At 37.9% G+C, this 144,179-nt stretch overlaps 1 protein-coding gene across 2 annotated transcripts; it reads left to right on the top strand.

Annotated features, from left to right (window-relative positions):
• Positions 1 to 54,971: 54,971 nt before the first annotated feature.
• Positions 54,972 to 119,687, top strand: PIK3C3 (phosphatidylinositol 3-kinase catalytic subunit type 3). 2 transcript variants are annotated; one of them, XM_085213128.1, is made up of 26 exons: positions 54,972 to 55,171; positions 56,511 to 56,699; positions 57,195 to 57,338; positions 59,253 to 59,382; positions 64,377 to 64,463; positions 65,822 to 65,917; positions 71,420 to 71,491; positions 71,932 to 72,021; positions 72,622 to 72,726; positions 73,207 to 73,299; positions 73,890 to 74,075; positions 75,186 to 75,340; positions 76,183 to 76,270; positions 77,414 to 77,481; positions 80,651 to 80,756; positions 81,549 to 81,665; positions 83,376 to 83,507; positions 85,527 to 85,655; positions 85,973 to 86,042; positions 86,638 to 86,702; positions 88,127 to 88,211; positions 89,696 to 89,770; positions 100,686 to 100,854; positions 106,565 to 106,655; positions 115,198 to 115,323; positions 118,805 to 119,687. In XM_085213128.1, exons 1-26 carry the CDS (start codon positions 55,104 to 55,106, stop codon positions 118,817 to 118,819), a joined length of 2,751 nt encoding a protein of 916 aa, XP_085069254.1. In that variant the 5' UTR covers positions 54,972 to 55,103; the 3' UTR covers positions 118,820 to 119,687. The 2 variants fall into 2 exon arrangements, with proteins under 2 accessions (XP_085069254.1, XP_085069255.1); XM_085213129.1 differs by lacking the exon at positions 71,932 to 72,021 and having other exon boundaries at positions 54,973 to 55,171.
• The last annotated feature ends 24,492 nt before the right edge of the window (positions 119,688 to 144,179 follow it).

Genomic DNA, 144,179 nt, shown 5'->3' with positions numbered 1-144,179 from the left:
AAGAAAGCAACTCATGGCAGAGATATCTTGCCATCAGAAGATTAAAAAACTAAAAAGAAAGAAAGAAAAAAAAAAGAAAAGAAACAAGTCAGAGAATTAAATATGTACTTTTGAGTAATAATTTATTAAAGTATCTAATGACATTTCAATATTCTCATTATCGTTATATTGTAATATTATTGTTTTTTTTTTTGCCCATTCTAGCAATATTAAAAATTATATTTTAATTCTTAATACAACCTCAGTTCCGATTTCAGATCAACTGACTGCTTTTGGACAGAGTCAACTCCATTCACCTTGTACTGTCATTAAGGCATGTGTAAAGCCAGCAGCTCCTGGAGATGGTTTAAGCTGATCTGATTTGGTAGCATCTTTGCTGCAATTTGTCATTCTCCTTGCACAGATGCAAATGACACAGAAAGGGAGAATCAGGCCCTCCATGCTAACAAAGGGCTCTTATCTTTCCAGTGTTTTCCTAGCTGATCATACTGTTTCCTTGTCCTTTCATTTAAGGGTCATCAAGATAAAAATGTTTACTTTAATTCTTTTTTCTCTTTCTTGCTTCCAAGTCCTGTTATACATGATGTTCCTACTAAGGATGGACTGTAGTCCTTAGCCAGATCTCTGCTTCTCTTATGTTCTGCTCTGCTGTTTTGATTTTGCTTAATTATTCAGTAAAGTCATGTTAGATCTTAACATAGAAAAAACAGTAAGTGTGTGGGTGAACTTAAACATCATTCTCTCCTAAATTCCTCTTTACGATCATTTTATACTGTTGGGGGGATGTCCACTCATAACTGCCCTGTCCCCAGATTTACAGCCCTATCTCTGTTTTGAGGCACAACCAAGCAGAAAAGATTCATTCAGATTCTGACATACTTAGTGTCTCATACAGTGTGAGATGAGGAGCTGCTACAGTCGTCTGTTTGTTTACTTTCTTTCTCAACTTAAATAAAACGAGATGGGAGAAATGTTCTAAACAGATAGTTCCTGCTTATGTGAGAAATTCAAAGGGAATAAAAATAAAAATCTATTTACCTTCCACCACTTGCAATGAATTATGAATAGAGGTGTCACCGATTTGCATAGAGCATGTACATGCAGCTCATTCTTGCTTAATCCTTTTGCTTGAGCTTTTTATTATTTCTTATTATTATAAATTCAAGTACAGAAGGCAATTTCAGCGCCTGAAATATTTAGAGAGGAGATTGATTATATTATTATGGAGAAAACTGATTTTTATCAATTGATTTGGCAAATTCTAGCTCAGACACCTCCAGCTCTTTGATCTCCAATCTTGATTACTGTGACATCCTTCCTACCTTGCTCTGAGTCATATTTCCATGGTATGAGCCATTCAAAGCACAAGCAGCAAAGCACAACAATTAGTGTCCTTTAGTTTACTAGCAACATTTCTCTTTCTGGTCCTGTCTATTTTATTACTTGTCAGCCACATCTTTTCCAAGAGTTCAGTTCCAGCTTCTTTATAGTCAGGACATCAGAGATACAGAGGAAAAGAACAGTTTGATGGTTGACAGCAAAAAATCATTCTTGTGAGGATGAAGATTAGTTCAAGAGTTTCCTCAAGAAAGAAAGTAGCGTAAGGCAGAAACTGTCTGGATAGCCACAGGAAGAATGAACATCTGCATGGCTTGAGAAGCTGCACAGAGTAAGGGTGCAGTCTGTCTTTCAGATTGATTAGTCCAGGTTTGTTGGGTGAGGGACCCGTATATTTACTGCATATTGCTTTCGACTGCAGTGATGCCATACATCCCATAATGCAAGAATATAGAAGAGAATGAGGCAAACAAACAAACAAAAACGTTCAATGAAGAAAAAAAACGGGAGCAAAGGAAATGCAGAAAGAGTAGAGGGGCTGCATGTGGGGAACAACAATGGGCAGATGGTGTGAGATGTTAGATGGCTGCAACAGTGGTCCTGAATGAGGCCAAGAGGAAAGACAAGGATGAGAAAAGAGAGCAAGAGTTAAAACCCTGCAAGATGACAATCTGCAAGTGGGACAGTTAGGTGTAAGGAGAAATGAAAAGGAAGACACTGATCTGCAATAAGAGCTATCTACACTGGTAAAGAGAAAGCAAAGGAGATTAATGAAGCTAGCAAGACAGAGCAAGAAAACAGACAGAAAAAATCATTTTTTGGTTTAGCTCAGGCCAAGAGGAACAGAATTTCAGGCAAGAGGCATGCTCCAGCATTGTGGAGACCTAGACATGTGAGAGGCAATAAGGACAAGTGGGCAAGTAAGGCAGATTTCTCTGTCATGTAGTGATACTGGATCTGAGCCACCCTGGAGAATTGCTGGCTCATAGGAGACTTCTGTTTCTTCATTTACTGCTCCTGCTCTCCCCTCCCTCCTCCGGCCCCTCCCCCTCCTCTCCCACCCCCTCCCCCCCCCCCGAAAGGAAGGAAGGAAGGAAGGAAGGAAGGAAGGAAGGAAGGAAGGAAGGAAGGAAGGAAGGAAGGAAGGAAGGAAGGAAGGAAGAAAACAACAACAACAACAACAATAACAAAAAAGATAAGAGGGACAAATTATGATTGGTAAAGCAGGAAAATGGTTAATGGTATCAAGCACAGCAAAGCACTGTCACGGCCCAGAGTCTTGGTGTGTAATAAGTATGTGACCTCAGTGTCAAAAAGGTTAGGACATTCCCTGCCTATCCCCCAGGTTCCCAAGGGGGAAAAAATTATTTTGTCCTCCTTTAGAGGATAGTAAGTGAGAAGGATATGAGAAGGAGAAAGGAGAAGGAGTCAGAAAATAACTGAGGAGTAAATTAATTTACATTTAAAAGTTATATTTTTATTACTTTTTCTTTCCCTATTTTTTTTTTTCTAGTTGGTGTGAAATCTCATCTTTTAAAGAAGACAAACCAGGGTAAACTATTTCTATAGTACAAAAATATGATTGACACTCTAAGGTAATACTTTTTAAATTCCTCCAATTAAACAAAGCGAATTTAATTTTAAGTTTAATTAAAAGGAAATTTAATTAGAAAGAAGATTAAATTTTAATTAAATTTCTCCAAAATCCTTATCCTTGCCTTTACTGCTAATATTTCTCTCGGAACCAAATCCCTTTTTAATATTCTTAAATTCTATTCCAGTAAACTTCCCCTTTATATTAAAATTATATCTGCCTGGATGTACTCGCTACCAGGAAAAAAAATCATTACCCCTCTTAAAGTACTTGAAGAGTACACCTGAGACACATAGCAACTCAAGAGCGACCAGTGGAACATTTGGATATGCTCTGAGTGAGGCATTGCTGAATTAACCCATGTGCTGCTGAGTGCCCCACAGAAAAAGGGCAAGTATCTTCGTGTTGCAAGATACGCTTTTTCTGTACACAGCTATCTGCTGCTCAGCACAGCCAGTATGTATCAGCTGCTCAGCATTCCTTATTCTCTGGTATTGCATCTTTCTTCCTTTTCTTCTGCAGATGATGTTTGCACTCTTTTTTCCCCATCTTCTCCAAACTATTGAACAGACTTATGTTGGTTACAGCTCTCATGATGGACTGGGTCTCATTTTTCTGTGCTAACTCCATGTTCCTCAGTTATCAGCTCCAGTCTCCAAGGCAGACAAAGCAGTCTGACAGCAATAAGGTTATTGCTATAAGATACTACAGAGGTAGTATGAGGCTTTGCAAGTCTCTGCTCATTAGTTCCTACAGGAGACAGCTGGAGCACTACCCATGGCAGAGGGTTTGGAACTAGATGATCTTTAAGGTCCTCTCCATCCTATGCCATTCTATGATTCTGTGACTCCAAGAACACACCGATACACCCACTCTTTCCTGTGTTTCTGAAAGACAACTTCATGCAGGGGCTGGGAGCTGATCCTGACTGGGCAGGCATTTGACCAGAAGACCAGAAGCAACCGTAGTAAACAGCCAGGCTCTCTCAATTTCCTCCCCCTCTCAGAAAGCACAAAAGCACAACTGCATCTGATAGCAATAACTAGGTGAAAGGAGAATTAACTACAGTGGGAAGGAGACATTCAGGGTGGCAGCTGGTGAGACTTTCTAGGATTCAGGGCAGCCCTGGTAGACATTCATGTCCCAGCACCCAAGTTAAGTGTACTGCCACAGCCTCTCTCAGGACCTCTCTCTTCAAGATCTTCCTTCCTCATAAAGAAATAGCTTAAATATATCATCCCATATTCACATCCACCCATGTTTATTTTAAAACATTGTCACTGTGGCAACATTCTTGTCAATGGATACTAGATCATATATCAGTATTCTGATGCATAGCATCAGTATTTATGCAGCTATTCTTATATATAACATTTAATCTACAGAACTCAAAGATTGCTACACCTGATAGATATCTATTGCTTTGACATTCCTTCCTTAACAGTAGGTAGGACCAGACATTTCAGATAGAAATTTAAGAAACTTTGCAATGGACCATTTGGAAAAGTCCGCCCAAAGGTAATGCTTTGTCTACAAATCTGTCAACCAGAAAAGCCACATGACCACTTAGAGAAATAACTGGAAATATTTGCATCTGTGGAACACACATTGTCATGTATTTTTTATTATTTTCAGACAACAGTCTCCCTGGAGTGCCAGTCTGTACTACAGTTCATTCAGCATCCGAAGGGCTGCTCAGAGAAAACATTCCTCAGAATTTGCAGGACTCCATTTTCTTATTGAAGAAGCCTAATAAGACCTTCCTTCCCTGCTGAAATCAAAGCAGCATTCCCAGAAGCTGCAGTACTTGCAAGGTCAGTCTCAGCAGCCTCACCACCTAACAGACCCATCGTAGCCCTGCATACTGTGCTCTGCATCTACAGAAATTCTCTAGTAACTGTCTGCCTGCTTTAGTCACTTCTCTCCTACTTATTGACATTTCTGGGGTCACTTAGGTTTCTCCTGGACAGCAATCTCTCTCTCTCTCTCTCTTTTTTTTTTTTTTTAAATAATCTTTCTATGTTTCCTCACTCTGAAATCATCTGTTTTGTCCCTGGTGCCATCTCATTCACCTTCTGCTCTTCATGCTCTCTATGCTTCCCTCCCGCCCACTACAAAAATCAGCAAGAGTCGACCTCTCTCCTCACCAGCTGTCAGACCTGGCTGAGGCTCCTGAACAATGGAATTATTGTCTTGCAGTGTATTTTTTTTCCTGCCTCTCTTAAAGATAAACATGGACCAAGTGATAAAAATTCATATACTATGAGTCTTCTGTGGCCAATGACTGCAAAACATGCACAGCAAAGACTGAAAAATGAAGTGGGCCAAAGCTAATATTTGCCTTATTTTTTCACAGATGCAGTCCTAAAAGTATTTTAGGAAAAATCAGATAAGATGGTGATAATATTTTATTTACAGCCATTAAATTGTTAGCATGATGGAGATTTATGTTCTCGTTATTTTATACCATTATTCATTTCCAAAATCTCTTTCTTGGGACAAAGGAATTTTGTTATTAGCTTCCATTATGTTAAGAGCTGCACAGATGAGATCTAATAGACAATCATAAGATATTAAGTAGGAAACAGAGAAAAGAAATATAATTATTGCTATTTTCAAAATGAGAAACTGAGGCAAAGAGAAAACAGTTTCGGGTACTGACGTTTTGAAAATGCTCTCTCTACCTAATTTGAAGAATTCCACAAGATTCAACCAAAAAATCTTTGCAAAACCAGTAATTTAATTCTTATTTCCTTAGCCCTAGACTGCTACTTCGACAACAAATAATTTCATTAATTTATGTGGAATACAAACTTAAGATATAACAAAACCAAAGGACGTCTAGATTACTGATTGAAATGCTTAGATAAATATAATATCATTCAGGTGATGAAACATGATACAATCTAGATATCCTGGAGGAAATTGACAGATAATTTGGATTCATCTTTTGTATGAGGGTTCAGCCCATTGAGATGGTTCCCTGTGTGAGAAAAAATTGCCCTCTTAAGGCAATTACCAAATGTTTGAGACTGCCAGTATTATGTGAAGTTCCATTGTGTATGAGACGTACATGCTGTACATACTTAAAGAACTCCAAGTCTGATGCTGTTTCAGCCATTCAAAAAAAAAAAAAACAAAAAAAAAACAAAAAAACAAAACAAAACAAAACAAAAAAAACAAAACAAAAAAAAACAGCAGAGGAAGACAGAATGCTTATGCTCATCACCGTATTAGATGTTCCTTCTGTGAACATAAGCCGGGCCATGTTTTTAACCAGCATGTATTGTGACACTGAGCTGGAAATTCTGGTGCTGTGCAATGGTTAGTAATGTAGATTGTGATATCATGCTGTTTGAGAAAGCAAGACTTAAAAACTAAACAAAACAAAACCATGTATGAAACTGTAAATAAAAGTCCAAGAGCGCTGCATTTTATCTGTTTCCTTTGATTTAGACTTTCTGAAGTGATATACTCTATCTGTAGATCTGAATTATTTGCAGGAGAGAGGGGAAACAAGTAGTGCCAGACTGCTTGAAGCCAATGCTTGACCTGATACAGCGTGCCATCCTGCAGTAACAAAGGAGTCATCAGAAGAAGGTTCAAGAAATTTCTTACAAAGGAACTTTCTTCCTTTCCCACAGCAAGGTAAGATCTTCTTATGTCTGGAAGTATAAAGATTTATCTCCCTTCTCTTGCTGATGTTGAAAGAAAACTGTTCTTTACCATTAAGTGTATTCTGCAGACTATCCAGAGAGTAAGGAGCTTTCATCACGTAGACACAAAAATAGAGAGAGTTTTATGGGGTGTGTTTCATTCCCGTTGGGTGCCCACCAGCCATGACTACTGCCCTTTGGGCCACACAATCAACCTCCTCACTCATGAAGATAAATGTCGTATCAGCCCTGCAGTAAGCCATCATCTATTCTTGAGAAACAAAGAGAGTATATAGCATGACCTTCCTTGAAATATTGGATCTATTTACACAGGTTTGCGTGGACCACATTACTTATGAGTCACCAAGGGGAAACTGAGCTCCTTGTAGATAAAGCGATCAGTGCAAACCACTGTAAATAAATCTGAAATTTCTATGAAGGTCGCACTGTGTCTGATTTATACTTCAGCACCCTATGAAATAATGTTGACCAGGTAAGTGGTTTTCAATTATTATTTTTTTATTCACATAAGGAAAAAAAAAACTTTTTTTTTTTTTTTTTTTTTTTTTGGTAGTGTAAAGGACTAGCCTATTTTAAAGTGCATCTCATTAGAGAGATGACACATGCACAGGAAGTAAGTTATTATTGTCTGGCAAAAGGCTAAATATTCCTGGACCAGATTCTGCTGCTCTCACTCACCAGGATGACTGTCTCAGATATACATAACTGAATCAAACCCAGCAGCAGCCACAGATGAGAAAGTCAGAAGTACCTTTTTGCTGATTAATCTATACCTTTGTTTTCATGAAGAATCCCAGTATAGCTCAAGTCTAAGTGAAGGCTTATGTAAGTGAACTGCTTATCAGCAGTTATCATCAGCATAGACTTTTGGTCTTAGAAGATAAGTGATGCTCTGATAACCAAACTACAGGAGTGGATGGCAAGAAATGTGTTTCTTTCATTAATCTGCTTTGTTACTAATTTCATTTCTTTAAGCATCTTTTATTTCGCTTCTACAGAAAAACAAGAGAGACTCTGATACCAGAGAGGAATACTTAGTGCAATTATAACACGGAAAATAACAGTTTGAACTTTATTTTATGTTCAGAAGAGTCTTCTGGTTGAATGTTTATTCAGTTGCTTCAGTTTAAAAAATCAGACCAAAAACCTATGAGCAGACTCTCTAAAAATATTGACAAGATTTCTACTTTCTGTCTAAAATGTCATTGGTAGTAAAAAATGGTATTTGGTAAGTGAACTTGGTTCCATATGTATTTCTAGGGACACAAGCCTGATGTTTTGGTATTCTAAGCAGGAAAAAATAATAACAGTCTATTCTGGAGTGCCTAAAGTAAGCACAGGAAAAACAGTTTGTAGAGAATCACTGCTAGAAATCTTGAAGTTGCCTGAACTGTTTCTCACAGAAGTAAGCTTTACTTAACACAGCAGCAGGTCAAGATTCAAGAAGACTTAGAGGATCTTCAGAAAGACTAAGCAGTGTGGATGATGATAGTAGAAGAAATTTGGAACAGGCAAAGAGAACGGTGATCTTTGGAAGGAAAAGAGTTTGAGTTACCGAATGATTCCTCCACAAACTCATATTTCAAATTACGTATGAACAAGACCAGCCCTGAGCAAAAGGCAGTCATCTAAGGCAGCAAAGCACATTCGGAGCAGCAAAATGTCCAAAGTCATGCTGTTTTATTCCCAAATCCCTCAAAACTAATGTCTTTATCTTGCTGTACCTGTCCCTGTCTATCTAGACCGAGCTGTCTACCCTTCTTCCAACTCAGGCTGCCTGTAGAAGTGAAGCTGTGACCACTTCCCACTACAACACTCAGGAAAAAGATGTGGCTATCTACATCACTGTGCTTATATCATATAAGTATGCACAGAAAATAGAACAAAACTGAATTGGTTTAATGTTTTAGGCATACCTGTACCCTTAATTGGAATATTAAATTTGATTCAGTTAATATTCAGCTCATCTTTATGAAGAAATAAAAGGGTGGGCTTCTTAGAATGGAATTTTCATTGCTCTGGTGTTTCCTGGCACAGAGAATTAACAATGCATGTAAATTATTTTATTGGATGTGTTTTGAATCTCCTCTTTAGTCTGTAGGGCAATACCCAAACGACCTTTCTAATTTGTATGGCTAGAACTTCACTCCTAGGAAGGACAGGTGCTTGTTAATTTTTGTTTTGTTGGCCAACAATTTTCATGTTATAATGCTTCTCTTTCATAAACAAGCATAACAGATTCATGAAAGCTGCTTCCTTTTTTTCTTGTTGTTTGTTTGTTTTTTGGGCAAAAAATCCCCCTTCTTCCCAGTTCTATTTCTGATTTTTCATTTTCAGACAAAAGCTCAAAAGCTATCTTCACATGGATACTGCAGGTTAAATATGCCTTCTTTAAAAATTCCTTAAAATATGCCTAGCTCTGTGTCTTTAAACATTTAATAAAATGAGCTAAGTTAGAAATGGGTCTGAGGCAGAGCCTATCAGTCCAGATAGATTAAGGTTTCTCTAAACAAGATTGAAATTTTAAAATCAGATTGGTTAATTTAAACCAGACCAGGACCAGCTTTTTGTCATCATCAGCAGTTCTGCCACACCTCAAGACCTTTTATCAAATCTATGCCTCAGCAAATTTAAATGCTAGTTTAACTGCAGTTGCTAGTTAAATGACAGTTAATTACATTCTTGTAGTTCAGATTAATCGCTTTAGCATATGAGTACCTTACACGCTGGACAGAAATGTATCTGAAATATCTCTGTAAAAGCTGAGTCAGAGCAGAGGGTTTTCTCTCCAGTGAAACCAACTTTCTATCCTAGAAAGGGCAAATTGTAACACCCATGAGCTCAGAACTGGAGAGGTGATTCATGTGGGTTCACCACTGTTTTCCTGGGAAAAGGATCACAGAATCACATGGATGGGAATGGAAGGGACATCTGCAGATCATCTGGTCTGAAGACCATGCTCAAGCAGCGCCAGCTTGATCACGATCAAGAACTGACTCATGAAATATAGGAGTGAAGCCCTCAGAGGAAGTTGCTGAAGTACCATCAGCACGTTTAACAAGTATTGTTGTTTGTTTTTTTTTTTAACTGTGTGGATTTTTTTTTTTCTTACTACTAGTATGAAATTATTATGACAGGTCTTTTCACAAGTAAGCAAATAGAAACAAAACTCAAATTTGTTAGGGCCTGTGCAAAGGTACAAGAAAATGGCAATTTGCATCCCAGAGAACTGGAAATTTAGAAAGTTTACAGATGAACAAGTTTATAAGCAAGTTTACAGATAGCAAGTGATTTCTATTTAATTTAAAGTGGGTGAAATGACTTTAGAGTAATTGCAGTAGAAAACCATCCACACAAAATATTAATTCATATTTTCATTTATTTCATTTGGCAGTTTGTTTTACCTCATTTTCTTGGCCTAGATTTATCAGTAGTCTGTTGACCCTCAAAGACTATTTGAGAAGTGGTACAGTTTTGGCAAGGGCTAAATTCTAGCAGAAGACTCTTTGAAACTCACTGTAAATCTCTCTGTTCTGTTGCTCTACAGACCCTGCTTCACCATCTGCCTCGCGAATTGCATTTTTGTTGCGGTATTTCACAAGTTTTAAAATATGGTTATTACGATCCATAAACTGGCTTTCACTGAGATTATTAATTAAGTCCAAAATATTGAACCGACATGCTTTGTGAAATATAGCTCAAATGTCACTGCACGGCTGCCATTATAACACATCTGCATAATATTAGATTGGAGAGCTGAGAAGCTGTAAGTTTTTTGTTTGTTGCAGGGGGGAGGTTTGTTTTGTTTTCCCTTGTAGCAGTCCAAGAAGTAAAACCTGGAGCCTTAAAGTCAGGTGGATGAGATAAATTGAAACGGATCTTATTGCTCCCAAACACTCTCCTGGAAATAATGGCATCTTGACATTTTATCAGTCACTCATGCGGTCATTCTCAGCGGTATCAGCCAGAGCTTGAAGGATAGAGCCGTAAAGAAAGGATTGTCAGCCATAAACATTCCTCAAAACCATGAAAGCCACAAATGAAAGCTTAAGTAATGGAGGACAGAATACCCTTGATATTTCAACAATTACCTGCAACAACAGGCTTTGTTCAGAGCCCTGGCCATTTTTTCAAAAGCCTTTAGTTGTCATGGCCAGAATAGGATAGAGGAAAAAAAAAAAAAAAAAAAAAAAAAGGAAAGGGAAGAGAAGAAAGAGAGAGAAAGAGAGAAAAAGAAAAGGTTCAAAAGCTCCAATGTGAAAGATAAACTTAAGTGCTTGCACATATGAGAAAGTCTATGGAATATTTTTAATCAAGATTTATTGCCAGATATTAGAATCATCAGGCATGTAGTGAGATTCTTTTTTTCCTTTTCCTCCAAGAGATCATTAGAAAGACATTCATGCTGCTGAGCTGCTACCTCTCTGGCCATTTCTAATGTCAAATTATGGAGGAAAAAAAATGACGGTTAGAAGCACATGGCAATTGAAGGAGCTTCAGGAGCGGACAGAAGTGAGCAAGTGGGAAAGCAAAAGTAAATTCAGTTTCATTCCAGACAAATATGATACTTTTTTGGTGGACATAAAAGAAAAAATTTTACATAGCCTTTTTTAGCAATTTAGAGCTCATGGAGACTAAATGAAATGTAGTGCTTGGTATCCAAGTCAACCCAAACTCTGGAGGCAGCAAACATGAAAGGTTAAATGCTCTAGAAATTGCATTTGTAGAGTTTCTCAACTTAGGAGATTAATAGTTACTCAAAGCAATGGATAAATATTAGCAAAGGACCATTAACAAAGAAAAATACATCAGTGAATCAGAGCTCCCCAGCTTATCAGATCAATTTTAAATAGGCTTATCTTGGACTTTTCTAGCACCTTAATGAGGAACAAATTGGTTTTTTACCCCTTTTTGTTTCATGAGCTTTTGTTGACTTTTTGATGTTCTCTACATCCGACCATTAAAATAAATGTGTTGGTGGTGTAAGTGTGTTAATTCCCTCTTCCCTGCAGGTTCCTGAATACAGTCATTTTATAAAATTTCCTTTTATTACTCTGCTTATGGTCACCTAAAGTGTAAGAAGAAATGAATTACTGTTGCTTGGTGATTCCAAGTAAGGCAGAAGAGACCAAGTAATGAATTGGAAAAAAAAAAAAAAAATAGAAGCAGGTTGCCAGCTTTTTTTTCCTCCTATATTTATGTAGACCACAGTAAGAACAGCTAAGACAGTGTGTGTTCACTTGGGTAAGCTTGTGGTCAGAGAGAAAAGAATCACATCCTGTGTTTGCAAACAAGTATTGAATCCAGCCAATTTAACAGGAAAGCTCCATTTTAGCCTTTAAAACTCCAAGAGTAAAAAAAGAGAGAAAGAGAGGGGGGGGGGGGGGGGCGGAGAGCTTTCTTAGCTAAGCTCTTAACTCTTTCTTAACTAAGCTCATTTGATTACAGGTAGATGTTTGAAGTCATAGGAAATGCCCCAGGGCATGCCTCTGCCATCTCAGAAAACTGCAATTCCCTGAGAAATCCTGGACTATTTCAGACACTTTGATTTGGACAACCAAAGGTTGTCTGAAATGATTCAAAGGTGAGGGAAATTGAAATGAACTGGAAAGAAAAACTTCCCCAAGTCATGTAGACATCTGCCTCTGGGCTGCTGACTTAACTTTTGGCACTCAGATACTTCTATGGAGAACCATTTTTCCTGGGATACCTTTTTCTAGTGTCCATAACACTGCCCTGAGAGCGAGGGACTGGCTTTTCTTTCAACTAGTTGAGTAAATTGTAAAGATCCATTACGCATTTCCACTTTCATTATCCATGTTTGTCATACTAGTTCCGTTTATTTAACCTAAGCTGTCTGCAAAGTGGGAATGCCCTGCATCATTGTAAAAGTGACATCAGCCTTCTTTGGGTTCCAAGTGCTGAGGTAACAAAACAGTTCTCCTGGCCTTGAATTTTTGGGTGTTGAGGTGTTGGTGGTCAGTTTGAAAGCATGGTAGAAACTGTGTGTGCCTTGAAGTACCTTTGAGATGAAATTTGTTGCTCTCTGAATCTGTGAACTCTTGCAGAAGAATATTCCTCTACCTCCTTCAGCACTTATACATCTCAGATCAAGGTCATCATACAGTCTCATTGTGACTATAGATCTAATGGATGAGTGACATCTTTCTAGTCTCTTCCATGATCTACTGGTCATACAAACCTGATCAGTTCCTGCAAAAGTCTTGATTTAAGTGAAACAATTTTTTTTTAAATTATTTTTTATTTCTTCATTTATTTATTGTCAAAAAATTGCTAAGAGACAATGACATCAGTCTTATACAGGATTAAGATATACAAGGTCTGTAGGAAACTCTTTCTATACAAATTGCAGCTGACAAATTGGTACAATTGCCTTTACATTTTTACTTTACATTGGAATTGTCTGAGTTCTGCAAATAATGATGCTGGCAGGTATAGAAACCTCCTTTGGATTCATATATTCATTCCATTTTCATGACAAAACAGGTGCTTTTTTTGTGTGTATGTGAATACTTCATGCTTTTATAGAGGGAAGAACATTGTTATCATGAGGTTAAATGTTGCAATGTAGGTCTAAACAAGTTGAAGTACAGAATAACATTTCTACTTCCTCCAATGAAATATGTATTTTATCTCCTATGAAGACTTGTTTCTTGCTAGTCTCTGTCAGCAGGAGCCATCAACATTATAGTGTTTAGCTGACCTGTGAAAGAGCTTCTGGTAACCACCACTCAAAAGCTCCATTAAGACAGAATCATTTAAGCCAATTCCATAACAATGTGAAACTTTTGTAAAATGAGGTTAGAAGGTTGATGCATTTTATATAACCAAATGCAACCATTTTGGGCCTGAACTTGTGAGCCGCTGAATAGTCTCAGCTTCCATTAACGATACGGACATGCTCAGCATATTAAGAGATCTGTAACAATGAAATCTGGAATTTCAGGATAACATTTTAGTTACAGTAATAACAGTAAAAGTGCACAGGAATTTGAAGACATTACTAAAATGAAAGAAACAAACCTATGCATGTTTATTCATTACTGATGATAGTTTACTGTTAAAAAACCTTGCCTTGCCTTGCTTTACCTTCCCTCCTCCTCTTTATTGCAGAATGCCTCTTAGAGAACATAGTATAGCTAATATGATTAAAGACAAACTTTTTTGACACTGTTCCTTAACAATCATCAAGTGTATTATGTCCAATAATTAGTCAGGCAATTCTAGTTTGTAGTAAGTGCAAAATAATGTACAGTAGGTCTACTCAACATGAATAAAGGGCTAGTATCCCATGTAGATAAATGAGATGAGAAATCTAGCTTGGAAAAATTCCAGTTGAGTTCCATGTTTTCTTAGGAAGGTTTATAATCTAGTCCCATATATAAATTCATTGAATACTGTTTAAAACTGATTAGTTGACTCCAAAAGGAGACAAAATCCACCGGCAATTTCTTCTGGTAGCTAAAATCCTTAGCATTTATTTATTAATTTCTGATTTATCCCAATCAAAAAGATCTCAGTGATATCAATAATGATCTGAACCTGCAGAGTATCAAACTCTGGAATATGTTCAAGATCTGCTGCTTCTATTGACTGCAGCAGGCCTGGACAAATTCCACCAGCCAGATCAGAGCTAGGATGCATTCAAAATTAAATTCCATCAATGTCATTAGAAAAATCACTGCTAAGAAGCAGTTTAAATAACAGTTTGTGGGAAGTTATTCACAATTTCCCAAACAAAACTCACTATCCTTTTGAAAATCCTAGGACTTGAACACACAAATCACTCCTCTTCCTTGGCTATTTATCATTTTTAGAAGTTATACATTATACACACCAAGCTCCACTTTTATACACCAGCAACCATAAGAATGCAGTTGCAAAACAGAACACTTTGAAGGGTATTTTCCCCTTCCAAAAAGGAAGAAAAAGGATAATAGTGCAATACCTAAGTTTGCAGTAACATTTTCTACTCAGGAATCTCAAACTGGTTAGAAATGGGTTATTAATCTCATTAAACCCCTGTGAGGCAGGAATCTAGCTATTATCTTCATTACATTTCTTTAAGGGGGACAGGGAAATATCTTAAGTTTGTATATCTTAAGGGGAAGATTTGCAAATGTTTCTCACTTTTATTATTCCTGTTCAACTCCTAACAGTTTTAAGCAAGTTTGGGAACAATGTATCGATTGTTCTAAGCCAAGATAGACTACCTGATTTATAACATACTGACAGCAACACTGAATAGATCAGGGCTCATAACACTGACAAACTGACTGTTGTTAGCGCAGTTAATAAGTTAATTCATAGGATGTAGCCATTGCCTCACAGAAATCACTGTCAGGAATTAACTGATGGAGTTTGGGATCATTCACTGATTGTGGGGAAAAGTACCACAGGTTTTAAGTACGAACTCAACTCCCTGCAAAGGGCAACATTCTGAGTGGAGAGAAGCAACTCACAAACCTAGGGCCAGCAGTATAAAACCTCAGAGATACTCTACATCTCAGTTTTCTTTCTGGCTAGGTCTTGATGATTTAGCTGAATTCTGGATCACAATTCAATGCTATCTCCCTTAGTCACTGAGCAGTTTCAGTGACCTGGGTTACAAATAAGGCCAGATTTAGACTTTCATATTTGATGTGTAGCTGGAAATGTCTACAGCTGGGCTTAGCAGCCTGAGATTTCATTGTGTTCAGCAGTGATTCAGTCAGAACTATATGAAGCACTATTCAGTCCACATTGAAGTGGATATTAGCATTTTCTTAGCTATCTGTGGTATTAATTGAAGAAATAGCTTCGAATATTTTGACTGTACTGTGCTGACTGCAACAGACAAACAGACCCACAGCACTTATAGAAACTTTTATGTCTGGAGGTCTGAATCTTGAGCTGAATCCCAGCCTGCATTGCACTCCTGCAGTCAGGTATCTATTTTTTTCATGTACTGAGATGCCAAAGTTAACAGCCTGAGTCTTGCCCTGTGGCACTTTGGATCTTCAGTCTTCTCTTTACTAGTAGCACTTTTTACAAAGTTTGCCTAGGAAAACAGACCCAGGGAGGCACAGCTGATTGCTCAGGGTCATCACCACAGAAACAGAATCCAAATCTCCTTCCATCTTCTGCCCCCAAGTCACTAAGCAGAACTCCTTCTGCTGTGGAAGACATGTTTTCCAACACAGATAACTTACTTTCTGGAGAAAATCTCCTTTGACATCTCCCCATGTTCATCTCTAGAGGCTGTTAGCCTCCATTTGAAAATCATTCACTCAGCCCTCACACCACACTGGCTCAAGGAGGCCATGCCTTCTCATAACACATTTGTCTTTCAGTTTTGCTGGTTTCTCTCTTTTTAATACCACATGTAGATGCTTACAAAACATTAGGATATATGTTATATTCCCCTAGAAACAGACAAACTAACAAGCCATTTTCTAGATATCTGGAGTTAAGTAATATTTAGGTTCAGTCAGTACTCAGAAGGAATTTTCCAATTTTTGTTTTACTTCATAAACATTAAGAAGGTCAGTCCCTGTTCACTCTCAATACAAAGTAAATTTCCTGATAAATGTCAAAACTCAGAATAAGCAAAATATCTGTTGCTTTACTGCTTTCATCAGTCTGAAGATATTTCTTGTGTTCTGCAGATATTAAGGGAGTTTGACAGGTGCTGGGACATGTGGGAGACTGGTTCCCCAAACTCCTGCACTGCCATTGTGGAAAGAACTGCATGTTAAGTGCATCAGAGCATCCCTGAATAGCTAAACAGGCAAGTGAGACAACACGAAAAAGGATACGTCCACAGAGGTACCTGGACAGAATTATAGGATAGGTCAAGGGAAGAATTAAAAAACAAATTACAAAGCTCTTGCCTTTCTCTAAGCACATTTGCCACACAGTAAAATAGGAAAATTACTTGTTTATCTAGGCTTGATTATTTTAGTAAATATCACTAGATGAGATTCTCCTAATCTTTGTATAATTATATAATTATACAGTTTTTTGTTCCTGACTTACAGTCATTAAGTTCTGGCAGTCTGAAACTCCAGCTTCAGGCTGACGTCTGGACTTTCTGACATCAGTGTGGCATACAAAACAAAATGAACTAGGAACAGTAAAATCTATTTTCTTTTGCCTTCCTGCAGATATATTCACAGAAAACATATGTGTCACCAGTTGATTATCCCCAGGGAAGTCTACATTATCGTATTGCACTGTGCTCTTAAACAAAAATGAACATGCAGCCCACACACTGTACTTTTTTCCACAGCACCTGCCAAATGTGCTTAAAACCCTAAAGACTGTAGGCTTCTCTCTTTGTGAATATGCTTAGTTAGGATATGAATTCAAATCTGAGCTGTGCTTTGCTTGATCTGGAACTCACTTTGCCAAGAGGATGCAAACGAGAACATATAAGTGCTGACAGTTCTCCATTGCCATTCCCACAAATCCTCCTCCAGGGACAGATAAATAATGAAACAACTCATTGGGAAATAACACTAAAGCATCTCAGCCCACAGAACCACGGGATATCTACCAGGCATACATGGGCAAATGCAGAAACACTGAGAACATTTAGCAACACAGACAGGACTATGGGAATCCTCATGCTTGTCTAGGCTAATCGAAGCGTAAATCTGGAGTAAATGGAGCAACAGTGATGCAAACTGTCATAATAGATTGAGAATCAGACTCAGAGCTCCTTCCACCTACCCACATAATAGGAAAAATCTCCATCATCTCTGTGTAAAGGAATATTTCTTAATATTTCTCTTTCAAATGCCTACTCTGGCCATTTCAGCATTGCTGAAATAAAAATTATTCACTGTACATTCACCATAGTTGACTCTTATTCTGCTACTTCAGCTATGCAACCCTTTACCAAAATAATTCCTCTTTCTCTTTTTTTTTTTTTTTTTCTTTCTTTACTACTTTGTAGGCAGCCTTTATGTCCAAGCTGTCAATGAACTGAGTTAGATCTGGCAAATTTTTACTCCCAAGACTGTGTTGCTGAATTAGAATGGCAGAATGTGCTCTCAGCTAAGTGCATTAAGTAAAACAGCATAACAGCATGCAGCATTTTTAACTTGTAGCCTACAATTTCCTCTCCTTCCTAGAACTTATCAACAAGATCTTTCCCTTCGGTCACCATTTCCTTTCCTATTCATTGCTAGCATACTATTAACCATTCTGATCACTACTGAGTGTTGTGCTAAGATGATTTTAATATAGTCTTTCTGATTGTATTATCTTAAAAATCTCTTTGAGATTTATAATGAGTACAAGAATATAAATATTTACTTAAAAGGATGGACCACTCCAGAGGAGGATCATAGGCCACTACAGACCCACACATGATCTTTTTGACTTTTCAGATACATTAAGGTCCCAAAGATAGTGGATTTAATATCTTTTTTTGGCAGGAACTTTAGTTTATTCTGAGCATAAAAGAAGTGGAGAATTTACAATTTTATATTGTAGTTTAAGCCACATGTAGTTCTCTTTTTTTCCATTCAAGAGTTTACTACTGACTCTACTCTCTCAACCAGTGAAATTAAACATTTGCTCTGAGAGGACAGCATCAGTGACCCAAATTTCTTTTATTGACTTTAGTTATAACAGACCTTATGTTGTCATTCAGTACTTTTTTAGTTGTTGTTGTTGTTGCTGTTTTCATTCAAAATGGCTGAGAAGAAAACGGTGGGCTCTTTTTTATTAATATGAATTCCAGTGTTCTCTGGGAGGAGTTTTCTGATCTTTATGCAATACAGAAGTGTCCCACTCAGATCCACCTTTAACAAGAAGCAGAAAAAAGCCTTTAACCAGTTCCAAAGGGAAATACTTTTCATATAGCAGCTCTTCAGTTTTCATATGGCTCTTGCTCATTGTGCTTTGATCCTATTGACGTTGAATGCTCTCTTGCTATACCTCAGTGTGATATAATGGAAGGAACGCCATGTGGTAGTCTGCAGAAAAGTCGATTAAACTAGCAGACATAAAACTGCAAACAGCTTTTACGCGTCACTAATGGACTGGGACCGCTTGGCTTTTATGATAGCTCAGAAAACCTTACACACCTGAGGTGCTGTAAAAATGAGTAACAGTTAAAAACAGGAAGAAATGTAAAGGATGAGGGGCAAAGTTAGATGGCTTTTGGCATTAGCTGTTCAACAATGCCAGACCATGATCTGTTTACAGGTACAAACAAAATGATCTCTCCATCTCCTGGGAGGCTGTCACTGTCCCAAATATACACTGGAAACTTGGTGATCAAAAATTTTACTGTTAACAAAGTCCCTCTCCATCTGTTAAAAGGAGGGAATGGCTTTGGTCAATAGGGATACTTAAATTGTAGGTTCAGTATTTGGCTAACTAAGGACATGATTTGGCACTTTCCTTTGAGTTAGCAGAAATACTACTCATTAAATATTTCCCCATATTGTGTTTTACTTTGGTTAGTGCTGTCTGCCTTTTGTTTTCAAAAGAATTAGTCTCTCAAGGCTTTTTCTATCACCACTTTGTTGCCATGCACAAGTCCTTCACGGTGCTGTCTTCCTCTTTAGGGCCCAGGACGTGAGAAGTCAAAAGTTCTGCAAAGTCCTTTCTTCTGTCCTCAAGTTTCAGACACTCAAGCTAGTTATCCAAGAGGAAATTAACAAAGCAGTATCAGAAAAATAAATTTCAGTAAATAATGTTGAATACTGCAAGTGACATGCCTGAACAAAAAAGAACTTGATCATTAAGCAACAGAAGATGTTTTCTGTAAAATAAATAAACAGAGATAAGAGAAAACAAATCAGTAATTTAAGATTAGTATGGTCTCAACAGTTCAGGAAGATGTTGGCCAAATGCTGAGATGCTCTGAGTGCTCTTTGAAAGATTCTGTCCCAGAGCAAAACTCAAGTCAGGTCTGACACTTGACTCATACCAACAGGGAAGACAAAGAAATCTCCAATGCTGGCTCAACTAGGCAGCAGACAGCAGGGTATTTTATGGCAAAATCTTTTGACAATCATAAATTTTCATGCTCTGTACCTGGATACCACGGTGAATGGCTATAGATTAGATCAATTTGTCATTCCTCTCTGAGTTGCTGTGTTAAAGAAACGTGACACTTAGCAATCTAGTCATGAGAAAAATAAAAAGCTCCGTGATATCTTATTAATATTCTTGCTTGTAGTTGGAGAAAAAAAGTTAACTTGCTGATAGTGTAGCTCAATTAAGTGGAAAACATACATCCTAAAGAAATTTCGACCTTAATTGCATAGCTTTGACCTAAAATGAATTGGGTTTGATTTTAACTGGCTGGGCACAAAAATATATATTCTATTATTTTTTATCTTGCTGTGTTAATTAGTGTAAGAAATGTTTCATGCCAAGTTAGTTTTGCCTGTAGTGTCCTCAGATTAAAGGGAAATAGAAATAGCGTCTCTGTCAGAATGGTTGCACAGTGTTCTCATCCCCCGAAGGAAACTCAAGTCTTGCTGACTAAGAAGACTTCAGCTTTTGATCATGAGTTATTGAATATCGACCCGTCATTCAGTCAGGGTTTCAGACTGACTGTCCTGAACTGAAAGGGTTGGAATCAGATCATATCCAGAGGGAACAGCTCTCCTAGCAAAACTTCCCTCACATCTAAATCAAACCTACAAATAGCAATTCATGTTTGTCAGACATTCATCAAATGTGGCATGCTTCATGGAGCCAGGCCACAAAAACACAGGAACCTGTCATAATAACCTCATGGAAGACAGTAGACAATTCGGATGCTGTATGACAACCCAGGTAGCAGATACTGTGTTTCCTGATGTGAATATAAACCTCTATCTCATAGAAAGTGAATTTGTCATACATAAATTGGGAAGAAAAAAAAAAAGAAAAAAAAGAAAAAAAAAAGGCTATCTGATTCAATTAAAATATACCTTGCTTATTGTAGATTGTGAAAATTCTAATACGCAGGGACTGATTCTGCCTAGGGATGTTGCAGGAAGCAGCAGGCCCCATCACTGGAAACTATTTATCTCCCCAGACCAACAACCAGACACTGTTGATCACAGCCAGGAGAGTTCTCTGAAACTAGTTATCTCAGTTTATCCTTTAAAGCACTACTGTTTTGGCGATGATAATCACTTTTTTTGTTGTTCCTGTTATTTTGCAGTACAGCCAACTGCTTCAGACAATACAGAAAAAGCAGTGCACTATCACCCTGAATCACTGATCCTCCTGAAATAAACAGCAGTCTGCAGGACTGAGGCTATGTAAGGACAGATGCAAAGACATCACAGAGGACAAGATATGATAAGGAAGAAGAGACAGTGTGTTTATTGAAGTCTAGCTTGCTTCACAAGTACAGCAGGACTGCTTCCACATGTGGCATGATTTTGTGGTATAGGTGAAATGACCAGTGAAAGAAAAGAATGGCAAGCCAGAACTCTACAAATAGAAGGTGTTCTTAATAAAATGGACTCATTTTCAAAACTGGGGTATGTCTTTGGAGAAATTTTTTTGTCCTCATAATGATTCATCCTCAGAATTTTCCTTTTATGAAGTAGACAGATTTTTTTCCTCTACTGTTTCTTTTATATCCTTTTCCTTCTATCTTTCATCCTACTACTTTTCAATTTGTTCAGTAGAGGGAAACAGAAATAAAATCAGGTAAATGAAATTACAGTCAAATACTTGTAAAAATAACTAAATGGCAAAACAACCTCACATAAATAAAAAGCAACCTCATTGGTATACTAAAAGATTGAAATGAAAAATCATTTATTTCCTTGTCCTAAAAAAAAAAAAAAAAAGATGGATGGTTTCAGTTGGCTGGTAAATTTGTCTTTGTTTGTTTGTATGTTTGCTTTTAAAGCTTGTTTTCCTATATACTCATGTGTTGGCTTGATTATATATTAGGAGGGAAAAACAAATGAAGATCAAAGTACAGATAAGTGTATTGCTGAAGTAAAAATACAAATGACAAGGACCCCTAGTGAGCAGTTCAGGTGCCAAGTTGAGTCTGGATTTACCTGTATATGGATGAGTCAGTACTAAAGACAGTATAATATTATACCTATACATTTATCTATACATTTAGATACATGAAGGGCCCTATTGGATACTAGATAGAGTGTATCCCCTTAAGAAAAATGCCATTGATTTTTCTTGTATCAATTCAAAAAAAGGAATACTGACATATCTTGTGCATCATTTGGAAAAATCTATTTTATCTATTGACAGAGTTATTGATATGCAATACGAAATTTCTTTGACCAATTTATCTAATGTATTGACATCTTTTAGATCAGCAGGTGAAGAGATGCTGAATACCAGGCAAATATTCATATAGACTGGTCAGAAGGAGCAGAAAACTCAGCATTCCCCAGAAGAAATCCTCATTATTCAGCTGTTTTATGTTCTTTAGTACAGTAGTTAGTTGATATAGCAGGTAACAGTTTACAGGTGATTTTATTTTATTTTTTTAACCAAAATGATAGATACCAGTAGTTTGCTGATAAAAATGTTTGCCCTTCTGTATTACTGTGACAGACGCTTTATTGACATCCTGTGTCTGTATTGTCTGTTCAGAGATTGGCAACAGCACCCATCTAGTTCATGTACACCTCTCATTCTGTGAGCTAGAACTCACAAACCTCCCAAAACTGCAAGTCACCTTGGAAAAATCTCCACACAGAACTTCATACATTCTTCTTCTTAACACAAGACATAAGAGATCTACTATACCACAACAAAAAAATGAACAAAAAAAAGCTCTGGATTATTGACAATCTGCAGCTGGAATGAGGTGCCGTATGATTAATGCCCTGTGGGGAGGATGCTGTAAACAAAACATTATTTTGTATTGCAAATAAATGGGTCTGCTAAGTACTGTGTAAATCCCCCCAGGTACCAATGGTCCGTAGCTCTGACAAAAATGCATTTGCAGAGCACTTAGTGTCAAGAAATTCCATCTCCTGATGCCAAAGGGTTGAGTTTCTCCAAATCAGAGGATAAACTCATTAAAATGGGCCATTACTGGAGGATGAAGAAGCCCCAAGACTCCCTCCCCATTTCTTTGCAGGAAGAACCAAAAAGCATAATACAGGTTAGAGCGAACATAAAACAATTGTAAACTCTATAAGGAGTTAAGATTCCAAAGTAAATAGAATACCGAAAGTCAGCAGAGGCAAAAGTTAACTTAATATAAAATACTTGACCCTAAGGTAAGGCATTAAAATGCTGTTTTGGCAGCCAGAACTGATAGCAGACTTGCTGAAAGGGTATTGGCTTCAGAAAGAAGACAAATACAATCCTAATCCCTTTTTTCTGCCACACACTGGAGATGAGTGAAACCCAAGGGGGAAATTCTTATTACAGCAAATAGGTGCAAGTCCAGAGAAAAAATTAAGTCAACTTGACAATTTACAAATTTCTTTTCAAGCCTGAAAGTTGGATGAAAACAGAAGGTTATTTTTAAATGTAAACCACGATATTTTGTATCTGCTAATATCACTGAGAAAGAATAAGGGACTCAGGAAAAGAGTTCAGAGCAAACCCAAGCTTCATCACACTGAAATGAAGCAAAGACAAAATAACCTCTTTCAGACAAGCAATATTAGAAGATCTAATACAAGGAAAAGATATCCTTCCTTCTTCCCAGGGGCAGTGAGACCAGGCAGTTGAAACCTAGGCACAGCTTCCTATGTGAAGGTGCAAACCAAGGTAAAATCTGCCTATCCCCAACTTTGCTGGGATAAGAAATATGCATCACAATGTTCTTAGGAAAAGCAATATTCCTTTCTTGTTTGCTTCATGCTTCTCTTGATTTATTCACCTGCAGACAAAAAAGGATTCGGTATAATCAAAGTTTCCCATCAGCATGCCTATAGTATTCTGCAAACAGTGGAACAGAGCTTTATGAAAAATACCTGTCCTGTCAGGAGGGCATCTGCTTAACTCTCATGGACCCTTAACGTGTGTGTTAAAATGCTCAAGCATGCCAGGATCACAGATCTTAAGGCCTGGCAGTGCTAAATATTTCTTTGGTAGGTGGAAGAATTGCAATCCATGCTGTGTTACAGTGAAGTGTTCATACAGATCAACTTATATTCTGCCCACAACGTTAAGTCACATACTCTCTGATGTTGAGTGTTGAGCTCGGGTACTCCATCTGTCCTCTGACATCAAGCAAACTGTACTGTCACTCTTTATTTTAGGGGTGGAAAATAACGCCATCTCCAGATGCAGTGCAATTTGTGTTTACAGCAACACAAGCATGATAATATCAGTGAGATTGCAGCTAGAGTGAAAATAGCTAGTTTGGGGTAAAATGCAAACCAGTTGAGATTGAATCCATTCTTGTTGCTTCAAAAAGAATTTGTTTGACTTTTTTATTATTATTATTATTATTTTATTTTTTTTTCCCCGTTGCACATCTTGCTGTGCAAGATGTGACTTCCTTTCGTGTGAAGATATCAAAGCAGACCACTATGTTCAAGAAGCTGCTTGAGCTCTAAGCACATGTAGTTGCCATGAAAGCGTACCTTACAGTGAGAAAAGATCTGATACTTAGGAGCAGAGAAATGCTGGAGGAAAAGAAACTACATCTTAGGACTAGAAGAAGCAGTTTTACTTTCTGTTGCAGACCAAAGTGGAGCTGAAGTCAGGTGGCAGATAAGATGAGAGAATTTGTCCAGAAATCTGCTTTGTTGCTTCTCACAGAGGTCACCTAGGTGGAGAAACACAGCTATTCCTAGGGGCAGTCAGTGAACTTAAAGCTGAAACAGTGGAGAGTTTAGCAGAGATAATTGCCTGGAGGAGAGAATATCAATTAAAATTCTGAAATGGAAAACATCACGGAGGCTCATAAACAGACAACATTTAAATGTCTCTGTCAGTAGATACGCCGGATTATCATTTGCTACCTCAGATAGCAAAAGGATGACCAGCCAATAAATAAAACAAAAATATCATGCCCAACCACAACAAAACGCCACTGGAAATTTCCACACCATGAGAGGAGTCCATCTGGTGGCATATTTTTATGTTTTTCCTCCACAACTTATAGTTGATTTATAGTCAAATGTGATATATGTGTACCTTAGCTAGTTTGATAGGGTCTAGTGTTACATAGCTAATGTTAATTGTGTAATTGCTACCATGAATTGCACTGTAATGCTATTTATACACAGGATTGGGACCCAAGCTGCTACCTCATGCAAACTTGCTCCAAATTCAAAATTATTCTTTTTGAAATACAGTACTTCTTTGGCAGTACCTAATTAGAGAATTGCTTGGTGGAGAGATCTATATGAATATCTATATGAATATATAAATATTCATATAAATAAACATAAATATCTACCAATGAATATATAAATGTCTTTACATAGAGATTTGAATAAGTATTAAAATACACCCAGCAATGTCAATAAAATTTTAACTACGATGCAGAACACAATTTCAGTTAGTTTGTACATTTCTTTTTTTTTTTTCAGATTTGTCATCACAAATTCATCCTCTATAAATTTATATATTTAGTTGATGACTGTAAGTTTTGACTTTGTCATCCTTGAATTTCTCATATCCCAGAGATAAACAAAAAAAAAGGAAATATACTATTTGAAAAGGTGATCCTTTTTTGGTTTGAAACATCCTAGAGGTGACTGCTTTATTAACTACCAATGCAGCCAATGTACTTCTCTCTTAGCAAGTTTGCTAAGAAGCCAAATATCAAATGGAATTTAGTCTCTGGCTCCAAATTCCTTGATCATCTACATAAAGTAATGTCTATCTTTAACTGGTACAGATAAGAAGGATATTTGAAGTCAGTGAATTTGCCCTGATTTGTATGATGATTGGCGTAATCTTGGGACACGCATCTGTGACTGATGACATCAATGCTCATGGTTCCAGCCTAATGTGATCAGTCAGGTGTCAGTGGTAAAACTTTTCAACACATGAAGTGACACGAGCTGTTCCTCTCCATCCTCTTTACAGCACATGCATATTTCCTCTCATCTGGTGAGTCTCAGATTTCCTCACAAAACCATCTTTTAAAACTCCAGCACAGCTAGGATGAAACACAGCGAGTTTTTAACAATTGCTAACAAATGTACAGCTCAGGATAGAAAATGATTTAAGTCTGAGCTAGACACCTTGGCTCCATCATAGATAATAAAATGTAGTAAACATCTTCAGGGGGCAATTAATTCTTAAGCACAGTCTTGCTTTTGGTAAAGTGAAAGTCATTTTGGTGTTGATATGAAATGTAGGACCGTCTTTAAAAAGTGATAAATATAAGAAGTGTTGTGAGACAAGAAGAGTGAAGATAACTACAGCTGCTAAACATCTGAACTAGGAATGCAGAAGTTGGAGTTTATTTTATCCAACTTTATCCACTCCTTAAAAGACATTATCAGGTCTGAGTTTATCATTTAGGCTCTCTTCTACCTGATGAGACAGCATGACCAGAAAATGTTCTATACACAGTATCCTATAATGCAAATGTAAATGCAGGCAAAAATGACTGTGAGGTTTTTCCATCAACTTCAGCAGAAAAATTTAATGACTAATTACTAGATGCCTTACTTACAGACAACGTAATCGAGGCGAGATGAATCCTTATATCTTATCTTCTATTTAGTCATATTTGTTCCATTTAACAATGAGGTGGAACTGGACACAGTCCTTCAAAAATCCTTCCCACTTTATAGCCTCAGAGGATATAAGACCTCTAAAGATTTTTTAGCTCAGTCTAACCATTCGGTTATCATTAGCTATTTAAAGACATACAACTATCATTACTAAGACCAGTCACTAGGATTTGGCTAAAACATTATCTTTGGTTACATTTATTCTTCAGCCTCGAAATGAAGACATCAAATGTGAGAAAATTCCCCATATCTCCATATTTTTTTTACAAGAATTAATTCCCTTCTCCATTATAAGTGCACACATTTTCTCTCACATGAATTTGTCTGGCTTCCAGCCACTTGCTCTTGCTAAAACTACCTTCAAGATTCAAGATCCTTCTATCCCCAGCATATTTCCCTTCAGAGGCACTTTGCACACGGTCACAAAGGAAAAATATAAGAGAGCAAAGAACCAAAATTAGCCCTCAAAATCAGAGAGGATTGCTAAGGTAACAGCACAGCTTTTGACTGTTCCCTGACTTTCACAGGCATGATGACGCTACCTGTAATATTGCAAGAACTAGGTGCCCATGATCCTGGTACACTTCCTCCTCCAGGAAGGACACCAGGTATTGGCCTGTCTGCAGCACCGCTTCAACTGCCGATGTGGAGCCCTCACTTGCCTCACTCCCACCACTCCCCCAGCAGTGGGCTTAGGAGCACATACTGCTGAGGCACAGGGCTGGGGTAGAAGGCTGTTCTCAGTTCTCTCTGGGTCTTCTCTCCTTCAGGCTGAACGGCTCCAGCTCTCTCAGCCTGTCCTTGTAGGAGACATTTTTTTCATTTCTGTGGCCTTCCTCTGGGCACTCTCTAATGGGTTCATGTCTCACCTTACTCATGATTCCATATCTAGACACTTAATCCAGGTGAGGTCTCACAGTGAGGAGTTGAGAGTCAGGATCACATCCCTCACCCTGCTGGTCGTGTTTCTTTTGATGCAGCCCAGGATATAATTGGCCTTCTGGGCTGTGAGGATACATTGCTGGCTTATGTTCAGCTCACCATCCACCAGTATCCCCAAGTTCTTTTCAGTGGGGCTCTGTTCCATCCTCACATTCTCTGGTTTGCACTGATAGTAGGTGCAAGGCAAGACCTTACACTTAGATCTGTTGAACCTCATGAGGTTCTCCTGGACCCACTGCTCAAGCCTGTCTAGGTCATCTGAATGGCATCCTGTCCCTCAAGTGTATCAACCACATCCCAAACCTTGGTGTCATCTGCAAACTTGCTGAGGATGCTCTTGATCCCACTGTCAATATCACTGGTAAAGATGTTAAAGAGTACTGGTCAAAGTACTGACTCCCAAGGGACACTGCTTGTCAATGATTTCCATCCAGACATTGACCCACTGACTGCCACTCTCTGGGTATGATCTTGCAACCTGTTCCTCATTCATCGAACAAGCCACCCATCAAATCCATATCTTTCCAATTTAGAGAGAAAGACAGTGTCATGTCAGTGTTATGGAGGACAGTGTCAAAGGTCTCACTGAAGTCCAAAGGGGTGATATCAGTGACTCTTCCCTTGTCCATTGATGCAGTTACACATTCAAAAAAACAAGAAGGTTGATCAAGAAGGATCTGCTCTTGGTGAAACCATGCTGGTTATCCTAAATCATCTCCCTTTCTTCCATGTGCCGTAGCATAGCTTGCAGGAAGATTTGCTCATGATCTTTCCCAGTACACAGGTGAGGCTCACAGGTCTGTAGTTCCCTGAGTCATTCTTTCTACTTTTCTTAAAAATGAGTTTGATATTGTCTTTTTTTCCAATCACTAAGGAATTCACCTGACTGCTATGACTTTTCAGTTATCATCAAATGTCTCTTGGTGACTATGCCAGCCAATTCCCTTAGGACTCTAGGATGCATCTCCTCAGAACCCATAGACTTATGGATGTTCAGATTCCCCCACAAGGTCACAAACTTCATCTTCACTTACAGCAGGAAGAGCTTTGCTCCCCCAGTTCCCACTTTCTGAACCATCAGTTCAAGGGCTGTGTATAGAGAAGTCACAGGTGAAGACCAAGACAAAAAAAGTTGTTGACTACCTCAGCCTTTTACTTGTTTGCTGTTACTAGAAACACTTTTTTGTCATTGCTTTTGTTTTAGTTTGTCAGGTTTGTGTCTCAACATTTTGCTTATCATTGCCTGGAAAAGGTTGCTGAAAGATGCTGTAGATGTCCCATCCCTGAAGATGCTCAGGGCCAGGTTGAATGGGGGCCCTGGGCAAGAGGGTCTAGTGGTTAACAGTCCTGCCCGTGGCAGATGGGATCAAAACTAGATGGCACTTAAGGTACCTTCCAACCCAACCCATTCTGCAATTCTATGATTCTATGAGTCTGTGATTTTATGATTCTACAATTCCACAGTTTTACGATTTAATGATTAGATGATTCTTTTCTTATTATCCTGATTCATAAATCCTCAATCATACAGCCTTGCTTGAAGCAACATTTTCACATTTTGTCTCTTTTCTTATCAATTTGTTCAACTGACTATGTTTATATCTGATCATGTCTCTCAGTTTTTAAATCCTCTATCTGTAACCCTGATGGAATAAACATGCCTGCATTCTCACATGCTCATCAGCTAGTGTTACTGATCAGACTTGGTTTCTGTCTCTGCTTTCCTTTCTTATTCTCCCTTGTTGTTGTGGCAAAGCTCCTTGTCCAGGTACTTAAAAAGGAGCAGATGCTTTTCTTATATATATCCTTACAGCCAAGGGACATGTTAAAATGATAGCATTTATAAATTTAATGGAAAGTAGCAAATTTCACATACAAGAAAGCCTTTTCTCCTCCCTGGAACTTCACCTTGCAGTTGTGAACTGAAGCTCTGCTCTCTGTATGCTGCAGCCCCACATAAAATGAAAATTGTTTCTCATAAATTACTTTGGAAGTGCACATTGCATGTTAATTGTAAAATAAACAGTTTAAATTCATTTCATTGAGCACAACATCAGAAAGAAAATGAGCCAACTGCAGTAGATTATTTTTGTTGGATAGGTTTCAATCATCTTTACTGATGCCCTTCATTCTTCTCCTGATTACCATCACTAAAAAACCCCCATAGCAAATTTCATCTGAGTATCTAAAAATAGAGATATTTATAACTTGGCTGTTTTTGTCTCGCATCTCTCCTCCCCCTTTCCTCTTTGCATTTCTGATCAGACTTATTTCAGACCCTTGTGAAATATGTAAAGCATCCATACAAGAACTCTGTATGGAGAAGTATCTGGGGAGCTTCTCTATCTTTTTTAAGAAAAGTCTGTGCCATAGCTGGCCAGAGGAATAGCCACAGTCATCCCATGAAAACTGACACTACAGCTACTTGTGTGAACACTGTCATCCTGACTCAGCCAGGTGAGAAAAGTTTCCTTAATTAGTTTAGCTAAAATAACCTCCTTCTTTTTTTCTAAGAAGAGGTAGAAGTGTCCATCCAGCAAGCCAGCAAGAATAGAAGTGAATAGAAAGGGCTGTAACGGTAACTTCTTCAGCGGGTGGCAATAAAGTCACCAACACTGTATGATCTAGGCCTTAGTCATCACATGGAAGAGAAGTGGCATAGTTCTACTGCTGATGAGCCAGCTGAAAAGACAGATACAAAAACAGCAAGTTTCATAAATGTCAAAAAGACGAGTTGAATGTCACCCTTCTGAGTTTTTCCTTGACCTCTGAGTTGACGTCTCAAAAATTAAACAACTAACATTGAAACCAGGAGTCTACATGCTGGACCTACACAGTCATTTTTTTTAGGTTTTAAGTACTACCTCTAAGCACAAGATAACTTCAAACATAGCCCAGGCTTGTTTAAAATTCAGCTCATGTTCAAGAAGCTATGAAGCTCAGAGAACCTTACGTGAACTTGGCTCACTTTTAGGGTTTGAACAATCCAGTTCAGGTCAAAATGCATTTGAAATAAATATGCACGCATTTATTTTTATTTATTTATTTATTTATTTTCCAAGAGGAGCCCGGGCAAAAACTGAAAGCCTTGGGAAAAGTTCCTCTGCATTGGAAAATAGCTAATGCATCAAGTTATGGTTTCTTAATGGCATTCAATTAACACATCACCGTTGTTAGTTGATTAAAAATTAACTGTGAATACACATTTAACATTTAGTACTTACAAATGTTCCTTGATTTATTAAAATTGTCAGGAGTTAAGGAGTCTTGGGATAAGCAAGGAATATTTTCTTTGCCTATTTTGGTAGCTCTGTAATGAAGCAAGCAGATTTTAATAGAGAATTCAGACTTGCTGAAAACTTTTCTGCAAAGCACACTATAAATCATTCCTCACATATTAAATACTCACTTTGCTCAACTCATGTTGTTTGCAAAAGCTTGTATCGGCTAGAAAAAATTACAGTAGAAGAAACCTCCTTTTTCAGGAGTGCAGCCGACTTTCCACTTGTATCAGTTTCTCATAAAGGGGAATCTTCAAAACAATACCCCTTTCCTTGGAATAACCAGATGACTCATTCCTAGGTCAACTTCAGCAGAGTGGCAATGTGGAGGTTTTCCACAGTGACTTCCTAGGCTTCAGTGTGCCACTAAATGCCACCTTGGGCTCTTTTCTACTCGGCACCCCACTGCCACTGCTGTCAGCAGGGTTAAAGGTGCCACCCTCAGACAGTAGCTGAAGAGTGGGCTTCAGGAGAAGCACAGACACATGCCAGATTGTGATGTGCATTTTTCTTGTGGAGGATTTTCAAGGGAATGGTGATCCCAATCAACATCTGCTGTTATTTGCAGGACCACCTCAGACAGACCCGTTGATGTAGGCAGGCAGCGTTACCTATTCCCAGTGTAGTTCCTCCTCTCATGGGTGATCTGCCTAAATTTGGACATGTCAGCGCTGATGTTGTATATAGGGCTGATTCTGACTGCACGTGTGGTTACTGTAATCATGTGCTCAAACAGACATTTAAGCCTCTGAAGAAATATTTGTACTCTCAGATGTGGCTAATGTGTTTATTGAACCAGGTCCAAGCAATGACAGGCATGAGGACACTGCGGAAATAGAAACAGCCCAACCAAGAACTAGCCATATGAGTGTAAGTGCTCAACATTTCAGCTAAAGAAGTCAGGAGAAAGGCTTTCTACCTGAGCACTGACATTTCAGATCTGCCTGTTTTATCCCAGGACCGTGCCTCTCTGATTAAGTGTGTGACATATGGATGTAGATCATGACAACAAGACCCCTACAATGTGAGCATTTGGCCAGCCTGCTCATGAGATGCTGACAAAAATCTTTTAAACACAGAAGTTGGTTTCCAGCACTATAATTTTATGCCTCTACCCTCTCAAATTGCTCTGTTCTCATTATAACCACAAACACACACGCACACATACAAAGGAAAAAAAAAAAGAAAAATGAAGAGAAAAGCTTGAGAACACTTCGTGTCACATCCTTCTCTGACTCACTCCTAAGACTGCAGCAGGGCTTTTCCTTATTTGTACACTTAATGTAAGTCTTGTCATGATGGAGGGATTACTCTGATTATTTATTATTTGCATTAAGATGATACCATCTGCCCTTCCCTTTCCTCTCTCCTTCCCTGCATGATTAGGGATCTGTTGTGTTGAGCAAGATAGGTACCATGTTAAAAAAAAAAAACGTTGTTATCCCTGTTTCAAGGAATGGAAGTGAGGTGAGGAGAACTTCATGATTTAGGTGGAGTTTGCTGAAGCATTGACCTGTTCATTTCTGGGAGCTCTGGACCAACCTTTAAGCATAAACCTGCTCTGTGTAAGACAGCATTGTGAGATAGAAATTTAAACTGGCTCCAGAATAGCTGTCAGAAGACGTGCTAGTTCTGGCTGCAGGAGCAGGATGGTCGACCCAACTTTGTGTTGGTAAACTGAGGTCCTTCAGCCTCCTCATTGAAAGATGGCTCAGTGTAAAGTGCTACAAGGTGCACTGAGAAAATATAGCACAGATGCCCAAGATAACCTGCTTAAAATCAGCTAGGAAGTAGTGAAAGAAACAAAACAAAACAAAACAAAACAAAACAAAAGATTTTTCCATTCATAAGCTCTTTATTTTACCACTGTGTGTTTAAGCATATCTCTGACATGGGTTACACAGAGCTCAGGATGAATACAAAAGCAAAACTCAGCTTTTGCTTCTTTCACTTCTCATATCTTCTGTCATGTTTAACATGTCCTCCATCATGCCTTAGAATCTAGTTTAGCCAGTAAGTCAGTGGCTAACCATTCCCCAGTGAAAGGATAAGCATTGCATTATGATACTGACAGCATAGCACCTAAACACTCTGGCAGAAATATTACTTTGTGCTCACTTTTAAAACGAAGAAGTTTCTATCTAAAAGTTCCCAGAGAAGTTTCTAAAGACATCTAGATACTTAAGGATATTCACAGGTGGCAACCGGAGTTAGAAAATAACGCTTATCTTCTGCTGAAGTTAATAGGAATGAAATTCATAACAACTTTTGAAAACCCCTCTCACATCTGCTGATCTTTAATCTAAGCATCCTTGAAAATCTGTCTTGTGTGCACTTAAAAATGAGATTTCAATATTACCAGTGGCTTGTATGTCTGGCACTAACAGCATGAGTATTTTGCTAGCATTACTTACAGCTCCTGATGTCGCAAAAGAAAGCTAGCAGTAATATCCCCTTTTGTCAAAAGGGGATGCTGACTTTCATCTGGTGTGAAGTCCATGAGCTGATGACAGGACTCCCTGAGCCCCTCTAGCTACGCCCTGCTCTATTTACTTGGCCCATCTTGTCTCACCATCTTCCCACAAGATCCACATTTCTGAAGCTACGAGCATTCACTGCTTAAGTCTGAACCTGACATTTTTCAAGAAAATGAAGAGAAAGGGCTTACTCGCCCAGATGATCTCTATGTAATGAGTAAGACAGAGCTTATGTGCCTCAGAGACAGAGCAGGATCTAGGCAGGCAACAAAAAAGTCTCACAGAAAGAAGATATTTGTCAGCTTGTGAGATAAAAGGCTCATCTCCACGCACACAGAGTAGCAGAGGGGCCAGCAGTGTGGGGGGGAACCAAAATAACCTGAGGAAACAAAATCCCTCTTCATTCAGATTACTTAACCCTTTAGGTTTTGCCTTCAACAAGTAAGACTGGGACCCAGGAGCAGCCACTGGGCATATTGAACTTTTGAGCCTAGCTACTAGTTGGATCTATATTTTATATACATGTCTGCCTGCAAATACATAGGTTGCTCCACAAGTAATGCCTGCTCTTAGTTTCCATAGAAACTGCAACAGGTACAAAGAACACAATAATGCTATTTGATAGAGCAGATTCTCAGATACAAAACACTATTTTTCAATGCAGACACCACCATTAGCTCTGCATTTTCACCAGCAAGGAACAAGAGCTTGCATGATGCACTCATAAAAATCTGCAGGAGCTGAGCTGATCTAGCATCACTGTTACCACTGCTGAAACATACCACTTACCTCCTCAGCATGCTGACATCCACTGGTTGGTCTCCATAAAAGTTCAGAAAATTTCAAAAAAGGTGCAGTTTTCCCACATGCTGGAATTCAGTGGCAACACTTTGCTTCACACACACTTCCATGTCAGACACCATTCTGTTAAACTGCCCCTCTGCTGCCATCTGTCACACAGCAACAAAATGTATGGAATATTGATGGGAAGGTTCAAGCCCTGGTGTGATACCAGCAACATCCACCTCTGACATCATGGGCCAACATAATAAAGTAGGAGCAGCCTTTGTATACATACACACACACACACACAAATACATATATATATCTTATTTATTTATTTATGTATTTATTTTCACTGACAGACTTTCAAGCTTATCAGCCAGAGAGGGGACAGGATGAAGCGGCTTATACAGGCTACGTGTATGAGTGCTCTGTGTGTCTGACTGTGACCTATGTGGATGTGTATAGATATTTCTAAATGCATATATGCTGCATATGAGTGCCCATGTGTGTGTATCTACTGGCAGTATGTGCCCAGCATCAATAGTGGTTGGATGCAGGGCTGAGAACTAGCTACAGCAGACTTGGATTTGTCAAGGGTGCCGGATTCAGTCTTTCAATAACTGTTCTCAAACAAGTGCCATATGCTAACCTGAAACAGATTCAGTGATCTCTGTATTTGGGGTCAGACTTCGGAGACTCAGAGAGGCTATGCCATTAACGCTCTGTTTGATAAGCATCACCAGCCAGATCCAAGAAAGTGAATGAAAAAAGGAGGTAACATTTGAACACATTTGCCAGGAAGATGGACAGGGAAGCCTTTCTTTTCAGTTGAATGATTCTGAGCACAATTGCATGGAGCAGTTGATGGTGCAAAAGGAAAGATAATAAGAACCTAATGTGGAGGAAATTTTTAGATAACAACTGCCTTCTCTCTCTCCAAAAGCAGATATTGCTTGGTACTTTCATTTTCTAAAGCTCTTTACACCAAGTTGACTTTAAATTCTGTTAGTGTAGGTGGTGGGACAAACAGAAGTTGAGTGCCAAAATATCTATGGGTCTAAATATCTCAGTGGATCTAGCTCTGAAGAATGAACACCTAAAATTCAAAATGGAGTCAAGTTGATCCAGCTGCGGAACAATCCCTCTCACATTTTGTTTCTCCAGATAGACTCAAAATCTAGAATTTGAGATTATAATTAAAAGCTTAGAGTAATTGAGGTATCTTATTTCATACTCTTTTGAATGCTGATAGTCTGGAACTTGGGAAATCTCACCTTTTGTTTATACAGAGAGTTGTTTTCTCTTTGAAAGAAGACAGAAGTAAGGCCATGTGTTGATCCTGAAGACACTGAAGATTGTTCAGTTTGTGCTTATCAGATTCAGAGGCTTAACTTTGCCTAATTCCTGGATCATGCTGGGATTAATGAAGGAGTTAGCCACTCACTTTCAAATTGAGGGTTCCCCAGTGTATATTTTCAGGGTAAAAGCTTCCATATCCAGTGAGTTTATGCTTCCCTTGGATCAAGAAGTTGAGAGTAGGTGTGGTTTGGATGACAATCTGAGACTACTTTCCAAACCAAAGTCCTTTGAGATTGCTTCTAAGGTGCACATGTGAACTACGGGGCAATGAGCTTTGCAAGTAGCGTCTGTAATTAGAAAAGGCTTCATTTCACCTTATTTTTCCCATTTCACTGGCTGGCACTGAAAGTCACCTGGGACATTGTGCTCTCTGCAGTGATAGAGGTAAGCAGTTGGGCCTCTCTTCCCTTAAACATATGCAGGTTACCTTCATAGTTTTATCTCTCTCTTTTGCCTGTGAAAATGAATCTGGCCATTTAGTGTAGGCAGCACTTGACTTCATGTACCAAAGTATAACACCTGAATCTTGCCCTGCACAATGGTCTCTCTTCCCAATATGCTTTTTGGACTCAACACTGCGTTTGAATCAGGAAAAACTCTGGGAACTGAATACTCATTTCAAAATCTCACCGAATAAGTGGAAGATGTTCAGTAGAGCAATACAGCTTGTTAATTATGAACTATTAAACACACAAGATTACATTTTGATATCTTGACAATGGTGGCAATCTTGTATACTAATAGTCCTGCAACACAAAATTGCCCATTAGTGCAGTGGGTCCTACCCAAGACTGCAAGTGACTCAGTGTGAATCCAAATCTGATGACTGATATTTATAACAGGAGACTGGATGACTCAGTGCTTTGTAACAAAACAGAGAGTCTTTCAGCTTCTGGCTACCTGCTTTAATCTCACCACTGTCAACTGTGACAAAAAGTCAGCACGACATGACAGCTGTTCAGAGGCATCCTAATGAGGGGGTGATGTTGGAGGTCCTGGTGGACACCACTTGGGGAAGCAGCACCTTGCCCAGGCCTCCATGCTAACAGCCACTGGCCACCAGATTGAGATTGGAGCATGCTAAGTGCCAAAAAAAGCCAGCACTGCCTCCGCTTGAGGCTGCTGGAGGAGAAAGGCACATCCTGAGGACAGTGCTCCCCATCAGTATGCATGACAAACAAACAATCCCCTCCGACAACTTTGGCTCACCAGTGAGGCCTAAACCATGTATTCCTCAGGGAGTGCAGCAAACCCAGAGACCATAATTAAAATATGTTAATCTACACTGGGCACTTACCCATGGATAAACACTTCAATTTGGCACCATTTCCTGCAGTCTTCTTCTGAGATTTGAGAATGATCTCATAACCCGAATCCTTTCCCTTTTGACATTTTTTGGTCCTACTTTCGATCCAAAAAAAGAAAGAAATGGGGAAAAACAATTAAAAAGAAAGGAAAAAAGATAGGAAAAAAAAAAAAATAAATGATGGTTGTTTTCTTCATAAGCTTTGTAATTCCAGTTCATTTTACTGGGGGTGGGAGACTGCTGTAGCTAAGCTGTGTGTTCATTACAGCCAGGGGGAAAAAATGAGGTTGGCTCCCAGTTTTGCTTATGTTGTTAAAAGAGCCTCTGAAGCTGCAGTTCTGGAACAGGTCTCCTCTTTCTTTGAAAGCATGCTGTTTGATAGACTGTCATTTGTCCCCTCCTTTCAGAAGAGCCAGCTGGCAGCTAAGTGCTAAAGCCAGTGACTTGCATGTGTTTTTCTGACATTTAACAAATGGGAACAGCTTGCAAATCTGCATTAACTCACTCTGTCTCACAAATAATCATCAGCTATGCGGTGTAGACATTCGGAACATTAGCGCAAACACAAAAGGGAGCGGGAGTCTGTGGGAAAAACAAGTTGGCAAATAAAAGATGTTTTACTAAGGGACAGATACAGCTTTTTTGTTCAGATGCAGGGTTTGGATATAGATGCCGAAGAAGGGGGTGGGAGGGGTGGAGATAGGAGAAATGTGTGGCAAAAGGACCTAATCCTCTCCCTCTAACTGCGGGGGAAGATCTTGGATTTGCACCTGAAATGAGAGCTTCTTTCACCTACCTCACAAGTGTTTATCAGTCGAGCATTTTCATTTTGCAGCCACCACCTGAGGTAGTCTGAGAAAAAAAGAGAGAGTGCACCCAAAGCTAAGTTGTTTCTTCATCAGTGCTTCTATGTGGGAGCTTATGGATGTCCCTGAGATTTTCTCGTTGTGAATTAACATAGAATCTGTTACAAAGAAAATGATTATCATGGGATGATTAAGGTAATAGAGGAGCATGGATAGCATAACATGTTCATCTAATCAGTTCTGAGGTTAAAATACAGCAAGCAAAACATTTACCTTATAGGCTCAGGTCAGAGATTTGGACTTTTCACTTGAAAAAGAATGGATATTTAATTCCCTTAGACTTTCTGAGAACCTCAGCCACAGCCTTTAGAAAACAAAAGAAAAATTCAACCATTATTTCACCTTAAACACTCTTTTTTCCCCCTTCGGGGGAATGAGATTGACACATCCACTGCTAACAATGGGCACATTTTCCTCTGCTCTAAAAAAATCTTCTTTGCAGGCTCATGCTCTCGAAAGTCATGCAGGGATGCAAAACATATGCAAAACAAATGATGGGAAAGCCTCACATATGGACCATATGAGTTTGGTGTTCCCTTTGTAATTGCACCCAGCCAGTAGGCACATCCAAATGCCTTTCTTGCTCCAGCTGAGGACCCAGTCCTGAGAGGGACTGGTAGCACCTGCAGGCATTGCTCCCATGGCAAGGAATGGTGAGTTGCTTTAGATTTGGACTCCTCTTTGGGCAGAAGAAAATAATCACAACACTGGCAAACATGAGTGGATGCTGTAGCAGGCCATATGATTTCCAGACAGTACCTGATGTGTTTGAGTCCCATTAAAAGCTGTTTTGCAGAGCAATGCTTTCTATTACTGGTGCCTCAGTAGCCTCTGTGCAGCACACTAACATTTCAGAAAGTACCACTCAGTGTGAATACTGCCATATTTCTGAGATTATATAATCAAGAGGACATAAACTGTACATTGCATCACTTTGCCCGAGTTGCTCTGCCCAGCACTATTTAGAACTTAAAATATAGAGTACACACATGTTTTTAACTTATCTCACTAGCGCCAAAAATTCTAGATCAAACTTCTTGCCAGCTTTTCCCCTGTGTGGGACTCAGCAGCCCCCAGCATCGCGTGAGGGCACAGCCTTTCAGGGAGGTGTCCCTGTACACATACAGCCACAGAGGAATGGGGCTATTGCTGCTGTTTGGATCAGATGGCACCTGGTAAACACTCCTACTAACCAGGACCAGTATCTATCCTACTCCCAGCTGGAAAGCCCCAAAGGCTCTCCAGTGCAAGGTGTTATCATCTCCTGGCACAGAGATGTGTAGGCAAAACTTTAGTGCATGCTTGAAATTGTAGCTGTCTGGGATGTCCTTCCATCAGCAGCAAAGCAGCCTCAGTGCTTCTAGCAGTGTGAAATCTGTCTCATAAAGAATTGCTCCCTTTTCAGGACAACTCCAGGCATGCCTTTTGTATTTTAGGGGTAAATTAGTTTGTTGTTGTTGTTTAATACTCTGTTCAAACCATGCTCCTCGCCTCAAGCACTTAGACTACATGGTCAAGTCATCTGGTCACCCAAATCAGCCGCACAAAGTTCAAGACCATGAATGATATATTATATGCACCATCTCTAATTACTCTGTCATCTGTTTTCCCATAAGTACTGAGCAATTTCAGTGAAGCCTTAAGTAGGGAACTCAAGTCACACTTTCTTATCATATGTGCACTGTAGTGTTCACATTTCTGAAATATAAGAGATGCCATTTCTCCTGCAGCATCAACATTTCTTTTCTGTACATCCTTGCACCTCTTTTCCTCTCTCTTTCCCTCTCTGCCTCACAGCACTTGGCAAATTTCTCCCTGACAAAATGTCCATCTGTAAAAAACAAACAAAACAATAACACCTTGTAAGTATGATGTAAGTGTTGCTTGGGTTTTATTTTTGTACGGATATTTATATATTTAATTAAATACAGTCTTGGCAGCTTTGTAATTGCTTAAGAGTATTCTAACAAAAGCTTAACTGCTGAAGTGGGCAGAATTGCATGTTCCTTCATTTTTCTTGTTCTCCTTTAGCGCATTCTGTGCAGTGCAGCAATGAGTGAATGATTTTCTTTAGTCCTGGAACAATCTCTGCAAAACCTTAACTAGGATTCCCCTCCCCAGTCTGGCTGTTCATATGCACAGACACACGTTCTGCATGTGCAGTGGTCCCCAAGGAAGGCTGTGGATCAAAATCATCCCTTATTAAATATATATGCATATGTACAAAATCCTTAAAGTTAATGAAGTTTCCTCATCACAGATGAATTTGGCCCCCTCAGGTAAAGCTTTGTAGAGGTTATAGGAACATCTACAAAGAGGTATATGACACAGTCTTAAAGGCAGTCTCTTCCAGATTGCAGAGCAACAGAACAGACAGACAGATGGAGCAATGGGCAGATAGAGTTAGATGAAATTTGCTCCGAGAGAAAGGAAATAAAATAATACAACCACAGCTAAGTTTGGAGTTGTGCAGTTTAGGACGTAGTTTTGAAAACGTATTGCAGAGGTTGGAGACAACTTGCAACTATTACAGCAGAAGTTACCAACTGGATCAGAGAACAAAACATTCTGAAGCACTCTTTGGTTGAGTCTCATACATGGACATCCTCCAAGTCATAGGACACATCTGACCAGCACATACAACCAGCATGTGACTTTTGAAGATGCCTGCACTGTATTTTTTCTGAAAAAAAACAGAGAGCAAAATTAGAACTGTCCACAAGTTTATTTCTCATCAACTGAAAACAGAAAATATGTACCTCCTCTTCAGAAGCTACTTGGGAACTTCAGGGTAAACCATACGTTCAAAGCTTTCACACATAGGCTCATTACCAAATCCAGGTCATCTGGTGCAGAGCTATTACTCAAGAGTAAATCTCAGTGATGAGATCAATGTTATAGCTATTTCTAAAGTGGTTGTTGTGAAAAAAAATTACTGCTCACAGGGGCTGCCATGAAACTAACAAATGGACTTTGTCCTTAGGGAGAACTTGTCCCATATACAAGCAGTTTGGATCAGGCCCATGGAAGTTGCATTTCTGTGGTGACATTTGTCATGAACCAGCAAAGAATTACAGAAATGTAGAAAAAGCTTCATCTTTTTCCTAAAGAAAATTTAGGCCTGGATAACCAAACCATTCTCTATTAACTCACTGGGTGCTCTAATACTCAATAACATTTTTAGATTCATCTTTCCAACCTTAATCTCATTCATAGTTATTTGTAGAAAGATATAATAGAATTGCTTGCTCTTTCTATTTTTAATTATTATTATTATTTTTAATAGTCAGTGATGCCAAACAAATATTTGGAGGCTTTCGAACTCTGTGCCACAGAACACCTCAGAGACAAATCCTTGATACCTTTAGAAACGATCCAGTGGCTTTTTTTTAAAGAATAAGTACCAGACTAACCTTTTCATGTACATTAAGCAATAGTATTGATCTGCATACCTCCAGGCGCAGTATATTGGCAGAAGAGGCTAGGATGAAACACTCCCAGTTGCACAGCAGGGTGTTTGATGGGAGGAGCTCCAGAAAAATATTTGCGATTCCCAATTTTCTTGAAAATCTCATTGATCTACCCAGTGTTCTTCCATGCTGTAAATATTTAAGTGGGGAGTGAACCCAAAACAAAGCACTAGAATAAGTTGTTGAGCCTGGGAATTGGAGAGGTCACTCAGCACAGACTGAATAACAGTTTTGAGCCCTAGTGTTTTGAAGTTGGTCTGAATGTTCAAAATCTGAAGTCAAAGTACACTTTGAAATTTCCAGGTGTCCACTGCAATATCTTTCCTGTGGATGGAAACATCTTCCCTAGTCAATTTTTGAAACAGATTGTCTTATCTGGAAATAAGAGATGGAAAAAAAAAAAAAAAAAAAAAAAAACAGCTGTAATTGAGCGATCTTATCTTTAGATCCTGTACCCTTCCAGCCTTTCCCCCTGAAAATATAAAAATTGCAAGAGGTCAAAAGGTAACACACAGACATTTATGGGTATGAGAGCATGTGGTTGCATGCGTGTCAAAGAGAAAGATGGGGAGAGGATTCCTGCCCAGAAGTATGATTAAAACCAAAGAAGGTTGATAAAGGATCTAATGTAGTAGAATTTATTAAAAAAAGAGAGTTATTGTATCTTCTGAACTGATCAAGGTGATAAAGTAACTGATCACAGAGAGGAACTGCTGGAATTGCACCCAGTTCTACTATATGAGTAAACAGAGTCCTGTGGATCATTCAAGAGGCTATAAATTTAAGCTTAGTATTTCAGGTCTATATCTAAAGAGTGACAGAACCTCATATCTCCTGATTTATCCAGAAAGAATGCATCATCTTTTTGTACCAATCTAATCAGGAACACTTTTGCCATGTCCATTTTTCTTTTTAAGTCAAAAAAGGCACAGAAGAGATTTAGTCTTTTTCTTTCTTTCTTTCTTTCTTTTTTCCTTTTTTTTTTTTTTTTTTTTTCCTTCATGGATATTGGGAAAATAAAACCAACCTTGACTTCGCTAAGCGTCCGACATAGGCACCCTGACTATACCACACAGTTCGCAAAACGGCAATTCATTTCAACTCCGTGCTTTAAGTACCATCTAGTGGTTAGAAACATATTTGCAGTTCTGCCGGAGGATTTTTTTGGATTCAGATTTCGGCATCTTTTAGACACAAAGCAATCTCATCGTTTTCTAAAATAAAGAAAAAGAAACACATTTCCTCTTATTAATCTCCATTTATTTTAAAGAGGAAATATTGATGTCTTTTCCACTGTTTTGTTTCAGCTTTATCAAGAAAACTGCAATGTTTAGCAATTAGAAAAAAAAGGGCTCAAGAGAAAAATGTATCTGCATCTCTTTTTTTTTTTTTCTTTCTTATTTTGAGGATGAAAATCAATCTAAATGCATGATCCTTCTTTTACTTATATTTTTCAAAATAACTGATTTTTTCATTAAGCACTGAACACATAACTCTCTGAATACACATTTGAGAATTGGCCTTCAATTTGATCCATTTATTACTTTTTGAAAGTATTGCTCCATCTATCTGCCTGTCTTAAATTAATATCTCTCTTTGTGTGTTCCCCTTTCCATATTGTCTGCCATCTGTTACGTGATCACTGAGAGATAATGCTTGTTGATTACTTATCTTGCTTTCTATTTCAGTGGACATTGTTCAAGAGCATCCTCAGCGTTCCTCTTCTGGTATTAAGTTACACCACAGCCAGGTAGTGGTGACCCCCTCCTTACCACCAATTCTATGTGATTCTTCTCTAGAACAAGGCTCTGGCTGTTAGTTATGTAAGACTCTGCTTGTCACATTCAAATAATCGTTTGGGAGAAATTAGATTTAGTGTAGACATTTTAGATAGAATAAATGAAAACATGCCGAAGGCACCTGCCTTCTCCACGGCTTACAAAAGGAGTTTACAGATGCAAGCTGAGTGACCAACATTCAATTCCTCTCTACCACACCAAGATCCTCCAGGCTATGCATGATGTGTGGGGCATGGGTGAGCATGAAACATGCTGCAAAAGATCTGGCCTCTCCTTGACCAACAGTCCAGGCAGGGCATGTTGAAATGAGACAGTTTGGAGAGAGTCCTTGTGTGCCTAGACACCCCTGACATATGGGGGAAAGTGGACAGAGCAGATCATGGTGCATGAGGATGATGATGTTAACACAACAGTGGGCAACAAGACAGATGAAATAACAACCTAGATGGCATTTGCAGCACTAACTGCCTCCGTGCCAGCTATAATAAATACTCACCTTAGCATCAACATCCCTAGGTGTCTAAACTCATGTTTCCCTTGTGTACACCATCCCGCTCAATGTTTTAGCCAGCTAAAATTTGGCAAGACAAATTCCACCTCAGAAGGTTACTAATTTCACCTTGTAAGTCTAACTGGCAAGCGATGTGAGAAAAATAAAGACAATAAAACATTTATCATTCTCAAAACTGCCTCAACACGGGTTATTACCCTCTCGGAGTTTGTCCCCACAAACATTCAATTTGGCGTTTGTCACAAGTGATGGAGCAGGATCCCATAAAGAAGGTACCGCCACTGATGGAAAATGTTTCTGTCCCTGGTTCTTGGTCCCTGAAGCTCATTCCCTCCCCCCTGCACTGGAGATTTCCAGCTGTAGTGGCCACAGTCTGACTCTGGAGACACCAAGAATGTGTGCATAGGAGAAATTCTTATATGACAGCTAAAAAAAAGTCAATTAAGTTTCAATTGGGAAAAGCAAGAATCATTTAACTACTTCCAATTTGACAAAATTTAGATTACCTCTTTTCCTGTTAGAATACTGCTCATGCTGCCTGGATCATATATCATCAATTGCTGCCTAATGTTCAGCTGCGAAGTTTCATCCAAGAAATTCTGCTGCAGACATTTTGACACAAGCACAAGATTTATTGCTGGGCAGCTAGTGGATTTGAAGTCTGTGATGATAGATATTCTTTTTTTTTTTTTTTTCAAATGAGTATAATGACACTGAAAGGAACAGGATTAACCTTAAAGTCTCTGAAATCTTTTCCTGCTATGGGTCGTGGGCGTACACACATGCAGATTTTGAGGAATCCCCATCAGCAGAAGCATCACACGTGGAGCAAGAAAAATATGTTTCTGTTTTAAAAAGCAAACACATTTTGCCTTCAGGATTGGGGGGCATGTGAGAGTGATGACACCCAGGATTTGAGATAACCATGTGAGGAGATCCTATCCTGTTCGTAGGCTGGAAGATACTGCACATGTGGGCACTAAAGCACATTTCTGTTAGGTTACCCAGAGCGAATAGTTTATTACGTATCATTACCTCCGAACAACAGATAATCAATTTGGATGTGTCCTTATTTACCTGGACAAACACTGGAAGGCTTTGCAATTTAATGGCCTAACTGTTTGTTAGAACAAATAGACCTATTCAATTCTGAGATCACAGTCAATCTGACGGTTTATAGCTGGTTGGTTTCTGCTTTCGAACTGTGAAACGCTGATTTGTTTTCAAGGTGTAAAATTAGCGGTAACATTTTCACTTGCTAACGGATAAGTCTCTTATTGAAACATATGACTGCACTTGCTGCAGAGTGAAAATAGCCCTGCTCAAAAATCCGGCACAAAGCCTGTGGCCCGCTTGAATTTCACATAAGCCCTGATGTGATGCCAGGTGTGAACTGGCCCAGACACTGTCTGCACAAGAGTACATTTCAGCTATTAATTTACAGGTTGAAGCAGGGGTGTTTTGATTCATTATTAAGTCGTACTATTTGTATACACTGTAGAACAGCAGTGAGGTGCTTGAATTGAACATGGGCATTTAAAACCATAATTCTTCATTTCACCTCTGAAATGATTAGCCTTGTTTAATCATTCCAACATTGAAAATGGGTGTCAAATGATGTCCTCTTCGTTTATGTATTTCACCTTGTAATCATACTGGTGTAAATAAGTGCGAGGTTAAAAGATAAAAGGAAATCTGGTCCCAAATGCCTGCCTCTAGATGTGAGAAGTTGAAGGAGACAGAACAATATATAAAGACAGGAAAAGCTATAAGAGCAGAAAACACATTCTACCGTGCTAATGATTTGATTTTGTTGCTGTTGTTCTTTTGTTGTGTAACCAAAAGTAAATCCTCAGAAGCCGACAGCCGAGGTAAATTTTGGTAATATTAACATGGACTTCAGTGAGAGATTTGAAGATGGAGAAAAAAAGACTGGCAAATGGGAGAGGCTGTAAAAGCAGCAGCTCCACTGGAAAGCATCAAGCCTGTAAATCTGCTTTTCGGACAGTGTGGGATGAGTTGCTGTTTCCAGCTCAAACACCATCTTGTCCAGAAATATATCAGCACTAATCTGCTTGGAAAACTTGCTGAGTTTGGTCTTCTAAAGAAGAAATGTATTAGGATACACAGATGCGCATATGCGGAGTGCATGTTAGAAGGTGATACTCCAGCACATACAGTGGTGTTATATGTGGCATGTGAATCTTCTAGCACTTCCCATTCAGAGGATAGATATATCCACTTATCTAGTTTATATTCATATAACTTCATTTTCTATTGCTTTTCTTTAACTTCAATAAATTTTCCTCTTTCCAGGGATTTGCTCCCATGAGGAATGGCAATTACACAGTAATGGTATTATTTCCCTATTCCTTTCGCTTCCTTTCATTTAAAAATCTGTTTTCTTTAAATCCTTCCTTATAGAATAGGTTCCCTTCTTCAGCCTTTCTGATCTGTACCTGCATTTTGGAATATTCTATGTTTTCTGATTATTAATGTCTCAAAGCTTCCGTCAGAAGTTACTTGTCTTTCTTATGGTTGCAATAGACACCTGCAACTTCTGGAAAGTCCAGGTCATTGCCCAATCTTGGTAATAAAACTGAGAAACTTCTGGGTTAAAATGTCTCCAAAGCTTATAGATGATAGCACAGTACTTCAAAGGTGATCCTCTCAGCAGCTTTGAAGAAAAGAAGCAAAAAGCCAGGTACAGCGTGCTTTGACAAAGTCCATGTACAGTGTGATCACCTTACCCTCGTCCACACAAAGATGGATTCTTCGTTCAATAAATATTCCCAATCGAGTCGTATGGAATTTAAATGTTTAATGAACCAGGTGTTACCTAAAAGGTACGATTCACCAATCTGCAGAGAGCGGATGCCTTATTAGAGACCTGACAAGCATCTCAAGAAAGTGAAAAGCAAAACTGCAAAGAACATGGAGAGCACAGCTGCATCAGCAGCTCTAACTCAGACAGAGGCATCAATGAAATGAGGAGTGTCTTATTACCAAATAATAACAAGTGTCTTATTATTGAGTTATACCTAGTCGTACCATTAAGACCTCTGTTTAAAGGGTCCACCCACAGATGGTGGATGCACACTTTGATTTCCCCATCATGAAGCTTCAAAGAACCCTGAATAAATGGTATTTTGCTTACAGTTTAGAAGTTATCATATTTGCCAATCTTTAATTTTCAATTCAAGGTTTTCATCAGACTGAAGAAAAAAGAAATCTCACTTCTCCCTCTTAGAACCATTATCACTAATATTATCATTGTGAATACCAGTTGCAGATGTAAGATCTTTGGCTCCTTTTACTAAGACTTCTTGTCTCAGAATATCTGCAAGTGCCATAAAAAGGCCTTTATTGAAGGTCCTGAATAAACTTCCAGAAATATTTTTGGGCCAGGGTGCTTGAGGATTTATTTAGTTATTGCCATGGATTCATCTTTAAATTAACTATGCCTTTGTGGTACAAAAATCCTCCTTTTTCATTAGTGACATAGCTTAATTGCTTCACAATCAGGGGAAAAAAAAATTAGAAAGAACAAGAAAGAGAGAGAAAAAAAAAAAAAAAAAAAAAAGAGTAGCAAATACCTGCCTGATTTAACCACATTAAGCAGCATGGTGCAGAATATAACTTAACAGTCCAGTGAACTGTCAGCGGCAGAAGTAATTGGAAATTGGTGGGATAGTTCTTCTTGTGATGGGGATGGGAGTTTTTCATGCCTATTTTTAATAGGCAAATAGCTCTCAGGGCAGCTTCATATTCTTTCATTAATTTGTAAAGATCCTTTATAATGTAGAAAAGTTAAGATAGGAAAAAAAAATTCCAATTACATGTTTAATGACTTGGCATTTGTGGTAATGCTATCTAGCACTAATTCACCTGTTAGAAAACAGTCTATCTTTTAGCCCCTGGGGTTAATAGAGTGCAAAAGCCTAGTCTTATCAGAGGGTGGGAGAAAAGTGATTAATTTTTTCCTACAAATAAGAAGGGAAAGCAAGAATGACAAAATTGATTATGAGTTTTTAACTTGCTTTTTGAGCTTTGACTATGGCTAAATATCTTTTTAAAGAAAGTAACAAACTTTCAGCTGCTGGTGTATGCCTAACCTTCCTCTTTTCAGGGAGACCTGGGGGACTTCAGTCCATCTGTACCCAACATAAGCACCCACTGCTTTGAGCCATATATCCATACTGTGTCTGCAGCCATGATGCTGTATAACCTGGGCTTGAGATCAAGCCCAGCCATGCCTTTCTATGGAAATGGAATTTGTAAGAGAAAATGTAGCCTGACCAGTCAGTAGGTGGATGGATGGGTTTATCCTGTCCTTAGTTGCCTGCTCATAACTACACTGAAATAGCAGAAGAGCAGAAGCTTAAATGTAAGTGCAAAAATTCTTCCACAACAGCAAAGAAATACAATTTAGGCTAACATTCTTATTCACACATGTCTGTCCTTATCAGTCATGGTTGGATTTGCATCTCACTCAGGACAAAAAATTAGCAAAGATATTTATAATGAAATCTTACACTTAAAAACACTTGAATAGCCCATAGTATAAACTGCACATTACAACTGGCTGCCCTGGTACGAATTTCTGCATCCAATGAAAGAAGGAGAGGCATCATTTACTGTGTTTATGCAACACCTTCCATTGCTTAATACCACATTTGTCTGTGTCAAGGCTAAATCAGGATTAGCAACAGAAATATAAAACTATGATAGAATTCGTGCTATTTGGGCTATTCGGTGTAGAACACAGAGATACCAGCAATATTAAAAACAAAACAAATAAAAAAATCAAAAACAAAACAACAATAACAACACTAAACATGATTGTCATCAGTCCAATCTCTAAAACTAGGAGTTTCACATTAAAGATAAGTAGTGTCTAATGGCTGGAAAACAAGCCTAGAAATTAAGGCTTATCTCCTCTGTTCCTAAAACAGCTCCTAGTTCATCTGTCAGACACTAATGGAGGCTGAATACTGAGCATCCAGTATACTGAAATCCTGTGATTCCATCCAAAATTCTGTAAACTTGGGTTTCCTGAGCAATCAGCCCACGGAATTTGTTACTAACTCCTGTGGGGTCAATAATGGTTTTGTCATTAAGTTCAGATGGGAAAAAACATTGAATTTTATAATCCCTGTATCTTCCATCTGCGGCACGGAAGCAACAGGATGGAAGCTCACCCTGGAAGCCCTGGGTGGGACTGGTGCTGAGAAAATTAACATTTGCAAAGTCCCATATAGACATCTTTTTGTTACAGAGAAAACACATGAATCTCAATCTAAGGGTAAGATTCGCTTAATTTAAAATTCTTATAAAAGCAATTTTTAAAACAAGTAGGCCATCTAGGCTACCTTTTCAATTTTCGGAACTAAAAAAAAAAATGGTTTTGGAAATAGTGGTGCATCTTAGACTCACAAAATTATTGAAGGTAAATGTGATTATATTGATCTTAAATGTTACTGTCTCCTTCCACTGACTCTAAAACAAGGTGAGCCTAAAGTAGATGAGATAAAATGATGTACCGTGCTCTAGCAATCTAATTTAAAAGAAATGAACAATCTTTTGTTGATGACCTAAAGTTTTATTTGGATTCAGATGCTATGGAAATGAATGCCTCTATTAGTGGGTGGATGAGTGGAAGGACAGATAAGTTAAAATTTGCCATTGTACAAGCACAATTAAATTCATTTTATTTGTTTTAAGAGTTGTTATTATAGCTGTTTCTTGTTTTGGGCAATATTAAAAGAGCTGAAGTTGATGTTCTGCTACTTTTGGGAAATAAGAGGTGCAAGTTAAAATATGAACCCACTTTTACAAAAGAGTCAAACTTGTTTTCCCTAAGTTATTTGAAAGTAATATGCCTTCATTCTCATGGCAAGAAACATTTCCTTTAGTGCAGCTGACGAGGTTTTCAAGGTGTTTCTGCACATCATGTAGGGAAAGCAAATTGTCATCAAAATTGAAAATTCAGAATATGTTGGGTTTTTTTTCCCCTGAAGGTCTTTAGGGCTCTTGAAATGCTAAATAGAAAACTGAGCTCAATGCATATGGAGGAGATTTTCATATTTTAAAAGACAGACAGTGTCAGCCGGCAGACACAGCAACTCCAAGAATCTTCAAAAAGGTAGAAGCAGAAAAGTTTACTGCTTGTTCGGTGGACATGTTATTTTAGCCTGTGTTCTGCAGATTGAGAGGCAGATTGCCTAGGGTCAGAGGGTGACCCTGCCCTGCAGCATGAGCATTATTCCTTTTTTTTTTTTTAAGTGCAAATTTACATTTGTCTGCAACCTGCCTCCTTAATGATGGATCAGCCTTTTGTGAAGGTATAAGCTCTGATTGATGGGGCACAGGGATAGGAGAGGAGAATGGAGAAAACAAGTTTATAAATTTGACATAAGATTTGAATCGCAGCAGGAACTCTGCCAGTCTCCTTATGCATAAAATTGGACTGGCTGGAGATATGTACCGCATGTGTGATGTTTCAGCACTTATTGCTTTCATTATATCTTTACTTATTCAGTTAACAGACTACTGAATTTGCAAAATCTAGCAGCCTGGACTTTTTTTAAAACAACTTTTGCAATATAAGAGGAGGATGGGGGACTGGGAAAAAAAAAAAAATACATGGAAGATCATCATCTGGCATAATACAATATCATTTACTATCAGGGGATACGCTGCTTTTCTCTAGCTGATGACCAGACTCAGTAGTTTTGTTCTGCTTTAGCATTAATTAATTTATTTGTTTATCTTCACTCACGTTTCATGTTTCCTCTTATTATTATTCCTTTCCCTTCTTTGTTTGGAAAATTATATGGCTTATTGATTAAACAGCATTTGAAAATAAAAATCAATGGGCCAAACTCTAACCCTAGCCCTACTGCAACTTTATTGAGTTCAAGTTATACAGGGATGAATGAGTTTAGAGAACCTACAAAGAGGGTTACTGCAGAGGCTGATTCCTTAACAAAAGGGAAGTCTACAGCTTTGTTGTCATTTCAATGGAAATTATACATTGTAAGAAGTCTAGTGCTTTCAGCTTCAACTAAAATAATGAAACCTGAGGGTTCTGACCACAAAAAAAAAGAAATAATATGTGATTTTTAATGGATTAAAATCTAATATTATCAGGAAGGTACTTAACAATACTGTTTTTCATCTCTACCCATACCTTGGAGTACTCTGATTCCTATGGCCAAGCAAGCAGAATGGTATCATCTCTACCATATTTACATCAATAATAATAGAAAAAAAGGGTAATGGGCAGGTTCCATAAGCAAAGGGATACTGTGAGGTTTTGGCTCCTGAAAATTGCAGAAATGCAGCTCTGGATTGGGCACAGTGAAAACAGACTCTATGGATGGGAAGAAAAAAAGAAGTTTCTAAACTAGGAGATTTCTGGTACAACATTCTCATGAGCTTAGTGGAGCTTTGCTTGTAAAATGGGACTTGAAGTGACAGATTTGAACAGTTAAGGTTGGCAGTAGAAAATGACAGGACTGAACTCGCGAAGAGATGCTTGCAAGTCTCACGTTTTTCTAAGCACAAGGAATGATGCTGCTGTTCTTGGACAGAAAGCTGGGAAAACAAGATTTGGAACAGTAAAGTTGTTCAGTGGCAATGTCACTGAACAGGGCCAGCACAATTTTTTGTGATTGAGGGCTTAGCTCTGTAACAGTGAAGCACGGCAAAAGTGCAGAAGGGTAGACGACTTTTTTCTCAAAGAACTCTGGCCTAAATCTAATAGTCTTAAATTGTGGAATGATGTATAATCATCTGGAAAGATTATTTTATTTATTTATTTATTTATTTTTTAAGTAGAACATCATTTCATAAACGTAATTGATTGGTGCTCTAAGTTTTCAAAGAGCTTTATGTATGGCGTTGTGCTATGTAGATGACAATCCATAGAACCACATTTGTAAGAGCCTCAGCTCTCTATAGAAGTATATATAAGCTACTGGCCAGACACCACTGTCTGTTATAATTTGGACAGCTGCTCTCAGATCTACATGTTCTAGATCAAATGTTCCCTGAGTACATTACAGGCACAGTTTTATTCCAAGGCTATAATTGTGAGAAGAGTAAGTTTTTGGTCCAAAATGACACTTCTAAGTTCGAATTTAATTCAGAATTTTATGTATATGTATATATATATACATACATATACATGTATATATATATATAAAACACATAACTATGTTTCTGCACAGATACAACTATTCAATATATGAATCACAGACACTTTAATGCATCTATAAATAAATGTAAAGCATATGTTTAAGAAAAAGAAAGATATGCTCTTTTCTTAAACTCCATTCTTACCAGTTTTTAAAGGATAATTGATAACTGTTATGATAGCCACTACGCCACTGAATATTTGAAGACCTGTCCATCATAGTGGTATCTGAATAGCAAAAACTCTCTCACAAACATATTCAGTATGTAAAGCCTTTTTCAGGATATTACTAGAGGGAAAAAGGCTGTTGCCTGTTCAGTTTTGTTCCAGTTCATTAGTGACTGAAAGTCATTACTATCTGACAGATGTATAAAGGTTTATGTACAGCTTTTAGTTGTCTCAGTTTGGTTTATAGTGGACAGATGTCCACATTCAGAAAGGACAAAACAAATAAGACTGAAAACAGATAAATTTAGGAACTCTTATGAAAGTCTTTGCCAAGAATGTGAGACCTGGCTGAAAATCTAAACTGATCACTTGCCATGCTTATCATAGTAGTCCTAGTAGTAGAAGATGGATGGTATATACAGAAGCATGATTTTCTCTCACAGATGGAATGCATTTCTTACTAGGACTGAGAAATGACATATTTATCTATGGCTATTGATAGAATATAGACTGCAAGTGACACTTTTGCTACAAAACAAGAAAATAGGACCATCCCCTCCAAAGAGAATCATGTCAGCAGCAGTGCTCTCTACCGTTCCCCATATTTTCTAGATGCTTCACCTCAGCAAGCCTGAGGGACTTGACAAACTATCAGACTAAGAAACAGAAAAGGGTTGAGTAACATTTTAATGCATTAGCAAAACAATGGAGAATATCACTCTCGTCATTTTACACATTTTGCTACAGCTCTTTCAACAGAAAGAAAGGTGCAGCATCTGTAAGGAACTATATCTAAGTAGGCAGTTTCTTTTACTCTTTTTGTGAAAAACAGAACAGATTTCACTTTGTGTACTTTACTGAAAATTTTGTAAATGTTCCCACACATTGAATTAAACTCAATGATAAACTCAAGATAAAGCACTTGAGTAAATCTCAGGTGCTAAAGGAAGATACATTTGCACAGTGCTGTGGTAGAAAGCCAGGGCCTGTCCGATCACCCAGCAATTGGGCAGGACAGGCTGGGGGCAGCCAGAGCAGCCGTAGGCACCCTCTGTGGTGATGGAAGAAGTCTGAGACATCAGCCCATGTGAGGCACCCTGCAGGCTGCCCTATGGTATTGCTGCATCAGGGACCCTTTTAAAACAGAGTACTGGGCCATAGGCTGAGGAAATAGGTTATCATTAAGAATCATTACCCGCACAGGCCTTGCTTAGATTCACTGCGAGTTCGGAAGTGGCAGGTGCCCTTCCTCTGTTGGCATGAAGATCAGAGTTTGCTTCACAGTGTGGTTACGATATTAACAGCATCCCACTTTCAGATCTTGGTCCCATGTCCCTGTGTTTCTCATTGTGGAGTATACTTGTTTGTACCCTTGAAGAGGAAACCCCAGAAGAATTTGCAGGATAGTTTGTATACGGGTGCACATCAAGTGGGTAACACAAGAATAAATGTGCTATTTTTTGATACTTAGCATTTGGAATAAAATCCTACAATACTTCAGTGGGACACACATATTCAACATAGTTGAACAAAGACCTAAAAATTTCTCTAAAGCGGTGAAATTGATGGTGAGATTACTTGTCTGATAGTGTTAATGAGGTTAATTGAAAATGGATCCAATTTTTCCTGAGATAAAATCATATGGTATGAACATATGAATGTCTGAATACTTTTAGTTTGCATACACACAGACTGATTATTTAGCTTTAAAATTATGAGATTTATGTATCTTTTAAATTTTATAGGTGTTTTTTTGTTTGTTTGTTTTTGTTTTTTTTTATGTTTATGTTTAGTGGGCCTGCATAACCAAGCAGAGCAATAAATTTATTTATTTTTCTCCCGGAAAGCTGAATTTTTATGTAAATAACAGTTCAGGAACTAAACTAACAAGCAAACAGAACACATAAATGATGGGGTAGGTAGGTAGTAAATGACTGGCAGCTGCCAGAGTATTAGCAGTTACAAATGTCATCAAAAAGAGACCAATTTGGATAGAGAAAATTGGATAAAAGATTAATAATAATAATAATAATAACAAGAAAGATATTTAAACATAATAATAATAATAATAAAGTTATTTTAACATAATCTGTACAAAAGAATTTGTTAATTTGAGTTTAAATTACATTTTTCACCCGTAGCATCTATAGTCATTTTGGCAATGCTGTAAAGCAAGGGCTGCAGTTTTAGTGATGCATGGTTCTGGGTTGTATCCTTCTCTAAAGTATTCTGGAGAAGAATTTGAAAAGACCTCCCGCTCACAGCATCTGAGTAAAAAACAAACAGTGTTAAGGTGAAATGGTCTAATGGCCTTTTATATTTATTATTTATTATTTTTTATTTTTTAAAGAGGTATTCTTCCCTTCTTTGGCCTCTTCCGTCCCCACAGTAACTAGTTGAGAGAGAACTAGTTGATAACATATCCTTCTGTAGCTTCAAGTTATTGGTTCTTGATGTGAAAATGGAGTACAGTTCCAAGCATCAAACATCATGTTTTTGTTGTACAAGCAGCCCATACTTGCAGAGTTCACATGTCCTGATGCCTTCTCAGTACCAGTGCTTCCATACGTCACTCACTACAGTGAGCTACATCAAAACAGCACTTTATATGCAGCATTCTTCAGCTCCTGTGGCAGATCATAAAACAACAATCTTTTCTGCTCTGCCTAGTCAGACAGAATTGGCATATGACAGTAATGTCGTGTACATTTTTGTCACTTAAAACGCCTGCAACCTTCACAAACCCTCAAAATACTAAACACTGTTTAAAGTCATATGATTGTTTAAAGTTAAGTTGTATAAGATTTTTTTTTTCTTGTCTCTAAGGCCCAGACAGAATCATTCTGCACTATTTTTTCTTTTGTTTTGGTGACAGGTGATGATTAGTGATCAACTACTGATTCTAACAGCTTTAGAAAATATGTAACAAAGTGAAGAATACTGTCAAATTAAGTGCCAATTAATGCTAAGATCATTGCAAGGAGTTCAGTCATCAGTTTCTGCATGCTGCCCTGTACCGTTCTGATGTTTTAGGGCAGAAGACGACTGCTATCTTTGCTTGGCCTTCTTCAAAGGTGTCAGTGAGCTGAATGACTGACAGTACAACTAAACAGTGTGGCAGCCCCTAGCAAAACACAGGTGTCCTGTGTAGATCATCCCTTCCTTGTCAAAAAGCAGCATGAATGGGGTCACAGAAGGGTTTAGAGTTACAGTGGGAATTTGCTATGACTGTCCTGATTGTGCTGCAGTCTGGAGAATCACAGCCTGAGGAGAAAGAAGGGGGAAATCCAATGCTGCTAGGGGCTCCTGCTGGAAAAGTGCACTGGATACCCTCAGTCACATTGCTTCAGAAGTGGAACAGGGACAGCCATCTCGCAGCCACATGCTGCCTGCTACCAGCCATCTTGCTACGCCTCCTATGGAAGCGGCCATCTTGCGTGCCGTACGCATGGAGGCAGCCATCTTGGGACCGCCTCCAAGTCAGCTCCAGGTTGGCAGCCATTTTGGTATAGGGTAGGGTAGATGTGTACCCGTTCTTTCCTCCCTTAAGCAAAATGGCCGCGCCGGCGCATGCGCGAAAGCGGGGGGCCCAAGCGGCGGGCCCGTGATCTACCCCGCGGGCTGTTGAGGTGCGGGGTGTAGGTGCCGTTGGGCTCGCGGTCATTATGGGCGAGACTGAGAAGCTGTATTATGTGTATAGCTGCGACCTGGATATGAACGTGCAACTGAAGATGTGAGTGAGAGGGGCGGGGGCTTCAGCGCTGCCCTGCTCCGCTCGGGACGGCCGGGGATGTGCGGGGCGGCCGCGATGGGGTGCGGGAAGGAGCCCGGTCCCCCCGGCTCGGAGGAGGCTGGGCCGCCCGCTGTCTGGGATGGGGGTCACTGCGACGCCGCGCCTGGAGCTCCGCGGGGTCCCGGAGCAGCACCGCGACGTATCAGGGCTGGGGCCTGCTGCAGACTGCTCTGATCGCTGACATATCCGTGGCCTTAGTTGCTGTAAGGCACAGGTTAATTCAGTTCAGCCCTAATGTCTTGTATGACCATTCAGCCGCTGGTGGCATCGCTCTCCTTAGCGTTAAGGGATGGAGAGAAGCTGAAAGGCACTTCTTCCCACTATGAGGAAAGCATATAATATGTACTAAGGTACATAAATGTGTTTTGGGGAAGGTCAGGCACTTTGCTCAGCCTCACATTTGGACACGCTGATGCATTTGCTCGTTCATATCTTTTAAAGTCTTTTTCTTTTCCCCTCACATCACAGCAGTGGGCAGTATAAATTCATGTGGGACAGATGTGACTTGTCCTATAATTTATAGCTAATGTAGCTGCATTGAGGTATGTTCCACTTTTTTTGAAAAGTAACTCAGAGAAACCTGATATTGGGCTTATTTAAATTTCATTTGAATAGCGAATAGCAACTGAATTCAGCTACATACCTGACTTCATTACTAACTGATACTGTCTAACAAGAATTTAAGTTTTTTTTTTAAAAAGTTTGCATTCTGTTAGAACCTACTGTGCTTGTTTCTTGCAAGAAACTTCTTCATCTACTCTTTTTTTCTATTTCTGAAAGATTCTTGTTTGTTAAAAGGTACTTCACTCCTGTCTGCGCAAATGCTGCAGTTCCTTTTTTGTTTTTATCTGCATCCACAGTCAGATATTTCATATTGCAGTATCACAGAATCACTGAGGTTGGAAAAGTCCTTAGATATGTGAAGATTTGTCTTTCATCACTATATTTGAATATTTTGATTTTTGGCATCCAAAGCCAATCATATGCTTCACATTTCACACAGTTTTAAAATAAGATTCCTCGTCCTTTTTTCTTTATTTCCTTTTTCATGCAAATGTATACTAATGTTTTAATGTTTATAGTATTGTAGTGAATTGTGTATTTTTTTCAAAAGCAGAGTTTCTTTTGGTTATTTGGATTTCACTGCTTACTAGTTATTCGAAACAGAGGTATCCATGTTGCCTAAATATGAGCAATGGAAATTGAATTTTCAATGTGGATTAAAAACAAACAAACAACTTTTGCTTTTTTTTCTTTCTCTGTTCTTGTTTTTTTGCAGAGGAAGTCTGGAAGGGAAAAGAGAACAGAAGAGTTACAAAGCTCTCTTGGAAGACCCAATGCTGAAGTTCTCAGGACTATATCAAGAGACTTGCTCTGACTTGTATGTAACTTGTCAGGTGTTTGCAGAAGGGAAGCCTCTTGCTCTTCCAGTTAGAACTTCCTACAAAGCTTTTAGCACTAGATGGAAGTAAGTCACTGCCTTTTATTCCATTTATCTGTTAGTTATTGAGGCTTCTAGTTAAAGAAGTAATTTTACATATCTTTTGTTTGCATTAAAAACAGAATATCCTAAATCTTTTCTGTTGTTTCCTTCAAGTATCTTACATTTCTGTGAGTATAATTAAATATTACAAAATTGATTTTTCTGTGTAAAGAGTAAGTAATAATACAATTATTTGTGTTTCTGGACATGGCTCATAATTATGTAAGTTTTGCAGCCTGAAATAGCACACTTTTTTGCTGTGTACTGGACAAAGATTTTTTTCCTTTGCTGGCCTTTTAATTGTACATGCATGGAATGACTCAAAACAACACTTAAACGTTTGAATAATTAAAGCCCATAGGCAGATAGTTAATGTGCCCTTCAAAGTGCATAATTTAAGGAGAACTTAGATTCTGTAAACTACTGTAGGGTGACTTGAATTCTGAGGTTTCATGACTAATATGAAGTATGTCCTTGCAGCTGGAATGAGTGGCTGAAACTGCCTGTGAAGTATCCAGACCTGCCTCGCAATGCTCAGGTGGCTCTAACCATCTGGGATGTGTATGGACCTGGTAAAGCAGTTCCTGTGGGAGGAACAACAGTCTCGCTCTTTGGGAAATATGGGTATACTGCTTTTTCTTTCATGATACAAACTTGAAGCTCACTTGTGAATAGTAAGGTGCAATAGGAAGTGCATAGAGAAAATCAAAACACAGGTATTTTATTTTATTTTATTTCATTTTATTTTTTACACGTAAGCATACATTTTGACGTAGCAAATGCTGAAATAACTTTCTTCTCTACTTTTGTAATGCATGAATTCCGGTACCAACTACTTAATTTCTTTAAGTTAACTTGCAGTTGGACCCCTAACAGAGCGTTATTCATAAGGAATGAAGTGTAGTTCAAGAAACAAGGAATCTTCGAGATTAGTAATCTATGTGATCCAGTAGAGAGTGAGATCAGTAAATTACAGTAGATAACAGGGAGCTGGGAAGAATTACAAGTTAACTGGAAGGTGACAATGCATGAAATGGATCTTAACCAAGTACAAAGGAGACTGAAAAAAAGAACAAGGATACAATTTAAGTATGAGGTGCTGATACTCTGTCTGAACAGAGAGCACCTACAGAGGAACAGTTCTACACGAGTTGAAATATTAAAAAAAAAAAAACATGAATATATAAACAGTCTCCAAGTATACATGTCAGGGACAATATTGTATCCTGCTGCTTTTTTGCAATGTATTCCAAAACTATTTTTCTGCTCTTTTGAGTGTGTCCGGTTCTATACAACTAATTTCAGATAAGTTTCTCACAATTGAGAGTCTGGGGGAGTAGATATTGAATATCTAGCAAATGGGTGTGGTGGAGTGAAGTAAGTAAAAGTGGGGCTGAAGAAAAGACCATGAGAATACTTTTCTAGTATGTAGGCAGTGTTTGAAAATGGAGAAAACAGCTTTGCTAGTGAATATGAAGTAATAAGGCTAAGCTGAACCAGGCCAGGTTTAGTTTAGCTTTAGGAAATTTGTCCTAGTGATAATGAATGTGGAAAACGTCTGTAAAGAGAGGTTAATTTTCTTTCATTAAAGATCTTGCTTTGACAAAAGGATTGATTTATCTTAGAGTAGAAAATTGTATTGGACAAAATTTGCCTTTATTTCCAGTATTCTGGGGAAGAGTTCAGACAGAAATAACTATTTCAGAATTTTCGATTGGTTTGTAAACTGGTAATCTAGTAGCAGGGTAGTAGTAAACTTTCTGCAAAGCAGTCTGTGATTTTAAGATTAGCTGACTTTTCTGTAGTTAGCGTCTTTTATTTTTAGTTGTGTGACTTCTAAGTGTTACTTCTAGTTGTATTTGCCTGAAGTTCTTGGTTGGTCCCCACTTATTGGCAGAAATAATGCATTTGATTTCCTGGAGCATTTTTGTAGATGGATGAATGAAAATATGCAAGGGACTCAAGGATATGCAGAAGAGAGGTTTAAGTTTTATTTCAGAGTTCTGCTCACTGCACAGTTTCAACTACCAATTCAATTTCAGGCATAGATGGAGAAAATTGTATGGTGAGAGTTGTGCTTTTTTCCAGCTGAGAAAGCTGCTTTTTATCAGATGACCTTCACATGAAACTTTCACTGTTTTTTAGTTAATTTTTTTGTCAGGAAGATCTAAAGTCAATACTGTAATTTGCAAGTCAAGAGGAATTTTTTCTGCTTCATTACAAATAATAAAAAAGTATGAAGGTCAAGCTCTCTCCTCAGTTCATGTTTGTACCACTCCATTGACTTTGGGAATTATCCATTTTTCTTCCATTTGCCAAGTAAGGTATCTCATATTTGTTTCTTTTAAACCCTGTGTGCCAATAAAAATGAAGGCCAGAGAGGGCATAAGCCTCTAGGCATTTCTGCAGTTATGTTGTGCATAGCTATGTGTGTTTTTAGGTTTGGCAGAAGAAACTTGTTCAGTTTCTTGCAGCTGCTGCTGTGCTTTGATTCCTGATATCTAATTTGCTGAAATAATACTGCATTTTTTCCTTTAGTATGTTTCGTCAAGGAATGCATGATTTGAAAGTCTGGCCCAATGTAGAAGCTGATGGCTCGGAACCCACCAGAACTCCTGGGAGAACCAGCAGCACAGTCTCTGAAGATCAAATGAGCCGCTTGGCAAAGGTAATGGAATATCAACCTTTAAGATGTGCATGGAAAGTTTGCACTATCACTGGAGTGAAATGAAGAGAGGCTTTAATGAAGACAAGCTTTCAGTGGTGTTTTTTCCCATGAAAATTCTCTGCCTTTTAATTGCTTTAATAAATCAGAGAATTTACTCAAAGAAACAAATAAACTCACTTGCCACAAATATATTCTTTGAAATAGGACATAAATACCTATACTGGTATAAGGAACTTGATATATCTGACATACTGTTATAGCAACTTAAAATCCTAATTCTTCATGAAGAGTGAAAATACCAGTGTAATTTGATGATGCTTGAAGCTAAAACTCTTATCTGTTTCAGTCAGAACAACTCCTAAGAGCATCTTGTGAAAGCAAATCAAGTTTCCTTCCTTGTAACCATCCTTTGAAATTTAAGACTGTCTGGTGTAGTGTTCAGAAATGTATGACTTGCCTCTGCATTAGAAAGAGTTTTAGTAGACCTAAAAAAATTAACTAGATTTGCTTTAGCTTTAGATCACACGTAGCTGTCCAAATTAATATTTTCTCCTTCTAGCTTGTTGGCAGACTATATTTTTGCTGTGAAAACTACTTCTGGAATTCAATAAATATTAGTTCTTGAACTGCTTAAGTAGCTGATGACACTCTTCAGATGAGTTTATACTAAGCTTACCAGATATCTCAACTCCTTTTTATTGGCGTACTTTCATCTTCATTTTGGATGCCCGATTTTCATCTTCACCTTTTTTAAAGCTCCATGTGAAAGAAAGGTCTAGTGCCATAAATAAATCTGTTCTTCATGTAGAAATTTATAATAGCAATAAACTAACTTGCATTTACAGTCTATTTTATTAGTCTAGATCACCTTGAATTTATAATGCAAAACTCATTATAAATATTTCCTGAGTTGTAGGAAGTAGGTAGCTATAAATGTTCAATAATGCTTTGAACCACAAGAACCTTGTGATGCAGTGGAACAGCTTTTTGAGGGAGGTTTAGAAGTAAGATACTTGCATAACTAAATAATGATTTTTGTTGAGAGTTCAAACTAATAGCTAGTGTTTCAAATAACATTCTAAAGAAAAGAGACACTGTAGGTTTGTGTTTGAAAAGAGGAAGAGTAGGAGAAGATCTTAAGGTTTTGGTACACACCACAGGTACAAACTTAATTTTTTCTTGAGTTAGTATAATTGCATATTCTTGTTCTGCTTAAATGTATCTGTGCAAAGCTTTCTGCAAGCCTCACCTTTTGTGGTAGTAGAATAAAACCCCTTTAGGGGAAGGACACTCTGTAGACAGGCTGTACAGATCAGGAGTTTTTTTTTATAGTTTATTACATGGATACATGATGTAGGTAGTGGGTCTCTGACAAAGATACAAGTGTAGGTCTTAATTTTCATAGTAGTTTGTTGTGCAGAAGTGACCGTACCATACCAACACGTTTCCTCCTCTTCATTCCTATCTGCTCCCTAGCTCAGGAGACACACAACAGAGTTCTTCAGTCTCCAAAATATGTGTGTCTGTTCTAGCCTGTTCTTTTGGCATCTCGAATTGGAGGGCCTAAAGCCTTTGAAGAGGTTGACAGAATTCTCCTTCCACATCCCAAATGAGAATTCTAATTAATGGCTAGGAAATAGCTTTCAGCATTACTAAGAGCATCTCCTCTTTGGAGATATTAATTCCAAAAAGATTCAGAAACTGTTGTATTCAGTGGTATTTTGTTGTGTTCCTTTATAAAAATATTTTATCCGCAGGTGCTCTCAGAGTGAACAGAGTTTCTGAGTAGTGTCTGCAAAAGCTTTCATTTACACAGCTGTTTCCATAGCAGATTAGATGCTTGTGATGTGCCATTCCTAAATAGTTGTTGTTTTAATATAATCTGTTTCAGTTTTTCCTTTCACTTGCTCATCAGTTGCTGAATGCCAGCTGTTGATGCTGTGTCGGAAAATATATTAAATGTACTTAAGAATAGTAGGACAAATTAAATACAAGATGAGATTGCACAAGCTTTTTTTGTTTTTGATTACTACTTAGGGGTGGTTTTTCGTGTTACCTATTGGAAAGACATATGATTTGTAACTGTCATGGTACTTTTTAACATATGATACCAGATGCCAAATTAGTCCTACAGATAGTAGTAAATAACTTTAGAGAAGAGCTTGGTTAAGGACGTTTCTTGAACTTCTTTTTTCTCTTTCTTGACATCCTTCTGAGTTTTGTATATATGTAGGTGGTATTTGTTATTATAGAAAATTAATCTGTTATATGTGATGGATTATTTTATTCCACATAAACAAAAGGTACTCTAAGTTCTTTTTGATCCAGTAATTTCCTTTATTCCTTCTGCTAGCTGAAATTATCTAATTATGGCAGTGAGATAGATTTAAAGGGATACATCTTATTTAGTAGCAGAAGATTAGTGCTTCTTTCTTCGAAGAGACTCTAATTTTAAACTTTTAAAATTAATCTAAGGGAGAAGTTCTTCAAGTACATATTCATCTACAGGTCTTCAGAGTCTTGTATGCTGGCATAACTCCATAATGTGTTTTGACTTTTTTTTCCCTGTTGAAAGAGAAACGTGGAGATTTGAGACTAATATTTTTCCAGTAAAACATACAGAATTACTTATTTCCCTTATTCTCTAGCACAGTGAAACTAAAAATTGACAGAGCTATTTAAATAACTTATTTGGATCTTTTTAGCCAAGGTTTTGGCAAGTGCTATCATAAAGCTATGTGAGTACTGGATGTGAATATGTGATATTCTGAAGTGCTGGTATAGGGTGATAAAAATAGGGCTACATTGGGTAAGAAGAATACTTTTATTAGTTAAGGAGGAAAAAATGAAGATAGTTCGGAAGTGGTTGAAATGAGGGATGTGTAAGTGTAAGGACAACAACAGTAGTGTTGTTGGGGGTGAGTAGAACTTGTGGACTAGATAGGATGTTTACAAAAGCATTAAATGGTGATATCCGGCCTGCCTCAGAAAATTTGGGTTATAAGAAGTTTGCATGCTGTTGATTCTATTCCAATGGAATATATTATCAAATGTATATGAGTCTAAGGCAGCTATTGTATTAAACTTTGAGTACAGTTCTGGTGCACATTGCCATCAAACTGTTGAGAATCAAGGCTAAACCATTCCAAAGCAGGAAGAATGGACTGAATGAATCACCTCCTGAGAGTTCTCTTCTTACCTGATTTTTTTCTGTGTTTCTATAAGCTTCATTGAGTTTTAAGGAAAGTACATTTAAAAAATTACTGCATTGATGAACAGGGGAGAGCAGTGGATGTCTTGTCTTTAGCGAGTCTTATGATACATTCTTCTGTAACATTATTGCAGTAGAAACTAAATGGACAGAGAGGTGGAAGGAAAGCTGGCAGAAGTGTCAGGAGAAGAAGTTCAACAGTAGCAGCAGGAAGTCCAACTGGATGCCAGCTATCAACAGTGTACTGTAGAAAACTGTACTGGTCCCACTGCTTTTTAACATGTCCTTAATGACGTGGGTGTAATGGCTGAGTGCATCTTCTGCAAATTCAGAGGTAATACAAAACTCCCAAACAGCTGATAGACTGGATGGTTGTGCCACTGTTCAGAGGGGCCTCAACAGACTGGAAAAATAGACCTGTGGTTTCTGTAAAGGAATTTCAGAAAGGCTTTAAAAATGTTTTGCAAGATCTTCTGCCTTTACAAGTGCTGGAATAGGCTCCCCAGGGAGGTGGTTGAGTCACCATCTCTAGATGTGTTTCAAAACCATTTGGATGTGTTGCTCAGGAACATGATTTAGCAGAGGGTTGTTAGTTAGGGTGGTATGGTTAGGTCATGGTTGGACTCGATGATCTTTAAGGTTTTTTCCAACCTGAGTGAATCTGTGATTCTGTACAGCAAAGCTGCACCGCAGCAGTGCCCTGGACTGTATTAGGCAGCAGTGGTAGCAGGTCAAGGGATTGTGGCACTGATGAGATGTATCTAAAGTGCACAGTCCATTTATGGCCTTACACTGAGGACTAAGGAGATTAGTGTACTGGGGTGAGTACGGTGATGGATTCCAAAGATAACTTGGGGCTTCAAGCAGCTATCATTCAAGGATGGCTTAGGAACCATGGTAGTTAAGAGAAGGCACAAGCAATTGGTATGTACAAATTCCTTACAAGAGGGAGCAAAGACAAAGCCAGACTTCTGGGTACAAAATTGAAACAGGAAATTCCATTTAAATATGGGAAACTTTTTGTTGTGAGGGTGATCAAAAACTGGAGCAGATCGAGAGAGACTGTGAAGTGGGTCTTTGTTGATGCTTATAACCTAACTGCACTTGTCTTGTGCAACCTGTAGTCAGTTAATGTGCTTTGAGACTGTACAATTTCCAGAGTCCTTCCAGCCATGCTCTTTGGCTTTGAATAGAAGATTTTGGCAGGTGGAAATGTTACTGGAGAGGCAGGGAATTGGGGCATTGGTGAGAAGGTGGGTAGAATGGCAGCTTCCTTGTATCTTGGGAAATAGCAGCTAAGCAGAGAGACTTCTCCCTTTCTTCATCTTATTAGGCTTTCTGAAATACTGGCTTCAGATGCCTAAAAGAAAGGGAAAATTAACTCTGTAACTTCACTGACCTTATTGTATAAATCTCAGTTTGTAAACTTGCTTTTGTGAACAAAGGCACAATTCATTCAGTTTGGAATGAAATACCTTTATTTTGTTTGATTTGGTAAGTTATACTATATGAAAACAAGTAAATAAATAGTGTTTTTATGTGACTGCTTAAAAAACAGGTTCTTATTTTTTAATGTTTGATGTGTTTAAAGATCTTATGCTTGTAACATGCTTTTGTCTTTGCTACGATTTTTTGAGATAGTAGAAGTATTGTGTCATGGCTTAGCTGTTTACAAAGATCTACTGTATGCACAAGCGTTTCATCTATTAGTGCCTCTGCAAATTTGATATTCTTTTTGTTACTGCCAACAATTTAAAAATTAGTCTTGTGTTCTTCTATGCAGCTCACGAAGTCTCATCGACAAGGTCATATGGTGAAAGTGGACTGGCTGGACAGATTGACCTTTAGAGAAATAGAAATGATCAATGAGGTAGGTTATTTTACATCAGAGTTGCACTGTTTTTGTTTGTTTGTTTTTTAGATCTTGCTAATATGGACTGTTCACTTAGGAGACTAATTTGTCCTGCTTTTCATCAACTGATATGATGGTGTATATGATAAAAGAAAAAATAATTCTTTACACTTCTAATTTGAACTTGACATGGGCAGTTAATAAATAGAAAACTATCTTAGTTGTCAACTTCAAGTGACTTGTATTTACTAATAATTTGTGATAGCTTGGAACAAATGTTGATGGGTTTGGTTAACTTAATTCTAAGATTTAGATTGTGAGGGAAGCTTATTTGGCCATACAGGCTGTTCCTTGGCTTTTGACCTATTCAGCTTTATTGTTTTTGATTTTTCAGGTGTTGAGGAAAAATACTTTTAAGATTTGAGTGAATTTAAAGTACAGTAACAAACAAGATAGACCTCAAAATAAGCACGGCACCTGAATGTGGTGTTAAACGCTCAATGAATAAAATCACTAACTGATTATTCTCATCTTGCACAACAAAACTCCTTTGTTTTCTGTTTTGTGCTCTGAGACTTACATTAAGACATCTAGCTCAGATTCTTTTGCAATATATGTATATATATATATAACCATTGACTAGTATTTCTGAGATTTCAATGCATCCCACATCAGAAATGGATATTGTTTTGCTGTCTCTCTGTTACATTACATAAAATTCAGCATCCTTTATTCCTAGACCTATTACTTAATATATAGAACCCCTTTGCCTCTGCTGGCAAGTTCAACTCAATATTGATATATTAAATGAGCTTCAGTTGCTGGCTCTTAAAGGTTATACTTTTTTAAAATCAAATATATGATGAAGATTGCATCTAATTTCTTTATTTTTTCCCAGCAAAATTTTAAAATTCTAAGCACTTACTAAATAAATATATGAGCAAATCTGATAGCGAATGAGCAGCAAATCTAACCTTAGTCCAAGTTTTATTTGTTCCTTTCATTCTTCATCTAAAATGTGATTTTTTTCATGTCTTCTTGATTTTGACTGACATGCATAATTATATGTAAGCATTTAAAAAAACCCAAACAACTGGTTATTTTTTGTTGCTTTTTTGCTGATCTTTAGGCTCACAATTGCAAGTCACTGATAAAAACGATATATTTTGTTTACTTCTGAATATTCATTTTGATTGTGTAGGGATGTAAAGAAGAAAGCATGTCAGGAAAGGTCTCAAATAGTGTGATGAAATGATTAACTGAATAATTGTTTCAACAACTAGTTACGGCACAAAGAAAGAGTAATTGCTGTGCTGAGAATGCTGAAGATTGATACTCTTTAATATGATACACATCTGTGGTGATTCTCTTCTCAGAGGGAAAAACGAAGTTCTAATTTTATGTACCTGATGATTGAATTCCGTTGCGTCAAGAGTGATGATAAAGAATATGGAATAGTTTACTACGAAAAGGTATGTGCCTTGCAGACTTTATGGTTGTCTTTAAAAAGCAGCATGTGCACCTTAAATGGATTTTTTTTTTTCCACTGAGGTGAAATATTCTGCTGCAGGATAGCAGCAGGCATCTGTCAGTGGCAGCTGTTTATGTACATACAAATCAAATGGTATAGATGCAATGAGATTACAGAAGTCAATCATTCATGCAACATTTGAAGATTACACGATTTTCTAAGTGTGAGTGATTAAAAACTTTTTGATTTATTGTTCCTTCAGTCATCCAGTGGTACTTTCAGTGTAGCTGTAGGTAAAATTGTCTCTCATCAAGAAGAGATGTACCTGCGTTGATTGGTAATTTTATAAAATATAAGTTATTAAAAACTTGGCACAGGTGCTCTCCTTGTGAATGTTTCCTTGAAAATGAACAAGTAAGTGTACACTTCAATGCTGAAAATGTTTTGAAAGTAAATTTAACAGAAAACTTCTGGTTTGAAATATCTTTCATCTTTTCTTTCTGTTTACAAAACAGATCTCCAGAGTAGTAACTGATGTTTGTGACTATATTATCATTCTTGCAAAGAAAAATTGTTTGTAGAAATAGATACCAAGATATCATTTTCTAAACAGTATCCCTGGATGCTTCCAATTTACATAGATAAATTTTTCAATGTCATTAGTTTCTCGCTTTTCAAGTTTTTTATTCTGTAGTATCCAGAAAAATATCTTTAAAAGTAGGTGTTTAAAAAGATCAATACATAAGATCATAGTGAGACACTTGAGAATTGACATCAGGATTGTGGGTTCAAATTTTGGGGAAGAGAGGATTGACAGTAATAGGCAGCATTGGCCTTTTACTCCAAGGACTGGAGCATCTTCCCTATGAACACAGGCCGAGAGAGCTGGGGCTCTTCAGCCTTGAGAGGAGAGGACTCTAAAGGGACCTTTAGTGGCTTTCCAGTACCTGTAGGGGCCTACTGGGGAGGGACTTTTAAAAAGGCATATAGTGACAGGATGAGAGGAAATAGCTTTAAACTGGAAAAGAGTAGACTTAAGCTAGATATCAGAAGGAAATTCTTTACTGTGAGGGTGATGAGATACTGGAAGAGGTTGCCCAGAGAGGCTGTTTATGCCCCCTTTCTGGAGGCGTTCAAGGCTAGGCTGAATGGGGCTGTGAGCAGCCTGATCTGGAGGGAGGTGACCCTGCGTGTAGTAGAGGGTTGGAACTAAACGATATTAGAGATCCCTTCCCTTCTAACCCAAACCCTTCTATGATTCTATGATTGGTCTTGCTCTGGGTTAAGATCTTAAATCAGAATGTTCTGTACTTGTCATAGGTACAAAATAATAAACATCATTAACATACAGCTTTGTACAGTCATGGCTTCTTTAGTTTTGTAGTTGAATGTGATGTTCCTAAAAATGGTTTCTCTTTCTACCTCCAGAAATGTACTGTTACAGCTTATTTATGTGCACTATTTTGTTCAGTCATCATTGTGATTTTACAGGTATCAAAAGTGAGGGAAGAAGACTTAGACTTTAAACATGCATCTGTTTCTTTGCACAGAACAAAATAACTATAGATTGTCTGGTTTTTGGAAATGAAGTATTTGGTTGTATAGTAGTATATATCAAAGCTCAAACTGCAGTTACTTTTAGGAGTTTGTTATTATAGAGTAGCTTTTCAACACGTTCTTGACCTTTTTTCTGGCAGCAATAGGGAACAGTACATAAATTAGTGCCTGTCTTCTCAGCTTTTTCATACCTTCAATTACAGTGTATAGTATACATATCCAGTATATTGAAACTAGGTTCTCTTGTCACCTGTCTGTGACCGATAGGCAAAGTGGAGATTACTTGTCAGAGTTTTGTTGATAAATTTGTTTACGGGTGTTTACAAAGAGCTGCACTGCTAAAGAATCTCAATTCTAGCATCCCCTGCTTGACTCAACCTTCAATTACAGTGGAGTAAGGTAGCAGGGATTGTTTCCATGTTCTCTGTTAATACAGCATTCGTGATGGGAAGGTTAACAGTCTGTTAGTAACAACAGCATCACTTCTGATTTCCACTTAGGGAAAATTCAGTGTGATTTTTCCAAATGCAAATAACAACAAGGTTTTTCTTTAATATATATAACCTTGTGGTGGTTTCAAGTGAAACCTTTGTTTGAATAAATTGATTGCACTACAGCATGCAATTTAAAAAAAAGCTTTATTATCAGTGAAAGCTGTTTTCATGCCTTGAGTATAGAATAAGATTAATAGACCTTACTTATTGGTATTGTGAAAGCTCATTACATGAGGATGATCAGGAGGAATATTTTGAAAGCATGCACCTGACCAAATTCAAGTGCTAATTTAGATTTGACTGTCAGACACTGATATAGTTTAGTAAGCTTGTATGATAAGGGTAATAGTGAGCCACATGGTGTTCTCAAGGTATGACAGAGAATTAGAACCAAGTGCTAATCTAATTGAAAGGCATAGAAAACAGCTGATTTCCTTCACAGTAAGACTAATTGACAAAGTAATCTGTTCTGGACAGTAGCTTGGCCTGTGTATGCTTTTGCAAAACTTGATTCAGCAGCAGAATCAAACTTGTAGTTTACGTTTAAACCAGAGTTTTTCCTGATGCTTGAACAGAACAGTCAGAACTCTTCAGCATTATGTAACTATATTTAAGAAGAGGTAGTTAAAGATGTTATTAGATTTTCAAGGGTTTAAGAGGCATATCAGCAGTGCGTTAGAAATAAAAACTAGTTTTGCATTTAGAAGAAATTATAAACATTATGACATTAGTCACTGGAAAGTACGGTGCCTTTTTAAAATTGTTCTGTGCATATAAACTTTTAGTCAGTTGTAATTCTCATCCTTGTAAGTAATCGCTGTGATAGGCTTTTGATTGTGGAGTCCAATTTTTACAAGTCTAGAATTTACAGTTGCCTATATTATCTGGAAGTTTTCAGAGAGGAAGATGTAATAGAATGAGCATTATTACTGCCCATCCCCGGAGAATCCACCTGGATCTCAATGTTAGAAATGCTTAAGCAGGAGTATACACCTGTATACACCACTGAGTCAGGTTTTTCTACATCAATTTATGTGAAGGGTCCACACTAAGTGGGGTGTTATTTGTCACTGGGGTATTTGTATTTCTTTTTTATGAAAACCACATCTGACTGCAGTCTTTTTATGGTTCTGATTAGAAACATAACTGATGAGCTGATAGAACTTGATCTGTGATTATTTATCGTCAAATTTTATTTTTTTGGTGGATTTTCCTGCCGAAGCATTTCATTAGTATTTCATTGCTCTTACCTAATATCAGAAAGTCATGATCTGGAAGTTGTTTCCAGTGTTGTGACAAAAGTTTTAGTACAGTGAGAATGCTGATCTGTCAGTCTAGCTCCTACTCTATTCATCTACTGTTACACTGACACAGTAGTGTTTAACTATAATGGAACTATTTCCATACTATATGAATAATGCTAAGTGCATTATTTAGGGGAATGTTCTTTTAAAATAAACTGTAAACAAATGCCCTTTTAAAGTATTTGTATGTGTGCTTTTTAGAAATCTCAGGGGAGAAATAATTTTGTTTTTGTTCTGGGACCATCATCAGTCACAGCCAGATTTTGGATGCATGTTAACTTTGACTAGAAGGGATGTATATGTGGTTAATGCCATTACTTTTCAAATTCAGAAAGGTATAGGACACTAGTATGTGTGCAAGTGTCTTCTTGAATGTGCTTATTTTAGTCAGCAACATATGAATTTGCATAGTTTTTAAAAGTATTTCCCATGAAAGAGTGGTAGAAATACTAATTTTTGTTTCTTGTTGATGTCAGTTAAGTAATTTCCCCCCTTGATATAAGCTCCTCGTTTCTTTGAAAGTTAATTCTGAAAAAAATATAAGGTATATAAAGAATTAAATTACTGAGGGAGGTGTTGAGATAGAAAAAATGTGTGTTCTTGGTTGAACTGAAATGCCCATTTCTCTTAAAATGGAACTGAACCTACCTCAACTAAAGTGCTTAGCTTTTAGATTTATATGTATTACACTCGAAAATCTAGTGAAGCTTCATTCCTGTATAATGATTTGATATTTTGTGTGTAAGATGTATATTCTTGTAATTTCTTCTGTATTATGTATATATATGTGAGTATGTCTTGATGTTGTACTGATTTATATATGTACATAAGAAGCAGTTCTGTGGGTGCATCTTTCAAGTGGACTACCAAATATATTGATTGATAGATTTTAGTTTTCTCAGCTAATGCTGCATATCTTTACCAGATCTACCAATTCTTTCCTCTCTGCATCCCTGATGTCTCTGTAAATTGTGAAGAGTCAACAGTAAACATGGAAAAAATAAAGTGATGAAAACAGTGGAAAGATTGTTAGCAGTAGCCTTTTGATTAAACCCTTGGCTGAATTTTTAAATGTAAAGATGTAGGTTGTGATTCAGAAAATAATTCCAGTAGGTGTTTTTAGTCCCTGCTTGTCTTTGAAAATGTGAATAAGTGTTCCGTTCAGTCTTTGGAAGTTCTGCCATTATTACTTCTGTCCTGTTTGATCATTCTGACAAAAGGTATTTCTATTAGGATTCATTATTCTAATCTGCTCCATACTAACTGAGAAGAAACTTATTGAAGTATCAAGTATTACATATTATACTGATTTTTTGTGTGTGTTTTTTTTTTATTTATTTTTTTTTGGTCTTAAATATTTTTAGGTCATGTCAGTTAATGCTAGGTTCCACTTCTGTAGTAAAAAAAGAAAAAAAAGGAACACTAAGCTGTTGGATGTTAATAAAAAAGAAAACTGGATTTGATCTAATGGTGGTGGGCTTAATTTTTACCTTTTAATAGGTTCAAAGAAAATATTTTGCTTCTCCTATGTTATTTATGGAGCACCAGATTTTCCTAACTATTTTTCTGAGCAACTGATTTTCCAACTGTTTGACTACTATCGTTCTGCCCCAGAACAGTGCAGCATGAACTTCCACAAGAGACTGTGATGTTACATTTGGAATCAACAATAGGTAGACATATATATGTATGTATATATATCTTTTTAAATTTGACTGTTTCAAGGAACCTTTATTGCTGAACTATTCTGAAGTAATTTCTGAAATGTGGCTGCTGTTTATAGCAAAGGACTTGCTTTCTGTTGGAAATAGAGGTCCTGCTTTGTTTTCTTTTCTTGCTTCCAGAAGATGTGTGTAATGATAGCAGCAAATTTCTCTACTCACCTGTGTGCTATCGTGGTGAAGAGCTGCTGGGATGTATTTCACTGGATGAACTTCAACATATATTGTGACCATGCTTATCATCAGGCAAAAAACAGATACATATATTTTTATCTTTTCTCCTTCAGGCCCATCGAAACTGCAGGGTGTAGTTGCATCATTTTTTTCACTTAAATATAATGTGCTGTATGTTAATAGAAAAGCAATATGCTAATATGGCATTGCTTTAGAATTAGAAATATTAAATAAACTTTTAACTGTCTTTCAGGATGGTGATGAGTCATCCCCAGTTTTAACAAGTTCTGAAATTGTTAAGATTCCAGATCCACAAATGTCTATGGTAAGCACTGTTCTGTTTAATACATTCTGTAGCACAGTATTTTTGTTGAGAGGTTTCCACAGATGGAGATAAAAGGTTGTCTGTATTCCTACCATCAGTAGTTCAAAGTCCTGTGGGAAAGATGTATTTGACCAGTTGAGAAGTATGTTGGTGTGATTTTTAGTACGTTTTTATTGCTTCTGCTAGATATAAAATACGGCAACTTATTTAATGCTTACGATGAGTTTCTTCCTTACTTTACTTAACGTACTTTCTTCTGAAATGGGGGAAAGCAGATTAGGGGTACTGCTGGTAGAAGAGAGGGTGGGAACATTAGACAAGAAGGAGTTGAAGAAGACAAAGGAAGTTTTGAAGAAGGTGTAGTAACTCGTGGTCACTTCATCTGTTAAAATGTTTTTTTTTTTTCCCCTACACTCTTTTGTATGTTGTTTTTCATGTAGACAGTGCCTAAGTACAGTTCTAGAAAAGATTTCCATTATTGTGGATGCCAATTCAGTGGGACTGGTATTGGCAGCTTTGGGAACCTTAATGTAAGTGGGCTTCTACTGGCAACACTGTTTGAGCACTGTGTAATCTAACACTGCAAGAGCAAGTCTGACAATGCTGAAAACTGCCTTGGCTGCTGAAATCTTGTTGACACCGTGGCTCTTTTTGTGGCTCCTACTGTTGCTAACATGGTATTAACAGTGGGAAAACTTTTTGAGAATGTTTTTGTTGCATACAAAGCTTCATACTGCAAACATCCTACATATGTTTAGAAAACAGCTAGCACGTTTGAGTGCTGTCTAAATCACGGGTGTGTTGACTGAAACACTTGCATTTTGCAGCAATTCACCAAAAGGCAAAATAAGGCTTGTAAGTTGTGTGAAGTACAATAAATACATAAAAATAAATTCAAATCCCTACAGCCTTCCTGTCTTCTATGGAGTAAAAGAGCATACTGTCGAAGAAGTATCTAGTAAAACTGCAGTGATGACAAAAAACAGCCCAGAAGATGCTGTATTTTTAGATGTGCACTTTAATTGTCATGCATTATTCAACATACTGGACAGTTTTTGTTAGGTGGTTTCAATACTAATTTTCTTTAGAGTTTAAGTATTTGTGTATATTGACTTACCCTCTGTGTTTAGGAGAACTTAGTAGAAAGCAAACATCACAAGCTTGCTCGAAGTTTAAGAAGTGGACCTTCTGATCATGATCTGAAACCTAATGCAGCTACTCGAGATCAGCTTAATGTAAGTCAATCATATCATGACTAAATTCAAAGTTATTTTATGTTGTTCACTATTAATACGTGCTGAGAATTTAAACAAAATGTTTAATTTCATTTTGAAGAAAATCATCAATAAAGAAAAATCAGTAGGTGTGTCTCACAAGTAATTAGGTGAGTCCAAGTCAGAAAAAAAGCAGAAATACATTTAACTTTGTAATTTTATCTTTTTAGAAAAACATATTACTTCTGTTTTGACGGTTTAATAACATGTGTTGTGCACATACCTTGATGCTGATGTAGTCTTAACTGCTTATGTTTACCTTCAACCTTGTAACTAAGAAGCATCACCGTGACAACACAAGAACTTTGTGTTATTGAAAACTTTTTTTTCAACCTACTTTTGTGTCATCAGTGTTTTGTTTCATCACAGTATATTCCGTTAACTTAGTGGTTATGCATGCTCATGTTTTTTAAACTGACTTTCTGACTATTTGTCTAATAGATCATTGTGAGTTATCCACCAACAAAACAGCTAACATACGAGGAACAGGATCTAGTTTGGAAATTCAGATATTACCTTACTAACCAGGAGAAGGTAAGGTAACCTTGAGAGGGTTATTAGTGCAATCAGCATTTCATCTGACACTGATTTTACTGTTCTTCCCTTGCAGATACAGACTTTAAGTGTCTGAATAGCTAATTAAGATGATCTTAACTTTTTCTAAAGTCACTAATTTTAAAAATTAAAGTCTCTTGAAATCATAGAATCTAGCTTTTATTGCAGTAGTTTTTGTATAAAGCCCAGAATGACAGTTTAAAGTGCTAGTGGTGATATTTTTGTCAGCAAAAATGAAATGAAATAGAAATAGCTTGTCCATCCCTTTTTAGTAAAGAGTTAATACTGTGTATTACCAGAATATATAGCGGCACACTAAAAAAGTGCATTAAATAAATAACAGTCCAGTGGTGGCTACTTTTATGTATTGGTGATGGTGGTAGAGCAGTAACCAATGACTTCACTTTTTACTTAAAGATAGCTACAAATTTTCAAGATGTATTAAAACAATTCCACACTGTATTGTAAATCTTCTCGGATCTGTGCTCATGTAAATACAGTTCAAATCTAGTTCTGCCTTAACATGAAACATTAATTCTTAAATAGATTTGTTTGATCTTTCTTTCCAGGCCTTGACAAAATTCTTAAAATGTGTTAACTGGGACCTACCACAAGAGGCAAAGCAAGCGCTGGAGTTACTGGGCAAGTGGAAACCAATGGATGTGGAGGACTCCTTAGAACTTCTGTCATCTCACTTCACAAATCCTACAGTTCGACGATATGCTGTTGCTAGACTTCAGCAAGCTGATGATGAGGTATTCGTTGTTCTTTCATCTCAGAACTTGGAGCACAAAGGATTTTTAGCAGGTGCTTCTTACCTTCAAAGGCATTTAAGTAAATAATAGCGATGGAAATGGTGTTGTTGGGCTCTTTTGGAAGAAAGTTCACAATATTTGTAATTGTATTAGTGTGAATAATCGGTGGTAGTTTTTTTTTTGTCAAGTTGAAATAAGTGTTTTCCCCTCAAATCCATCATAATTTTGAATGTTAATATTCATAGAAGTAAATTAAAAGATTTCCAGTTGCCTTGGACATTAAAGCAGTACATCATCATATACTTCATGAAGAAAATGAGTAGATAGACATCTGTAGAAAAAAGGTAGTTCCAATTTTATATTGAGTGTGATGAGCTGTGAATTGCAACTTGAGCCCACTAAATAGATGCTGATAAGTTTAAATTGTAATTATTTACATTCAACAGTAAAAAAAAAAATACTGTAAATATACTACCATAGATCTTGAGTTCTTGGTAATCATCTTGGGATTAAAATAGGGAATGCACTCTTCTTTAATCTTAGAAATCCCTCTTTAGTAGCCAAGGTCGTACTGCTTTGTCTGTGAAGTGTACCTTTCACAAAACATTTAACTCCTACTCAGAAAATTGAGTAGTAGAGAAAACGAATTATAAAGAGGTAGTGATTAAAATTCTATGTTTCAGTCATACATCAGGTGCACTTATTCATTGCTAAGGATAAAAGAAAAAAAACTGTACAGAAAAGAGGAGGAAAGATTGTTTCTTGGTACTATGGTCCAGATTTTGTTTCATTCCTTGAAGCTGTGAACTAAAATTTATTTTGTGTACGCTCTAAGTAGGGCAGCTTAACTAAAGTGTGTTTTAAAAGCATATTTTCATGTTTCAAGTGTTAATTAGTTAATTAACACTTTGTGTAACAAAGAAGTAGTAATGTAATAACTCTTATATTTTGGGAGTCTAACTCCATCCTAGATCATTTCTTCTGTTGTATATTGTTTGCTGTTGAGATACTATCCCATTTTACTGACTTTATTAAGAATTCTGAAATCTAGGCAGCTTTGACTGATCCTATGAATTCATTTTCTTTTCTCTTTTTTTCCCCCTTCATGAGGATTTACTAATGTACCTGCTGCAGCTAGTCCAGGCATTGAAATATGAAAATTTTGATGACATAAAAAATGGACTGGAACCTAGCAAGAGGGATAGTCAAGGTTCAATGTCAGAAAGCATGACAACATCTGGAACAAATGGTACAGAAATAGACAGGTAAAAAGCTAAGATTTTCAATAAAAAGAATTTTAAAAGAATTTGCAGGAAGAATCCAGTGAACATAGAGGAGCTGCTGGGGACATACGTTCTATTAATTTCAGTCCAAGAGTAAGGCTGAAGTCCATGACTAATATTGCATTATGTAAGTCACAAACTAATTTGTTCAACAGAAGTCTCCAGTTTTCCAAGTCTTAAGTGTCTAATTACTTGTGTCATTAATGTATACTCTCCATATTATAAATATACTCCTTTTCACTGATCTTACTGCAGATCTGTAGAGTAAATATACTGGGGTGCATGCTGCAGTGACATTTAGACATTAATAGAGGACTTTAATTACTTCCTTTTACTTAGGTAAACTTACTGTATAATAATTTTACCTAGCAAACACTGGATTTGTCTACTGCATGTGATTGCATTCCAGATGTGAGGATTTGCACGTGTTGTGTTTTAGCAACTTCATGAAAAACATTTTTAAAAAGCTTACACTGAAAACATGAATTTGCTAAATTCCCCTGGATGTCTTTTTATTTTTTATGGAAGCTGAAACAAAACAGTAAGATTGATGTGACTGAATGTCCTGCACAGCCTTAAGTTGTGTAACTAACTGAGCACAGATTTTTGATTATTTTCAGCAGCAATAATGATTAAGGCTGCCATTCCATTTGTTCTGGAGCAGAGTTGAGATTATTTACTTACTAGTTCTTTAAAAAATACTTCCTTTACAATTTTCTGAGTTTGTTTTGTGGAAGTCAAATGCATTGCTATTTCCTTGCACACTTCCTGTTCCCCAGTAAAGAACTTCGAATCATGGCAATTACATGCTCTCCTTTGTGTAGTTCCCAGATCATGACTCCTATTCCATCTGTCTCCTCACCACCTCTAACTTCAAAAACAAAGGAAGTTGCAGACAACGAGAACCTTGATGTAAGTCAAGTGTTTCATACAGCAGTTGTGATGTTTGAGGCTTTTTAGTAGACTTTCTACTTTTGTGTGTGTGTGTGTGTGTGTGTGTGTGTGTGTGTGTGTGTGTGTGCGCTTTTGTACTTTGCAGAAAACTTAAGTATTCTAACAATATAAATTGAATTAAATATAGAAAACAAAGCAGCAGCTTACATGAGTTTCTGGTTACATTAGTCAAAGTCTGGGAGGACTGAGCATTGAATTGGTCAGGATAGGAAATCACTCTTAAGTATAAAACAGCTGCAGAGGCTATACATGTGATTAGATACTGACAATCACATGATTGTGTTTGAGCTGTGCGAAAGCTCTGTTTATAATGGAAAACAGTTATCCAAAAGCTTTTAATATCTGCAGTGTGTTCTTCCTTTAGCCAGATTGGCATTTTTTCTTCTTTATGAACCTAAGGACACTATGCTGATTTATATCCACCAAGGATTTTGCTCTTCTGTTTAAAGCAGAAATTGATAAACAAGAATGGAACTACTGGGAGGGAAAAGCAATAAAAACAATTTGGGGAAATTTAATTTTCAATCTGATGTATAGTTGAACAAAAAGTCCATTCCTTTTCACAAATTTGTCTTTCTGGGTCTCAGAACTGAATAGAAAATAATCCTCAAATGAAGCATATGAACAAGGATACGCAGATTTCTTCTTGCACTATTATACCTTGGATAAGTAGCTAAATGCTCAGTGAACTCTACAGATTCATTCACTAAAATGAAGATTGAGAACATACTAATGAGTTTTAGTTCTTCTGGATGCGAACTGGGTAGCAAATCTACGGCTTTAGGCTTGAATCTCACGCTTGGAAAATTGCATAGCAGACAAGTGTAAAGAAAGTACTGTACATAGAAAGTTAATACTGAAGATCTTTAGTTGGTAAATATGCTGCTTCAGTAGGTTTTTTTTTTACTTGGAGTTTACTGCTCGGATTGTTCAAAGTAAAAATTGAAAATAATAACTTCTATGTAGGATGAGTTGGGTTCAACTTTTAGAAAGGAATGAATCTCTTATATCCATGCATTGTTATTTTTCCTTAACTAAATTTTACTAATGCATTCAGAATTCTTTTACTATGTAATTGTGCTTTTCTTAAATCCCTCACAGCAAGACCTTTGCACTTTCTTGATATCACGAGCATGCAAAAATTCTACGTTGGCAAACTACTTATACTGGTATGTAGTAAACTATATATCAATGTGTAATTGAAATCAAAGCTATAGTGCCCAGAAGGATGCAAAGGAAAAGATAACTTGTTGTGAACTTGAGTCTCTGCTTCTGTCAGGATGAAATAATGCATTTAAAACAACATACGTCTGAACACAGTATTCAGTCAATAAGGGGCATGTACACAAACAGTAAGTACAGTATTTAAGAAAAGAATTAAAACCAGACATTTTTACATTCTTATTCAATTTGTATATGGTGGTAGATAAGAAAGCTCATCTTCTGCAGTGAGTAAAGTTTCTCAATCAAGAGAGAACTTAATTGGGTTCAAAAAGCACTAATTATTTTGTGCTAACAATTATTTCAGATTTGATTTGTGCCTATGTTGTGATCACAAACAAAAAGTCATTGTAGATGTGTACTTAGTTACAGGATAACTTCAGTATGAACTGTTCATCTAGATAATGAAGAGGTAAGGTCTTGTCTCACTTAAGCAATTCAAGAGTTAAAGTAGATTCTTCAACTAGTCATCTGTGTTTCTTATATACCTAGTGGAATAATCATTTGCAGATGTGGAGTACAACTGTTTTAATATTAAGACAAGATAATTCACAAGTGTGTATATTTGTGCACATACATACATGAGCACAAACATATACACAAGACACACATTTTATAGTGGAGAACATAGGTACTTCTGATTTTAGCCAAATATAATGATAATTATTTCTACTCTTTTAGATGTATTTGATAAATACTTATCACATTAGCAAGTGCTAATTATAAATTGAGTATTTTATATGGTAAAACCATGGTTATTAAAATCTTTTAGTGTTGTAACCTCCAAGAGTGATTTAATAAATTTTATTTTTTCGTTACTTTAAGGTATGTAAATGCCTGGCTTAAGTAGTTCCTTAGCATATAGTATAATCACCAAATATAAAAACATTAATTGTATAATCAGCGAATATAAAGATGTTATAATTATGAAATAAACAAGGGAGTTTGGCAAAGGAGATCATAATAACAAGAAGAGAAAAGATATAAAGTTTACCCATGTCCTGAGCTCACTGCAAAACTTCAAAGAAGGGATTTCCAGAAGAGATCCTTCCTCACTGGCAGTCAGCTCTTAAATGGGTCTAGGAGAGGTGGAGCCAGGCTCCACCCCTTCTGGTAGCACAGGTGAATTGCCTTCACCTCTGCTCCCAGCGCTGACTCACTGCTCGCCTCAGGTTATCAATCAGAGGTTCAGGCTGTGATTCAGCAGTTCCCATACACATATGTACTTTAATTGCGGTGGCCAAAGTTGATGCTTGTCTCCATAAAAAAGATGCAGCTGAAATGGCTAAATTATAGGCATATTGCATTAATGTGGGTAGAAGGTAAATGTTTGACCTGAGTAAACCTTTATTAAAACAAACATTGGTAGCTAGTTTCTATTATGCTGACATAAGCTGATCAGTTGCTTGTTTCAACTATCCAGACACAGCGTGCACCTAAAATAATGGAAAAGTTTGTTAACTGTTGAAAATTAAACTTCCTTGCTCATTCACTTGCTTTAAAGTTCTCCTACCACTGTACTTTAACTGTGCTTACAAAATTCACTGCTTTACTTTTCCCTCTGTGGGCATATGAGACTCCTCCTGAAATAGTAGTTTTGAAATAGTTTTGAGAAGTTGTCTAGTTTTGTTTTGTTTTGTTTTAGCAAATGAAGATGTTAATTACATATTTCAGTTTGTTGTTACATCCAATTTTCCTTTTAAGTTTTAGTGCACAGACTAAAGATCTTTGTGTTTATGGTCATACCATTGCAATCTAATTTTGTCACTTTAGGAATGTAACAGTGTAAGCCAGTGTAAGAAAAGGCTTTGGAAGTAATTTCCATTTAGAGAATATGCATTGAATACTTTACATATTCCTTTTTTTTTTTTATATTTATTTGTAAATAAGAGTAGTCAAATTTAACACATGCAATTTTTAAACGTAGAGTTCTTACACTAGTGTGAACAAGAAAATTCAAAATTTGTTTATGCAGATAGAAATTTAAGAAAAATAAACCGAAGCTACAGTGAAATTTGTCTATCAGTACAACTTTCCGTACAGATGAGAATCATGGATGCCCGTAACTGTTTGCTTTTGAACTGATGATATACCTTTCTCACTCTGCTCCTTCTTCTCAGGAGGAAGGAAGTTTGATTTGTACAGCAGGGGAGTTGTTTTTGACTTGAGCTGTTCACAGGCAATTTCCTTTTTTCTCCTTTTTAGTTATGAGTGCAGTTTCCAGATTATCATCTAAAATAGAGTCCAGGGTATTTTGTCATTTATGTTCTACCATATTAAAGCTAATCTGAAATCAGTGTAAAACTGAAGTGTGTAGCAACAATAACAAAAACAACCCATGTAGTGTTCATAGCATTCTTGAACATTACCTGAAGTTTAGAGGACTCTGAAAACAGCAGTGCTCATTTGTAGAAAGCACCCTACCCATATGAAAAGTCACCTAGAGAGGGGAAGAAACATGATGAATATGTAGAGGCTTTGTCATCTCTACGTTTTTTTTTTTGTTTGTTTTTTGTGTTCAACATGTATAGTGGGTTTCTTTTTTTTCTGGATAAAATTTAGGAGATATTTTCTTAAACAGAAAGGATCTTTTGTGCACAGCGGTAATTGCTTGTCAGTGCTATGAATAGAAAGAAACACAAAAAATTACTAACTATTATATCAAAGTAAAATGCTGACAGTTACAATACAAGCATCTGAAATTATCCTATTTAATTTTGTTGCAATATCATAATTTTAGAAGAACTTGATTTGAAATACAGACTTTGCTACTTCAGGATCAGTATGTTTTCTTTCACTTTTGATGTTGGAAACAGATAGCATTTTTTTAATGTATGCTTGAGTTTGAAGTTTGCATTATGCCTGGGCTTGCTTCGAGTATTTTTTCATTTCTGACTTGTCCTGTTTAAGTGACAAGATGTTTGCTGTAGTGAAGCACCTCAGAAATGTTGATAGGCTGTCATAATTCAAGTGGAAGTTTGTAATTATGAGAGAGCTCATTTGTTATCTCATTCAAGAATGTATTTGTTTTCAGATCCAGACATACAGAGTTGTTGTGTTTCACTAAAATATGTTCTAATCTGGTGCTGCACTAACTTGAGGTTTTTTGTACTCCAGGTATGTAATTGTGGAATGTGAAGACCAGGACACTCAGCAGAGGGACCCAAAGACTCACGAAATGTACCTAAATGTGATGAGAAGATTTAGTCAAGCTTTGCTAAAGGTAATGCTTAACATAGTGTTTTTTGTTAGTTATTTTGTTAAAAAAAAAAAAAAAAAAAGACACGTGTCTAGGAAAAGGACACTTTGTCGTGTCAGTTATATAGAAAGCTTCCACTTTACTTGAATTTTCAGTGTTCGTAGTAAACTATACAGAGGCTACCAAAAAAGTAAAGGAGAATTATTGAAAATTGTCCTCTGTCTTATTTCTTGCTTCCATTAGTAAAATGCTGATTCTGAAATCCTCTACCTTGTATAAGCAGTCGGTTATTTCTTTTGCAGTTGAAATTGAGTCAAAAAGCCTGTCATCCTAACTCAGAAGAAGAATTGTTCTATTTGCCCTTAGCAGAGGGTTATGTAGGAAAAAAAGCAAAAACAAAAATGTTTTTATGAATTGTAGTGTATAATTTTTTTAGTAGATACATGGTCTTTCCTGATTTTAATGTGTCTCATGTTTTGTATTTCCATTTTACAAATGCTTTTTGAATCTGACTCAGACTTTGTAGAATGTTCTGTGTGCTTGCTCTTACTAACTTCTGTTGTGTGAATAAGTTTGTCATGCATGATTGTTCACAACTAAAATTATTGATGCAAATTAAAATACGCTGGTAAGTCAAATAATTAATTGCCAGCTGCAATAATTTTGATTGTATTTTACAGAAAATGTCTTCTGAATTGAAAGGAAATTGATCTTTATTCACTTCTTAAAGTCCAAAAGCCTAAGATCACAGCAATAATTTCTAAATAAGATAATAAGGGAACAAAAAACTAATTTTGTTTCTCTTAATTCACTTAGGGTGATAAGTCTGTCAGGGTTATGCGTTCATTATTGGCAGCTCAGCAGACATTTGTGGATCGGCTCGTTCATGTAATGAAAGCAGTGCAGCGTGAAAGTGGGAATCGTAAGAAAAAGGTAAATAAGAGATTGGAAAACTTATCTCTGGGTAGAAATTAACAGCGTGAATGGTAGCTTTTCATGAAATATTCTTAGCACTGAGATGTTACAGGACAGATGTTACAGGACTGTTACACAATTTCAGCTAATTTTAAACAAACATAGGAGAATATTACATGAGTCGAAGCTATAAAGTGCTCTGAAACTTCAAAGGAGAAAAAAGAGGCCCCTCAGAAAAGTCTTAGGGTACTGTGGCAAAAATAAAGTGTTGGAATAATGTGAAGAGCTGGTGATGCAAGAATGAACAAGTCACGGAGGACAGGAGAACGTAGCAGACAGAGGTTGTTGTAATTATTTTTATCATGTTGTGAATTGTGTGCTTGTTGTGAATTGTCAAAGAGTCATGCAACGACCAAGGTTGGTGGCACCTCAATAGATCATCTTGTCTTACCTATTTTTCAAACATATCCCCTTTTAGTAGCTTGTCTAGGGCTGTGTCTATAGAGTTTTTGATATTTCCAAGAGCAGAAACTCACCAAGGATTTTAAACAATATTATCCATTGTTCAGTCACCCTCACAGTTAGCAAGTGTTTCTTGACTTCCAGTTGTACTCTCCCCATGCTCGTATTTTTGTCCCTCCTCCCTCTTATTGTGGCAGTAGACATCACTGAAAAGAGTCTAGCTCTCTTGGTTGCTCCCTCTTGATGTGTTTCTGTATGTAAATAAAATCCACCCTGAGGCCTTCTCTCTTGGCTTAGCAGCCCTAATTCTCTCAGCCTTTTCTCCTAGAAGAGATGATCCACTCTTAATTTTTGTGGCCAGACACTGCAACTCTCTCCAGTGTGCCCAAGTCTATCTTATGATCTGGATCCCAGAACTGGACACAGCACTCTAGGTGCTACCTCATCAATGCAGAGTGAAGAGGAAGGATCATTTCCCTTGAGTTCTGGGTCAATATGCCTAATGCATCCCAGAATACCATTAGCCTTCTTTACTGCAAAGTGTCTACCAGACCTTCAGGTTTTTTGTTCGTTTGTTTGTGCAAGGGAATTTATATCAGTGTAAGAAATCAAGAAATTCAGCTAACTTATTTTGTTCCAAGAGCAAAAATCAAAAAGCTATTCCTTTATAAGATGAGTGTATAACTACATGAAATGGAACTGTTAGCCTTGAGAGATGAAGAATTTCTGTCATAAGTACCTTCTAAGATACTTCACCCTTTTTATTTAAAATACTGCGTGAGCTTGACAGGTATGGAGAGGGAGCAGTATCTCCAAGGAATTTGTGTCAATTTATTTTCTTTTCCTCTGATGTGTACCATTATTCTTTAGCATTAGTTTTCAGTGTGATTTTCCACTATCTTTTCTATCTTTGGGGTATGTTTGTGGAGGAAAATGGAACATTTAAGCATTGTATCACTTCTCTGAAACTTCGTAATCATGCTATGTGCTGGTAAGAAAGGTATAATCACCAAAAGAGATTGAAGGTTTTTTCAATCCATAGAAATGTATTGCCTGTTTGTGCAGTGTTTTGGTAATGTTCTGTCATATGTTCTTTTTTCAAACTAAACCACAGGGCTTTGATTTTGGAAGCATAAAGAATTGAAAAAATTAGTGATTTATTAGTAATTAGTATATATCTACTGTTAGAAGACTTTAATTGTTCATGTGTACCTAGTAAGTGTGCTTTGAATAAAAAAACAAGTATTTGATTATTTTTTCTTTTAGAACGAGAGGCTTCAGGCATTGCTAGCAGATAATGAAAAGATGAATTTAGCAGATATGGAACTTATTCCTCTTCCTCTGGAACCTCAGGTGAAAATTAAAGGAATAATCCCTGAAAAAGCCACACTGTTCAAGGTAAATGGCATCTAAGTAGCTGCAATATAAATTATGACCACCAAGCTTAGAAACATCAGTTGGAATGTTGAAATGTCAAGGCAAGATCTAACTGTAACATGTTCTTAAAAGTGGTTGAATAACTTTTTTTTTGTTGTTTGTTTGTTTGTTTTGTTTGTTTTTGTTTTTCCTGGAAGTATTTTCTGGCACCAAGTTCAAACAGCTTTTGAAAGACTGATGTTATGAAGTAGCTGTATTCTCCTTTAGAAAAGGGTAGAATTTTATGTACTAAACTTCAGTAATGCAAGTGGTTCACCAACTGGAGATGTTCTTCCCAAGTTGACAATGCTTCCTATTTCAGAATTTGTCTGAATCTTGATGAGTCTGTGGTCAGCAGGAATATCATTTATGATCAAAAATCTTACAAATCAGATCACCTATGTTACACCTAAGATACATGAGCATGTATTCCTTTGTAAAATAAACCTCTTGTTAGGGGCTGGAAAGAAAGATGACTGTTCATTTGTTGCAATGGACTGCTGAGTAGATCATGTAACCCGAGGATAAATAACTCATTAAATTATACCAGTTCTGTTAATTGTGGTTATATGGTTATCCCTTAGTGTAAATACATACAGTCTGTATGCTGTTAAAAGGACTAGTTTTGTTTTGCTTCTTATGCTTCCTGGAATGTGAGTTATTACCTGTGTCCAGTAATGTAGTACCTCCCTATAAATTTAACTTCAAATTATTATAGTCAGCCTAAATATGTTTTGCTAGTTAGGCCTCTAACCAGAAGTTTAAGTGCTAAGTTTAAGGAAGGGAAAAAAGATTCTAGCTGCTCTTGCAGCCTGTTACCAGGCCGTAAATTTATTTATATCTGCAAAATAGTGATAGTGGAATGCATTAATTTTTGTCAGCTTAGGGAAACATTTTTCCATAGTTATCTGATAACTTTGATTCCCCATTGGCCTGTTTTTTTTCACGTACCCATTATTTAGAAGAGTACTCATCTCCCACTACATGCTCAAGTAACTTGTTTTCACATTGGGGATTGGCCTGATTCTGAATGGTTACTGATTCCCATTTAATCACTAATCTTGCTCAATGAGAAAAAAATCGAACTCCTAGATGAATGACTAATTTCTGATGCTTTTGGACATCACATGCCAGATTTATTGAACTTTATCTTTAAAAAAATGTATTCCATGTGAAAAATATAACATAGCTGCTCAAATATTAAACAGTGTCTTTGATTTTTATTGTTTTTGTGTTGAGGGAAGCGACTTGGTGAGTTGCAGTAGTTGAAATTATTCATGTAGATAATTGATCCCTTTCAGTCCGTTTTATTTGAAGAAACAACAAACAAATTGATTTTCACTAACGACAATGTAAAATGGCATTTTTGCTTTTACTAAATAGATTAAGGAAGCAGTTGATTTTTAAAGATGACTTGCCTCTAGCATTTCTTTGATGTTTATCCTATAATTGTGTCTTTTTGATCTGATCAGTTAAAATTTGTTTTGTTGTGACCTTTTGCTCAGTGCTTTCATGTTGATTAGAATTAAATGCATGCAAACAATTTGAATCCTTCTGCCCTTTTGTCTTCATGGGTTGGGGGGTAGCATTTAGGGAAAGAGTGTATCATTTACACTTCACTATTTTTTTTCTCTTTAAACAGTGAAGAACTGGAGGGATTTAATTTATTTTTATTTTTTCAAACATGGTTAAATCACAATTCTGGTAACTGAGAATGCCATGGTCTAATTGATTCCTAAACAGTAGGTGACTACTTTAAGAAGTTTTGGGGTTTGCTTATTTTCTGCCAGATATGAGGAACATTAAGAAACTTCTGGTCCTTGCTGCCATGCTGCTAATAACCAAGGAGACTGTTATGTCACTCAGTTTTATACCTTATGCCTTATTCTTGCCTATTTCACTTACTTCTAATGCTATGGGTTTACATTTTAGAAATGTAGTGTAGCAAGATGTTGATGCAAATGTTGTTTTGAGCCAGCTCAGTAGGATTTTCTGTTCCAGAGTGCTTTAATGCCTGCTCAGTTATTCTTCAAGACAGAAGATGGAGGCAAATATCCTGTAATTTTTAAGCATGGGGATGATTTACGTCAAGATCAACTTATTCTTCAGATTATTTCACTTATGGATAAGGTAAGGATTACCATTTTATGTGGCATTTCTGAGTTCTTCATTCTTCTCAACAGCAAGACTGGTAAAAACTGTTAATGAGGCTCACGTGGCTACTGATGTAGCTAATACATTTTAGGGTTTTTCTGACCTTAGATTTTTTTTTTTTTAATAGATCTTTTCAGATTCTGTTTATATTAAAAAAAATTAAATTCTCAAATCAGCCTTTATTCATTACTCGTTACAGTGAAGAACTTCATAGGTCAGTGTCCAGTATTATTTTAGAAACATAGCTGGTTTTTGTTGCTCTCATTTTAATACTTCCTTCTACTCCATCCCAGCTGCTAAGAAAAGAAAATCTGGATTTGAAACTGACGCCGTATAAAGTGCTGGCAACTAGTACAAAACACGGTATGAGTACTTTGTTTTCTAAAAATACAGTATTGGGTATTTTTCTTTCCCCCCCTCATTGATTGTTGTGACTAGATACTTTACTTAATGTACAGCATTCTGGAAAAAGAGCTCAAATGTGTAGGATAAAGTATATAAATTACTGAAGTAACCAACTTAATTGACCACAGTATTCCATAAATTGTGATACGTAACAGTCATTAGACTATTTCCAGACATTGTTTTCATGCTGGTTTGCTGCATGAATATTCCTGCTGACTTTTGTGTTAACTGGGGGAAAAAAACTCAGCAAAATGAAATCAAACTTGGCTATGCTTTCAGATCCATTGTGGATAAGCATTTAGGATGTCACTGATATCACTTTTTCTTCTGTTGAAAGTTTGAAACTGGCTTTTTCTGTCCTGATTGGGAGTTAGGATAAGTGGTTATATTATCGAGGCCTGAAAATTCAGGAAAAAAAGTGTTGTGTTTTTTGTTTTGCTTTGCCAGTGAGAAGCAGTTGAATGAATGTGTTAGTGAAACCTTTTAATAAAAATGCTTTATAAAGTATCTTCAGATGTCTATGCACTCAAATTTTTTGTTGTTTCTTTTGCAGGCTTCATGCAGTTTATTCAGTCAGTGCCAGTTGCAGAAGTTCTTGCTACTGAGGAAAGTATACAGGTATGTGATATAGTACTTCTTAAGTCTTCTACTCATCAGACAGTGTAAATTACAGCCTTAGTTCTTATGTATCAGTCTTTACAGTCTCTCCACTGATATTTGTGTTTGCTATTCAAAAGACAGATGTAGACTTCAGGTGGACTAGATTTTTATTTTTGCTTTAGAAAAACACACTTTAATTGCCACATGACTGTCTCATGACCTAAGAGTAACACCATATATATAATTAAACTCTATCTTAGTTGTAAAACTGAAGTTGTGGGTTTCCTGAAATGGTGAATGTAATGCCAGACAATTTTCTGTATTCTTCTGTTTTTAAGATATTTCTGTTGTTTACTCAGTGATTTTGATACCTTGTTAAGCACGTAGTAATGTTTTTTAGATTGAACACTAAGTATTTTGTCCATTTAATTTTTGACATCTGTAACATTGATCATCTGGTCCAACTGTGAACTCATTGCCGCCATACCCATTAACCATGTCCCAAGTGCCACATCTCCATGTTTCTTGAAAATCACCAGGAATGATGACTCCATGACCTCCTTAGGCAGCTTGTGCCAGTGCCTGACCACTCTTTCTGAGAAGTTTTTTCCTATAATCTGAACATTCTGTGACACAATTTAAGGCTGTTCCCTCTCATTCTATCACCAGTTACCTCTGAGCAGTGGTTGACCCCCACAGTGGTACAACTTCCTATCAGGTAGTTGTAGAGAATGATAAGGACTGAGCTTCTTCTCCAGACTGAACTATCCCAGTTATCTCAGCTGTTCATCCTAAGATTTGTGACCCCTTACCAGCTTTGTTGTTCTTCCCAAGTCTCACTCCATTGCCTCAGTGTCTTTTAGTGGGTGGCCCAAAACTGAAAAGAGTTTTCACGGTGCAGCCTCAGCAGAGTTGAGCATGGGTTGATTATCTCCCTGCTCCTGTTGACAGCACTTTCTTTATAAGCAAGGATGCCATTGGCCTTTTTGGCCACTGGGTGGGCCAAGAAGCACTGGGCTCACTGCTGGCTCATGTTCATGATTGTCAGCTAGCTGTCTCAGATTCATTTTTCACAGAACTTAGTTCAGTGTGATTTTTCCTGACCTATCACAAACAGACGTACTTTTGTATTCATAATTATTAATTAGTATATCCTTAATGCGTTGTTAATTTTCTGGGACTATTTTAAAGATCTGCATTTCAATTTAAAATTCAGATCTGTTTCTGTTGAGCGAATATGATGATTAAGTGAAATGTAAAGATAGCAATGTAGAATTAAATTAGATCTTACTAGTTTTGGTGGGAAGTGGGAGGTGGCTGTTACCTTAACATGACACTACTGGCTATTTGTGGTTCTTGTTTTATATCTTGAATTAGTAGTTATAAAAATCCTGTTACAGGTCATACAGGATAACTAAATGTATTGATGACTTCCATTCCAGAACTTCTTCAGAAAGCACGCACCTAGTGAGACTGGACCTCATGGAATAAGTGCAGAGGTGATGGACACGTATGTTAAGAGCTGCGGTAAGTGACAGTATTACAACTGATAATTTTGTATCTGAAATATAATAGTTGGGCTTGATAAGTTATTGAGGCACTTCAATTTAAATGTCAGCAGCTGGAAGACTGTACAGCTGCATATTGTCAGAACCTCTGTTGTAGCAAGGGTAGATCTTGTTTATATAGCCAATGAGATATAAAGTTTATTCAGCAGATCAGTCATTAAGTGATTTGCTATTAAACTTAACTTTGATGGTTAATTGAAAGATTCTCATGAACGAAAAGCTAGTCATTAATTTGTCAGGACTACAGCAATGTTCAGGCTTCTTACAGCTTTCAGGGTAGAATTAGAGGCCATGAGTTTTTCTGGTAGTTAGCATTAGTGCATAGATTTTTGAGATAATGTAAGAAAATTTGGATTTTCTTTCTACCTAGTGCCTTTTTTGGGGAAGGTGGATATGTGAAAAGGAGGAGTATAGCAAAATATTTCAGCTTTTTTCCCATTATGATCAAGGAGTCTGCAAAGCCCTCAAAGGGGATTGCCACTCACTAAAAAAAGGGTAATTTTGAGTTGGACATGCAGTATACTATTTCTCTTCTCTGCCTTCTTTCCTTTTCCTTTTCCTTGAAGAGATTAGAAGTTAAAAATGCCTTTCTTTCTAGCAGTAATCTTATCTACAATCCCTCTATTTCTATGAAGAATCAGTTAGATTCTTCATAATTCAGGGAGGTGTAAAACATTTGTTCAGTAATTAATCATCTGTATTTGAGGTAGAAAATTCTAATTTGCTAGGAAAGCAAGTGATTTTTTTTCTTGGATGACACTGTTTAATTTCTTATTCCATTCAGGTTAAAAGAAAATGTGGTAGTGTAGTTTTTGCTCAATAATTGGATGCGTAAAAGATGCGTAAGAGACGTGTTAAAACATGTTTTCTGTCCATTAAATTAAACAGCTTTTTCCTACAAAAAGTGTCATTCAATTGTTGCTCTACAGTGTCTTTTTTTATTTTTTCTGATGCAGTCGTTAGAACTTCTTAAAATGGTTCTGATTAATTGGTGAAAGAAATAAGTGTTTGCATTAGACGTAATTTATCACATCCTAGCTTTCTTCTTAGCTTGTAAATACTACTGACACATGCATTCAGTTTCATATCAATGTCTAATGCTTGTTTACATTTTGATAAATATCTTTAAATGTTTGAAGTGTGTACTTTTATTTTGCCCAAAGTGCTTTGAAATATCTTAATCCAAGTATTGGAAGAAATTGGATTTTTTGACACTATTATGCGTATAATTGGGTAGCAAAAGTTTAATTTAGGTTTCTGAGTAAATTTGTGTTCTCCATCTTGCTGATAATCTTGATTATTCTTCCATGTCTTCTGATCCTCTGTGGCATTCTGCTTGTGAGCAAAAATTAAGGTTACATTATATGCTATTGTTAACTGCACAGAACTTGTTGCTCTCCAGGAAAGGTACTTGTATTGATGCTTACAATTTACTTGTTACAGCTGGTTATTGTGTAATTACTTACATCCTTGGAGTTGGAGACAGACATCTGGATAATCTTTTACTAACAAAAACAGGTAAATTCCTTTTACTAGTTTAATTTTATAATGACATCTGTTTAATTTCAGATATGTGGGTGATGTTCAAATGTATTGGCTCAAATTTCCTTATGGATTGAACCCATAGAGTATTGGAGGTCAAAATATATTCTTATACTATCAGTGTAAGAGTATATTGTCTCATCTAAGATAGTATTTGATTCAGTAAATCTAAGTTTAAATTACTAGTAATATAGAACCATAGAAGAGTTTAGTTTGCAGGGGACCTAAGATCATTTACTTCCAACCCCCCAATAAAAGTCACGTGACAGATGAATAGTAAGGAAACAAGTAGATTAAGCATGCTCTAATCAAATTAGGCAAGAAATAAGGTTTAGCTGGTATGTGGTATTGATGTTTGTGTAACCACAGCTTATATATCTGAAGTCTGAATTCTCTTGAACAAAGAAATGTTTACAAACTCTGGATTTCTGTGTATATTTTTCTTGGTTTATTTTACCATCTTATATTCTACTTTGGCATTTTTTATACTCATGAAAGCTTGACTTCAGAGCTGTTTAAGAACACAGGTTCTTTCTTAAGTGATGCTGACTTTTTTGAAAGTAGTACGGCCATAGTGTAGGGTAAAACTTGTCTGCCTTTCAGATCAAAAAACCTGTTGCTGTTGTCTTAAACTTGTATAAATATCATACTTATTTTTTTTCTAAAAAACCTTATTCAAAGCTGAAAAAAGGAATGCAGTAGTAGGTAGCTGTAAAGTAATTCTAATTCCAACTATCCTAATGATCTTCATCAAACAATTTAATTATTCATTAAATTGTTATGTTCCTGTTTTTCAGATTTCCTAGCATGCAATTGAAAGCAATTTCAAGATGTACTAATTGCATGCCAGTTGCATTGTAATATTTTATGTATGCTGTTCCTAATACAATAGACGTTATGGCAAGTATTATCAGTTGTCATGTGGAATTAGATATAATCTTCTTAACTTCCCTGATATCCCTGATAATTCTCTCAGATTTTACTTTCTTCTAAAAGAAATGGTGCTGTGAACTTTTCAGATGCTTTTCCAAGAAATGGAAAACATGATGCAACCCTAAACTGGGAATGCCACGTAAGACCTTGCAGAGCAGCGTTCACTTCAAAGTTTTCTCTTGCCTCTGAACACACCTTTTTTTTTTTTTTTTTTTAAAGAAAACTAAGCCCCTGAAAAGTAAAAAATCCAAGTGTTCCGTTAGACTAACTGATGGTCAGGATCATTCCAGAGCCCTGCTGAAGCTGTGTTTTTATTTTTCTCAGTTATTTGTAGAAGAGATTAGGGTCTAAATGTCCTACCTGTTACAAATACATGATTGAGGGAGCAGAAGTATAGAGGTTATCACTTAATGAGATATATCACAGAATTATAGAATGGGTTGGTTTAGAAGGTACCTTAAAAATCTTATCGTTCCAATCTTCTGTCACTAGACAAGCCCCATCCAGCCTGGCCTTGAACACTTCCAGTTGTGGGACATTCATTCACAGCTTCTCTAGGCAACCTGTTCCAGTATCGAGTCTAAATCTATCCTCTCTGTTTTTAAAGCCACTATCTTTTGTCCTTCTCTACAGTCCCTGATCAGAGTTCCTCCTCAGCTTTCTTGTAGACCTCTCTTAGGTATGGGAATGCTGCTAAAAAGGCATTTTTTCCTTCGTAACAAAACCCATGTATCTTAGCAGTTCAAAATAACAGACATGTATTTTGACTATCTCTAACTTGTTTAATTTATATCATTACTTTTTCTTGCATGATGTGTATTGACAATGGGCCAGGTAGAGTGTATAATGTTAGTGATTCTAAATTACTAAGTTCTGTAATGGTTTAAAAGAAATAATGCATAGTTCCAGCTAAAATAATGATTAGGATTCAAGAGGTGCAGTCTTTGTTTATTTCAAGTTGAATAGTGTTATATATAAATAATCTCCAACTTGAAGTTAAACATTTCATTTTTGCAAGAGTATGGAAGATTTAAAAACAAACAAAACCCACAATACCAGTGAAAACAAAAACCCTGAAATGCTTTCTTACTTAGGTAACTGTTTTTCAAAAAGCATCCATTTTCTTGTCTTTTTTATTTAGAATATTTCATTTAATTCTCTTCCCTGCCCCCTGAGTAGCAAAATAAAAATGCTGGATATCTCCTGCATTTCACATGGAATTCTAGATAGTTTGCCTTGTTGATCAACCTATCTTCTGGAATTTCTCTGCTTGAATGCTTAGCAAGCACTTAGCAAGTATGGAAGGAAATTGTCTCGGATGAATTGTATTGAGGTTCTCAGCTAAGTGGGAGTAGAAGAGTTTACCATTAAGCTATTATAACTAATATAGTTAATATCATATGATGGGAGAAGTTAAAATACTTTTGTTGAAAATAACTTCATAGCTAGATGAATTGCAGAAACCCTTAGTAAATTTGGATATTATTATTTTCTTTTTTGCATGCTTACTTTTGAACCATAGCTTCTGTAGGTGTTTTGATACTTCAAATATGTTCATTTACTAATGAAGAAGAATTAGATGTTAAATGTTTATAGTAAAGTAAGCATCCATTGAATGAGAAAAGTTTAAATAAAATATCTTATTTGGGGAAATGAGACACATCCACATGGATGGCTTTGCAGTATGCCTGAGGCATATGATGCAGTGACTTGGAGTACTTCATATTAAAGTATTGGAAATTAATTCTGGTGAAATGTCTTGAAGTAAGCTTGTGGGATAACATCTAAAGCAACTATGTTTTCCCTTATTTGATTGCAGTTGTGCATATGAACATTCAAAAATCTGTCAGGAAGTCCCAATCAATTATATGATTATGCGTATAAAGTGTTTTTTATTACAGTTACTGTTTGCATAGTCAGACTGATAATAACTTAGTTTTCTAGTGGTGAAGCTAGGTTGGAAAGTAACTACTCTATAGCTTAGTTTGACTTAATGGAACAATTTAAACAGAACAGCAGAGGGCAGTGCAGATCCACAATAAATTCAAAGCCTGAAATTATTTCCATTTGCTACCTTTGTTCTCTCACAAACCAAGACGTAAGTTGGGAAAGCTAACTTCTTAGCTCAAGGAATATAAGCTAGAAACACCTTTCTTAAAAGGTATGATCATATATGTATACTTTCTTGTCTATATTTAAACAACGGAATTTATTACTTTCAGTATCCCTGAACTAGAAATCCATGTCTTTTACTTCTAGTCCTACAAAAAAATGTGTCTCAGGGGATCAGATCTGTTTCACCTCTTATTTTAAATACCTTCCTTTGTTTTGTTTTGTTTTGTTTTGTTTTGTTTTTATTTTTTTAAGTGATTAATATCAAAGGGTTGGAATTTAGCAGTCATTTGGAGAAAGTAATAAATCAATACTTGTTATCCAGTTTTGTCTTTAATTTATAAGCATCCTAATAATTATAAACATTTTCAAATAAAGATACAATAAATCTGAAACTGGATTAGGAAATGGAATAGAATCATAAAATAGAATCAGAGAATCACTCAGGTTGGAAAAGACCTAAAAGATCATCGAGTTGAACCACGACCTAAGATGTGCATGTTGTGGCACTCACTGTATATTGAAGGAGGGGGAAAAACAGCCTCTAAAAGAAGCATGAAGTTTATATGATGTCTGATACTGAGAGGACAAATAATTGTGTATAAATACCATGCTATGTGGTATGAAGTACTAATCATAGTGAAGGTGTCTGAACCCTGGCAAAGTTTGCTGAGGAGTCTCCATACTTGTGAATATATTGAAATGCTTTCTAGATGTGGTCCTGGGCAAACTGATCTAGGTGGCACTACTTGAGCAGTGAAATTGGATGAGATGTTCTCCGGAAGGTCCCTTCCAGCTTGATCTGTTCTATGACATAAGCTGTCCTCTAAATCTGATTGGCTTTTTTTTTTACCAGCCGCGTTATGTAACTCTAGGAAGTCTCAATTGATGATGGCGTTTTGTTACATTATTTCAGAACTGAAAAACCTTACTGAATAGCTACTAAAACAACGTGAAATCATAAAACAGTTTGGATTGGAAAGGACCACAAATACAGATGTAGTTCCAGCATCCTACTGCAGATGGGGCTGCTAACCACTAAATTGGGCATTCAATCAGGTTGCCCAGGACCCCATCCAGCCTGGCCTCCAGGGATGCATAGGGGACTCGCTCGGTTTTCCCTCATCCAGGGATTCCCGAGGCATCGGAGCAGCCCGGCACCTCTCCTGAGAGCGGCTCACGTGGCGGGGGCGTTGCCAGGGTAGCGGCTCTCCATCCCTGCCTCCCTCCCCCCCCCCTTCTCCCCCCCCCTAATAAGAGCGTTGAAGAGGGCAGTGGCACGCCCTCCCACCCAGATGGGGAGGAGTTTTGTCACTGTGAAGAGGGTGATAAGTGTGGTTGCACCTGTCAACGACCTGGTAAAAGTGCAAGGGCAGATCCAGCACTTTCAGTAACGGGGCGGAGCTGTTAGTCACACTTGGTAAGGCTACTCTGATTGTGCTGGTGCTAGTGGGTCTGCTGGATTGCCATGGCTGCGTCCCGGCGGAAGGCTACTGCCAGGAAACGTGTGGAGACCCAGACAGAGGTCTCCCCTGCACACGTAAGAGGAAGGCTGTAGTCAGGAAGAGTGTGGAGACCCAGACTGAGGTCCCAAAACAGCACGCTAGCGTTCAGGTTGCTGGCTGCAACAAGTGCCAGAGTCTGGCCCTTAAAGTGCCAGGCGATGGAGGCAGTGCCTGTGTAAGGTGTGACCAGGTAAATGATCTTCTCAGTCTGGTGGCCTGCCTGAGGGAAGAGGTGGAGAGGCTGAGGACCATCAAGGACTGTGAAAAGGAAGTTGACTGGTGGTACCAGGCCCTATCAGCCCCGAGGTCCCTGCATGCAACTGAGGCTCCCTATGGAGCCTGTGGCCCCCAGTCGCCTTGCAAACAGGTGACAGAGAGGAATCGCAGACAGACTGTGCTCCTGATACAGTGAGCCCTCAGTCTGCTCCTTCTCCTCACAATACTTATGAAGAACTAGGGGGTGTGGGACTGGGACAAAACTCTCTCCCAGAAGGACAAGGTGATATCCGCTGCTCAGTGGAGGAGCCTCTGCCCTGTTGTTGCCGAGTAGAGCAAAGCTGTTTGAGAGAGAAGTACGGGTGGAAACAGGTACCTACTCGGCATTGTGGGCGTCCCCTCCCGGACCATGCTCAGCTCCCCAGGTGCCTCTGTGGAATAGATTTGAGACCCTGGAACCCGAGGGAGAGGTGTGTGCAGGTGTGGAGGGAGGCCCACCCGTGAGGGTGCCTCGGGGGAAGCGGTCAACCCCACGCCTCAAGACTTCCTCCACCCGGAAGGACAGAAGGGTGGTTGTCATAGGCGACTCCCTGCTGCAAGGAACCGAAGGCCCTATATGCCGGCCCAACCCTACCTACAGAGAGGTGTGCTGCCTCCATGGGGCACGGGTCAGGGACATTGCTAGGAGACTTCCCAGACTGATCTGCATGTTCAGCAGGTCAAGGGAGGTGATCCTCCCCCTCTACTCTGCCCTGGTAAGGCCTCATCTGGAGTACTGTGTCCAGTTCTGGGCTCCCCAGTACAAAAAAGACAGGGATCTCTTGGAAAGAGTCCAGCGGAGGGCCACAAAGATGGGGGAGGGCCTGGAGCATCTCCTCTATGAAGAAAGGCTAAGTGAACTGGGTCTGTTCAGTCTTGAGAAAAGACGACTGAGAGGGGACCTGATCCAGGTTTATAAATATCTGAGGTGTGGCAGCCATAGCGGTGAGGCCAGTCTCTTTTCAGTGGTACGTGGAGACAGGACGAGGGGAAACGGACATCAGCTGCAGCACAGGAAGTTTTGCACGAATGTGCGTAAGAACTTCTTTACGGTGAGGGTGACGGAGCACTGGAACAGGCTGCCCAGGGGGGTTGTGGAGTCTCCTTCTCTGGAGATATTCAGGTCTCGCCTGGACGCCTACCTGTGCGACCTGGTGTAGGGAACCTGCTTTGGCAGGGGGGTTGGTCTCGATGATCTCTAGAGGTCCCTTCCAACCCCTACAATTCTGTGATTCTGTGATCATCCACAGTTTCTCTGGGTAGCCCATTCCAACACCTCACCACCCTCTCAGTGAAAAATTTCTTGTCAAACATCTGATCTAAATCTCTCCTTTTTCAGTTCAAAACAGTTCTGTCTTCTCCTATCACATCTATCTGTGCAAAAAATATGATTTTCTTCTTTTTGATAAGCTCACTTACAAAGGACTCCCCTTTTCTGGTGCAGCCCTATGCTCTACTGGTTCATGTTAAAGTTTTCATTTAGCAGGACCCATACTGCTTTCTCCACAGGGCTTCTCTCAGTGAGTTCTTCTGTGAGTTTGAGTACATATTTTGCCCCAATCCAAACACAGCACCTTGTGCTTGGTCTTACTGAACTTCATTAGATTCACAGAACCCAATTTTCAAACTTGTTCAGATCCCTCTAGATGGTGTCTCTTCCTTCTGTTGTGTCAACTGCACCATTCAGCTTGGTGTTGTCAAATATGATGCTGACGCTCTTGTAGACTGTTGCACAGCTTAAATTCCTACCTAAGGTTATTTTTTCAAGTATGGTCGCACCCGAGGCTGACAGATTTTAAATAAGTGGTGTTTTGAGGAGCTGTACACTTGAAGAAAAGTTGCTGTTGATTTTTGCCTCCTTCCTGACAGATGTGTGTCAGAAGGAATGGCTGTGCTAATACACTATTCACTCTATAAGTCAATTTTCAGAATAAAAATTCTAACTAAATATGGTCAGAGTTCTCTCTCAGAAGTTTTGGTTTGATAATTCTCAGGGATAACACTGACCTCAAAATCATTAACTTAGTATGTAAAAATTTCTAAAAAATCCAGAACCTTCCTGAGGTTCTTGATCAACTATCTCAATCATTATTTTCTTTACAGTGGAATTCTGAGTGTCATCCCTTCATTAAAAAACACGAAGAGAGCCTTCTATCATTATTTTATATTTTAGTACGGTGGCTTAATTGATCTTGGAGCTAACCAAATAAAAATAAATTATTATTCTTCATGTACTAAATATATTGAATGTATTCAAATTTAAACTTTTGGTGTACATTTGAGACATAGCCTAAAAATCTGCTGAATGTTGAACCATAACTAGAGAAACTGTAACAATAATAAAAAATGGCCTCATCTTTATTTTATTCATTTTTAAGACTAAGAGATAAGTTGATGATCTCCTGAAGTTCCTTCCAACCTGTAGAATTCTGTGTGTGATTCTTTGTATGAAATGATATGTGTTCATATACATGCATATTAATGTTTTTGAATGGTTCAAGTTCACCTTAGTTACTAATCTACATTATTAATTAGCGCCTCTTATTCCTTACCTCCAAAGCAAACTAAGAAAAGATGTAATTACTGCCAGGAGAGTTATTCAAATGTTGTCTATTGACTCTTCATGATGACAGATTTGGATAAGTAAACTGAAAACAGACCCTCCCCCAGACTCTTTAATTGAACAGTTTTTATAATGCAATGAGGAGGTCTGTATATATCAGTGTCTGCTTCAAAAAACTTACTTTTAAAATTCATTTTTGTAAACTAACTTCTATAACAGTGTGAAAACACTATTCAGGGAAGTTTTTAGCACAGTTAGACATGCAAAATGTCACGAATGTGACATTTATCAACTAGTGAATATTTAGTTTGCTTATTAAGTATCCTTGTGATTTCTCTCAGAAAATTGACCATGATGGGATTTGTTTCTTGAGTTGAAGAGTACTTTTGACAGATCTCAAGCAGTTTTGTCTGATGATGGAACATCCATTATTCAGTGATACAGACAGACAGATGACTAGCTGAAAAATACTAGTGGTTACAGTTTTTTCAAGAATGTTGGTAATTTAAGCTCGCTGAAATGAATAGAGATGCTTCGAGTTGTAATACTGGCAAACAAATACAGAATCATAGAATCAACAAGGTTGGGCAAGACCTCTTAGATCATCCAATTCAATTGTCCACTCACTATCAGTATTTCCCCACTAATCCATGTCCCTTAGTACCACATCTAAATGTTTTTTGAATGCAGTACCTCCAGTAATGGTAACTCAACCACCTCCCTGGGCAGCCTGTTCCAGTATCTGGCCACTGTTCTGGAGAAGAAATGTTTTCTAATGTTCAACCTGAGTCTCCCCGGGTGCACTTTGAGGCAGTTCCCTCTAGTCCTATCACTAGAAATGTCAGAGAAGAGGTTGACCCCCCACCTTGCCACATCCTCCTTCATTCTCCTTTCAGATAGTTGTAGGGAGCTATGAGGTCTTCACGTGACCACCCACTTGACCACCCCTTTTTCAGACTAAACAATCCCAGTTCCCTCAGCCCCTCTTCATAAGGCTTGTGCTTCAGACCCTCACCACATTCATTGCTTTTCCTGGGCGCTCCAGGGTCTCAGTGTCTGTCTTGTAATGATGGGCCTAAAACTGAACACAGTACTCAAGGTGCAGCCTCAACAGAGCTGAGTTCAGAGGGACGATCACCTCCCTGCTCCTGCTGACAGCACTATACCTGATACAAACCAGGATGCCATCAGCCTTCTTGGCAGTTGGGCACACTTCTCGCTTATGTTTAGCCAAGCATAAACCAACAGCCTCAAGTCTATGTCTTCCACACAATCTTCCACCCACTCTGCCCTAAGCTTGCAGTAGTGCATGGGATTGTTGTGACCAAAGTGCAGGACCTAGCACTCGGTCTTGTTGAACTTCATCCCGTTGGCCTCAGCCCAGCAATCCAGACTGTCCAGGTTGCTCTCTAGAGCCTTCCTGCCCCCTTGTCCTCAGCCTTTTCCTTATCCTCAGTGCTCATGTTTCCCACTGCATCCAGTAAAGGATGGGGATTCTCCTTAGCCCTCCTCTTACTGTTAATATATTTGTAATTTTGTTGTTGTTGTTGTTCTTTTTTTAACCCAGCAGCCAAGTTGAGCTCAGGCTGGGCTTTTGCCTTTCTAATTTTCTCTCTGCGCATCCTAATAACTTCCTTGTTCTCTCCCCAAGTCCCTTCCTGCACAGAAGGTAGACACTTTTTTTCTCTCAGAGCTGCAGAAAAAGCTTCCTGTTCTTCGGCACTGGTCTTCTTCCCCACCGGCTCATCTAGTTGCACAGTCTTGAGAAAAGACGACTGAGAGGGGACCTGATCCAGGTTTATAAATATCTGAGGTGTGGCGGCCATAGTCGTGAGGCCAGTCTCTTTTCAGTGGTACGTGGAGACAGGACGAGGGGAAACGGACATAAGCTGCAGCATAGGAAGTTTCGCACGAATGTGCGTAAGAACTTCTTCGCGGTGAGGGTGACGGAGCACTGGAACAGGCTGCCCAGGGAGGTTGTGGAGTCTCCTTCTCTGGAGATATTCAAGTCTCGCCTGGACGCCTACCTGTGCGACCTGGTGTAGGGAACCTGCTTTGGCAGGGGGGTTGGTCTCGATGATCTCTAGAGGTCCCTTCCAACCCCTACAATTCTGTGATTCTGTGATTCTGTGATCTATTTTTTTATGCAGCTGTAGTATTCTTGAAATGATGCATTTCAAAATTCAGTTTCAAAATGAAAATCTGTAGAACATTTTCAGAAACACTTTTTGCTTTATATGGTCAATATTTACCATTTAAGAAGCAGGTCAGAAGTGTTTCTAGAAAATGGCTTCTTAAGAATTGGTGAATTCTTACATTTCTGATGACTGCATTTTTGTTTGCGTGTATATATATATATATATATATAAAATCTTTAGATTATGCAAATGTTATGGTATTTGAAATTGGTGTTTCAAGTTTTTTTATTTTGCTCCATACTGTATCTCTCATGAGATTCAGAAAAGGGAAAGTAGTTTTAAACTGGAAGAGGGTAGATTTAGACTAGATATTAGGAAGAAATTCTTTACTGTGGGGGTGGTAAGACACTGGAACAGGTTGCCCAGTGAGATTGTGTATTCCCCCTCCCTGGAAGCATTCAAAGACAGGTTGGATGGGGCTGTGAGCAACCTGGGGCAGGGGGAGGTGTCTCTGCCTGTAGTAGGGGAGTGGAAACTAGATGATCTTGCAGATCCCTTCCAACCCAAACCGTTTTATGATTCTATGGAAAGAAAGACAGTGAATGCTTCCCAACAGACATATGGATAATACTGTGAGCATTGTTTCAAATAAGCTTTGGGTAAGAACAAAGTTGCCTCCTGGATTTGAAATGAGATGTATCTAATTTTTTTTTTGTGAAGATAATGCTGTAGTAACATTGTAGACATAGTTGATCTGAGAAGGGAAAAGTAGTGCTCAAATGCTGTAACATGTATTTTAATGTTGGAAAAACTCAGGAAAACTTCCTCAAATTCAAAGCATGTTTGATATGGTAATCATGTTTATTCATTTATGAAATATGCTAAAAAAAAAAAAACCTTAACCTCACCTAAAGGATTTTAGGACCATTATTCTTATTTTCCTGTGGTAAAATTAACGTATGACTGAGGTAACTTATTGCACGCCAGAGAACAAAATGCAATACTAAAAACAACGCACTATGTATATTAATATTTTTATTTTGTAACAAGTTCTTAAGGAGCAAAGAGTATTATGTAACTGTATTTTATGTCTCTTAGTTTTCATCGCTGATTGAATCTTTGTGAATATATTCCATACGTTTAAAAAACACAAAACTCTTTAACTGCTCTGAATGAATTTGGTATTAGCTTTAAGTCTGTAGTTTCAACTTCATAGCTGAAGGTATAAGCATTACAGAAAGCAGTGAATTGTCCTTAGTGAAAATAATTTATCTTCTAGAAATCATACCTAGGGATTTATCTATTTTTTATTACTGTTTGTCATCAAGATTTGATATGATATGAGTTGCTGAAGTAAGCAATTGCATTCACCTTTTGTCTTGTAGGAAAACTATTCCACATTGACTTTGGTTATATTTTGGGTCGGGATCCTAAGCCTCTACCTCCCCCAATGAAGCTGAATAAGGAGATGGTGGAAGGCATGGGAGGCACACAGAGTGAACAGTACCAGGAGTTCCGTAAGCAGTGCTACACAGCCTTTCTCCATCTTCGCAGGTAACAATACTATTTCAATGCTAAGTTATTTGAGCTAACATAAAGCAGAAGAGCAAGTGAATAGGGAAAAATACTTATGTTGAAAAATCAAAACCTGTCTACATTCCTAATTCAAACAGGAGTTTATGTGGAATAAAGGAATGAAAATAGCACTTGTATAATGTGGAGCTTGAATGTATTTGTTTTTTAAGTTAAGATCCCCGGTTTTACTTGTTTAGTAGTCTCGTTAGCTGTTTCATAAATTCTGTGGGGTATGAAGTTGTATCTCACATTTTAGATGTTGTTTTCCCCTTAGACAGTTTTTTCTCTAATTATTGTTTATGAAGTAATTATCCACTTAAATCACGTGCTGCTTTACTGCTTGTATGGGAACTGCTGAATCACAGCCTGAACCTCTGATTGATCACTGATGTGAGCAATGAGTCAGCCACGGGAGCACAGGTGAAGGCACCTCTCCTAGACCCAGTTAAGAGCTGACTGCCAGTGGGGAAGGATCTCTTCTGGAGATCCCTCCTCTGCAGTTTTGCAGCGAGCCCAGGATGTAGGCAAGCTTTCTATCTATTCTCTTTTTGTTATTATAATCTGCTTTGCCAAACTCTCTTGTTTATTTCATAATTATAACATCTTTATGTTCATTGACTATATACTGCTTTACCATTCTCCAGTTTAGGTTAGTGATGATCAAAATCAAATTCTTTCCCTTGAGAGTGGCATACATAAACTTAACTGGATGAAAGTCCTGCAGGACAATTATAAGCTGCTGTGTGTGGTAATCAAGTATGTTAGTAGCTTCTGCAGATATCTGCACAAAGTTAAATCTTTTTAGACTTATTTACAGGCAAGCAAATCACTCTTTTAGATCTGTTTTAACAGAACAAAGGTAGGCACTCTTGTGGCTGATGATTGACATAATGGTTAAAGTTCCTTTAATATCTCGATCACATAGTGTGAACCTCCAAGTACGTGAAAAAAAATCAGTTATGTGAAAAGAATGTGAAAACTACATGTGTGGAATACATAGACAATGATAAGAAATATCAGAAAAAAGATGCAGCTAATAGAGAAATGAACTAAAAAGAATTTTTTTTTATAGACTGATGTTAATAGATTAAAAGCAGTGCAGCAGAAAGAAAAATAATGGTAAACAATACATATAACTCAAGAGAATGATCAGAAAGGCTGACATGTATTCCGTATTCTAAATGCTACTCAAAATTCTTTGATAATATTTTATTTGTAAGTTTTGAGACAATTCAGAGTTATTTTTGTTGATTAAACCTAACTATTTCAGTAGAAGGGTCTGTTATATTGGTGAAGGATTATCCGTTGCATTAACTAGTACTTGCTGCAGAGTTCATAATTAAGCATGAAGTATAGTGGTAATTTTGGAACAAAATTGAACTGTAAATCAGTATGTTTTCGTTTTAATTCTGGAATTGTAGTTGTAATTATTTTCGCCAGTATTTGTTCAGGATAATAGGAAAATATTTTTAAATTGTTCTGGATATAAATTTTCAAGGCTTTTAACATAGAAGGATAATATTGGTATTACAGTAACTATTACATTCAACAGCTAGAACTAAAAATGATCATGATTACTTGCTTTATGGGTTAGGAAAAGAATCAGTAATTAAAGAGGAATGGCTTAGCTCTAATAGTTCTATATGTTGATGGAAACCTATTCACATATATGTCTTCTGATGAAGTATGTTGTCGTCATAACCTCTTTACTAAGTCAAATTTCAGATACCATGTTTGTCATCTTCAATTTGTTATATTCTTAATTTCACTCAGTTACATTCTCTGCATGTTTCAGGTGCTGCATCTCAGTCTTTTAATGTTTCTGGTAGGATGTGCTTGCACAGCAAAAACAAAAATAACTTAAAACTTGTCAGTGGAAAAAGTTTTGTTCTTTGTTTTAGATAGGAAGTAGTTTGATACACGATCACTGTTGAGGGCTTTTCTTGGTTCTTTTGTTTATCTACTTTTTTTTCTTGGGAGATGCATCTTACTACTTTTCTGAATGCTGATCAGTTCTGTGTGTTTGTCAGCAATACTGTAATGAAGTAGCAGCCTCTGAGTGCTAACTCTGCTGCAGGGCAGACTGTGGCTGGAGAATTTAGTTCTCATTTGGTTTGCAGCAGCATGTTACACTCACTATACATGTTGAGCTTACTTTAAAATGTTCAAGTCCTGTTGCATCAGCTTTTCCCTTCCCCAGTGAATTCCTAGTTTACAAGTCTTCAGCAGGATCCAGTAGAAAGGAATCTAGCATCAACATCTGTAAGTTTGTTTTGTTTTAAAGTGAAATTCTAGACTACATTACTCCTCACTAAGTTTGATGTTCGGTTTGAGTAAGTGGTTATAGGTGGAAACAAAAGAGTAGGTAGTAACTATGGACCGAATCTATAATTTGATCTGAGATTTGTTCAATCTCAACAATAATATCCAACCAGGTAGACCAGAGTGTTTTTTCCAGACTATTCACAATGATGTCATGGAACAGAAGATGGGTAGTAACGTAAAGAATGGAGAAACTGTGAGTAGCAACTATAAAGCTGTGATGACTGTTGGAAAGGACTGATTCTTTGAAAAGACTGTAGGTAGGCAATGCAAGGACTATATGGTCTTCTAAAAGAAGGGTGTTGATTGTTAAGAGTAATGTGAAACAAGTGGAATCAAATCAGTATTGATGACATTTTCGCTATAAAGAACAACTTTAGGAAGAATAGTACCATAGTGTGTTACAGCTGGTTGGGCGCAGTAGCGACTGTGGAATATATATATGCAAGTCTGGAAGAGACAGAATTAGTTTCAGAGAGTCCCAAGCAACACAGCAGAAATGGTTATCCTGTTTTAAAACTTAAGAATTTTTGAGTCAATTTATATACATATACAGCACAAATGAAACTCCCTTGTGGGTGAAGGGTTTTATTGGATTTCATATATTTTTACAAAACTTCAATGTTTTTAGCACTTCCTGTTCAAACCATATGTTTAATCAACCTCAAATGTAGGTGAGCACTCCTTCCTTCGCAAATTAATTTGTACTGGGCTTTGAGAAAACAAGTTTAAGATTAACGTTTAAGTGAGAACATTTCAGGGTTAATTTTATGTGCTTGATATAAGCTTCTTAAATCTGGAAAGAAAGTAATTCTTTGTCAGTGGATTGAGGCCAGCCGTGACAGAGGCCTTGTCAATGTAAATGTCAAAGACGTGGCATGACTAACAAGGTACAGACATCACTTAGAACTGTTAAGAAACAAGGTGTTCATCCTTCTACAGAATCAGATTTCTAGCTCTAGTGTTTCAGCAAAATTTCTAATGTTAGGATGGAGTTGGGTTGTTGACCAGGTCTGGACTTCTTGTCACCTGGCAGCTGGCCCTCTTTCTCCTTGTGTCTTACGTCAGTGTATACACACCTTTACATCTGTCTATTGATGATGTTTTTCTGCTTTCTGCTGAACTGCAATTCTACATAGGACCTTTTCAGGAATTACCATCAGTCTCTGCAATCTCACCGCTTTTCAGCTGCATCCCTTTACACATTTTATTCACTCTCCTGTTTATTCTTTACTGCTTTACCTCCCGTTGCCGTCCACTTAATTTCTCACCACGTAATTCAAGTTCATAGAATCATTAGGGTTAGAAGGAACCTATCTAGTCCAACTGCCCTGCAGTGAACAGGGACATGGACAGCTAGATCAGGTTGCCCAGAGCCTGATTCAGCCTCACCTTGAAATTCTCCAGAGACATGGCATCAACCACATCACTTGGCATCCTGCTTCAGTGTCTCACCACCCTCACTGTAAAAGACGTTTCCCTTATGTCCAACTTAAATCTACCATCTTTAAGCCTGAAACTATTTCTTCTTGTCCTATCACCACAGACCCTGCTGAAGTGTCTCTTTCTTTCTTCCCTGTAGCTCCCCTTTAGATACTGAAAAGCTGCTATCAGGGCATCTCAGAGCCTTCTCTTCTCCAGTCTGAAGAGCTCCAGCTCTCTCAGCCTGTCCTTGTAGGAGAGCTGTTCCATCACTTGAATCATTTTTGTGGCCCTCTAGACGTGCTCCAACAGGTCCACAACTCTCTTGTACTGAGGACTCCCCATCTAGACCCAGTGCACCAGATGAAGTCTCATCAGCACAGGGTAGAGGAGCACGATCACCTCTCTTGCACTGCTGGTCACATTGCTTTTGACGCAGCCCAGGCTACAGTTGGCTTTCTGGGCTGTGAAGGTGCATTGCTGGCTCATGGCCAGCTTCCCATTTACTAGTACTCGAGGTCTTCTTCGGCAGGGCTGTGTTCAGTCCTCTCATCCTCCAGCTTGTATTGGCAGTGGATGTTGCCTCAACCTAGGGCAACCAAGACCTTCTGTTTGAATTTATTGAATCTCATGAGATTCAGCTGGGTCCTCTGCTCAAGCCTGTCCCTCTAGAAGTTGCTTTCATCTGATTACTAAAAGAGCAGTAGAAGCAAAGAAAGGAGTATGTCTATGGAAATTGCTTTTGCTGAAAGCTACCAATGACTTAGAAACAGTCTTGATAGAGCGACTTAGAAACAGTCTTGATAGAGCAAAGCTGCAAGATTTAAGTATGTTTAACATGAGACTTGAAAGTTTTAAGGAAGTAGAACAAATTTTCATGAAAACCTATGGTGATTTCTGGCTCTACTGCAACTTGGCCGCCATACTGCTTTGCTCAGTTTGGAAAACAAAACTAAACTAAAAAAAAAAAAAAAAAAGTAAATTTTATTTCTTTTTATTTTAATCTGTGCTAAAAGTAATTTTCTTGATTTCAATCACTTGCCTTTTTGAAAGTGAGGCAGAATAGCTGAAGCTTTTCAGACAGAAGATTTCTCTCCGAACAAATAGTTGCTTGTGTACTAAACAGTTAAACCTTATATTGGAATACTCTAGGAAATACTAGCTCCTGTTAATAATTAAAATAATTAAGTGCAAAAGATTTTGTGAGTTAGAGTTCTATGTTCAGTACATTTGCCAGGTTGTATATATTCTGAAATTTTCTAATAGGTTTTGCTGCTATTAATTTATTTACTACCATCTAAAAAGCTCCTAGTGCTTTTAGAAAAGTGATATTTTGGGTTTTGAAGATTGTTGCATACAGTTTCTCTAAAAGGAGATTAGATCTCTTTAGAGAGAGCAATGGAAGCTTCACTTCATGTTGAACGGCTTCAAAATTATCCTTTTGGTAAGCAACCTACAGTTAATTTCCTGCAAGGGTAAAATGATGTTCCTTAGAAGATTTGGAAGTACACCAGCACCTTGTTAAAGCTGAGAACTGCTGTTTTTTCTCTTCAGATGGTTATAAATGATTCTTACGCTATTGGAGTTACTTCAGCTTAACTGGGCAACTGAAGATGTAGATCTGCTTAAACCACTTAAACCTGTTATGACAAGAACACTTGCAGCAAAATGAAAAATTATATCTTATTGTGAGGACGTCATTTGTTTGATTGTTAATTTATATAATACTGCATCGCTGCTATCCTTGTTAATGTAGAAAACCTTTGAATCAATTAGCATATGTTTGTCCAAATATGTCAGAATAACCTATTATGTATGAAACTTCTCTGAAACATTACCAACTCATATTAAGATTCTTTTGTTCTTTTTAAACTAAATTGTTCACAAAATGTTTTCTTTTGTACAGTCTGCACAGTGCATTTACCTGATTTGCTCTTCTACTCAGGTACTCCAACTTGATCTTGAACTTATTTTCCCTTATGGTAGACGCCAACATTCCAGATATTGCTCTTGAGCCTGACAAGACTGTAAAAAAGGTAACTGGAAAGCTTATCTTGTCTTTCAATAACTAGACGCATAACTAGACTGTGTTCAAAGTAACTACAAAAGTGCTTTTCTAGTGCTTTTTTTGTCTACTTTTTTTTTTTTAAAGAAGAAATATTAGGAAATCAGCTACGAAATAGCTGAGCAGCAGAACCATCTTAAATCCATTGTAAAAATGTTAAGTAATCTTAATCCATTGTAGAAAGGTGAGCAGGTAGATAATGTGTTAGAAAATTTGTTTTGGATATTTAATGCCCATTAGTCTGCCTGAAAGTAACTTTGAATTTTAGTTGTGCTATTAAAAAAAAAAAAAAAAAAAAAAAAAGATTGTATCTTTTATCTCTTGGGTTGAATGGTAGGTTTTTTTGGGCATTTAAGAAGTAAGGTAATACTGTACCTTATTGTAGGAAAATTGAATAAATGCTTTCAGTATTTCAATTGATTTTTTTGTTGTTGTTCTTTTTAAAAAAAAGCTTTAAACAAAAAATCAATATATATTTCAGCATAAGCATTAGCTAAAGATCCTTTTGGGACTGACCAATAAAATTAAATTATCTTTTTGTTACTCAAGTCAATAGCTGTTTCAACCATGATATCACTTTAGTGGAAGACAAAGATGGAGATTCACAAATATTTCTTTGTCTAAAAAGGCATTCTGAATAGTAATGTTGATGGAATGTTGTAGGCAGCATTTTTATTACCGGTAGTGCAGCAATACTTAGTCTTTATCTATGTATGCATATATATATATATATATATATATATATATATATATATATATATATATACACATGTGTATATGTATGTTTGAGCTAGTTAGGCTCTGATCTTGCAGACAGCTGTCAAGTCATTTAGAAAATAAGATTGTTTTCGTTTGTTGATAAGTCAAGAGTACTACTTATCATTAAACTACAAGGAAACTTGTGTATTGTTTAAATTGTTCAGCACTCTTTAATGTTACAATTTCTCATGAGGTGCAGATGAGATACCCCTCTTATGGCGTAACAAACCAATTCCTTCAGTTTGGCTTAGTAAGATGAAGAAAGCAGGCAGTTTATAACATACTTACTGAATTCTGAGCAAATTCTTCTGCTGAACTGTCATGTTTCTGTTACTATTGAAGCTTATGTATCGGAGTACATTGCATAGAGTTGATGGAATAAGAAAGATTTTTCATGAATGACCACCATGTGGATCCTCAGAGTTAAAGCATTATGTTAGGCAGTAGCTTGGGTTGCAGTCTAATCCATCACTTCACAAAGCAGCATAATGTGTCCTCCTTTTTCCTAATATTCAGGGAAGTACTGTAAGTTGCACAAAATATCTGCATGCTCGTGAACAGTGAGATGTAAAAACACACTGGCAAGTAAAATGTTGCATTAGAAATATCTTAGTGTTATTTTATGAACTTCTAGAAAATAGTATTACCTTACAGCTTGAATGTGTATTAAAAGTTTTATAATCATATAACTCTTCTACATGAAAATCAAATTTTCAAATATGATGCTATAAACATAAATCTAAGATCTCTACAATCATTTTGTATGGCTTCCTTTCTTGTGCTTTTTTGTCACTTCCTGTGGCATAAGTTGGTATAACATGATGCTAACTAATCAGGCTGTAAAGGTGGTTGAAAATTTGCCTTCCTTAAGTTTGGACCAAGTAGAACACAAAAGAAGACAGTGGAAAAAAATATTATGTGTTTTCCCTTTAACATGTCACTGGGTGACCTTAGCCTTTGTAAAGCACTTTCATTCTACTGTGTTAATTGAGACTTTTTAGAAATATTTGAGTGCAAAAGACACTCTTAAGGAAAATAATATTGTAAAGAACAAGGAAAGGCACAGAGTCTTCAGAGTTGAAAGCTGTTTTTGCCAAAGAGTAATCTGCATTCCAGTAACATATTATATCCTGAGGAACTCTGAGAATGTAATTCTATAGTCAAGCGTAATATCTGTGAGAAGGCATATTGTCTGGGTGACATTTCTGTCCAGTGTTTCTGATACGTCTTGGGAGAAGTATGTATTGAGTTAAGACAGAATTGAAATAGCAGCTTCTCATGTACAACTTTCTGTAGAATATAAGTATAGACTACACCTGCTTGACATATTTTAAGGCGTAGGATGATGTAAGTGGAGTTGGGCTCTCTGTTCCTGTCATTTTTGAAAGTGCTTTCTCATTCTTCTTCAAAAGAGAGTGAGATCTGCACAGGCTGATTTTTGTTTATCAGGGAGATAAAGGCAACGTCGCTATTTTCTTACTGTTAGCACGAAATGTACCAAAAACTTCCAATGACTTCAGCTGGAGATGTGGATATGGAACACACTAAAATTTGACAGTACGTCTTACTTTGCATAACATCTATTCAGAAATTAAACTGGTGCAGACCTTGGTGATACGTTCTCACACCTAAGAGTGGACTGAAGAACAAATGTCTGCGTTGGCTTTGGTGGGGGGAGGACACTTGCAGTTTCGACTTTCATGATTATTCTTTTATTATATATATATAATATAGAATATTATTTTCAACCAAATATCCACCTTCACTTTGTACCCCCGTAATATTTTTCAAATTGAAAGTATTGTTTCAGTGATTAATTTCCCTCAATCCAGTTTCATTTGATGCTTTTCCTAGGAAAAAAAAAAAAGGTTACTACCAAGTATGCAAATTGTCTCCACCCCATAAAACCATACGAGCCCTTCTCAGATTTTTTTTTTTTAATGCTTTGTATAACAATAAAACATGAATTTTTTACCAAGAAAAGGAGAATAAGTAGCAGCAAAGCTTAAAATTAGTTGTCTTTTTCAGCCTTTTTTCTCCTTTTATACTTACTGTACTACTCATAAGGAAAATTGTCAGTCTAGTGTGCTTCAACTCATAGTTAATGATACCATCTCCTACTGCTGTGCTCTGATTCAGGCTTCTCTGAAAACCTACTCTGGCTCAAAAATGTCAAAAATGAAGTTAAATTGAAAAGTAGAAGAAGATCCTCCCCAGTATGTTCTCAGTTTCTCTAGCTTCTGAAGCTGCCACCTTTATATTTTCCAGTTTTTGCTTACTCTTTTCCACTTCTCATTTTTCTGGAAAAGGACTGGGCCAAAATCTGTTCAGGTTGACGTGTCAGTGAATATCTGATGGTACAGTGGAAATCCACTCCTACAGCTTTTCTGCCACTGCTACTAACTAGCCTTTTATTTTCTGTGCAGCTGCAATGCTTATTGCTAATAGTTAACTTTCAAAATTACATAATGCTCTAATTTTAAGGAAGGATAACTAAAATATGCAGTGAATTATACAGCCAGCTTTGCCTAAGGAGGAAGTAGACTATCACTCTTCAGACATAATAAAAGTATTCAGTATTATCTCTTTTTTTTTTTTTTTAATTTAAAAAAAAAAGGCTTTGATTTTTCTGCTGGAAACGCCAGATGGCTTCTGTCTGTCCTTCATAGCAAATTTGACCTTTGAATTAGAAAGCATCAGGGGCCAGTGATTCATTGTCACACAAAGAACTCGGCAGGCATTAAAGGACAGTGTTATAATTGATTGAACTGTGTTTCAGTTGCCCATTGATTAAAAGAAGGCACTGTAAAGATGCTGCAACTGTAGTGTTTATAGGTGAAGGTGAAGGGAACATAGATGGCATAAATATTGTCTTCCTGTAAGCAGAAGGTAACTGCTGTTTGTGAAAGTAGCTCAGTGTTTCTTTTACATTAAACTCATCAAGGTGAAATTACTCTTATTCTACAGGCAGAGAATCTGAAACAAATACACTGGGACGTAAGGTGGCAGACAAGGTTTCTGAGCTAGCTTTGTTTCCAAACCTGAGTTCATTTATGAGGTTTTTCTGTTTTTGTTTTTCTCATCTGGATTACAGTAAAACTCCTTGTCCTCTTTCTTCCTCTTTATCACAATGGTAAATGAGAATTGAGTTTGCAAGTAGGTGGAAAGACTTCTAATTTGTTGTCTGATACGCCTTTTTTTAAAGTGGATTTCTGTCCCTTTCCACCTAACTGAAAGTACTAATAGGGAACATATCTGAGATTTATTAATATTGAGAGGAGATTTATTATTTCTGCATAGGAGAAATGAACTCAATTTTGCTTGGCTGGAATCTCTGCATTTCAGTAATTTTATTTATTCTCTCCTCCTCTGAGGTTTTTTCTTTGTAATACTGTCACACTGACACTGAGCTCATTTTGCCTAGGTAGAAGTTCATTTGGGTAATGATGTTGCAGCTGCACATCCAGCTTTATTGTTTATAGGCTGTTGATTCTACATATATATTCATTTTGAAATCCAAAAAGACTGGAATAAACCAGAGTGAATAGAGTACAAGAATACTCCTGTGCTCTTGTTTCATTAGTTATGCTGTTCATTTGATTGTAAATACATATTTGGCCAATATTAGGAAATTCTAAAATGCAGGAGTGACCTTTGCATATTGTGTGAGCTAAAACCCAAATTTTTCTGTAATACCGATTTAGAGATATCTTTACTGGCTTTTACTTAAACAATAATGCTGAAGTTTATACCAGCTTATTTGAAAACTGTAACTTGTTCAAATCAAAGCCTTCAAAACAAAAGTTATTGTCAGGATACCCTTTCAAATGAAATTATTCATGTGAATAGAGTATCTGAATAGCTTGTACCTTGAGTTGGTTGAACTGTGTTGGAATCAAGCAACAGAAAGCAGAGAAAGCTTTTTGAAAAAGAAAAAATGTGGTAAGGGTTAAGCAAGAATAAAATGCCCTTTTCTGCTATATTAACACTGAATGCTGGCTGTTATTCTTAGAGCATAACTGTAAAAACTTAGAAAATCTCAGTAAATTCTATTAATTTCTTGACTATCAAATGACTTCATTTGAGGTTTTTGGAGTAGCTGGTTCCTGCATCCAATGTGTACTATCACCCAAAGAGAACACTGAACTTTATCTTACATTTGAGTAGCCGACTTTGCAGTGAGCAATTCTGTATTACAGTGATAAAATTAGCTAACAGCTAGATTTGTAGCTAGTTGTTGCAGTAAACTCCAGCAGTGGTGCTTCATGTTGCTGTGATAATGTGTTAGAGTGGCCATCAGTCTTTGGAATGGCTGACTTGCAGTTAGTTTGAGAGTGAAATAGCATGAAGAGGGTTTTCTTATGTATACAGTAAATTAGCTCAAAATATATTGCTACAATATTGCAATATATTGCTATATTGTATCTGCAGATGTTCATGAAACATGAATTTGGTTAACTGCACTAGTATTAATTCTAAACTGAGTTTGAGTATGTTAGCAGTTGTGCAGTGTGTAAAGACTTGATATACATGTAGGAATCAAAACAAACCAAGCACCCTACTTTTGTTACTGTGCTGTGTTTTCAGCTTGTGCTTGACGTTTAATTTGGGGAAGATGAAGAATCTGGCACTTAACCTAGTTTCTCCTCTTGTAGTGCTTTTCACTATTTCAGCAAGAGTTGATAAGCCTAAGCCTATGGTTTTACTGTGATAATCGTGTTGCTAAGCAGTGTTTACTCATGGTTATACTATAGAACTTGTTTTTGTTGTTTTGGCTTGCCACCTGCAGGAGTTTCCCTCTTTTTCCGTATGATTCTGCAGCAAGTGATGGTCAGCTTTTATATTCCCTTCATCAATTCCTTTGAAAGTAATTAATACTTAAATACTTATTCCTAAATTTCCACACTCCTTATTGTTTTCTGAGTAGTTCTGCTCAGTTTATCTTCATTATATCTTTCCCTTCTGAATTTCTAAGTCTTGTGAGTCCATGTAACTACATTTTTTTGTTTTGCTTTTTAAATTAAAATATCCAGTGTGCAGGTTGACAGAAAGTGGGCTACTTAAGATGCTGAAGTTCAATATTAGTATTTTAATAGATACTGTAGTTTATACTGCCTTGTCACCCATAACAGTTCAAGTTCTAATATTGAGACATGATGAAATATGTTTAAAATTATTGTATCTATACAGTTTGGGGTTTAAAATTTTCTTTTCTGGAAACAAAGCAAAAACTTAATATCTTCATCAAATATACTTACTTTCTCTTTGATTAAAACTAATAGCAAACTAATAAGAGCAGTTTAATTTAAATGACAAAATGAGAACTCTTAGTAAATAATTCAAATGGAATATTTTTTATATATTCGCAGTGACAATTATTCTTAGCTGTGTGAGATGAGGTAATTGTATAACTCATCAGAACATGATCTCCACATTTGCATAATACTGTGCAAAAATCTTTTGCTAGTTGCACATCTTCCGTGAGAAGCTACTGGCTTTTAGAATACTTGGTTTACTTTGGAGCTGAGAGATTTCAAATAACAATTAGTGTCAGTTTTGTTACAAGAACCATGTCAATGTATATTAAATTTGTTGGTGATGTTACAGCTCTAGAAGTAATTTGTCATCATGCCATGCTTCTTCTCAGCTAGGTTGCAGCAGTCATTTTTAATTGCAGTGCTGAAAAACTTTCAGGTAAGGATCTCATACTCGGCAGCATTTAACTCTGCTGTTACTTGCAAATTGATTTTTAGAATCAAAGTGTGGGTAAATTTTCCACATATGTAAGCATCTCAGTCTGCTCCTGGGGAAGGTGGGAAGTAGCTGAGTCATTAATCCCCTAGAGTAGAAGTAGCATCATAACATCAGTAAGTGCATGATTTTGAGTTCTGTGAGCAGATCAGAAAATAGCTGAAGTGCTTGAAGACTATAGTTAAAAAGTGATAGTGTTTGTGGAATTGTTTTTGTTTCTTGGAAGCTGCAGTTAGAAATTTGCCTAAAATCTCAAATCACCTTTCCAGTAAACATGAGAATAATTATGATAGAAGCCTGTGGTCTCTGCTGGGGAAGTATTTAAGCTTGTGCATAGTTGCAAGCATGTGAAAAATCCGTTAAGTTCTGTTGGATTCTATTTTGCATCTTACTGTCAAACTTCTAGCATGTATGTGGGAGATAACAAACACTATGAAAATAGAAGTTTACAGTATTAGCCTGAAGTACTCTCTAATTCCCTTCCTGCTGTTTGCTTTCTTGATTTCAAATATTTCTAGCTTAATCTATCCTTCCATACTGATTAATCTATCCTTCCATACTGATCATACTTCTTTTTGAGATAATATTGCTGAAGAATTTAATTTTTTGTTCGTATGTTAAAAGTAAGAATAGAGTTGTAACTATATTTTGAGTACAGCAGTGTTATCTTTCCACACTTGGCCCATTAACTTAGACTTTTACTATAGTGCTGAAAGGTACTTCTCTAGAATACTTTGCTTTTGGAAAGAATGCAGAGTAATAATTAACTGAAATCTTAGATGGTTTTGCTGTCATAAAAACAAGGTGGATGCATATATGGTATCCTTGATACGTAAAAAGAATACAAAGGCAGGAAAGATTATGATATCTCATTCATATGGCTTTATTAAGAACATTGCTAAAATAATTCGGCATTTCTGTCAATGCATAAAGGTAAATGAATAGAAAATGTTCAAAAGAAACTTCACTTTGGCTTACAGTCTTCAGTTTTATTTGGGAGAAGTTCTAGAAGGAACTTAAGTCTTTGACATTGGCCTACATGAGAGATTTGTGATGAAGAGTTCTAGAAAAAAAAAGAAAAAAAGTAATGAGCTCAACTATCAGAGATGGAAAACGGGAAAGTTTGGATAGGATATAAATCACAATTTTTGCATAGGCAGTTAGTCATTGAAGCAACTTTTTGCACACACATCACATCATAAAACTTAAAAATTATGTTTTGATATTTGTAGTACTATATCAGTTATTTCCATCAGATTATTTGAACTCATCCAAAATGCTTACTTATGCATCTGATTCTCATAGTATGTTCTTGAGGGATAAGAAGTATTGTCTACAAAACTTACTTAGCTCCTGAGAAGCAATTTTTTTGCTTTGTTTTAGATGTTTCAGCTCTTGCCAGTTCTGTGTACAGAGGTTTTGAATACTAAAGGAAAAATCTGAAGGTCTGTAGTAGCAGTGCTTATGAGATATTGCCATCTGGAGCAATCCTGAACAGTTGCCTTGAAATTAGTTGGAATTCACGAAAAGGCATCCACTATGCCTTTGTAAATATTCATAGATCACAGTTATTGCCACGGCTGAAATAGGGCAATATAGATCTTGTTGCTTTATTTTTAATTACGCTGCTTTCGGCTTTTAATTCATACACAAATTGCAGTTAACAGGCAAAATGCTTTATTTGTACAACGGATACAATTTTTAAAAATGTTGCTTTAAAAGGAAACAAACAGTGTATGGAGTAGCAGTGTCTCCATCTAGCCATTCATGGAGATGGCGCTGGGAGGGATTTCGTGCTTTTTAAATACGCATTTTAATGAAGCAGTTCAGAAATCTGGCATTTTACATAAAAGTTGCTAATTGCCAGTAATCTGCTGTAATTTAGAAGTTAAATAGATTATTTACTAAAATTCTTCAGCTTTAATGCTGATGTCTGCTACTGTTGGTTCGGATACAATAATGTATGCTGTAACTTCATGTTTGACATGAACATCCCATTTCAGGTACAGGACAAGTTCCGTTTGGACCTTTCTGATGAAGAAGCTGTCCATTATATGCAGAGCCTAATTGATGAAAGCGTCCATGCCCTCTTTGCAGCTGTGGTGGAACAAATTCATAAGTTTGCACAGGTAAGATAGCTATTTGGTGTTTTTTTTGTTTTTGTTTTTTGAAAAGTGAGTAAAATTAGATTCAGAGTGGTAAGTTCAAGATTTCATTGTTACCAATGATTTAGTTCACTTCTCAGCAGTTTCAAAATGTGTTCTTGCTGACAGGACTGCACTCACTGGTCCTAGAAAGTTCTTTAAAGCACTTAGCAAACATCCTTGTTGGGGTGTAACTGACTGCCTTACCAAGGGTAAGAACTGCAAATTGGAAGGGTGGTTCTGCAAGAGGAAAATCAAGAACTCTTGTACCTTTCATTCCCAAAGTAAATGAATGTTGATAGATTTCCTTCCTTTCCTACCTTTGTGATAATTCCTGAGCTGTGTTTTGCAACTACTTACCTTTGTAAGTAAGGCAGCAGCTTGCACAACAGGGTGCATAGGAGGGGCCAGGACCTTTGCTCAAAAATCATCAACATTCTCTTCAGTAGTGATAGTGCACTACAAGGTGTTGTCCCCAGCAGCTATGTAAGCAGCTATCCCTGTGATGTTAGGCACCTCAAAACAGGCAGAGTTCATTCAGGAATGCAGCTTGGCCTGAAACCTTGTATTGGGACAGTGGGAAATGGGCTCTTTGCTTTCAGAAGATGTCAAATAGCGGAGGATCTGCATCACCAAGTAAAGGAGCAAAATATTGTCTCTTAATAATGAAGTTTATTCCTGCTAGAGTTTGTAGATTAAAGTTGTTAACTGTATGTATGACTGCTATCCCACTGTAATTCATAGTAATAAAAAAAAAAAGTTAAATATTTGAGTGAAGTTGTGCTAACAAAAAATGCTTTTTCCTTAGAGCTATTAAAGTTTGTGCTTATCAGAGATTTAAGATATTGCAGTACTTGAATATTAGACTCTTGAGAAAAAATAGATTTGAGAGAAAAGATAAAAGTATTTTCAAAAGCTAGACATTATACTGGTATTTTTTTAATCCTTCAGAAGAGTGATCAAAAACTGATAAAATCAGATGTCCTCAGTTTCTCTGGCTATTCATATTGCTAAAGGAGTTCCAAAGAATTTATTGTTCTGCAAATTATTTTTTTATTTTGAAGAGCTTCGTTACAGTGCAGGGGGAGAAAGTAAAAATGTCACTTCCATCTACCTATGTATTTCATAAAGCTGATTTTACATTTTGTGTTGGAAAATGAAAATGCTTCAAAATTTGTTACATATTATGGATGAATTTAATCAAAGGTTGTGGAATGGTAATTTTATAAAGTGAAAAATGCCTAACATCTCAGGATCTTATAAATAAATAAGGCCTTTATAAAGATCCAAGATTAAAATTTTCAGGCACCTCCAGTATGTATGTAGACCTTTCTTTTAATCACATACTGACAGTGACTTTAAGACATTTCTTTTTACTTCATTGGTATTAGGTGACTGCCTGTCTGTACTATATAATTGTTATTGCATTTGTGAAACTGTTTTAGTAAGTCAGAGTTTTTGGATCTGATTTAGTTGACCTTTTCTTTTTCCACTCAGACTTATTCTAGCTTGACCTTTCTTCAACCCTTACAACTGCTTTTATAATCACAAGAAAGATTTGTTCGGAATACATAAAGTAACCAAGAATTTGAACCTGAGGCTTCTAGATCTAGAATGGTGTTTTAAGCACCAAGCTGTTTTTCATGAGGCTGTGAACTCTGTGTATAGAGCTTGTGCTGCTGTAGTGTTTGACATCTATGTCCTTTAGCTTTTTTTTTTTTCTATTGCATTTCCTGGGATTATGTGCTTAAAATGTTTTAGCCCCATGTGATATAGGAGTCTTCTGCTAGTTTTGGAGTTCTTATTATTGCCTTCATTCATACACTGTAAATAGCTACAGCTGCAGGCTTCCTCTTGCAAGAACGCTTAGCAGTGTGAGGATACAAAAAGAACAGTCACAGATGAATTGGCAGTTCATAAGTATTAGCATTCTAGAGCCTGTATTTAAAAAAAAGAAAACAAAAATGAAATGTGTAATTTTATTCTCTTTATATTACAAAATGAGGTAGGACACTTTGTAGTGATATTTATTACTTCAGTAGTCAAAATTTTCTGAAGCTGTCGTCTTTTTAAGTATTTGCTGTTGAAGTCTTCAGAGTCTCTAAAGTGACAATTAATGCATAATTGAATTTGCAGTAGTCACCTTACACAATGGCTCATTGAAGCTTTCAGTTTGTTCATGTACAATACTGCATTGAATTGCTGATGACCTTCCTCAAAGTAGTCATAAAAATCGTCTCAAAAAAAACCCAAACAACCTATGCAGGTGTAATGGTACTCACTTAAATAGTGAATTAGCTCCTAAAGCACCACAACTTTCCATTTTTGAAATGCCCTCAAGTTTTTTTGTTTTGTTTTGTTTTTTTCTTTTGTTTTTGTTTTTTAATTTATCAATAGGTATTTGTTCTCCTACTGCCTCCAAAATAGCTCTTTAGGGAATCTGTGCTTTCCACTGCAACAGTTAAGAGCTTTTTAATAAGGTTGGTTGTTGCAATAACCATTGTGTATAAACACTCCATATGTCACTCTGTAGGTAGTAGTGTTCTTCTGTAAAATAGACTAGGTGGCATTAGCATGGTAGAGTTCTCTTGTAATAATATTGTGAATTGGATTCAGTTCATGTGAAGCCTTTAGTTTCTAATGTTATTAGGTATTTTACAGATCTTTTTATGTGGTATTTATTCATAATGGTTATCAACAAACTCTTGTCTTGATGCAAATAAATTTAATATCTAGAATAAGTAAACGGTGCTGTACTGCATTGCGTGAGATGAGAAAAAATGCATACTAATTTCAGTTGATACTAATAAAGACTGGATAGCTATTTTTCCCTGGAAAGTTGCTTTCATTTTAGCATTATTTCTGCAGAAGGGGGAAACACTCTCCAGTTGGAGTAACTAACTTCACATTTGTTCCCTCTGAATATACGACTCAGATCAGTTGTGTCCTGGGCTAATATTAAGCGTTGACTTTTATGAAGGGAAAACTTGGAAGATGAAGAGTGTCCCACCTAAAATGTATTTGTACAGCTGGGACTGTACTAATGGCTGTGCTCTGTTAAGGAGCAAACTCAGTTTAGACTGTAAATGTGAAGAGGCTTTAAGATATCCCAAAGCTGTGTTCCCAGTACTGCTTCATCCCAGAATGTAGTAGTGATTCTTTTTATTCCAGACAATGCTTCTGGTTTTATCCTTTTGGTGGGATCCAGTCTTGCTTGTCAGAATAAAACATGGAATATCCACCACCAGGACCGTGTACATTGCATGATACTATTTGTCCAGTGCTAGGTAGAGTTGATTTCTAAGTTGTCTGTTCTCTTGAAGGATTGTGAAAATCACCTGCCTTTTTGGGCAGCGATTTTTCAGTGTCTTTCAAACCTAGAGTTCAATTTACTCTTAACTTTGGTTTCTAAGAGTAAATAAAGGTTGAACAAATTCCTGTTGTTTTTTTTTTTCTTCCCTTTTAGTATTGGAGAAAATAAGCCTTTTCCGATGGGTGGAAACGAGTCTCGGCAAGTATTCAAGAATAAACTTCTCAAGCCTTTATGGATTTCACCAAACAGTTTTGAAAGGCAGAAGTTAAAGACTTGGGAGCGTGGAGAACAAGGAACTCAGAAGAAGCTTTTTGAGTCTTTGTTCTTTGAAGATTTAAAAATAACCTTTTGGGTTTTTTTAATGAATGTTTATTTATACCATCCATCAGGCATGGGTACTCTGGAATTTCTTTCTGGTGAAATGTATGAGCCTCAAAGGTTGAAGTACACAACTTCCTCCCAGTTCACCTGGAAGATGCTGGATTTGATGGCAATATTTCCTTATTTAAAAATCGAAATAGTTACTGTACTGAGTATGTGTATGTACAAAGTGCAGCAGTGAGGTAACTGTTCCTCACTGCAGAAAAACATGGGATCGTTAACCACTCCTCTCCTCCTACCAAATTTATTCCAGGAGTAAGTTTTAAATATAATTTGTATGATCCTTTCTTTCCGACCTTGGGAAACGTTATCGTTAAGAAAGGACAATCATTTCTTCCCTGCTTACAAAAATGTTTTTATCTGCTGATAAGTTAGCCAGCTGTAGGCAGTCAATTAAATGATCGCTAACCGGCTCAGCAACCGTAATGCACAGTGAGCAGTTCAGTATTTCACACGTTAACTCTGAATGTTTTCTGTACAGTGATTATATATTCTTGATTCTAATAAACTCTTTGTTATTACAGTCTTGAGTTCTTCTGTATTGTCTTTTTAATCTTACCATGGAAGAGGATGATGTTTTTAACTCTCAGCTTTCTGAAAGGATTTTCACTACTGTGTTTTCTTGATTCAGGAATAAATTGACTTTTGTGCCACATATTGAGTGCTTAATGAATCTGTTTTGAATAGTCGACAAAGTAATAAGCTCTTCATAAATGCATGTATCTTTGCAAGAAGTGCTGATTTACTCCCTTTTCAATAATTGTTTGTCTTGAGGAAACCCTTCCCAGTTATAACAAGGAACTGATTTGGTTATGAATCTGCTGTTTGTGAAACAGGTCTTGGTCTTTGCTGCTTCTACTAACAAACAATTGCTTTGATGGAGGAAAATCCACAAAAGCTCTAGTAGGCCCACAGGTGATTCCAGCTATTACCCGAATTTGCTTGTTACACACAACACTGGTTAAAACCTGTCTTCCTCATGGTCTGTGCTACTCAGAGAATCTGTATTACCTAATCACTTAGTGTTTGCATTAGCTGGCAGAACTGCCACAGAGTAGCCACAGAAGTACCTCCTATCTTTAGGTGACTCTTCTTTAAAGGAGTACTAATTATCATTGGTCGGTCACAATGGTTGCTGGTCTTGTTCATCTGACAGAGATACAAATTATATGTGTTTCCTGTTACTGCACACAGTACTTTGTGGTATATTTCTAAGAAATTTGTGAGAGCAAGGTGTTTTCAGATGCTTAGAGAAAACGTTACCAAAAAAAAACTTTTCTGTCTTTTAAAACTATTTTGAAGAGGCATTCAGTGTACGTGTGTCATGTAGGCAGGAGGAAATAAGCAATTTTATTTTAAATGAAAGTATATTTTTAAGTATGTTAATCTAAAACCTTGACTTACGGGTGTAAGAATGTTTAGTTTAACTGGTTTTCTACCTCTCTGTCTCCATATAATCCAGTACTGTGGGAACATTGTAAGTTCTGAATCCCTTGAATAGCTCGCTCCTCAGGTGAATGTCGGACTGTGTTTTCACTTTGAACATACATCTGTGTTAAAGGGAGAGGGGGGCATGAAACGGTGCATAGAGTGAGGCTGTGAGCTCCGTCATGTGTAGCAGAGCATGATGCAGTTGTTGGTGGGAAACAGGACTGTACTAGCTGTGTCACTGTGTAACTTGTCATCCTATTAAACCTCTCCAGTAGCGATTACAGAGAAGATAAATACAGCAGATGAAAGACTGTTTGTATTTTATATAACTTGAGACACAGCATTAGGAAGTCATCTTGTAAATTCTCTTCTTTGCCTTTCAACATTCATGCTGGTCTTGTTTTTATTTATTTTTTTTTTTTTTCCTGTAATCTCTGTTGATGTTTCTGTTGGGTTTGAGAGTGAGGAAAGCAAAATAAATGATTCCGTGAATTCATGTTTTCTACTCTGCCTATGCAGTCATGGTTTTGTTTCAATTCCCAGTGCTTCAAGAGCAGAAAGTGACACAAAGTGTATACATGTGTATGTGTGTATATATATGTATACGAATGTATATTTTATTTTTTTTTTTGTTGAATGGGAGCGTGTGTGTAAAGCAGTAACTGGCAAAAAAAGTATTTCACAGAGTGGGAAAAGGAGTCTGCTTTAATGTAAGGAGTTGTAGCAGGAATTGACCCTGTTCTTATAGACAGTTGTGTGACTTTTTCTTGCATGCAATCTAAAATAATAAGCACTTCTGCAAGAGCTTGAGGGAATAATAGCTTTGGAAAAGAGGTGGAGGAGGAGAAAATGGGTATCTTAACACCTCACAGTGTCCTGGTAGAGCAGAGAGAAGTGATGTTGCTGAATGGCCTGTCTTTTGTAGTCAGTAGAGGTTTTACTTACATGACCCAGTATCATCAGTCGATGGTAAAATATAGTGGTTATTATGAAGTAGCTGAGTGCATATATTTATGGTATCTTAAGGGAGTCATTGAAAAGAGATTGCTGGTGGATTGTGTTAAAATAGATTTTTGTAATCCCTTCAGTTGATGTGATGATTCTTTGTAATAGTGAAACTGCTTGAAGTACAATATTTGTTTTGTCCTGCCTTTCCAAGCTTCTGTGATTTAAAAGAGACTTTGTCTTGAGGGGAGGAATCTCACTTTGAAATGGAAACTACTGAACCCTCACTTGTTTTTGGAGTACAAGCAGTGAATTCATTCACCTGCATGGATTCTAATCTGAAACAGCAGGAATGCTGCTTGGAGAGGAATTCGTAGCTCATCTGCACACAAAAATTAGTAAGTTAAACTGGTGTGATGCTTTCTGAAGTGGGTTAAGCTGTATGGCAGTGAGGCAAGAAACATCTCCACAATTAGAGGTTGTGCAAAATGTAGCAAAACCAGATTGAATTCTTTCACTTGGCAGAAGTGTGGTGAGCCTTTTCCCCATCCTCCTCTTTATGCTGAAGAATTAGAAGATGGCGATTTTGCAGAATTGTTGAGGGGAGGACAGTTCATAAATTGCAATATACAGAAAGAAAAGAAATAATAAGGGAAGATTGAACCTATGTGGAGTGCTCTGGGGAGCTCTGAGATTGCTTCTTCCATGGGCAGGCTGTTAAGTATTCTTCAGCTTGCAGTCCTCACAGTGATGCCCAAGAATGGCACTTTGGCACCTTTTCTATCTTATCAGGCGTTTAAACATTAATTGGAAAATGTAACTGATGGATCATACAGATGCACATTCTACAGTGTCAAAAAAAAAAAAAAAGTATCTTCTGTCTTTGATCAATAAAATAGGAAGATTATTTTTTTGCAGTTTTTTCCCTAGTATTTTTTTTCACTGGGAAATAGACTGTAAAGTTAATTGTCACTAAAGGCTTTTTTCCTGCCATGCCTGTCTAATGTAACATTTCTGGCTGATTAGAGACTGGAGGACCCACAATGTGAAAGAAAAATGTTTTTTTAAAATAGGTTTATTTTTTGGCACAATCATACATAAACAGCTTCCTAGCTGAGAATATGGAAATTAATCAGCCAGTCCAATGTGTTGCACCACGATCAGTGCAATTCTCAGTATGTGAATAGACTGAGAGCAGCCCTGTGGAAAAGGACTTATGGGTTCTGATGGATGAAAAGCTTGACATGAGCCAGCAGGGTACACTTCCAGCCCAGAAGGCCAATGGTAACCTGGGCTGCATCTAAAGAAAGGTGGCCAACAGGGAGAGGGGGTGATTGTCGCTCTCTGCTCTGCCCTTTTGAGGTCCCACCTGGAGTACTGCATCCAGTGATCGCAGCGCAAGAAAGATGCAAAGCTTCATTGTACAGGTCCTGGGGATCCAGGGAGTTGTTATGGCCTTGCAGTGCTTGAAAGGAGCTTATAAACAGGAGGGAGACCAAATTTTCACATGGGCAGACAGTGATAGAATATGGGTGAATGATATTAAACTAAAAGGGGGGAAAGTTAGGTTAAATGTTAGGAAGAAAATTTTCTCTCAGGTGATGGTGAGACACAGGAATAGGGTTCCCAGAGAAATTGTGGATACTCCATTCCTGGAGGCGATGAAGATACGGGCTACCAGCTTCTCCAGGAGAATACTGTGGGAGACTGTCAAATCTAAATAGATTACATCTGCAGCCTTTCCCTCATCCAGCAGGCTGATCACTTGTTCATAGAAGGAGATCAGGTTGGTCGAGCAGGACCTACCTTTCATCAACCCATGCTGGCTGGGCCTGATCCTGTGTCCTGTGTATGCTGTGTGATCTCCCTCAAGATTATCATCGCCATTAAGTTCCCTGATACCAAGATCAGGCTGCCAGACTGACTTACAGAACTCTGCTCCTAATAATGTGTTCATAAACTTCTTCCCTTTGAACAGGTAAAATTACCCAAATGCTCCATGCCTACATCCAAGTACAGAGAGGTGCCTGTGTGTCTTACCAGCAAGTCACAGCTCCCCAAGACAAGGGGCACTTTGTCACCACTACAGAGACAGGGCTTCTTTTTTCTAATACAAAGTTGATTTTTTTTTTTCCCCCTTTTCTGGCGATGTCAGCTGTGCTCACTCAGTCCTGTCTGTCACCATTCTAATGCAGTATCATTGTCAACTGACGTAACAGGAATTCAGAGAGGTTTCTGATGATAGCACAGCACCTCTCGTACAGCTTGCATTCCCAGAGATAGGTTTCTGTTTTGCCTTTTTCCCTTTGGTTGTCCCTGCTGAGAGCCATTGTCGCGTGGGTAATTTTCATTTCCGATGCTCACCTCTCATACTCAGTAACTGACTCTGATACTAAATTTTCTGACCCAAAAGCGAGGTGGGAGACAATTGATGCTGTAATGAATCTGATCCATTCACAGGCCCAAAGGGCGAGGACAGCAGTGTGCATGGCAGGAAGATTTCCTTGTAGGAATGATTCAGCTGAGGTTTCTGACCAGACTCCAATAAGGCTTTACACTACAATTAAATTCAGCTTCCTTCTCCAAAGGAAAGCACAGCAACAATGAAAAGTTTGGTATGAAAGATGCAGTGTTTTCAGGAATAAAATACATGGCAGAGAAGCGTCTACCTCAAGAGCAGTGTTTGTTGAAATAGTGAATCAAGGGAAAAATAGTGGATGTACTATGGAGGTGTTGTGTCTTAATCACAAATGAGATGACAGATTTTACCTCCAGTTTTGCTTCACATTTGGTGAATGCTCCTTTTGAAATGAGAGTCGAGCTGACAACGATTACAATTCTAGCTGTGGCTTTCATTGTCGATTGGCCTTGAAGACTTTTCACTTTACGAACTCCTGTTTCCCTCTGAGCTCTGTAAACTTGGTGGTGCAAACCCATTTTTAGCTTCTCACACAAAAGTACCATAGCTTGGGGCTCTAATTACAGGCAGATCTGGGAAGTGCTATTATAATCTGCCAAGCAGCAAATCGTTTTGATTGTGTTTTACATTCAGCCTTGGTTTGCTGGCTTGTTATTTGTTCCATACTTTAAAGTTGAATGATGCCTGAAGAAATGTACTTGCTGGAACTCATGTTCCTGTCAAACATTGTTTTGCTGTGTCTCTCCATCTTAGAAAGCTGTAATAAAAAAAAAAAAAAAAAAAAAAAAAATAGAATGAAGCTATTTCTTTGCTTTCCTTAACTAATCCTAGAGTTCTAAATCCTGAATTGTTTATACAGCAAACTAAGATGATTGTGTTTTTCAGCTTAAGCAAGCAATAGCCACAAGACATTGTCAGGCCTTTTTATCAGGGTCCAACTTTTCTGCACGCACATCATCCAGCTTAATGGGTACCCAATCCTGATTTAATATGCAGCAATAGATAAATTGTTATTCAATAATGAGATACAGCCAGAAGGATGGCTTAAGGCTGTACAGTTTTTATAGCTTAGCACTACGTGGATTGTAAATGGGTGCGAACAAGGACAGCTGAGAATTATAAATTCCAAGTTTCCCATTTTCAGTCAAAGCTGTACAATAAGCTTTAAGACTTGTAAATCAACATACCCACAATTCAGTCTTACATCTTCATTATGGAGGTGTGCAAATAGCTTAGCATATGTTGTTCTGTTATTTCATTATTTTATGTAGCACATTAATATCACTAGTCATATACCAACTAATATTCCACAATAGTAGTTTTGCTTTTGAGCCTTTTGCTAAGTCGTAAGATTTTTTATCTTCTAAGTTTTTGTTTGTTTGTTTTGTTTTGTTTTTTAATATAATGAGCTTTGGTACATTACTGTTGTAACTTGCTGCTAGGGCCCCATCCAGCGTGTCCTTGAACTCCTCCAGGTGTTCATGTGAAGGGATGTGGCATTCATAATCTCTCTGGGAAACTTGCTCCAGAGCCTCACCACCTTCTGAATAAAGAATTTTTTTTCTAAGATATAGCCTAAATTTCCTCTCTTTTAGTTTGAAGACATTCCCCCTCACCCTTGAATCTGTTTAAAGACAGTCTTCTTCCTGCTTACAAGCTACCTTCACATGCTGGAAGAATGCAATGTGGTATCCCTGGAGGCTCCTCTTCTCCAGACTGAGCAAGCCTGTCTTCTTTCACCTCTCTTCATAAAAGAGATGCTCCAGATCTCTGGTCATCCTTGTGACCCTCCTCTGGCTCTACTCCAACAGCTCTGTATCCTTGTGCTGGAGGTCTTAGATTTGGACACAATACTGCTGATCGGGCTTCATAATGTCAAAGTAGGAGGTGAAAATCACCTCCCTCACCTGGCTGCCACCCCTCTTTGGTGTGCTCCCCCTACCCACAACTTCCATTCAAACATAATTGGACCTGTAGCACCAACATAAGTATTAACCCTTTAATGCAACATAATGCAGTCCAGGATACCATTGGCCTTCTGGGCTGTAAGTGCACGCTGCTGGCTAATGTTAAGTCTTTCATCTACCAGGATCCTTAAGCCCTTTTTGGCAGGGGTGCTCTCAATGAGTTCTTGCACTCTGTGCACATATCTGGGATTGCCCTGACCCAGTGCACACCCTGCACTTTGCCTTGGAGATCATTAGGTTCACACGGGCCCACTTTTCAAGCTTGACCAGGTCCCTTTGGGTGTCACACCTTCTTTCTGTTGTATGAGCTATACCACTCAGTGATGAGATAGCTGGGCTTCAGCAGTGCTTGCTCTGATCTCTTGATTTCAGTTTCTTCTTGTTGTTGTAAAGCTTTCAATAATAAATGTGTTTAGATACTGGTATTGGAATGATTCTGGGTGAGTTATAAAGTATTAACTTTTATGATGTAGAGAATTCTGCAAATTGTCTGAGTTTAAAGGTGAATTTGTACTGTTCTACACTCTTTTTGAATATTTTGGGGCTTTTGTGGACTATTCCTCTCCCATGTTATTTAACTCCCTAGAATCAAGCATGATTGAGGCTGGAAAGGAAATTACTTTAGGATTTTCAATCTAAAGAAATTAAGAAAGGAGCTTTACTTGAAATGAATTTGAAATCATTAGAGTGAATTTCTGCTGACACAATAAAGAAAGAGTTGATCACAGTGCTCTGTAGATATCATGCAGCTGATTACTGTTTCATATTCAGACTACTTGAAATTCTTTATATCTGACATCTGGGATCCAAGTGGTTCTTTTTTCATCTCTTGCATCCATTTGTGTTGTCTTCTCATTATCATTTTAAATCTGTAAGCTCATCTGAGCAAGCATCACATCGCTATGTTTGCAAAGTGATTCTCACTTGTATCTCTGGAAGATCAGAGCGATTCTATAGTAGAAATAATTATGGAAGGAACCATTAGTCCAAGCTCAAATTAAAAAGCACATGTAAATATATTTAAGTAGCACATGGAAAATAGATTGTTTACAGTTAATTTGTTGTAAAAATTAGAAAGACCCAGACTCTTTTTCATTACTGCCTAGTGACAGGGGAAGAGGCAATGGGCAGAAATGGAAACACAGGAAAGTCATTCTGAACACAAGAGAATGTCTTCCTTTATTGTGAGGCTAGTCAGACGTGGGGACAGGTTGCCCATAGAAATTGGAAATCTCTATCAGTGGAAGTACTTAAAACCCAGTCATCCTTGACAGAATGCTTTAGGTGACCCTTCTTGAGCAGAAGGGTTGGACTAGATGGACTCAAGAGGCCTTTTCCTTCAAGATGATTCTGTGAAAATTTGAAGTAATCAGATGAAAAAGTAAAACAGAATGGATTGTTTCTTCTCTTACATAATGAACAGATGGTATCCAAAAGAAATTAGCGAGATAAAGGTTTGAAACAAATAAAAGAAAGTGCTTTTCACACAGTGTGTGATTGAACTGCGTAACTCTTTATCGTAGTGTTTTGTGGATGCTAAATGACAATTAGATAAATGTGTGGAAGAAACATTCATCAAGGCCAGTTAAACATAATATTACATACACTTCTTGAATTTCCCAAACCTGCAAGACATTGGAAACTGAAAGATTACAACAGAGGGTATGTTAATATATTACTATTCTTCCCCTCTCTCCTCTTGTCTTTTGTCACTGATTGGTGATGAAGATGTGGCACAGTACAGCTGACATCACATCAATCGTCATATGTTTAGAAGTATAAAGCATGTCCATTTTGTGGTCCCTTTTCTCTACAAATACTCTGATATCAAGTTCTTAGCATGAGAGAGAATTATTGTCTGTCGCAACGAGACACCTTGAGCAGAGACAATATTTGCAGAGAGGGCTGATTTGAATAAGAAGGCTCCATTTTTTTTGTGTCTGATTTTGATGAATATTACATCCGAAGACTTGTAAAAATTGTAATTAAATACAAAGAATTCCATACCCAAGACTGTTGTAGTAAGAGAAAACATAATATACTTTTCAGAGGCCTGAAATAATTTGAGTTATATAATAAAATGGCTTAGTAGTGCGTCATAAGGTATCTGTTCTTTTTGCAAAGAACATGCATTTATGAGGAGACTGAACAGTTTCCCATTAAAAAAAAAAAACCTTACAATTTCATAAATATATGATATATATACTATATGTAAATATATGAAATATCTGATGACAAAATGGTTCATCATAATTCTTAGGCAAAATAGTGAAGAACTTAATTTGCATAAGACAGAATGCTAACACTCTGTAATAGATTAAAATAAAGGAGACTAAACCCTGGTAGCTATTTTTGGTTTTGCGTATGAGAAATAAAGGAAATGCAAAAGCAGCTATAGTCTAATCATAGTGCAGGGAAGGAGAAGTCTGGACAGGAGTGTTTTCTTATTTCCTTTTTTGCTGAAGACCTGTGTATTCAAACTGAGGAGAAAGCACAGGTGAAAGTGGCAAGATTTTTTGCAAAGAATCTGCACAAGCTTGAAAATGTTGTACAATTTGATAACACAGGAGTTAATTGAAGTCTGAGTAAGAAAGTTCTCTCTTGAAGATGAGAGCAGCAGTAACTGCCTTTGAACTAATGTCAGTGGGACACTGTGATTAAATACATCTTGTTTATAAAATGCTGCCGGCTCCTGTGGAGCAGGATTAGGAACTCAAATCAATTATATGTCTGTATTGGTTTAAGACCACCTTTTCCTGTTGTTGCCTTCATTGCAAGTGTTGGAATGAGATAGCGAAGAGGAGGAACTCTGGGTTACTTACCTGGAAAAATAGGTTATGTTTGATTAAGAAGAGCCTTGTGGGATATCACCATCTGTTACTTCCTCCAAGTTCATTTAGGGTAGCTCAGCTAATTTTTTAAATTTTTATCTTGCATATCTGCCCTGGGTGAGTACTGACCTGCTATGCTGGCAGCTGAGCCTGCTGCTTTGTGTGCCTTCAAGCTGTCATGAGCTTCATCTGGAGAGCTGAATGCAGCTGTAAGTGTTCTAAATCCCTTTGTCTACAGTTTGATTACTTTGATAATATTCTTCCATCGCATGTGATGACAGAACACTTAAAGCATCAGACACAAAATGAACATCAGAGAACAGTGCTGGATCCAGGGGAAAAAAAATGCTTTCATTTAAGTAATGAAATCTTAAAAGAAGGAAAAGAGGGAAAAAAAAAAGACAAAATGAGAAGGAAAAAGGAAAAGGAGGAGAAGAAAGAAAAGAAGAAAAAAGAAAAGAAAAGGAAGAGGAAAAGGAAAAGGAAAAGGGAAAAGAGGAAGAAGAAGAGAAAGTGGAAAAGAGAAAGAGAGAAAGAGGAAAAAAGGAAAAGAAAGAAAAAGGAAAAGAAAAAAAAAACAAAGAGAAAGGAAAAAAGAAAAAGAGAAAGGGAAAGAAAAAAAAAGAGAAAGAAAAAGAAAAGAAAGGGGGAAAAAAGAGAAAGGAAAAGAAAAAAGAAAAGAAAAAAGGTGAACCTGATTGCTTTTTGACAACTCTGACAGAATTTCTTGATGGCTTTCTTTGACCTTAAAGTTTGTACCTCAGGGTATGCACAATGTTATGCCTCTTTTTATAGGTTTAAACAAGACCAAAACTTAGATCAGGAATCAGAGTGGGTGATCCTCTCAGTTTATGGCATGCTGTCAGACGGCTTTGCTCTGTGGAATTGTAATGTCCTTCAGGAAGCTCAAACGTAGTCACATCAGCTGCATCACACTGGCTGCCTGCTGCTTATAAAGCTTTTTCAGAACAAGGAGGGCTGAAACCAATGCATTTTCTGAGTGCCAGGCTGCAAAATGGAGACTGAAGCCCTTTTTCCTGAGCGCTGCTCATTTCCATTGACTGTTTTGTGATTTCTGTCAGAACTCTTTTTTTTTGCACAACGTGGCAAAGTGGAAGTGTAGCGTTAGTCCAGGACACAGAGGAAGGGAATGGCCTGTAACCCCATGGAACATGAACCATAAAGCTGTTGCTCTCCTCGGGTATTAGAGTTCCCCAATGTGACTAGTTTTGATGACTGACTGATACTAATTGGCTTTAAATTATAAAACTGCCTGTCTCGGGCTAATCAAATACTCTTCTGAAAAGTAAAAAGAGAAAAGAAGAAAAATCTCTTCTTGGAAACAGTTTCCATATTCATTTTTCTTAACCCATTGGCTTCTAATTATCAGATGTCAGTGAGCTTTACGTAATGGTACACTGCAGAACAGGCAGTGTGAACACTGACTGGTAGGAGATGCTATAGATAGCATTCATGGAGACAACGAGCTTTGAAAAGATACTTTTAGTCCATAAGACAGTCTAGCCTGTGCTCCAGTGAATCAATGCCTCTCATACAGATTGGAGACTTTTCTAACACTAAGCATATAATGATTTTGTTCTCTTTAATCACACAGTAATTCTTTAATCACATAGTGACTTGCTATGAAAGCAAATCCTGCCACACTGACAAATGAGATTGTGCATGTTAGAGTTTTCTCCTGTTCCTCACAGTAGTAAGATCTATAGCTACATTTCCACATATATACTTAGTTCAATCCTCTTTTCACAGCTGTGTTTTCAACTAGTGGAGCTATCTTGTTCAAAAATATTAGTATTAGAAATAGTATTTGCTGGAGAAAAAAAAAAGATTCTGAGTAAAAAAGTTGTGTGTTAATCTACTCTGGATTCTCTCTAGTCTACATTAGTCTACTGTAGTCTGCTCCAATTTCTTTCTGAAGGTCCAGGATTCCTCTGTAAGTTGTGTCATTGCCTTTAAGAATGTCAGAAGGAAATTAATTGGCTATCTGTTACATAGAGTCACGTGAAAAATGCAAGACTGTTTTGAGGGGGAATGATTTAATGGCTCGGCACAGGGATCAAAGTGAAAGCTCTTATTTAATTCTGTTCCTATCTGAAGGATCAGTAAAGCTCACCTGTTCTCAGGGTTCCTGTTTCAGGTCTTAGTCAGTAACTGTCACAGAATCATAGCCCCATAGAATGGTTTGGATTGGGAGGGACCTTTGTGACCATCTAATTCCAAATCCCTGCTATAGGCAGGGACACCTCTTTCTAGACCAGGTTGCTCATAGCCTCATCCGGCCTGGCCTTGCATGCTTTAAGGAAGGGGAAATCCACAACCTCACTGGACAACCTGTTGCTGTGTCTCACAACCCTCACAGTGAAAAATTTCTTCCTAATATTTAGTCTAAACCTACCCTCTTCCAGTTTAAACCCATTTTCCTTTGTCCTGTTGCTACATGCCTCTATAAAAAGTCCCTCCACAACTTTCCTGTAGGCCTCTTCAGGTTATGAAAGGCTGCTATCAGGTCTCCCCCCCCCCAGCACAATCTCTTCTCCAGAAGGGGTTGAGGAACCCCAGATTTCTTAATCCATGCTTGTAGAAGAGGTCCTCCAGCCCTCTGATCGTCTTCATGGTCTGCATTACACTTTCTGTAGCAGAAATTCAGTCTAAGAAAGCCTTTTCTTTCCCTGTCCCAGAGAACCACTCTTGCCTGTGTGTGATAACAGTCTACCTCTTCAACTGGGCCAGTGTATATTCTGTGTGATGACATTGGCCAAATTGCAATGAGCAATAAAAAGAAACAAATAACCCAAGACTCTTTCAAGTAAACAGTGAGATAAGCAGTAAGGATAAAGAAAGAGGATTAGAGAAGAACTTAACCCAGAAGTGAGGAATCATAGACTCGTGGAATCATAGAATCATAAAGTGGGTTTGGGGAGGACAGACCTTAAAGTTCATGTAGCTCCAAGGTAGAGGGGGACAACCTCATTTCGTTCCTTACTGCTCCCCTCCTTTGATGCAGCCCAGGATGCAGTTGTTGCAGGCACACACATCCATGGCTAATGTTTCATATACTTCTATGTACAATATAGCACATGTGGAAGATGCACCTTGCTAGCATTTAAATACAGCTGAACTGATTGCTATGCATTCCTTAAAGTCACAGAACATTGTGAAAGGAGCAGAGAAGGCTTCCTGCCTGACAGAGTGCATGCATCCACAGAGCAGTACTACAAGCTCCTTAATTTTCCTCAGATGTGCCAGCAAACATGAGACTGCACTGGATTTTGACCTGGGAGAGCTAAAGCTGCTTTCTAGGAGACCTGTATGCCTGTATGTGTGAACAGAGGTAAAAAAAACAAACAAACAACAACAACAACAACAACAACAAAAGAGTTGTAGCAAATGGAAAATTAAAATTATACTAACAAAAAAAAAAAAAAAAAAAAAAAGCCTGCAAGGGAGCAACCCAATGAATTCTAAGAGAGCTCAAATTAAATTCTGTCTCAAGGAGGCTTGTTTAGGATAACCATGCTGCTGTTCAGCTTCTGTTTTTTGGAAGAGATTATGTTTTTATTATTTTTTCCTGTGTATGTATGATTTGGAGGCAATAAAACAAATGCAATAGAAGAAAACAGCAATAACAGCAAAAAATGAATCTACAACAGTAAACACAAAGTCTAATTCTAGCATCATCTTCTTATCCTAAGAGCCAGAAAAAATTATACATATGATACTTCTTATGGACCCCAAATTTTGGCTACATCAGAAAAGGAACTCCATTCAAAGACTCATCATTAACTGAGTGTCTGGATAAGCTGACACTGTAACATTTCATGCAGAACACTGATTGTTTTCTTACACTGTTTTCTTTCTTCTAAATATGAACTGAATCCAAGCAGTCTTCTGTTGGGTACCCAAAATAATGCACTGTAACCATTTGTTCTTTGACCTTTGGAAGTATTGAACTGGATATGGCTCTCTTACAGAGCAGTCTCATAGCTGAATTTTATTATGCTTGCTGTACTGCAAGCAGTGACTAGGATTGTTTTGGTTTTGTTTTACCTAAAGCTAGGCATTCTATAAAAATTCCTGGTGCAGCTTCTCTGATAAAGAATTCTCACTGTTTTAATCATCAGAAAACTTAATAATCTCTCACTTCCTTTAATTTCCATTAAACACAGAATGTCTTTGAGACCCTCCCGATCTTCCACACATAGTTGGAATGGGCTAATAGCTTCAACAGGTGTACTAGGAAGAGTGGACAGGCAGATGAAAAGCTCCTAGCATTAGGATAAATCTTCTGGTTTCAGCATATTATCATTAGAAATGCTGTTCATAGTCTTTATATCTGACAAGTAGAGTTATATTAACTTATTTCTTTCCTGGTAATCTCCAAAATGAGGTCTAATAGGTGCCTGAATTCGATGAAAGTTTAATTTCTGAACCCAACTTGGTGACTTGTTATAACATATGTTTAATCTTTCTACATCTAGGAAGCAAACTTTCATCTTTGCTAGGAAGCCTTAGCCCTCCCTTCTTCTCAGCTGCTCAGAACAAACTATTCTGTTACACCTTTTATTAGTATTAGGGTTCTATTTTAAATCATTTACTGTTGTTAATGCAGTTTCAGCTTCTGAGGATGCCCTTTGGACTGTCTTTCAACGACCTTCTGAAGAGCAGGGGGCAAATTTCTCCAGCAGTTAGTAGATGTAAAGTTTCTCTGATAGCTTGGACATAGCCTGAATATTCTAGCCTGCAATTTATTGCAAACAACTTGAGCAATCTGAGCCTAATGAAGGTTTTAAAGTCCTGCTATGCAGCTTTGGGAGACCCTCAAGCTTACAGCCAGCCCAAACAAGGCAAAGAGCTGCACTTTGCTGGGATTAGAGCAGCGTTCAATCAAGGTGCAACTGTTATAACAGCTTTACCCAGTTTTGCAATTCTGGCTCCAAGCATTCCAGTAAATTACTGTTTCCAAAGCCTTGATGGTTTGTGATTTCATCTCTCTCACAGAGGACTCATTTTTTCCAAGATTCAACATCTGCAGTGAGGCTGAGTAGCTGCGTGTGAAACAAGGAGACAGAGAATGATCCCCCTGGCTAAGGCAGGGATGCAGTTAAGGGCACAGTAATCTCTTTCTCTATGAAAAGTGATGGAAAAGCTCCATAATGGAGCAGACGTTCCCTGTGCTGTACAGATGTCATATTAACGCCGTTACCCTGCTGCCCAATGGAAGCTAATTGAGGCAATTGAGCAAAAGGCTGGTACATCACAAAGAGTGTCAGTCCTTCACAGAGAACCCAGGTGTTCTGTGAGAAATAATTAGATCAGGAGTGACAGCAAGATGAGGCTTTGACAGGGGAGGCAGGAGGCTTGGGAGGGAGAAAAGGCAAAATGAAGGAATAATTAAATTAAAGAGTTCTGTACAGCAAGGAGGGGGGATAGTGCTGAAAAAAAAAAAAAATGCACAGAAAGTGGCAGAGCTGTGGGGCCATCAGTAGGGTGTGGTGAAAATCCCACTGTGATGTGCAGGCAGGGCTCTTCCACGCTGTTGGTGCTTCTGTGCAGGCACCTGGTGGCAGTGCAAATTGGCAGTGTTTGCAAGGGACTTTGTGCATATAAACTTGTCTAAAGGAAGCTCTGAGCTTCCACTGGAGCACAACAGGCATTGGTTAGTGGTAGATGTGGAGACATGAGTCCATTGGGAGCCAGGCTTTTCCCACCTCCAGTGTTGACTGAAGGACATGTTCAGCACACAGCTCTCTTTCTCTCTGGATGACATAATGACACAAAAAAAATCTTTCCTTAGATAAGATGCCTCAATTTTAAACTTTCCAGCTTCAGGAATGGGTTCTGTTTTTAAGCCTACTCCAGCAGTAAGCTGAAAGCATTGCTGCATAAAGGTACTTTTGCTGTTAGAAGATTCAGCATCTGCCTGTCATGTTTGTTTGCAGTTCATGCAGTTGCTTCCTATCATTTTCATCTGTTTGCAGGCTGACTATTCATCTTCTGCATGATAAGTGTCAACGGTTTACGGGCTGGTTCGGCCCGGTTCCGTGACTAGAAGGGCGGAGGGATCCGCGGATCCGCGCCCCCGGAAAAAAAGAAAATAAGGGACCCCGAAATAATTGAAAACAGTGGCAACAATCTGAGGTAAAACAAAGTAATTTACTAAATATGGTATCAACAGAATTTTGTAAGGAGAGAGAATGTGAAATTGATAGTGGATCGGCCTTACCACAACGCTGAGATGAGAAGCGCAGGCAGAGAAGCGCAGGCGAGAAGCGCAGGCAGAGAAGCGCAAGCGAAGCAGCGCAGGCAGAGAAGCGCAAGCGAAGCAGCGCAGGCAAAGAAGAGAGCATCAGGTGACCTTGCCGGGAGTTATATCTCCTCGCTGACCGCAAAGCCCCCTGGGGAAACGTAGCTGCTCTTCTCCGCTGGACAGGCACCCGGAACTTGAGCATCAGCAGTCAAACCCCCAGTGCATTGCATGATGTTATGATGTGGAATACCGATAATGAAAAATCATGAAACCATGACATTCCACCCCTTATTCCACATCACTACATCATGCTTAATATATACAAACAAAATATAAACACACGCACTAGGAATTACTGACTGCACTCCCTCAACATCAAGTTCCCTTGCGGTACACATTGAACATCCCCGTTTTCCTGCATCACCCACCAAGTGGACCCAGGTCCCTGGGCAAAAACAGTTCCACGAAGAGGTTTGTCCTTCTCAGAGGCTGGAATAACCCAAACTGCCTTTCCCAACATATTCTTTACATGTACAACAGGGACTTTATCTCCCTCTACGGTATGTAGGGAGCTGGACTGGGTTGGACCACCACGATTGATAGATCCTCTGGTATTGACTAACCAGGTGGCTTCTGCCAAATGCTTCTCCCAGTGCTTAAATGTACCGCCTCCCATTGCTTTCAGCATAGTTTTTAACAACCCATTGTATCGTTCAATCTTACCTGAGGCCGGTGCATGGTAGGGAATATGGTAAATCCACTCAATACCATGACCTTTAGCCCAGGTACCTACAAGAGAATTTTTAAAATGAGTCCCATTATCTGACTCAATTCTTTCTGGGGTACCATGTCGCCACAGGACTTGTGTCTCAAGACCTAGTATGGTATTTCGGGCGGTAGCGTGGGGTACTGCATAGGTTTCAAGCCACCCAGTTGTTGCCTCCACCATGGTGAGCACATAACGCTTACCATTACGAGATCGTGGCAAGGTGATATAATCAACCTGCCATGCCTCCCCATATTTGTACTTTTGCCATCGCCCTTCCTCCCAGAGAGGTTTCATTCTCTTGGCTTGTTTAATTGTGGCACACGTGTCACAGTCGTGAATGATTTGCGCAATAGCATCCATAGTTAAATCCACCCCTCGGTCTCTAGCCCACTTATATGTCGCATCTCTCCCTTGATGGCCTGAGGTCTCATGGGCCCATCGGGCTAGAAATAATTCACCCTTGTTCTGCCAGTCCAGATCTGTTTGGGCCACCTCAATTCTGGCAGCTCTGTCTACCTGATGGTTATTTTGCTGCTCTTCAGTAGCCCTATTCTTGGGCACATGGGCATCTACGTGACGCACCTTTATAACCATATTCTTTATTCGGGCAGCAATATCTTTCCACAGGTCAGCAGCCCAAATAGGTTTACCCTTTCTTTGCCAGTTGTTTTGCTCCCACTGCTGTAACCACCCCCATAGAGCATTTGCCACCATCCACGAGTCAGTGTAAACATAAAGCATTGGCCACCTCTCCCGTTCAGCAACATCCAAGGCCAGTTGGACAGCCTTTACCTCTGCAAATTGGCTCGATTCTCCTTTTCCTTCAGTGGCCTCTGCAACTTGTCGTGTGGGGCTCCACACAGCGGCTTTCCATCTACGGTGTTTCCCCACAATACAACACGATCCATCTGTGAATAGGGCATATGTCTTCTCATTTTCGGGTAGTTCATTATATGGTGGGGCCTCTTTAGCACGTGATATCTCTTCTGCTGGCGGTGTTCCAAACTTTTTGCCTTCAGGCCAGTCCATGATCACCTCTAGGATTCCTGGACGGTTGAGATTCCCCATCCGCGCTCGCTGCGTAATCAGCGCAATCCACTTACTCCAAGTGGCATCAGTAGCATGATGGGTGGAGGGACCCTTTCCCTTGAACATCCAGTTCAGCACTGGCAGTCGAGGTGCCAGAAGGAGCTGTGTTTCTGTACCGATTACTTCGGAAGCAGCCCGAACCCCCTCATACGCGGCTAAGATCTCCTTCTCAGTTGGAGTGTAGCACTCTTCAGACCCTCTGTACGCCCGACTCCAGAATCCCAGGGGTCGGCCTCGGGTCTCTCCTGAGGCTCTTTGCCACAAACTCCAAGTGGGACCTTTCTCTCCAGCAGCAGTGTAGAGGATGTTCTTCGCATCCTGTTCCATCCGTACTGGCCCCAGGGCCACGGCACGGGCTATCTCTTGTTTAATCTGCTCAAAAGCCTGCTGCTGCTCAGGACCCCACATAAAATCATTCTTCTTCCGTGTCACCTGATAAAGGGGGCTTACAATGAGGCTGTAGTTTGGAACATGCATTCTCCAAAAACCCACTACACCCAGGAACGATTGTGTCTCTTTCTTATTAGTGGGTGGAGACATGGCACTGATTTTGTTGATCACATCTGTTGGGATGTGACGACGGCCATCTTGCCACTTTATACCTAGGAACTGAATTTCCTAGGCAGGCCCTTTCACTTTGCTTCGCTTAATAGCGAAACCAGCACGCAGAAGGATCTGGATTATTTGCTCTCCTTTCTCAAAAACTTCCTTTGCTGTGTTGCCCCACACGATGATGTCATCAATATACTGTAAGTGCTCAGGAGCACCTCCCTGTTCCAGTGCAGCTTGGATCAACCCATGGCAAATGGTTGGGCTATGTTTCCACCCCTGGGGCAAACGATTCCAGGTATACTGAATGCCCCTCCAGGTGAAAGCAAACTGTGGCCTAGATTCTTTGGTCAAAGGAATGGAGAAAAAGGCGTTAGCAATATCAATGGTGGCGTACCATTTGGCTGCCTTTGACTCCAATTCATATTGGAGTTCTAACATATCTGGCACAGCAGCACTCAATGGGGGTGTGACTTCATTCAGGCCACGGTAGTCCACCGTCAGCCTCCATTCTCCACTGGCTTTACGCACTGGCCATATGGGGCTGTTAAAAGGTGAGTGAGTCTTGCTAATCACTCCCTGATTCTCTAGTTGGTGAATCAGCTTCTGAATGGGGAGCAAGGAATCCCTGTTGGTGCGGTACTGCCGTCTGTGCACCGTTTTTGTAGCAATCGGTACTTGTTGCTCTTTCACTCGTAGCAACCCCACGGCAGATGGATCTTCTGACAGGCCAGGCAAAATAGACAACTGCTTAACACCTTCTGTGTCTACAGCAGCTATTCCAAAGGCCCATCGATACCCTTTGGGATCCTTAAAATATCCCCTTCTGAGGTAATCAATACCAAGTATGCATGGAGCCCCTGGGCCAGTCACAATAGGGTGTTTTTGCCAGTCTTTACCAGTGAGGCTGATTTCGGCCTCCAACATAGTTAGCTCTTGGGAACCTCCAGTCACCCCATGAATATAAATTGATTTTGTCCCTTGGTGACTCGAGGGCATTAGAGTGCACTGTGCACCAGTATCCACCAGGGCCTTATATTTTCGTGATTCTGATGTGCCAGGCCATCTAATCCACACAGTCCAATAAACTCTATTATCCCTTTCCCCCCCCTGGCTGGGGGCAGGGCCCCTCTATTTGTTACCTTCACTGTCTGCAGCAACTGGAGCAATCACCTTTTTAGAGAAGTTCACCTTGGTGGTTGATTTGTCTTGTAACTCTCTTACCCGTGCTTGAAGTACAGGAGTAGGTTGTTTATGCCACTCCTTCATATCTTCTCCATGGTCACGTAGGTAATGCCACAAGGCAAAACGTGATGTGGTCTTACTGTTGTCACTTGCTCGAGCAGGAGAACGTCTTCTTTTGATAGCTGAGACATTAGATGCCACCGGCTGGGAGGAAATCAAGTTGATCAGCCCCTCCAATAGGCTGTTTTGGGGATTCTGGTCCCCATTTGATGTATCCGTTACCTCCATGGATTTATCAGCTTCAGGCACGGTTGATAGTTTGTCTATTATATCTTCTTGTTTGTTTTCCATTCTGTCCAGCTTTTCAGCTACCTTTGTAATGGCTGAAACACAAGCTCGCAGAGGGCTTAAATGTAACTCAAAGTCTTGAAGTTTATTAACCAATTCACTTATAAGGGGTCTTCTTTCCCCTCTGCCATACATTGCTGCAAATGTGCTGGCGTACCTTTCTGGTGCGGTCTTTGTGAATGTACGCCACATGTTTGGTGTACACCTGACTCTCTCGGGATCATGCTCTTGGTCTGGCTCGTCAGGAATGAAATCGGGGCTATGTAGCATTTCCACCACAGCATATTCTCTTAAATAACAGATGCCTTCTTCCATATCAGCCCATTTCTTTTTCTCAGGCATCAGATCATCTTTGAAGGGGTATCTTTCTTTTACAGCTAACAACATCCGCTTCCAGAGGGTAAAGGCCTGGTTCTGGCATGTACTAATACCTCTGTCAATGGCTGAGTCCCTAGCAACGCCACCCAGTTGGCGAGCTTCTCTACTATCCAGCCACACACTGTTGGCCCCATTGTCCCAACATCGAAGTAACCAAGTGGCAATAGGCTCATTTGGGTGACGTGAAAAGTCTTTTCTCAGACTTCGAATTTCATTCATTTTCAGAGATCGATCAACAATGGTAACGATATCTTGCTCACCTCTTACTCTTTCGGGACTTCTTGTTGCCCTCATTGGCGCCGGTGACCGTGGTCTTACTGAGGGCCCCTCCCCTGGACTTAGGGGTGCTTCTTGTGGATCTTGGAGCCACTCCTCTGGACCTCTCTCCTCTTCTTTCTTCTCTTCTAACTGAGTCGAGATTCGTTTCATTTTCCGTCCTCTTACAGGGGCAAGTGACATCAATTGTGGTGCTTCCTGTAGTTGATCAGGTTGGTCAGTTCCAATGCTCTCATCCTCCAGTTCAGCTCGGAGCCTGTCTCGTTCGATTATGAGAGTATCTAGCTCAGATTGGAGGGTGTCTTGTTGAGATTGAAGACTGTTGAGTTTGGATTGCAGGGAGTCTCTCTCAATTCGGAGGGCATCTCTCTCAGATTGGAGGCTGTTTCTCTCGACCAGGAGACTCTCTCGCTCTTTTTGCACTGTTTCCCTGAGACTCTCCTTTTCAATTTCACAAACTCTCTCCCTCTCCAGGATAGTATTGAATAAGGCCCGGTAAGCATTAGCCAGGCCCCAAACAATTTGGGCCTCCTCAGATCTTCCTGAGCCACGACATTCCTGTCTCAAATATCTGTTTAAATTTTCAGGGTCTTTCAGGTGTTCTGGAGTAAAGTTCCATGACACCGAAGATTTCCATCTCTCTAAAGTCTCACCCAGGCCTCTCCACATTCCCTGCCACTCAGTATTTACTGGTTTTGGGGCAGACTTCCTCAAAATATAATAAATACTAATAATAAGAGAAATGGTGAGCAGTACATTCACGGAGATTAATAACGTGATCAGGTGAGCATTGAAAATCCGCATAAAGAATTCAAAGGAGAGGCTGGAAACCTGCTTAAAAATCCCCAACCCTGTAAAATTAGCAGCTCCCTCTGGAATGGTATGCCACATAATATGCAGATGCCACATAGTTATTTCCATCCATGTTTTCAATTGGCTATATATACCTATTGCTCCATAGAGCAAAGTGGTGAACTTAATTAAGGCCCAGTATGTTTTTAGCATTAAGAAAGAAGAGACAGTGGCATGCAGCCCCTTAAAAGGCAGTTTCAGTAGAGAAAGCATTTTTTCTCTTTTTTTTTCTTTTACAGAAACAAGATAGCAAGGCTCAAAGTTTACAAATATCCTAGAGTATTGGCCGTCCGCCTGGACTTTTCAAGGTCACGCTTTCAGACAGTACTGGTGAAACAGATAAACTTTCCCAATGAAGCTGTCTGAGAGCGGAGAGAGAGATTTGTTCAAAAAGCTAAAAAGCAACTGTTGCCCGCATTCTCCACCAAGAATGTCAACGGTTTACGGGCTGGTTCGGCCCGGTTCCGTGACTAGAAGGGCGGAGGGATCCGCGGATCCGCGCCCCCGGAAAAAAAGAAAATAAGGGACCCCGAAATAATTGAAAACAGTGGCAACAATCTGAGGTAAAACAAAGTAATTTACTAAATATGGTATCAACAGAATTTTGTAAGGAGAGAGAATGTGAAATTGATAGTGGATCGGCCTTACCACAACGCTGAGATGAGAAGCGCAGGCAGAGAAGCGCAGGCGAGAAGCGCAGGCAGAGAAGCGCAAGCGAAGCAGCGCAGGCAGAGAAGCGCAAGCGAAGCAGCGCAGGCAAAGAAGAGAGCATCAGGTGACCTTGCCGGGAGTTATATCTCCTCGCTGACCGCAAAGCCCCCTGGGGAAACGTAGCTGCTCTTCTCCGCTGGACAGGCACCCGGAACTTGAGCATCAGCAGTCAAACCCCCAGTGCATTGCATGATGTTATGATGTGGAATACCGATAATGAAAAATCATGAAACCATGACAATAAGATAATTTTCTGCTTATTCTTACCGACATCATATAATAGTGATGCAAAAAAAAAAAAAGAAAAAATTTACGAATTCCATTGGAATTTGGTTTGTTCTGTATTACTGCCCACCAGAACTGAAGGCATGGGGATAGGCTGTATCAACAACTCTCAACAGATAGTTTTGTCCAGCCATCTCTCTGGTGTTCAGCATTTCTAGTAAAAAATATGTTGAATCCTATTGATTATAGAATCATAGAATATCTTGGGCTGGAAAAGACCTTAAAGATCATCTAGTTCCAATCCGCTGTCATGGGCAGGGTTGACAAGCACTAGATTAGGATGCCCAGGATCCCATCCTGACTGGCCTTTTATGCCCTCAGCTTCTCTGGGCAGCCTATACCAATGCCTCACCACGTTCTGAGTAAAGAACTTCTTCCTAACATCTGACATAAATGTTCCCTCTTTTAGTTTAAAACCATTCTCCCTTGTCCTATCCCTATCAGACTGTGTTAAATGTTCATCCCCTCCTGCTTGTAAGCTGACTTCAAGTACTGGAAGGCCACAACAAAGTCTCCCTGGAGTCACCTACTGTCCAAAAAAAACCAATCTCAACTCTTTCAGCTGTGCTTCATAAGAGAGGTGCTCCAGCATTTGATCATCTTCGTGGCCCTCTTCTGGACCCTCTCTAACAACTCCGTATCTTGCTGCTCCAATGGCCCCACACCTGGATGCAGTACTCCAGATGGGGCCTCACAAGATCAGAGTAGAGGAGGACATTCACCTCTGTCAACCTGCTGGCCACTGCTGTGTTAATGCAGCCCAGGATACTGTTGGTCTTCTGGGCTGCAAGAGCCCACCGCTGGCTTATGTCCAGACTTTCATCCATAAGGATCCCCACGTCCTTCTCAACAGAGCAGCTCTCAGTTTGTTGTTCTACAAGTTTGTACTTGTGTCTGGAATTGCCTTGACCCAAATGCAGCACCTTGCACTTGGCTTTGTTGAACCTCATTTCTCAGAGGAAGACAGTAAGCTCTAAAATAGTCAAACTATTGCTATTCTGTAATGCTCTATCAAAAGCTAATGAAGCTCTTTAGACCTCTGGCTGCACTTGTATAGCTCTCAACGTTTCTTTAGAGAAGTTAAAAAAATGATTGTAAAAAAAAAATCCAAAATGCATGAGGATGAGTGTTTTATTTCTTTAAGCAGTGGTTTGTGTTGGAAAAAAATAGGATTGTGGAGAATCTGGTGAGATGTAATTTTTGAATTGGACTTTTAAATAATTCCTGACACCTAAAGGCCAAGAAATGCTTTCAGCTTCTCATTCATTTCAGACATATAAGAATGGTAGAATGACTGCAGTTCCATGAAGTGCTCTAGACTCAGTATTTTTAGTTTCATAAAAGATCCCAGTGAAGGTAAGTTTGGAGGTGCAATTGGCAACTTTTTGTGTTATTCAGGGAGATATTTTTTTTTTCTTTCTGTTTTTAGTGTGTATAAAATTGAGAGTTTGTCTAATTCACTGCAATTTTAATGACACAATGTCTTGGCTCTTTAGATAATTCCTTTTCTTGTATAATTTCCTCTTACTCTCATTTAGAGTCCGTAAAGTCAAAATTAGGTTAGTGACTTAGTTTAAAAAGATCATTTATGTACATTAAGTCAGGGAAAAAAACCATTACACAACAGTTTGGCATTGAGTGAGGTCCCAGCGGCAGTGCAATCACATTGAACTGAATCCATCCTAAAGTTTGTTCTCCCCAGGCAGAATGAGCATGGCCAACCATTTGACTGAATGTCTCCTGCGGGAGTAGTTATATACTACATTTTCTTTGGCAGTGAAGCCAACTTGCAAAGTTCCCTGCTGTCCCTTTGGCTGTGTTGTTGCAACTGTGTATGAGGTTATAGCGTAAAGAAGGTCTATGAAATTATCAGGGTCAAAACAGGAAACACAACCTTTTTCTGCTGATTTCTTTTATCGTTGTTTCTACATTTTTCTTTGCAGAGAAGCACCACAAACAGTTGTGCTGATATAAAAGGACAGGGAGGTACAAAGGCAGGAAATAAAAGACAGAGAGAAGGGGAAAAAAATGAGGGCAGTGGGAAAGTCTTTAGAGAAGGAAACAAAAGCAATGTGTGTAATTTCATTCTTGTAGTGAGGTTTGCTTTCTTGATAGGCAAAAGTTTGAGGTGGTACATCAGTAGCAGTTCACTTTTAAAGAAAAAAGAGAGATACTGATCTCAAGTTAGAAGGGAAGAACCAATGCAAGAATGTTTTATATTGCATACTTTTTTCTTTTTTTTTTTTTTTCCCCCACTGATGATGGATTCATTTTTAATATTTTCAGCACTTTATAATTTGATCTTCTGGCTGCTATTTATTTTACTCAGTCATTTTTCTGTGTTTTGTTTTGTTTTGTTTTTATTTATCTTCCTGTCTAATGCCACTCAAGTTTTGAATTTCTAGCCAGATTTCTATAATATTAGGAAGTCTGCTCAGGATGAGGGGGGCTAGGCTTGTGGGGAGGGAAAAGCTCAGTAAATTATATATACAATTTGTAACTGTCAGAGTACAAAATACAAAGTACTTTAAAAAAAAATAATAATAATAAAGCAAATGTTTGAATTTACATTCCATACTGGGAACTAGTATTTTAAACTGAAACTAAAGCCTTTATCTGAACTGTCAGTGTTATAGATGGTGCCTTAATATATATATAAACATTTGCATAGCTTTTATCAGCACTTAGCTGATTTAACATTCTAGCCTTTTATTTAGGAAGGAGGAAAAGATAATATTTCAAAGGAATATGAAAAATGCATCACTTTTATTCAGGCCAGTCCATCAATCTGTCTCACACTGGTTCGCTTTGAACACAGAAGCCTTTCTTGTTGGTTGTTCAGGA

This window comes from Meleagris gallopavo, chromosome Z (genome assembly GCF_905368555.1).
Source record: "Meleagris gallopavo chromosome Z, MGAL_WU_HG_1.1, whole genome shotgun sequence".
Lineage (NCBI taxonomy): Eukaryota > Metazoa > Chordata > Aves > Galliformes > Phasianidae > Meleagris > Meleagris gallopavo.
The sequence above is the reverse complement of the archived record's forward strand: the minus strand, read 5'-3'. Positions and strand labels throughout refer to the sequence as shown.

What these genes read in the sequence shown, in the direction of transcription:
- PIK3C3 (XM_085213128.1), top strand. Translation starts at nt 55,104, where the DNA reads ATGGGCGAGACTGAGAAGCTGTATTATGTGTATAGCTGCGACCTGGAT. An exon ending in TTGGCAAACTACTTATACTG is followed by an intron (nt 77,482 to 80,650) that starts GTATGTAGTAAA and finishes TTTGTACTCCAG; the next exon opens with GTATGTAATTGTGGAATGTG. An exon ending in CACGTATGTTAAGAGCTGCG is followed by an intron (nt 88,212 to 89,695) that starts GTAAGTGACAGT and finishes TACTTGTTACAG; the next exon opens with CTGGTTATTGTGTAATTACT.